Source organism: Pantherophis guttatus, chromosome 1 (genome assembly GCF_059756535.1).
Source record: "Pantherophis guttatus breed Tessera chromosome 1, ASM5975653v1, whole genome shotgun sequence".
Lineage (NCBI taxonomy): Eukaryota > Metazoa > Chordata > Lepidosauria > Squamata > Colubridae > Pantherophis > Pantherophis guttatus.
In genome coordinates, this window is record NC_142063.1 from 18,873,982 (window position 1) to 18,995,877 (window position 121,896).

Below are 121,896 nucleotides of genomic sequence, written 5' to 3' on the forward strand. Positions count from 1 at the left end.
TTTTTTTTTTTTAAATGCATTTCCCGCCCCCTTCAAAACAAAGCTGTGGGTTCTTAGCACTTTTTCACTAGGCCGGGATGGGAAAAGATGGATGGGGAAGTTAACAAATGAACCATTAAGCTAGAAATGAGGAAGTGAGGCCTGGCTGGTTGAAAGGAAAGGGAGGCGTTGTTGTTGTTGTTGTTTTTCCCCCTTTTTTTTACGTCCTTCAGAGTCCTTAGTACCTTTTGAATCTCAAAGGGGACTTAATAGGAAAAATCAGATTACGAATTGTCTTGGTTGGTCTTTAGGGGCCTGTGTTGGGGCGGTGGGAGGAGGCGGGAAAGAAAAATATACACAGGAGGAAGCTGCTCATAGACACAAGGCCGCACGCCGGCGTAATGGCGAATTAAGTAGCAAAAATGCGGCTATGCTAATTTCTGTTCTGGAGAATTGCACTGAACGAAGAAGGCCGGATTAAAAAAAAAAAAAAAAAAGACGGTTCAAATCCAGCTTGGCAAAATGGGCAGAGAAAGGGAGAGAAATGCTTTTTTAAAAAAATAATAATAAAAGTGGGGGAGGCATGGCAAAATTTAGAGATACGATATGAATTTTTTGCTAAGTCTCGTAACGCGAGCAATTCGAGGTGTTTAGTGGGAAATCTAAAGCCTTGAAGCTGGGCCTGGCGGCTGGGCCAAGCCGGGCTGGATATTGCGGGGAGGGAGGGGGACCCGGACCCGGAGAGAAAGGGGCCGGGCGTGGCTTCTTCTGGGGAGAAAATAAGCCAAGGTTTAGGCTCCGGAGTCAACCTGGTCGGCACGACAAAACAAGCGCCCCGCGGGGACCTGATTCTTAGGGCGCGAGAAACCGGAGAGCCCGGAAAGCAGGTCCCTTTTTGCAGATCTACCAGGTCCGTAGAGACAAGCGGGGAGAGGGATTTATTTTAAGGGAAAGAAAAAGCAAGCAAGAGACAGGAGGGGGAAAAAATGGACGCGGGTTTTCCTTGGTCTTTAGGAAGGAGGGTTTAGCACTGGATGCCCGATGGGGCAGGCTCCGGAGGCAGGGAAGTGGATAGTTTTCATCGGCGGGGTTATTAGACCGTAAGATTAAATGGAGGGGATATTCAGATTTTAACTGCAGAGGTTAGGACTTCCATAATATGGCAGAGAAAAGTTGGAGGTTTCTTCAGCCTCTTTGCCGACGCCAGAAATCGGGTGCTGTGGCCCACATCTACAGGCCTTGCTTAAACGCCTAAAACTTGGGCAATGCGGGCATCTTTTGAGACGGTCGAGGAATGAATCGCAGCTTTCCATTTTTCAAAAGTTGGAAGTGGCAGTTTTGTATTTCCAAAACATCACCCGGAGAATTATCTGACCCTTTCAAGCAAAATAAAGACAATAAAACAGTCAGCCAAAAGAATAAAATGCAAAAAAAAAAAAGACATTAAACTAATAAATTAAACTAATAAATAAATAAACACGTCTCGAGAATTGAGGAGTGGGGGGGCAACCATTTCAGTAAATAAATAAATAAATGCAAATACAGAAGCCCACAGGCGTCGCTTCCTCGCCGCATTTTTCCCCCAAACCTTTCCGTAAACTTTTTGTTGAAACCGGTGCGGCGATTTGACAAAGGGGACTTCCGAAAGAATTTTTTTTTCCCCCAGGCGAGAGCTGCTCGAAAGAATGAAACCAACAAGGCTGTTAATAAAGACCACGATCCCAAATAGGCAAAGTGGTAGAACCTGTTTGAAAAAAAGAGAATCATTTCCTTCGATTTTTAAACCAGCCTGCAGTCTGGAGAAACCCGGACTTTGCCCCGTTTAGAGAAAGGGGGAAGGTCCTGCCAAGCCGAGGCCACCCTAAAATATGCCAGGCGTTGTCAGAGGCGAAAGAAATACAATTTGTTTTGAAAAAAAACAACAACAAAAATGGTGGGGAAAGCAGCCCTTGCCCTTAATAGGTTGTTCAATCCAAGGGCTGGAATTTCAAAATGAATGGAGGCGTCACTTAGAAGTCCGGTTGAGGCGGACTTAAAAGCAGACAAAACCAATTTTCTTTCTTTCTCTTTGGCTTGGATGAAATTTAAAGTATCTCTAGCACAGCTTCCGGGTCTAAGGAGTGAGTGGGGCTGCTGAACCCTGGTTCCTACCCATTTCCCTGCCCGGTCCTGCAGTTTCCCCTCCCTTCCCCTCCGGATAGCCTGAAGTGAAGTGAAATGGGGAAAGTGGTCAGTCCAAGGCGCCTTGTGCGCGTGGCTCTACTTGGCTAGCTTGTGGATTAAAAATCCTCCTTCGAAAAGGACCTCTACAGACCACCTCTGAAAAGTGCTTTCCCGCACCCGCTATTCAATCTGCATCAATTACGGCGCAGATCCCATCCGAGCTACTTTCAGGACCTATAGAATAGATGAGTGTACGAGGTATAGAATAGAATAGAATAGAATTTTTTTATTGGCCAAGTGTGATTGGACACACGAGGAATTTGTCTTGGCGCATACGCTCTCAGTGTACATAAAAAGAAAAGATACGTTGGTCAAGAATCATAAGGTACGACACTTAATGATAATCATAGGGTACAAATAAGCAATCAGGAAACAAGATCAATATAAAGAGCCTTTGTGGCGCAGCAGACTAAAGTGCTGTTAAGTAGCAGCAGCTGCCTGCAATTAGCGCGAGTTCAAATCTCACCAGGCTCAAGGTTGACTCAGCCTTCCATCCTTTCGAGGGAGGTAAAATGAGGACCCGGTTTGTGGGGGCAATAAGCTGACTTTGTATAGAAAAAGAACACAGCTTGGGGGGGGGGCAAAAGCCCTACTAAGCAGGTATATACAAAAGTATGACGGCTATTGCTTAACGCATTGAAAGCTGCCCTGAGTCTCTGGAGAAGGGCGGCATATAAATCGAACCAATAGATAGATAGATAGATAGATAGATAGATAGATAGATAGATAGATAGATAGATAGATAGATAGGATACCAGCAACAAAATTACAGTCATACAGTCATAAGTGGAAGGAGATGGGTAGTGTGTGGATGGATTCTCAAAACTTATGTTTTTCTCTCTGTTTACACTCACACATACACACACACACACACCTAGCTGCAGTCCATTGGCGCTGGACTTCGCCAGCTGCAATCCAGGGCTGCCCACGGCTCAAGGGACTAGCGTTTCTCGAAAGGGCGGTTTCGAGACAAGCCCTTTTCCGAAGGGGCCAACGGGCCAGCCTCTCCTCCAGACAACCCTGGCTCTAACAATCACCACCCGCCTCTCTTGGGAGTAACCTTCCTTTTGAAAATGCCTTCCTTTCCTTCTGCTGCTCCTGGCATCACATCTGAAGCACCAACCCCGCCGGCCGCCTCCAATGAAATCCCCACCCGGGTTCCCCAACTTTAAACCACGTTTCCTTTCGAAGGGAAAGAAGTTCAGGGGACGCCTTCGCAGAATGCCTGTTATTTGCTTGTTGGTTGGGGTATTTGGCCATCATTCGCTCGCGCTCACACCCCATAACCCCCCCCCCCTACTTTCAAGGGCGTAAAGCCAAAGCCTCGAATTTAAAGTGAGCTAAATTTTCTCTCTGGGTCTAAACCGAATAAAATCCAATATTTCCGTGACGGGAGAATAGACAGCAAATCCGCTTCCCTGAGTGCCAAGAATCACTTAGGGAAGGAGTTTGGCTGTCTTCCGCCTGCCACGGAGATTTGATTGGTTTCGACGACTTTGCTGTTGCGGAGCCAACTTTCCGTCGGGTTTTGAAAGAGGGGAAATTAGGATAAGAGGGTTCTTTCCACGCAAGAACAGCGCGCTCGTCTTAGTAAGAGAGTTGCGGGACTGGCTTCTGCCGTCCTTGGTCTAGAAGTAGGCCTGGGCCAAGGTCGAGCCAGGACCTACCCCAGTTCCCTACCCTTAATAACGCCACTCAAATCTAGTTTGCCGCAAAAGAGGTCGCGGGATGAATCCCAGTTTACTGGATGGCTACAGCTTCCACCCATCTCTTTCTCTCCCCCCACCACTGAAAAGTTCAGCGGCTTCACTGTTGACTGGAATAATCTATATCTAGATTCTGCAGCTAATCTTTATTTTAAGGGGATGCGTGCGCCTCCCTTAAGATCTTGGACTTTGGGTACCCTTCCTTTTCCCAGGGGCCTCCACCTGGGGAAAGGAAAAGGGGGCCGCGAGGAGGGGAGAAGGAACCTGGGAAATTATCCTTTTAAGGAGGCAGTAGCCAAAAATGCCCTATTTCATTCTGGAAGGGGAAATGTTTGTTTTTACAGGCTTTGCCTTGCCTTTTTTTAAAAAAAAAAAAAATTTGATTTATATGCCGCCCTTCTCCGGAGACTCAGGGCGGCTTACAATGCGTTAAGCAATAGCCTTCATACTTTTGTATATTTATACAAAGTCAGCTTATTGCCCCCACAAACCGGGTCCTCATTTTACCTACCTTAGAAAGGATGGAAGGCTGAGTCAACCTTGAGCCTGGTGAGAATTGAACTCGCAGTAATTGCAGGCAGCTGGAAGCTAAATACTACCTTTATCTCTGTGTGTCTTATATGTTCAGTGGGTAGACCCATGTCCGTAATTTCTCTCACCCCCGTCCCTGCTTTTTCTCTTTATTTTGCCGGCTTCCCAAGCTTGGTTCGTGAATTGTCTTTGTATTTCGAAATTATTTCTGATAAGTACATCTCCCTTCTCGTTACTGGGACTTTTCCTGCCTCCTCCACCCCAGATTGAGGAAAGGCCGGCTCACCGCAAAGAGGCACAAACTGAAAACGAATGTGGATTTTTTTTTTAAGGGACGCTGGCACGAACCCGCATATATAAAACGGCACCTGTGGGATTCCCGCCTTTAGCCGAAGGAAGCCAGACGAAGAGCGGAACGGAGTAAATTCTGAGCTTGCTCACTTGGGCGTTTAATAGGGTGCAAACTTGACGCGCAGGTTGTCTCATCGGCCTCCGCGGCAACCAATTGAATATTTGCGGGGGTAAAAAAACCCACCTGTTCCTTTGTTAGCGCGATCCCCACCAGATTTACTCAAAAGCCTTGGTGGCGCAGCAGACTAAAGCACTGTTAAATAACACCAGCTGCCTGCAATTACTGCAAGTTCAAATCTCACCAGGCTCAAGGTTGACTCAGCCTTCCCTCCTTTGGAGGGAGGTAAAATGAGGACCCGGATTGTGGCGGCAATAAACTGACTTTGTATAAAAAAAAGAACACCGCTTGGGGGGGGGGGCGAAAGCCCTACTAAGCAGGTATATACAAAAGTATGAAGGCTGTTGCTTAACGCATTGTAAGCCTCCCTGAGTCTCCGGAGAAAGGACGGCATATAAATCGAACCAATAAATAAATAAATAAATGAAAGTAAGCCGAACAATGTTAAAGGGTGAGTTGCAGTTTGGACCCACTTTTCAGCCCATGTGGTTGACTGAGCGCAGTAAAGTTGGGTATAGGATCGCGTTGCGCTGTCATTACCTTGTGGCGCTCAATTCTCCCATTTTTGGTAGCTGTAGTGCCAGCCTTTTCCACCCTCCTTGAAGTTGACATTTGAGATTTCATTCTCACCCAAGAAGCTTCTTGAATGAGAAGCGAAATGTCTTCAAAGAAAAACCAAGAAAGTCCAGTGGCCTCTTGAAAAAAGCACATTTGGGACAACCATGACCTGGATGACTGAGAATCTCCATAGACAATCTCCAGCCTATATTAAATGCCCCGATCCTACTCAAGGTTACTGTATTCTTCAATGAGATCTTCTACCCCTAAGAAATATATTGAACTTTGCCTCAAAAATGATTGTCCTGTGTATCTCTTGGGGAGGGAGTGGAGAATCCATAAAATAACTTGTAGAGGAAGGGGGGGAAACCCAATCAATTTGAAAGACATATTGAAACGCGAATAAAATATTGCATCCTGTGGTGGATGCAACAATAAATAAAGGAAAAGTCGCCTCTTTTTTAAAAAACGTGTGAATAAAACCGATTGAAATAAATTTAGGAGCGTTTCACTTTTGAAGTCAGCCAGGAAATAGAAAATCATACAGGCATTTCATCCTCCCAAAAATATTAAAGCGGTTTATTTTATTATTTCTTCTTCTTCTTCTTCTTCTTCTTCTTCTTCTTCTTCTTCTTCTTCTTCTTCTTCTTCTTCTTCTTCTTCTTCCTCCTCCTCCTCCTCCTCCTCCTCCTCCTCCTCCTCCTCCTCCTCCTCCTCCTCCTCCTCCTCTTCTTCGAAAGTAAAAGTTTAGAGCAAGTGAAATTGAAAGGGGGAGCAAAGCAAATTTGCCAAAGCAAATTTTCTTGTTTTACCTTTCCACAATTAGGAAAGTAAAGTTTCTGCATCCGTATATTATATTATATTATATCCACACACTAATGAAAATTTATAAAGGATACAAGGGATTACCACATGATCCACTGATCTGTCTGCGTGAAATATTGTACTCGCATTCGCATTTCGTGTATTGTACCTACACGAAACAGATGACACGATACACAATACGAAAAAGCCGCCTTTAACTCTAAAAAGTTAGAGGCAACGGGCAGGAAAGTATTTTTCTGATGCCCAGAATTTACACTCATATATGATCATTTCGGAAAACAACCCACAAAGCTGAAATGTTTTTGCACTCCTAAACCACAGGAGACCGATCTGGAAGGTGAAGAAATTAACTATGTATAATTAATATAATTGATGGTAGGGAGAGAATTGGGGGGTTTCCTTTTTAATGCGTCCTGCCTTGTTTATTAACTTTGTATGGTTGGGATCAGAAACTTCAGACTTTTCAAAAGAAGGGGACCTCAGCCTTCAACTTGGGAGGAAGGAAGGAATATTGTAGGTATCGCATGTTTTATTTATATGGTTAATGGTCGCACAGTCGGCCAGATGTTCAGACTGGATTTGGCATTTTTGTCCACCTATCGTGTCCCTCCCAAGGACCTGGGATAGGCAGATGTGGATGTTTGACGGTACCAAAGGCACCGTCCGCAGAATGTAAGCTGTTCCGAGTAAAGCTGCCTTTTGCAATTGACCGATAGTGATTTTGTCAATGCCGATGGTATTTATTATTACTATTATTGCATTCCTGCATTCCGGGATTGCACGCTGTTGTTTACTCTTGAGTAAAAATTCCCTAACTTCCTTATATCCACCGATCAAGGATAGCCTTCAAAAGCAGCCTTTTAATTCTCACCCTCTTCTTCCCCGCTATATACAGACTGGAGGGGGAAATTTCGGTTCCCGCGTTAAGCGTCCGGGCTGGACTCGCCCAGAGCTCTCCTTCCACGACGGTCCGACGGTGCCCTCCCAACTTTCCCAGACCTACAAACGTCCGACCCATTTCTGGCTGGGAAACCCATAAGGCCAAGGCTTGCAAAAATGGCCTCCGCATATTCTGTCTTCGCATAAGTTGGTGGTGTTATTTCTTTGAGCGCCGTGCTCAACGCTAGCGAACTTGGATGCGGAAATTAGACGGCCGTGGGAATCTAACCTTCCCTCCCTTTCGCTTTTTCAGAAGGTATCTGACGGTTTAGCTCTCCAGCTCAGAGATCGGCTGATGCGACTTTTTGTTCTTTCTAATGCTGAGAAAACAGAATATCTGAAGGAAATAAGTTGCATTCCGCATTCCCCAAGTCCTCTTTATATGGCTTCTCAAAATCCGGATGTGGCGTCCTTCTGGTTTTTGACCGTCACCAAGGACCATTCCTTCTCCAGTAAAATTAGAATTTATATGGGGGTCCTTTGTGATACTCCAGTTAATATTCGTGGATTCAATGCCATTTACTTTTCTGTATGTTTATATGTATGTTTGTATGTAGAGAGAGGGAGGGGAGGAGGAGGAGGAAGAATAGATAGATACGATAGATTAGAGAGAGACAGACAGACAGACAGACAGATAGAGAAATAGAGATAATGGATGGACGATAGATAGATAGATAGATAGATAGATAGATAGATAGATAGATATAGACACACAAACACACACAGAGAGAGTTGATCGATAGATGGACAGACAGATAGACTAGATAGATAGATAGATAGATAGATAGATAGATAGATAGATAGATATAGACACACAAACACACAGCGAGAGAGATGATCGATAGATGGACAGACAGATAGACTAGATAGATAGATAGATAGATAGATAGATAGATAGATATAGACACACACACGCACAGAGAGAGATGATGGATGGATGGACAGACAGATAGACTAGATAGATAGATAGATAGATAGATAGATAGATAGATAGATAGATAGATAGATAGATAGATAGATAGATAGATGGACGGATGGACGGATGGACGGATGGACGGACTAGATAGATAGATAGATAGATAGATAGATAGATAGATAGATAGATAGACAGACAGACAGACAGACAGACAGACAGACAGACAGACAAGGAGGGAGGGAGGGAGATGATGGATGAATGGATGGATAGATGGACAGACAGACTAGATAGGGAGGGAGGGAGGGAGAGAAACGTATCCCGGAAGCTGACCCTTCCTCTAACGTGCGAGGGAGGCCATTCCGAGGCAGAATCTGCTCCCGGCTCGAGGGAAGCCAGTTTCCCAGCCCCGGGGGAAACCTCTCTGCGGGCCTCGCTTGTCCCGCACCCCCTTCGCGGCCGCGATCTTCCTCTGGGACCCCTGAAAGTCTCAAGGGCCACCAGGAAGCCGCCTGGTCAGGGGCTCAGTGATGGGGAGGAGAATTCTTCCCACTCGGGAGCCCCACCGGCCGCAGCTTCTCTTCTCCTTCGGCCCAAGACTTTTCCGGAGATTTCCCAGGCGGAGGTCTCGGGAAGTTCTCGGCCGCTCCCAAATCTGGCTCCGGCCGCCCCCCTTTCGGCTGGGGGGGGTGGGGCCGTATTTTCCCCGGGCATCCATCGATTGCCCAGGAGAGAAAAGCAACCTTTCCCTGTCGGAGCTGGAGCGCTTAGGATAGATCTGACTCTGCGGAATGCGGGAGTGGAAGGAACCCAGCGGAGCCCGCAGAAGGCCCCGGGGAAGGAAGGGGCGGCGGAAAAGAACCGGTTTCCCTCTGTCCTCTCCCCGCTTTTTTCATTCCTTTCGCGTTTTAATACTTTCTCTTTAGTTGGGCATTTTCTCTGTCACTCTCCTTCCTTCCTTCCTTCCTTCCTTCCTTCCTTCCTTCCTTCCTTCCTACCTTCCTTCCTTCCTCCCTTCCTCCCTTCTCTCTCTCTCCTTCCTTCCTTCCTTCCTTCCTTCCTTCCTTCCTTCCTTCCTTCCTCCCTCCCTTCCTCCCTTCCTCCCTTCTCTCTCTCTCCTTCCTTCCTTCCTTCCTTCCTTCCTTCCTTTCTTTCTTTCTTTCTTTCTTTCTTTCTTTCTTTCTTTCTTTTTCTCCCTTCCTTCTCACCTCCTGAATTTTCCCAGAATTAACCTCCCATAGTCTCTAGCCTAGAAAACCACTTGCTTCCTACCTGAGAAGCTAAAATGACTTCTTTTAGTGCAAAAGCTCAAATGGGGGGGGGGGTCTTTGGAGCCTCGCATAATGGGAAAGCAAAGAACTGCCCTATTTGCAGGAGGAAGTATTTGCATGAGAGGCACTTGTGCCCTGATGGCTTTGATATAGGAACTTGTTTCACTGAAAGATATTTTCTGTGAAGAAAATTGAATATCTGCCTCAGAGAGCTTGCAACAAATGACAGAATGTTCACTGCCCCAGGAATACCCCAGAGTCAGCATTACATCAAAAATTATACCAAGTTTAAGGATCTATTAATGTGGCGGGAAAATTAAAAATATGCTTTAAATTATTTCAGTCAACTATTTTAATTTCTGCTGTTCCTAGCTCATAATTTTGGATGTAATAACTGTTTTTGGGGAAAAAAGTACTAGTTACAAATAAAGAAATATAAACTATTTGACACAGAAATTACTTACACATATAAGCCACCTAACCTATAGATGTAGCTATTGATATACCCTGAAACATAAACAGAGGCAGAAGCTACCCCAGATATTTTGATTATGTCCACATATTTTGCATATTATATATTATGTTGGTTGGGGCTGAGGATGTTGAATTTACCCAGGGTCCATAATTTGCACTGAGTCGGTCAGATATATGGATGAAAATGCTGGACAAGATCCTCCCTTCAGCCATGCAAGCTCATTGGCTGACTTTGGGGCAGTTTCTTCCCCTCAGCCAAAGAGCCAATCAGGTGCATCAGGGAAGGGGAGGGGAAATTCAGAAGTTTATGGGCCATTCCTTGCTTCTCGGCTCAACCTACCTTACAGGGTTGTTGATGAATGCAAAGGATATTATAGGATATAAATCTTGCAAATTAAGGGAGGCAGCTTGCTGCTCCTTGAACCAGGGCCTGCTAGTTATATCATGAGGGCTGCATACCAGCGGCATAGTTTAAAAAGTAGCAGGAAGCTGGGATTAAAACTGAAAATTGATTTAACTTCATTTTAAGTGAAGCATAACGAACTTGAGCATGTTCTGCATTTAAAAAAAACTACAATTTGGTCATAGATTTGGCTTATTTCTGGGGACTGTCGCCTAGTGTTTTTTTTGTTTTTTTTTTGGAGTGGATATGATATCTTAGGGAGCTTCAAATTGTGCATCTCTGATTTTTGGCTTAGCATCTTGGGAGATATCAAGGCAATGGTTACTAAAGCATGGATAAAGGAAACAATGGTTTACAGCAGAACGTAAACCCTGACTTTTCTAACAAAAGCTGAACTACCAAAGGGGACTGTATCAGTCCTTCTAAAGTGGTAACAAACAACACCTCAAACCTGGTTTGGTTACTCTGGCAGTATCTGAGACAGAGAAATCCCCTTCCTTCTTAGTATAAACTTTTCCTGTCTGATCTACCTCACAAGAGTGTCATCCTTGAGCTAAGGAAGAGAAATGAATTAATATCCATCAATCGGATCTGGAAGAAGAATCCTGACCTCACCAGCACCTGCTTTGAGCCCAGGGATGAAGGGTGAACTGGGAAACCAGCATCCGTGACCTCTTGCAAATGGCGATTTCCAGAGGATGGCCTAGAAAGAAAAAATAAATAAATAAATAGGCCTGAGATCAAGAATGACAGGGACACAGAAGTGATGATATCAATTGTCGTCACATCTCTTCCATCTTTTAAGTTTTATAAAAACATTTCTTAGATACAAAGGGATTGGTAGAGCAGTAAATGTAAATATACACGCTCCTGTTTGAATATGTGTGCATTCTATGTATTTTCCTTTTCTTTTCTCCCCTCCCCTCCTCTCCCCTCTCCTTACTCCCTTCCTTCCCTCCCCTCCCCCACTCCTTCCTCTCTCCCTTCCATTTCCCATCCCTCCCCTTCCTTCCCCTCCCCTGTTTCCTCCCCTCTCCTTAGTGCCCCTTCCCCCCTTCCATTTCCCATCCCTCTTCTTCCCTCCCCTCGTCTCCCCTCTGCTTACTCTGTCCCTCCCCTCCCCTCTCCTCGCTATACTCCCTCCCTCCCATTCCCTTCCCTTCTCTCTCCTCTCTCTCCTCTCTCCTCTCTCCCCTCCCCTCTCCTTTCAATACTCCCTCCCATTTCCTTTCCCTCTCCTCTCCCCTCTCCCCCGTCCCCTCTCCCCTCTCTTCTCCCCTCCCCTCCCCTCCTCTCATCTCCTCATTTAGTCATTTACTTTCTCCTGTGTCCCCTGAAAACAAAATGGTGCTTATTTTAAAGACTTGAATATCTTCCCCCCACCCACATAACAACCCAGATGGAGAGCTACCTACCTGGGCCAGTGATTGGATATGCAAAATCTATATATTCAAGTCCCAGTTTCTGCAGTTAGAAAATATTCCTCCAGATCGCCCGTCTGAAATTTTGATAAGCTGCTGACCATCTCTCTTGCCAGTCATGAGCAACATGGGCTACCTGGTGTAAAGCAGCTTCCCAGCTGGTCTCAAAAACAATCCCATTCTTTTTGTAGCTTTTGTCAGCCGGGAGGATCCACCACAGAAAAGGCTTCGGCCTTTAATGTGCTGCTTCACTGCATCTTAGAGCCATCTTGTTGAATCCTGCAGAGTATGGGATGAAGGACTTTTGATATGTACTTTATTCAGCAGTGCTACATTGAACAACAAGGCTGCATCTATTTAATAATTCATTTTTTTTTGCAAAGAAATAAATTATTACTATTAATGGGCGATTAATAATAAATTAATCCACCTTGGATAACGTCCAGGATGTTTCCTGACTTGTTTCTTAACCAGTTCAAAAGTTGTGCTAAAGGAAAGGGAAGGAACTGAAGCCATGACATTTTGAGATGGTTGGGCGTGTTTTTTCTTCCTGTTTGAAACGTTGGGAGGGAAGTAAAATGTGAATTTCTGCAGCATTTTTCAGGCGAATAAAAGATGCGCTATCACATACGGTCCATTAGAAAGAGTGAGAACACTGCATTGCCAAAGTTTATTTCTTCAGATATTTATAACTTGACCCATATCAATAGAATTGAGTGGTTGACTCTATATATAACCATTCAGAAGATTTTTTTTTAAAAAAAACCCTACCAAGTGAGGCTGTAGGGCAGGGGTGTCGAACTCGATTTCATTGAGGGCTGCAACAGGTTTGTGTTTGATCTCAGGGGCCAGAGTGGGTGTGGCCAGGGTGGGCGTGGCCAGGGTGTCAGAGCCATCTGTGGTGGCCCGAGTGCACTACTAGCGAAAGCAGGCTCCAAAGCTCCATTTTCAGCTGCGACGGCCTCCTACCACTCTCTGCCAGTGAAAACGGAGCCTGGGAGGGGCGCATGCGGCCTTCCCGAGCCCTACTTTTGTTGGCAGAGGCACTGCAGGGAGATCCTTTGCTGTTTCTAGGGTGGTCAGATCCAGGGGTGAAAACCAGCAGATTCTGGCAGAGGAGAAAGGGGGCAAATGGCAGAGGGAAAGATTTGGGGGGGGAAACAAAATCATGGTGGGCAAGAACAACAATGAAGAAGACCTGTTTTTTGGGTCTCCCCATATGAGCCTTTCAATGGGACTACTGTATCTGGGCTGCAACAAATCAGTGCCTCACTAGATGGCAAGCAATTCTCTATCAATCTCATTCCTGCCACCTATTGGTCATTCCAGGTTTTGCACGAGAAATCTAATATTCCTATTATTAGGAATGTTCACTGGTTACAAGTAGAACATATAGGAAATAGTATTCATTCAGATACCAATGATAATCCAATGCTAAGATAATGGCTTGGTTCCAGGGGTGAAATCCAGCAAGTTCTGACAGGTTCTGGAGAACTGGTAGCAGAAATTTTGAGCAGTTCGGAGAACTCATAGTGGAAATTTTGAGTAGTTCAGAAAACTGGCAAATACCACCTCTGGCTGGCTCCAGAGTGGGGTGGGAATGGAGATTTTGCAGTATCCTTCCCCTGCCACGCTCACCAAACCACACCCACCAAGTCACACCACACCCACCAAGCCACGCCCACAGAACCGGTAGTAAAAAAAATTGGATTTCACTGCTGGTCAGATCTAAGCACCCTGCAGGCCCCCGGGCCTTGAGTCTGACACCCCTGCTGTAGGGCCAGGCAATGAAATAAGGTAAGTAGTTGTGCTGGAACACAGATGAATATGATATCCAAGTCCCAATGAATACAAGATCCAAGCAAATTAATACCAGGCCTGTAGAAATGAATAACAATGTTCAATCAATACAGAAAGAGAAACTGAAGATGGTATTTCTGCCTTGAGATTGCTGTTGACGTATGATGCAAAAGTGAGACGGAAGTGTCCAAACTGCAAAGATATAAATACAGGTTGTCCTCAATTTACGACCATAATTGAGCCTGAAATTTCTGGGGCTAAGTGAAACATTTAGGTAAGTTTGCCCCATTTTACGACCTTTCTTGGCCCAATTGTTAAGTGAATCACTGCAGTTGTTAAGTTAGTAACATGGTTGTTAAGTGAATCTGGCTTCCCCCGTGAGTTTGCTTCTCAGGAGGTCGCCAAAGATGATCACCTGATCCCGGGATATGGCAACCGTCATAAATATGAGTCCATTGCCAAGCCCTGAATTGTGATCACATGATTGTGGAGATGCTGCAACGGTCGTAAGTGTGAAACCTGGTCATAAATCCCTTCTTTCAGTGCCGTTGTAACTTTGAATGGTCACTAAATGAATTGTTGTAAGTTGAGGACTACCTGTAAGAGTGAAGTGACTCTTGGCAAAGCCTTGGAAGCTCAGCAACAGTTGCTGTCCACATGCAGAGAAAATCAGGGGTCAGTTATGGAGATGTTTCATCCCGCCATACACCAAAATTAGGCGACATTGTCAGAGACCCAATGTGGTGCAGTGGCGAAGTTGCTGGACTAGGTACAGGCTGACCCAAGTTTTAACCTCTCAAATTTCCCAATTGTATTCTGATACCTACAGCTCTTCTTTCTTAGGCCCAGCTTACTTCACAAAGCTGTTATGGAAAAACAAATAGGAAGAGGTAGCCTGACCGTGGGGGTGCCTTGAACTCCTGGCTGTAAGGTGAAATATAAATCTAATCGATCGATCGATCGATCGATCTGGCTCGACCTCTGTGGTTTCCCCAGCTTGACCTGCTTCCTTGACCCTGAGACCTTTGCATTGGCTTTCCAGGACAGGGAATTACAGGGATCCCGGGATAGCCAATGCAAATCACGGTAGGTTAGCTACAGTGGTGGGATGTTGGTGTTTAGAAGCTGCCCCACTTTTGGGGAGGGGAGAACTTATTTTCTGTTCCTTTTTGTGGGGTTGGAAAACTGCTTTTATCTATCTATCATCTATCTACGGTATCTATCTATCTCTAATATCTATCTATCTATCTCTAATATCTATCTATCTATGTATCTATCTATCTAATCTCTCTCTCTCTCTATCTCTCTATTGCTCTTGCTCTCTAGCTCTCTAGCTCTATCTAGCTCTTTCTCTATCTCTGTCTCTCTCTCTCTCTCTCTCTCTCTCTCTAGCTCTCTCTCTCTCTCTCTAGCTCTATCTATCTATCAAAATTTTCCACCTTTTTTATTTTTTTAAAATAATTCAAGGCAACAAACATACCTCATACTCCTTCCTCCTCCTATTTTCTCCACTATCGCAACTCTGTGAGGTGGGTTGGGGTTGAGTGACTGGTCCAAAGTCATCCAACTGGCTTTCATGTCTAAGGCAGGATTATAATTCGCAGTCTCTTGGTGATTGACCCAAAGTCACTCAGCCAGTTTCCATGCCTAAAGTGGAGTGGGACTAGAACTCATGGTCCTGCCGTTTCTAGTCTGGTGCTTTAACCACTAGACTAAACTGGCTGGATAGACGAGCAGATTCAGTCTGCAGAAGTCTCTGCCAACCGTACTAGAAGAAGGTAGGAAAGATTCTTCTCTACTCGCCACTCAGGAGATCTATTGTCATTTAAAACAGGATATTTTAGGGATTATTTGCAATACATGGATGGCATGCTTTACTTGGCCAGTGAAGTAACCCATTTTATGGATTCAAACAATGTGCTGCTTGGGTGGGGTTCATGCATTAGGCTAAGCTGCAGGGAAATGAATCAAGGGTAACACTAACCATACATTGTGTTCTGTCCCCCTTCCCCACACAGGCAAACACATAACCAGGCACGCCTGCCAAGATTTTATTAAGCAATCAGACTAGGAACCCTTGCAGATAAGAGTTTTGGCAGTAAACTGCGAAATGCCTGCCAAGTCAGTTTTCACTCACAGTCAGCAAGAGAGAGTTTCTCCTCAGTCCGGTTCAGTAGCAAAAAGTAATCCATGAAGCAAGAGTTAGCCAAGGTCCAATCCAAATATGCACAAGCCAGATTTCAGGTAACGCGATGTTACTCTCAGGTTTTTAACTTTGACCGTCACAAAGCCTGAAGAGCAATCACACCCATTTTTATTCCTTGTGGGGTGTGGCTCAGTGACCCAGCTCAATCTCTGGCCCTCCCACGCCTCTTTCGTTGCTGCGCACGCTTCTCCCTCCGACGCTGCCTGGGATCAAGCCAGGATTCATCATCCTCGCTCCCTATCTGTTGTTGTTCCGATATGCTTTCCTCCTGGCATATCCCAGGCTGTTCCTCTTGGCCTTCGGATGGAACCTGAGGCATTGCCAGAGAGGAGGGTCCTGGAGAGAGAGGCCTTATCAGTTCCTCCACATCACCTTCTGAGTCCTCTTCCTCTGTTAGGACAGGCTCGGGAGTCGGGGTCACAACACATTGCATGCATAAGAGCCCTTGTGGCGCAGTGGTTAGAATGCAGTATTGCAGGCGAACTCTGCTCACAGCTAAAAGTTTGATCCTGACAGGCTCAAGGTTGGGTCAGCCTTCCATCCTTCTGAGGTTGGTAAAATGAGGACCCAGATTGTTGGGGGCTACATGCTGACATTGTAAACTGTTCGTAGAGGGCTGTAAAGCACTATGGGGAGGTAAGTGCTATTGCTATGTTGTGCAAATGCAACTGGGAACTTTTAGTTGTGTGTGACATGCCAACACTGCCCTACACAAGGAACTGCACACGTTTCGGTTATTGACACGATTGTAGAGCAGGAGTGGGCAACTATGACAGCTTTAAGAGTGTGGACTTCAACTCCCAGAATTCCTGAGCCAGCCACAGGTCCACAGGTTGCAAGGGTGCCATAGTTGTCTACCTGTGCTACAGGGGGAAGCTTTGTATTCCAGATGGGTTACATGGGTCTTGTCCCTAAGGTGCTCTAGAGCAGGAGTCTCCAACCTTGGCAACTTTAAGACTTGTGGACTTCAACTCCCAGAATTGGAGATTCCTGCTCTAGAGCAGTATTTCTCAGCAATGCCTAGATGTGTTGGTTTCCCTGGTCAGCATGACCGGGGAATTCTGGGAACTGAAGTCCACATAACCTTAAAGTCCCTGAAGTTGAGAAACACTGCTTTAGAAAAGAGAGGCAACTTGCCCATTTGGTCGCCGGTCAAGGATCTCAAATTCATTTCAGTATCTCTCACCCCCACCCCCCCGACCTGACCATTTCCCATTCAGCAAAATCAGGCCGTTAGAAGATTTCTGAGCTTTTGGTATCCAAAAATCCAAAACTGTCTGGCAGCCCCTTTCCCAAGTGACAGATTGGATTAAATTGTAAAATTAAGTACCAGGCTCATGAATCATTGAACAAAATGTGCCAGTCAGAAAAGGTGACACTGGAATCCTTCCAATTTTTTGTTAACTAGACTAGTACAAACTCTCCTACAACAATAAGGACTGAGTTTTCCATAGGCCTGGTGGGTGATTTGCTACAAGATACTGTACACTCTGCCAGCTGAGATGACCATCATTGGTCAGAAGTGAAAGAAATCATGGTGATGATGTCTAACAACAGCTGTTCACTGCAATTTTGGTGTAGTGGTTAAGATGCTGGCTTAGAAAACCAGATAACTATAAATTCTAGTCCTGCCTTAAGCATGAAAGCCAGCTGAGGGATTTGGGGCCAATCACAGGAGACGGTGAGTTCTACTCCCGCCTTAGGCATGAAAGATGGATGAGTGACTTTGGGCCAATCACAGGAGACGGTGAGTTCTACTCCCGCCTTAGGCATGAAAGATGGATAGGTAACTTTGGGCCAATCACAGGAGATGGTGAGTTCTACTTCCGCTTTAGGCATGAAAGCTGGATGGGTGACTTTGGGCCAATCACAGGAGATGGTGAGTTTTACTCCTACCTTAGGCATGAAAGATGGATGGGTGACTTTGGGCCAATCACAGGAGACGGTGAGTTCTACTCCCGCCTTAGGCATGAAAGATGGATGAGTGACTTTGGGCCAATCACAGGAAACTGTGAGTTCTACTCCCGCCTTAGGCATAAAAGATGGATGAGTGACTTTGGGCCAATCACAGGAAACTGTGAGTTCTACTCCTACCTTAGGCATAAAAGATGGATGAGTGACTTTGGGCCAATCACAGGAGACGGTGAGTTCTACTCCCGCCTTAGGCATGAAAGATGGATGGGTGACTTTGGGCCAATCACAGGAGACGGTGAGTTCTACTCCCGCCTTAGGCATGAAAGATGGATGGGTGACTTTGGGCCAATCACCAGGAGATGGTGAGTTCTAGTCCCACTTAGACATGAAAGTCTGGGTGCCTTTGGGCTAGTCACTCTCTCTCAGCCCCACCTCGCAGGGTTGTTGCAGGAAAAATAGGAAGCAAAAGTATTAGGTACATTCACTGCCTTGAGTAGACCAAATTTCTAAAAAGATTATATCCCGAGATATAATATTTATATAGCATATTGATATTATAATAATTATTGGCACAGTGGGTGCCATTCCAAAAAAATCTTGGACAGCACTTTGAAAATCTGCTTATTGACAAAATTTCCGTCTGTCAATTACAAAAGGCCACAGCACTTGGATCTGCACATATGCTACACTGATACATTATGACATCTTAGGTTCTTGGAAAGAACTCAGTGCATATGAAAGCCAATACCAGCTAAGAACTGGCAACTGTGACTTCACACTGTTGGGTGTATAATAACAATTTTGAATAATACTTCCATGATGGAAGATCTCCTGCTTAGGGGGTTAAAAAAAATCTTGATTTGTGGAAAAGAATATTAAATCAATCTGACACGTGATCCAACAGGCCTCTTCCTATACATCAGGGGTGTCAAACTCAAGGCCCGGGGGCCAGATCTGGCCCACAGGGTGTTTAGATCTGGCCCGTGCAGGTGTCCTGGAAACAGTGAAGGACTGGCACACGGTGCCTCTACCAGTGAAAATGGAGCTTGAGAGGGCCGCAGGCGGTCCTCCTAAACTCCTTTTTCACTGAAAGAAGGTTGCAGGAGGCCATTGCAGCCAAAAACGGATCTCGCAAGGGCCACAGGTGGCCCTCCAGAGCTCCCTTTTCACTGGCAGAGGTTTGCAGGAGGTCATTGCAGCCTCCCGAGCTCTGTTTTCACTGGCAGAGTGCTCGGGCCACACAGGTGCCCCTGACACGAGTGATGTTGAGCTGGCCACGTCCTCCCTGGCCTCGCCCACCCTGGCCCCGCAAGGTCAAACACAACCCTGATGCGGCCCTCAATGAATCGAGTTTGATACCCATGCTATACAGGTCGCCCTCAACTTATGACCACAGTTAAACCTCAAATTTGAGTGAGACCGTTGTTAAGTGAGTTTTGTCCCATTTTACGACCATGTCTTGCCATGATTGTTAAGCGAATCTGGTTTCCCCATTGCCTTTTCTCGTCAGAAGGTCACAAAAGGTGATCACATGACCCGGGGATACCACAACCGTCATAAATATGAGTCAGTGGCCAAGCATCTGAATTTTGATCACGTGACCATAGGGTGACCATGCAATGGTCATAAGTGTGAAAAATTGTCATGTCACTTTTTTCAGAGCCATTGTAACTAAACAAAACTATTGTAAGTCAGGGACTATCTATATTACCCTCGCTAAAAGCAAAGGCATTTGGAGAAATTCTGAAATTTAACCTTTGTCCTGAATGGCCTCCTTTTTAATATTTGTGGCCTGGAAGGGAGGGGGGGGTAAACTGAGGTGATGGGATTGCAAAATAATATGCCCCAGAGAAAACAACTGTATTCCACAGAGAAAAGAGAAAAGACAAACTGCCCAGCAGTGGACTTCAAAAATTTTAGCAAGAGGTTCTCTACCCAGTTGCTGGGTGGGCGTAGCCATGGCCGGCATGGCCTAGTCAGCCTCCTGCACCACAGTGGGGTGGGTAGGGATTTTTTGCCCTCCCCCGGCTCCAGAGGCTTTCCTTGAGTCTCCGGGAGGGTGAAAACAGCCTCCCCAGGCTCCGGTGGCCTTCTGGAGGCCAGAAACGGGCCTGTTTCCGGCCTTCCTGAACTTCTGGGAGGCCTGTTTTTCACCCTCCCTGAGCACCCTGCACTTACCTGCATCCAAAATGGGCCACGTGGGGACTCCTGGGAGGGGAGGGGAGGGGAGGGGTAGGCAGGGCCAGCCAGGAGTGGGATTTGGGGTTTCTCCAAACTGCACAGAATCTTAGCTAGAGGTTCTCCCGAACCCCTGCCAACCCCCAACAGCCCACCCCTGAAACCGCCCCAAGAGTCTGTAATTAATAAATAAAGAAGAGAAAAGATTAAACGTGCAGAGGCTACAGAGGAAAGGAACTTCTTCGAAAGGCATCCTTGAGGACTCAAGATCCTTCCATTGTTTCGTGTCTTTTTCTGGGAAAGAGCGCTCCTCCCCCCCTCCCTCAACCAGCCGCCCCCCCCCTTCCATGCTTTAGCACATTTTCTTCCCCTTTGCCTAATGACATTGTATTGATTAAATTGGAGCAACGGGGTGTCACTGCCCAGTGGAAAGGCGAACAGGCAAGCACAGCTCAATTATATTTTATTAATTACAGAGCGGAGGGAAGGAAGGTCCAGCTAACACTGCACAGAGAGCCAAAGATCTATTGCGGCCAATTCAGACATTTTACAAAGGGGTGGTGGTAGTGGAGGATGGGTAAACGGGGGTAGGATGGGATTTCCAGGGTGGATTTTTTTTTTTGTAAATAAAGGCAATGAGGAGGAATGTTTTATTATTTTTTTTATGTATTTATTTTTTTTTAAATTTGATTTATATGCCGCCCTTCTCCGGAGATTCAGGGCGGCTTACAATGTGCTCAGCAATAGCCTTCATCCTTTTGTATATTTTATACAAAGTCAGCTTATTGCCCCCACAAACTGGGTCCTCATTTCACCTACCTTAGAAATGATGGAAGGCTGAGTCAACCTTGAGCCTTGGCGAGATTCGAACCCTGCAGTAATTGCAGGCAGCTGGTCTTAATAAGCTTAATAACAGGGTGCCTTAAACCCCTGTACCACCAAGGCTCTTATTTATACTCAGCTTGTTTGCTTGTACTTTGCAAAGTTGAATGACAGACATCTACAGGATATCCTTGATCTACGACCACGATTGAGCCCAAAATTTCTGTTGCTAAGCAAAACAGTTGTTCAGTGAGTTGCACTCCGTTTTGCAACCTTTTTTTGCCACAGTTCTTAAGCAAACCATTGCAATTGTTAAGTGAATTGTGCGATTGTTAAGTGAACCTGGCTTCCCCCCCCCCCATTGACTTCGCTTTTCAGAAACCAGCTGGGAAGGTTACAATGGTGATCAAACGATCCGGGGACATTGCAACGGTCATAAATGCCTGCCAGTTGCCAAGTGCCCGAATTTTGATCACATGACCGTGGGGATGCTGCAACGGCCATAATTGTGAAAAACTGCCATAAGTCCCTTTTTTCAGCGCTGTTATAACTTCCAACCATTGCTAACAAATGGTTGTAAGTCAAAGACTAGCCTGTATAATAAATATGGAAAAAGGCAACAATCATAGGGGAACAGAAAAGAAAAGGAAAGAAAAGAAAAGAAAAGAAAAGAAAAAAAAAGAAAAGAAAAGAAAAGAAAAGAAAAGAAAAGAAAAGAAAAGAAAAGAAAAGAAAAACAGAGTTGGGAGGGACCTTAGGGGTCTTTTAGTCCAACCCCTTGCTCAAACAGGAAACCCTATACCAATGATGGCTAACCTTTTTGTCGTCGTGTGCCAAAAGCAGGAGGAGCAGGGGGGGTGTCGCGTATGTGCGTACCCATACCCATAATTCAATGCCCCACCTGCGCTCCCCCCGCTTTTGGCTCGTGACGGCAAAAAGGTTATCGGTGGGCCCTGCAGGCTGTTTTTTTTTTTTGCCCTCCCCAGGCTCCAGAGGGTTTCTTGGAGCCTGGGGAGGGTGAAAACAGCCTTCCCCACCCACCCCGGAGGCCGGAAACGGCCCATTTCCCGACTTCCGGTTTGCCTGGAAGGCCTGAAAATCAGCTGGCCAGCACACGTATGTGCACTGGAGCTGAGCTAGGGCAACGCTTGCGTGCCCACAGATATGGCTCCATGTGCCACCTGTGGCACGCGTGCCATAGGTTTGCCATCATGGCCCTATACCATTTCAGACAAATGGTTGTCCAATCTCTTCTTAAAAACCTCCAATGTTGGCGCATTCACAACTTCTGCAGGGAAGTTGTTCCACTGATTAATTGTTCTATCAGGAAATTTCTCCTTAGTTTTAGGTTGCTTCTCTCCTTGATTAGTGTCCACCCATTGCTTCTTGTTCTGCCTTCAGGTGTTTTGGAGAATAGCTGACTCCCTCTTCTTTATGGCAATCCCTCAAATATTGGAACACTGCTGTCTTGTCACAAATAATCCTTCTTTTCACTAGACTAGACATACCCAATTCCTGCAACCGTTCTTCATATGTCTTAGCTTCCAGTCCCCTAATCATCTTTGTTGCTCTTCTCTGCACTACTTGTAGAGTCTCAACATCTTTTTTATATCGTGGCGACCAAAACTGGACAGACAGTAATACTGGAAGCATATCAATTTATTTATTTCCTTGCAATCATAAATTGTCTGCTCACATCTTTTCTCATTAACAAATGTTATTAAAAGGCCTAAGCTTTTTGTGAGCTGCAACAAAAGCTAATGCCTCTTAATAAAACATGCTAGTTGGAAAAAATGTAATCGAATTGCTGTTGATTTGCTATCATAGCAAGTAGCTTTCTTCCTACGATGTGTTTTTGAAGGATTCTGGGTGGGGTTGCAGGTCTGGGGAAGATGGAACATATGAACTATAAAGAGGGATTCCAAGAAGCAAGAGAGGAGTCTAACGCAATTCAAAGCAAAAAAGGCAGGAAGAAGTAGCTTTCAAGGGAGAGATCTAGTTGGTTTCTGCAAAAAATGTTCCAATCAGAAAAGCCAGCAAAGGGAAAGAAGCAGAGATGAAAATCTATGGATCTGTAAAGGATTCCAGATATCAGGGCATCAAGAGAGAAAGGGCAGCACCTTTTGAAAAAGCAGGAGATCTATGGGGCTTTGAAAGGACAACCCAAAGATAAGGAATGATGGGTCCTTCAGGTCAAATCAGGATAAGAAGCAATGGATGGAAACTAATCATTGCTTAACGCATTGTAAGCCGCCCTGAGTCTCCGGAGAAGGGCGGCATATAAATCAAATTTTAAAAAAAAAAAATCAAGGAGAGAACCAATCGAGAAATAAGAAGAAATAGCCTGGCAGAAGATTAACCAGTGGAACAGCTTGCCTTTAGAAGTTCTGGATGCTCCATCACTTGTTATGAGAAAAGATTTGACAACCATTTGTCTGAAATGGTATAGGGCAGTGATGGCTAACCTTTTCCGGACCAATTGCTCAAAGTGTGCGAATGCGTGCATGCCCAAATCCCCAAAATGCAATGTGCAGTTGGGGTCTGTGCATGCACCCCACACATGTGTGAACCCCCCTGCATGCACCCCATCCCGCATATGTGTGCATGGCCCTCACATGTACCCCACCCCCACGCATGCAAGTGCAGCCCCCCACACGCACGCAACCCATGCGCGGCAGAGACCCAAAGATCAGCTGGCCAGCAGGAGGCATGCATGCATGCATAGCAGAGCTGAACTGGGGCGACGGCTTGCGTGCCATCAGAGAGGGCGCTGCGTGCCACCTCTGACACACGTGCCATAGGTTCGCCATCACAGGTATAGGGTTTCCTGCTTGAGTGGGGGGGGGGTTTGGACTAGAAGGCCTCTAAGGTCCTTTCCAACACTGTTCCAAAGGGAGGCATCACAATATTCTGTGTTTTGGGGGGGCTGCACCAAGGGAGGCTCATTCAATCTCATTGTACACATGTTGTGCATTGACAATAAAAGTTAGATTTGACTTGATTGAACCAGCAAAGAAAGGATACAAGCGCCCATGGGCAGTGGTGAAATGTGTTACCACCGGTTCTGTGGGCGTGGCTTGGTGGGTGGGTGGTAATATGACTGAATGGGCGTGGCCAACTTTTTTTTTTTTTACTTTTAAAACCATTTTTTCCTACAAAAAATGGTTTTAAAAGACTCTGACAATCCCAGCTGACTTGCCTGATCAGCAGAGGCTTTCTTTTTTTAAAAAAAGCCTCTGACAATCCCAGCTGAGCCGCGCGATCATCAGAGGCTTTTTTTTTTACTTTTAAAAGCATTTTTTCGGCCAAAGAGGTTGTAGAAAAAAATGCTTTTAAAAATTAAAAAAAAGCCTCTGATGATTGCGCAGCTCAGTTGGGCAATGGGGGGGGCAGCGATTTTTGCTACCGGTTCTCCGAACCACCTGCCTCCATTGCTACCGGATCGGGCGATCCGGTCCGAACCGGGAGCATTTCACCCCTGCCCATGGGCCATCACCTATTTTGCTCATGTCCATTGGGGCTTGGCAGCTGAATAAGAGATAGGAGTTTCCTAAAGAAACTGTTTTCCTCTTCCACTTGGGTTGCAGACTCAACCAAGGCCTGGGAGAACCAGCCTCAATGGGAATCATCTAGGAAAGGCTAATGAACCCATTATTTGAAGATATTTCACTTCTCATCCAAGAAGCTTCTTGGATGAGAAGCGAAATGTCTTCAAAGAAAAACCAGAAAGTCCAGCTGCCTCTTGAAAAGGCACCTTTGGGACAACCATGACCTGGATGACTGAGAATCTCCATAGATCGATCCATTAGTGCTTCTGCTAATAAAGACACCCTCAAATTGAGCTCAGATTCAAGCGATTACATGGTCACATTTATAAAGTGATTTTAGCAGCAACAGGGACATGCTTTACTTCAAACATGATTGACAGACTCCACCAAGACCCAGGAGATTCCTGGCTGGAAATAGTAGCTATATTGTATTCCAGGAAATGATCAGTTGTCAGGAAATAGTAATTGGGATTTATATTGGGTCAGATCTGAAGCGTTTGCACTCTTTTGCTCTATCACGTTCAGAAATGGACATGATTTTCCTCTTATGTAACTTGTTGGTGGGTGCTTGCTTACATCCGTTGTATTCCTGCCCTCCCATTTAACAAGTTTGGTGCAAAACAGGAGGAAGGGTGCTCTATATGTCAGTCTGCGCTCCTGAATTTAATCTCTCGAGATAAATGAATAAGTTAGACTGAAATCTCCCCCACTCCTCCAGCCCTATCAACATCAGCCTATCTTACAAAAATGAAATTACTGGTGGCCTCACATCTGATGCTACCCCAATTTGATTCTACATATTGCAGCATGGTCTATCATATTTATTAGATTTATAGTCCACCTTTCTGTCAAGAGCTCAAGGTGACAAGCATCAGTTTCTCTGTTTAGTTTACCCCACAATAACAAACCTTTGAGTAGGTTGGACTGAGCGGGTCACTGCTTTAAAGTCTCCAGTGAGTCTCTATGGCTAAGGGTAGACTTGAACCTAGTTCCTCCAAGTCCTAGTCCAGGTGTCTGCAACCTGCAGCTCCAAAGCCGCATACGGCTCTTTGGGCCCTCTGCTGTGGCTCCCTGTTGGATGATCCCACCACTGGCTGGCCCCACCCCTCGCCCTCCCCTCCCAGTCACTCCTCGCCTGGCCTGAGAAGGTAAGGGGGATGGCGGGGGATGGAGAAGCAGCCGGGGCAGAGACAGAGAGACACAAAGAGATGGGGGGGAGGAGAGAGGGAGGGGGAGGGAGGAAGAGAGAGAGAAATGTCAAAAGAGTTTTGTGGTTCCTGTTGTTTTTTAAAAACTGGTTCTCTGCCCTAATGACCGGCTGGGTAGGCGTAGCTAGGGGGTCATGTGACTGGTGAAAGTGAGTGATGTCGAGTTGGCCACGCCCCCTGAGGTTTTGTGGCTCCCGGTGTTTTCTTTTCTGTAGTAAACAGGTCCAAATGGCTCTTTGAGTGTTTAAGATTGCAGACCTCTGTCCTAGTCCAACATCTTAACCACTACTAAGACCTTGCCTCTCTCTCTTTCCCCCTAATCATGGAATAGCTAGATGCAGCTGGCACAACCTAGTCAATCTTAGCTGATTTCAAAAAGCAAAGTGGAATTCAACCTGGTTGGTACCTGGATGAAAATTTACCAGAAAACTTCAAACCTGTAGAGTGGAAATAACTTCCTAGAAGAAGGCACTTGTGAACTGTGGCCAAAACACCACATGGACCTTTCCCTGAAATTACCAGAAGTTAATTCCGATAGACTTTACCTTTCTATTCATTCTCTGTCTTCAGTGGAGATGTTATCATATTGTGCGATACTATTAGGTGCCACAGGAACAACAGAAAGCACACTTGCATGCCTTCCTCTGCTTGTGGGCTTCCCACAACTATATTGTCTACAGTTGAAAAGAGAACCATGGTTGGAAATGACTTTTGAGATCATCTAATCTAATGCCCACATTCAGCATGGAATCCATTAGACTACTGTTTCTCAATCTTGGCAACTTTAACATGTGTGAACTTCAAGTCCCAGAATTACCTACTGTAGAGAAGCTATCTGAGAATTCTAGGAGTTGAAGTCTATACATCTTAAAGTTGCCAAAGTTGAGAAACACTGCCCTAAAGCATCTCTGATAGATGGTCATCCAGCATCCATTTGAAGATGTCCAACAAAAAAATAACTCACTGTGCTTTGTGATAGTCTATTTAATTGGCCAACACCTCACTTGGTCAAGAAGAACTGCCTGATGTCTTACCTGAAGCTCCTTTCATTGGGTTTCCAGTCCTTCCATTGTCCACTTTTCCTTCTGTGGGGCAACCATTCATGTATATAAAATACATGAATACATATCATATTGTCCCTTAGACTTTCTTCTGCAGGCAAAACTTCCTTTTAAGTACTTTTGAAAACCCTTGGTTTACAGACTGTTCTCCGTTGTGGCAGCTCTCTTTTGAATTTCTTCCAATTTGTTGCTGTCCTTTTAGGACTATGTTGCCCCAAAGTGGGCACAGTTCTCCAAGTGAAATTTGAACCAAGGTAGATGAGAATAGAACAATTATTTCTTAGGATTTGGACTTTATGCTCCTGTAGCATTTGTCTTTTTTCCAGCTGCGTCCCACAGCCGGGTCAAGTTTTAGCTTGTGATTGATAAGGATGACCAGATCTGAGGTTGCTGAGTTGTCTTCTAATTTAAATATCAGTACCCAGGACAGCTCCTCTATTTAAATTCACCAAGGCCCAGTCTAAGAACAACAACAAAACTCAGGGGAAAAAGTAGAAGTAAACCATGTCTGTACAACAGTCAAGAGAATGGCATGCTTAGAGTCATCAGAACTGGAGTTTGACTGGAAGGCCTTTATATATTTTTTGTGCTTCTCTAAAATTCAATCTTAAGAAAACTAAGATCATGGCTCCCGGCCCTCTCAATTCCTGGCAAATAGAGGAGGAAGAAATGGAGGTAGTGACAGATTTTATTTTCCTGGGCTTCAAGATCACTGCATATGGGGACTACAGTCAACAAATTAAAAGACACTTTCTCCTGGGGAGGAAAGCCATGGCAAATCTAGACAGCATACTAAAAAGCAGAGACATTACCCTGCCAACAAAAGTGCGTATAGTCAAGGCTATGGTTTTCCCAGCTGCAATGTATGGCTGTGAAAGTTGGACCATAAGGAAAGCTGAGTGTCAAAGAATTGAGGCCTTTGAACTCTGGTGCCGGAGAAGACTCCTGCGAGTCCCTTGGACTGCAAGGCGATCAAACCAGTCAGTCCTAGAGGAGATGAACCCTGGCTGCTCTTTAGAAGGCCAGATCCTGAAGAGGAAACTCAGATACGTTGACCACCTAATGAGAAGGAAGGACTCACTGGAGAAGAGCCTAATGCTGGGAATGATTGAGGGCAAAAGAAGAAGGGGACGGCAGAGAATGAGGTGGCTGGATGGAGTCACTGAAGCAGTAGGCGTGAGCTTAAATGGAATCCAGAGGATGGTAGAGGACAGGAAGGCCTGGAGGAATGTTGTCCATGGAGTCGCAATGGGTCAGACACAACTTCGCAACTAACAACAACAAAATTCAATCTAGCTATTCAAACAAATGGGTGAGTGCTTATTCTCTGAAGGGGAAAAAAAGATAGAGACCCATCTGCAAACCCTTATTGAAATATTCCCTATTTAACCATACAAAGTGAACAACAAAACCATTTCTGATATAAATACTTCGATATTCTTTTTTGCCAGGGTTTCTTCTAAGGAATATAACATTCTGATTCAGCCTAGCTCTCTCTCCACTTGCAAAGTCCAGTATTCATAGGAAGTCTAAAATTTAAGAAAGGTGCATTATCAGCTAAAAGAGACTAACATACATACATACATATATATATATGTATGTATGTATGTTAGTCTCTTTTAGCTGATAATGCACCTTTGGTTTTGACAGGTTCTGGAGAACCGGTAGCGGAAATTTTGAGCAGTTTGAAGAACTGGCTAATGCCACCTCTGGCTAGCCCCAGAGTGGGGAGGAAATGGGGATTTTGCAGTATCCTTCCCCTGGACTGGGATGGGAATGAAGATTTTGCAGTATCCTTCCCCTGCCATGCCCACCAAGCCACGCCCACCAAGCCACGCCCACAGAACCGGTAGTAAAAAAAATTGGATTTCACCACTGGTACATATACTACCTTATTGTAAGAAAACAGTAAAGGAATCTTGCAAGCTTGAAAGTACATTTCTCCAGACACCTTTACATACAAGAACCTAGGGAGGGTCCCAGCTGAGATGTTTGCCAACGCGCATTGTTTCTGAGGGCTGAGTTGTCTCTTATCTCACTGTTGCCCTGTCTGCTGCTTGGCGACTTTAAGACTTGTGGACTTCAACTCCCAGAATTCTGGGAGTTGAACTCTGGGAGTTGAAGTCCACAAGTCTTAAAGTTGCCAAGGTTGGAGACCCCTGCTCTAGACCATGACAAATTCCAAGAGAAATCATGGAACCAAAGTAATTCATTCCCTCTTTCTTGGAACCAAAGTACAGGTAGTCCTCTACTTAATACAGTTCATTTAGTGACCATTGCAACGGCACTGAAAAAAGTGACTTATTACCATTTTTTTTACACTTATGACTGTTGCAGCATCTCCATGGTCACGTGGTCAAAATTCAGGTGCTTGGCAACTAACTCATATTTGTGACGATTGCAGTGTCCCTGTGGTCATTGGATCACCTTTTGCCGACCTTCTGCTGAGCAAAGTTCATGGGGAAGTCAGATTCATTTAACAGCCATATTACTAACTTAACAAGTGCAGTGGGTTCACTTAAAAACTGTGGCCAAAAAGGTCATAAAATGGGACAAAATTCACTTAACAACTGTCTTGCTTAGCCACAGATATTTTGGGCTCAATTATGGTTGTAGGTTGAGGACTACCTGTAATTCGTTTCCTCTTTCTTTTTCTCTCTCTCCTGAAAATCTTCCAAAGAAAGAGACAATGCCTCCTTATGGCTCCTCATCCACCATCTTCCAGAAAGTTGACTAATTAATGAGTAGTTATGATCGGTCTCTCTTCTCCCCTTCTCTCCCTCAGGCTTGCCCCACAGAATCCTCCCTTATCCTTTTTACTTTTACTTTTTTTTTTTTTAATTTGATTTATATGCCGCCCTTCTCCGGAGACTCAGGGCGGCTTACAGTGCGTTCAGCAATAGCCTTCATACTTTTGTATATTTATACAAAGTCAGCTTATTGCCCCCACAAACTGGGTCCTCATTTAACCTACCTTAGAAAGGATGGAAGGCTGAGTCAACCTTGAGCCTTGGAGAGATTCGAACCAGCAGTAAATTGCAGGCAGCTGTGTTAATAACAGGGTGCTTTAAACCACTGTAGTACCAAGGCTTTTTACTTTTATTTGATTTATATACCGCCCTACTCCCGAAGGACTCAGGGTGGTGAACAGCCAACAATAAAATACATATATACAAAATTTAAAAAGCAGAATTAAAATCAAATTAAATAGTTTGGCCCAGACAGATTAAAACCCCAATCAATTTAAAACAAATTTAAACTTTGAGTATTAAAAATATTAAAAAATATTAAAATTATTAAAATTGTTTAAAAACTCTCCTTCTCTCCCTCAGGCTTGCCCTACAGAATCCTCCCTTATCCTCTCCCTCTTCTCTCCCTCAGGCTTGCCCCACAGAATCCTCCCTTATCTTCTCCCTCTTCTCTCCCTCAGGCTTGCCCCACAGAATCCTCCCTTATCCTCTCCCTCTTCTCTCCCTCAGGCTTGCCCCACAGAACCCTCCCTTATCCTCTCCCTCTTCTCTCCCTCAGGCTTGCCCCACAGAATCCTCCCTTATCCTCTCCCTCTTCTCTCCCTCAGGCTTGCCTCACAAAAACCTGTCTTTGCTGGCTGGGGAATTCTGGGAGTTGAAGTCCTCCAGGCTTAAAGTGGCCAAGGTTGGAGACCCCTGCTCTAGAAGGTAAATGTCATTGAGGGGACCTCGAATCTTTTACTGTGATAACTTTATTGACAGTGTGCTTGTGTTGTTGTTGTTGTTGTTGTTGTTGTTGTTGTTGTTGTTGTGGGAAGTCGGGTTCTTTCTTTTTCCTGGACGGCTAGGCAGGAAGGGCCCTTCCTTTTTTTTAAACTCACCCTTCTCCCTCCTTTCCCAGCCAGACCGTTGGACTTGCCAAAGTTCACTACCCACAATATCAAAACAGGGAAAACTCGGGGCTTGGACTTCGGCAGCTGCTGCTCAGAGGCTGGCTGGCTGGCTGGCTGGGGAGGGGGGGAGGGCGGAGAGGGAAGGTCGGGGTCTTCATGAACAGCTTCTAACGTTCACAGGTCGGCGAGGGCTCGCCCGGCGTTGGTTCCTCCTTCAAGCCTGCGACGGCTGGGCTTTGTCCGCCTTGAGTTTTTGGGCTGGAAGACCTGTTCGAAAGCGAGCCTTGGGATACAGCGCAAGGGCTTGGCGGAGAGAGTTGTGTGCTTTTTATATGTGTGTGTGGGGGGGGGGAACTATTTCAAACGATCCCCCCTTCCCCAATCCTCACTAAGCATCCTTCCTCCCCCCTCCCTCCCTGAAGGCTGCCTACAGAGCATCTGCAGCCTGAAAGTAAAAGCTTTTCATCCCCCCTTTCTCCATTCCCAGCGAGCTGCGCGATCGATAAGGGCAGCGCGGGAGGGGGCCGTGCCGCGGAGGCCGGAGAAGCCCCCTCCCTCAGCGGCCCCCAGCTAGCTCCAAAAGCGGAGAAACGCGGTGGGGGGGGAGGGAGGGAGGGAGATCAGTTTGGGACTGGGGTGTGTGTGTGTGTGTGTGTGAGGCGGGCGGACGGACGGAGGGGCGATCCACACAAAGGCAGAACTGGAACAAGAACGTGGGGGGGGGGGGGGAACGGGGAGCGCACTGGCGGCTGCTGGGTTGCTGTGTGGACCTCAGGCGCGCTCCCCGGCCTGGATGGATGGAGCAATAAAGCAGAAACGCCCGTGATAGATGGACCGGGAGATTAGGCGCGATGGAGTGCCGTGATGTATGGCTTGCTGATACAGTCCGGGGCGGAGGGGCCGGCAGGCAAAGAACTGAGCGCCGTCCTCCCACCTCCGCCAACCTGTCCCAAGGCAGCCTTCCTACTTCTGGCTTTCTCTATTTGCCTTCCTTCCTTCCTTCCTTCCTTCCTTCCTTCCTTCCTTCCTTCCTTCCTTCCTTCCTCCCTCCCTCCCTCCCTCCCTCCCTCCCTCCCTCCCTTCCTTCCTTCCTTCCTTCCCAATCTCTTTCCCTCTTCTTTCTCCAGAGACCAATCGATCATCTTTCCATTCATCCTTCCTCCCTTCCTCCCTCCCTCCCTTCCTTCCTTCCTCCTTCCTTCCTTCCTTCCTTCCTTCCTCCCTTCCTTCCTTCCTCCTTCCTTCCTTCCTTCCTTCCCAATCTCTTTCCCTCTTCTTTCTCCAGAGACCAATCGATCATCTTTCCATTCATCCATCCATCCATCCATCCTTCCTCCCTCCCTCCCTCCCTTATTTCCTTCCTTCCTTCATTCCTCCCTCCCTCTCTAACCCTCCCTCCCTCCCTCCCTTCCCTCTCCACACTCACTTCCCACCAATAAATCTCAGCTCTTGCCCAACACTTCCAGCCCGCCAACTCCGGGTGGCTCAGCCTCCCGTTCCCAACCAGTAGCGGGCGACGTAGCTCAAGCCCGCCCCGGAGGGCCCCAGGTTGGGGACGGCTGGCGTCGAGTCTGCGCTTGGCTCAACCTTCCAGCAGCCAGAATTGATTTTTTTCTTCTCCAGCCGCCTTCCCCGAGCCCCCGCCGCCTCTTGTCTCTCCATCTCCGCCTCCTTCGCCCCCCGGGCGCTGCCTTCAACTTTCCCATTTTTCTCGCGCGAGGTGGAGGCAGAGAGCCCGGCCGCTGCTGGGGCACCGGAGCCGAAGAGGGAGCCCGGGCGGGCGAGGTTGGCAGGTGGGCGCTCGGTCCTCTCCAAGCGGAGGCGGCAGCGGAGGGTCCGAGGCGCGCGGGCGCGGGCCTGTGGCTTCGGGGGCGCGCGTCCGTGGGCGCGGGCGCGCGTCCGTGAGGAGGACAGCCCGGTGCCGAGAGCCGTGACGTCAAGGCGAGAGGGAGGCAGAGCTGAGAGGCAGCGCGGCGATTCGCAGCCCCGGCGAACGTTGGAGGAGGCGGAGGCGAGCAGGAGGGCGAAGCGAGAGGCAGGAGGGGAGCAGCCGCCGCCGCCGCTCGCGTGTCCAGCTGTCGCCGCCGCCGCCGCCGCTGCTCCCGCTGTCGCTGCTGTGGCTCTGGCCGCCGAGGCTGCGGGCGTCGGGCCCCGCGGATGGCGCTCCCTTGAGATGGCTGGCCAGCTGGCTTAAGGCGGCGGGGCAGGAGGAGGCGGAGATCCGGAGGGGGCGGGCGGGAGGGGTGGAGGAGGCGGGGGGGGCATCGGCTGGCAGGGGGAGACCGAGCGAGCCATGGAGCTGAACCTCGACGGACTGGGCAACCTCCACCAAGCCGGGGAGCTCTTGAGCCCCGCCGGGGCGCACGCCAGGCAGCCGCCGCCTCCCCCGCCGCCGCCTCCCCCGCCGCCGCCGCCGCCGTCCACCCACCGCAACTTGGTCTCCTCGCACGGCCGGCCGGCCATGGTCTCCAGCATGGCTTCCATCCTGGACGGGGCGGGCGACTACCGGGCCGAGCACAGCCTGGGCGGCCCGCTGCACCCGGCCATGAGCATGGCCTGCGAGTCCCCGTCGGGCATGAGCACTTACACCACGCTGACGCCGCTGCAGCACCTGCCGCCCATCTCCACCGTCTCGGAGAAGTTTCCCCACCCGCACCACCACCACCACCACCACCACCACCACCACCACCCGCCGCACCAGCGCCTGGCCGGCAACGTCAGCGGCAGCTTCGCCCTCATGCGCGAGGAGCGCAGCCTGGCCGCCTCCATGGGCAACCTCTACGGCCACTACCCCAAAGACATGCCGGCCATGGGGCAGCCCCTCTCCCCGCTGGCCAACGGGCTGGGCGGCCTCCACAACGGGCAGCAGTCCCTGGCTCCCTACGGGCCCGGCGGCCACCTGGCCGGAGACAAGCTGCTCTCCCCCAACGGCTTCGAGCCGCACCTGCTCTCCCGCAGCGAGGAGCACCTGGCCCGGGGGCTGGGCGCGCCGGGCGCCGGCATGATGCCCGCCCTCAACGGCCTCCACCCGCACGCCCACCCGCACGCCCAGGCCAACGGCTCGCTGCTGGCCGAGCGGGAGCGGCAGGGCTCGGCTTCGGGCTCGGCGGGCGGCGGGGGCGGCGGCGGGGCCGGCCAGGTGGAGGAGATCAACACCAAGGAGGTGGCGCAGCGCATCACGGCCGAGCTGAAGCGCTACAGCATCCCGCAGGCCATCTTCGCCCAGCGGATCTTGTGCCGCTCGCAGGGCACCCTCTCCGACCTGCTGCGGAACCCCAAGCCCTGGAGTAAACTCAAGTCCGGCCGGGAGACCTTCCGCAGGATGTGGAAATGGCTGCAGGAGCCCGAGTTCCAGCGCATGTCTGCCCTCAGGCTGGCCGGTAAGGGGGCCGGTAAGGCGGCGGGGAACGGAGGCGCGCGAGGGCGGGCTCAGCCGGTTTGGCAGGCGGGGACGCAGGAAGCGAGGAGCGGGGCAAGGCGGCAGCTGCGAGGGGGGAAGGAGCGGAGGAAGGGAAGGCGGCGGGGCGCGTTGCTTTGCGGGTCAGGAACCGGGGAGGCGAGGTAGCCCAGGTGCCCAGGACATTTCAGCCTGCGAAGCCTTTGTTTTCGCGCTTCAGCCTCTCCAAGGCGTATGTTTCTGTATGTGTGTGTGTGTGTGTGTGTGTGTGTGTACAGTATACCGACCCACGGGGCTCACACCGCGCATCGGGATCGATTTTTATTTTTTGCCGGAGTTCCATCAAAATCTTTCTTTCCACCGCACGTCCCTTCGTTCTTTTCCTCTTTCCATCCGGGGGTCTCCCGAAGCGCTCGGCGTTCCTCGCCTGGCGAAGATGCCGCGGAGAAGCATCTGACCTCGCAAGTGTCAGGCGCTGCCCAGCTGAGCCAAATTGGTTCGTCCACGGACTGGTCAGCAGATATGCGTGTCCATTCCACTCGCCCACCCACCTACCCACCCACCCAAAAATCTCCCGCTATTTTAAAACGCGAGCGGTTTAAAGATTAGCTTGCCCTGCGTATTTGGAACCCGTTCCGTTCTGCCTTGGGATGGCGGGAGTTGAAAAGCAACCCGCCTAGAATGAGCCAGGTTAGGGAAAAAACGGCTGTACATTATTGGGCATAAATATACGCATAATATGCCCTACGGGTGTAGGCACAGACGCGCCTAACAATACGTGGAGGCGTCCCTACTAAAACCCCCTGCCAGGCGAAGAGATCGTCTTTGAACGGAAGGTTCTGCCTGTGTTTTCCATCCACGCATCCTTCCCTCCATTCGAGATTCTTCTTTTTTCCCCCTCTCTAGCTTGAGTTCCACAAAATACCCTCCGAGGGAGGCTCGAACGTGGCTGGATCGCCCGACGGTTCCAGGTCTCGTGGGAACCCGGCCATTGTCTTAGACTTAGCAGGTTGTGCGAACTAGGAAGCCACTTCGAGCCCGGTTTCTTTGTTCGGACACCGCGCGCTCTTGCCGCGGCAGCTGCAGTTTGTTGTGTTTGGGTGAAACCGGCTTTTAAGATTTAGCGCGGGATCTACCAACTGTGTGTGTGTGTGTGCGTGCGTGCGTGTGTGAGGTGTGTATGTGTGTGTTTTGTGCATGGTGCGTGTGCGCGCGCGCTTGTAATTACCCCAATAGGTTGCTCTAGAAAGACTTCCTTGGTGTGTGTGTGTGTGTGTGTGTGTGTGTATCAGTCCTTACAGGTTTGTGGCGCGGCTCTTTCACACAGCAGCTTCGCTCGCCAAGTAAGCGGCAGGATCTCGGCTGATCTCGGCTACTTTTTAAAACTTATTTCAGGTGCTGCTGGGTTTAGCGTTCGTTTCCTTCAGGGTGAGCGGGTGTGTGTGTGTATGTGTGCGCACCCTGAACACCTCTTTAGACATCCGCCTTTGCCAAAAGGGGAATCAGAGTGCCCTGTGTACAACCGATTCCCACGCCCACTTATTTGGGAAAGGAAAGGAAAGGAAAGGAAGGAAGGAAGGAAGGAAGGAAGAGAAAGAAGGAAGGAATGAAAAAGAAAGGAAGGAAGGAAATAAGGGAGGGAGGGAGGAAGGAAGGAAAGAAAAATGAAGGGAGGAAGGAAGGAAGGAAATAAAGGAGGGAGGGAGGGAGGGAGGAAGAAAGAAAGAAAGAAAGAAAGAGAAAGAAGGAAGGAAGGAAAAAGGAAGGAAGGAAGGAAGGAAGGAAGGAAATAAGGGAGGGAGGGAGGGAGGAAAGAAAGAAAAAGGAAGGAAGGAAGGAGGGAGGAAGGAAGGAAGGAAGAAAAGAAAAAGGAAGGAAGGAAGGGAGGAAGGAAGGCAGGCAGGCAGGCAGGCAGGCCAGAGTTAATTTCTAGTAATTTTTTTTAAAAAAAATATCTCTGGATGAAAGAGAAGATGGGCATCCCTTCATTTATAGTAATAATATTTTGTGTGGTGATGCTTTGGTTATTAATTGGGACCTCTACGCATTTTTAAGAGAGAAAGAGAGACAGAGAGAGACAGAGAGGGAGGGAGGGAGAGAGAGAGAGGTGGTTTGTTGGGGGGAAGAGGCTGACTCTGTAAACCGCGTAGAGAGGGCTGCAAAAGCACTACGAAGCGGTATAGAAGTCGAAGTGCTATTGCTATTAGTAGCTTTATTTTTTAAAAAAAAATCCACATTCCACTATTATTAGGTGTGAAAGGTGGGTGTGGGAGAGAGAAGGAATGAAAGGGAATACCTGGATTGGGGTGGGGGGTGGGGAGGGGTCCTCGGGGCTCTCTGCGCTTGGTTCTTTTCTTGCGGACCTTTCATTTCCCTAAACAAGGTGACACCACCAGTGCTAGACAACGGATGATCTTCTCCGGGCATCTCCGGGTCTGAAATTTCTCGCCTTTTCTCTGCCTTGGCCCAGACTCCAATCTTGCCTTCGGCCAATCTTGCTCTCTCTACTTTAGGCAGGAATTGGAAAAAATAAATAAATAGGAGATCCTTTAAAGCAGGGGTCTCCAACCTTGGCAACTTTAAGCCTGGCGGACTTCAACTCCCAGAATTCCCTGGCTGGGGAATTCTGGGAGTTGAAGTCCGCCAGGCTTAAAATTGCCAAGGTTGGAGACCCCTGCTTTAAGGGATTCTGAATCGCAAACCCAATTGATTACTTTTGCTCCCTCCTCTCTAACAATGATCAGGTCGTCGGAAAGTGGCTGGATAGGCCTATTGTTTGTTCACACCTAAGGTATACTGCCCCTGAACATGGGGGGTGGGGGTGGGCTCCACTGCCTTATCATACCTCATCCTGATGGGCAGACTGTTCTGCTCTCCCACCTACCCCGGGCTTTCTAAAGCCATAGGGCCACTTTGGCTCCTGGGTAGAGGAGCAGGGTCGCCTTGATTCCGGTCTGGTCGGGAGAGCGAGTAGCTAGCCCTCCTTTTGTCCCCTCTTTGAATCTGTTGCCAGATCGATTCCGAGGATGAGACGGAATTCTTGGGGAACGGGAGCAGGAAATACGCTTCCCCACCCCCCACCCCCCACCCTCCGTTGTCATTTGGGAGCCTAGAGTTCAAAAGTGGGGGCTCTCTGGGGATCCAGTCCCTTCCTCTTTCTTGACAGAACCTCCCCTCCCTCCTCCAATGCAGCGATCCTCCCCCCTGTTTTAGTTGCTGTTTTGGGGGGCAGGGGGGATTTTGAGCAGGGGGAGGATGGCTTATCTCTTTCTTTCCTACAATCCTTGATTCCTTCCTTCCTTCCTTCTTCTTCTCCGTCTTCTCTTTTCCTCTCTCTTTTTTATCTGTATATCCATTCTCTTCACACTTTCATAACCTTTCCCCCATCTTTTCTATTATTTCTTTCCCCCCCCCAACCAACCCTCTTTTCTTTTTTTTCCTGTTTTTTTCCTTCCTTCCTTCCTTCCTTCCTTCCTTCCTTCCTTCCTTCCTTCACCCCCTCCTTCCTTTGTTGCCCCCCTGCAAAAAAACGGGAAAAACCTGACCAATTTTGCTACCCACAAACACACCAGGCCTAACCACACACACAGCCCTGCAGTCCAAAGGCCACCTCTGACCTCTTCTTTCCCTGCCTCCCTCCCCACCCCATCCCCCATCATTCTCCCTTTCCTCTCCCTCCAGGTAGATAAGCTTCATCCTTCATGCTCCTTCCTGCAGGTCTCTGCAAGTTGTGGGCTAATGAGCATTGACCACACCTGTGGTGGCCACCATCTTGACTTGTTTGACCACAGCATGCAGACACTCCAGATTTTATCAATGGCAATGCAGATCAATTCATTCTCCTTTTCTTTCTCCCTCCCTCCCTCCCTCCCTCCCTCCCTCCCCCTCCCCCCCTCTCTCTATATGCAAGTTTTGGTGTATTTGGGTCTTTTCCCCTGTAAGATTGATAGTATCCTGGCCACGTTTCGACGAGGTCCCACTCGTCATCTTCAGGCTGGTGTCTTCGGCTTCGTGCTTGTGCGAGAAACCTCGTCGAAATGTCGCCAAGATACTATCAATTTTACACGGGAAAAGACCCGAATATACCAAAACTTGCATACCTCTACCCGTGAAAATCTACAAAAACATATATATATATATATATATGTATACATCTATCTATCTATCTATCTATCTATCTATCTATCTATCTATCTATCTAGACATGTATGTATACACACATGGCAGGAAAGTCAAAATTGGCTAAAAGGAAACAACAGCAACATGGAAGAGGAAACCAATTCCACCCAGGAGCTGATAGAAGAGCCCCTTCTGTGTGATTTCATCGAGGGAAATCTCATCTGGGCTCATTTTGGGGAATCAGGGAGCTCTTCTCCTTGACTCTCAGTCTTTAAGCCATAAAATTCAGTGTTGGCTTTATAATTGAATTACCATCTTACCTATCAATGGGAGAAAAACAATATTTTAATACCATTATTAGGAACCTTTTATCTCCTCTTGGCTGGCAATAGTTCTCTCTCCTTGCCCCCAGTTTCTCATGCCTTGGCCTTCAACATTCCCAGCTATCACTGTCACATTTTCTTGTGGCAGTGAGTTCCGTAGTTTATTTTTTACTTTTGTCCTTATTCTCTTCCTCCTCCTCCTCCCCTTCCTTCCTTCCTTCCCCTTCCTTCCTTCCTTCCTTCCTTCCTTCCTTCCTTCCTTCCTTCTTTTGTATACTCAAGGTAGCACATATAATCATTATCTTCTTCTACTGTAAGGAAAAACACATTTTCTCCCCACTGCTCATAAATGCCCTGTTTTAAACACAAGCACTCCAAAATATACACCTGAGAGTACTGTAACTGTGACACAACATCATCACACTATTGTTATTACACACCCTCACACATGAGTTGTGTGGCTAATCAGGCACCAACCCAGTGTCTGCATTCTTATAACTTCTTAAGTTATAAGAATGGATTTGGATTTGGATTTGGGGGCAGGTGAAAGCAGCTTTTCCATTTGAGCAAACCCAGCCTCTTGGGCTAACACATGGATCCATGTAATGTGTGAATCTGGGAAACGAGTAAATCCCGGGTTAAGCAAGCTGATGTCGGAAGGCAGACTAACGGGGGTCATCTATGGTCTTAACAAAGTATGAACAATTGTCAAAGAATTTCTGCAGGAAAACTACCAGGCTCACAGCGACAAGGGCTTGATCCAAAATGCCAGTCAAGAATTCTTTCTCCACGAAAGAAATTTCCTCTAGGATAAATGAAGAAGTTGAGGAGGGGGGTCTTTACCTGTGGCCCATTTCTCAGGCCACTTTCCCCAACCTGGTGTCCAGAAGGGTTGGAGTCAGAGTACAACTGCCATTTCCCTCCCAGCCTGCAAGGACTTGGCACCTTCTTATCTGGTTTGTGAACAGCATTTTCGTTCTTCCTCCTTTCCCCTCACTCAAGCCCCCCCCCCCCATCGATAACATGGCCGATTAACTCCATCCCCACCTTCTCCCTCCTGCCTCTCCTGCCTTTGTCTTCTCCTATCAAGGGCTCCATCCACCGTCTCTTTCCTTCTCTGGTGGCTTATATCAAGGTATAAGCATCGCTTTATCTTCGCTCTCTTAGAACCCAGCAAATGCAGACAAAGAGGCGTGCAAACTCTTTTTTTATTTTTTTTTTTAAATCCGCCTCTACCTCATCCCCTCATCTTCCCTTTCATTTTGCTCTCCTACTTTCTTCCTGCAAATTCGGTTTGTAAGTTTTCTGAGAACCGGGAGGATTTTCCTTTCGTTTTTGAGGTGCAGCTAGCTTGATGGTAGACGGTGGAGGAAAAATAAGAAGGGGGTGGGGTGGGTAAAAGATGAGGACTTGAAATAATGTTTATTTATTGCAGGGTTATCACCCAGGCATTGTCGCCCGAAGAGGGGCATGTTCAAATGTTGTAAAAATAGAAACCGTTAAGACATCAAAAGCAGGGCGATTCCAAGGAAAGTCAATCCTGAAATCGGACTTTATTTAATTCCTTCCAGCCAGGGAGCTTATCTATAGGATGACATCCATCTTGTGTAAGAAACGTATAAAGCCAAAGCTTGATAACTGAACGATCAGAAAATCATAGGTTATAATAACCAAATACATACAGAGAGCAAGAACAGTTTTTGGCTGCAGATGGTAAGGTGGATGTAAAAGAAAATACCACTGAGATATTTGCGATTTTCTAAAAGAAATACGAGCGGGAGACAGACACACACACAGAGAATTCAGATTTAAAAGTCAGCGAGATGAGATCGTTTCCAACCCATTCAGAATCTCAGATTTTATGGGGGAAATGATTTGCATGCTTAAATTTGAAGGATTGGACCCATTCCCCGATGCTGGTCCAATCCTGCCCACTGTTAAGAAAAAGAGCTGAATAGTCCCGGCTTTAAATAAATCGAGAACCCTCATTGGTTCAAAGCAGTCTTCCTTAAATAATACGGCTGCCCTGAATTCAGCGGGATTTACTTTGAAGCTTCCAGCCTGTAACCTTTTCAGTAGTTTCCTCCCTTTCATCCTCAAAAATATCATTTGGAGCGGATCAATTACCTTTCAATAGGGCTCTTGTCATGCTCAGGTGGTAAAAGAGAACTAAATAAAGCCAATAGTGACATCCGTTACTTATTCCCAGGTCTTGTGTACAATTTAGAAAGACAGATCAGTCAAGGTAATGAATATAAATGGAAAGCTGATATTACGCTGTGCCTAACATGAAGCATAGAACTGGCACATAATCTGTTAAGGGCCCTTCAAGATAAGCAATAATTCACTGGATAAAAAATAATGACTGGAAAAAGAATGCACAAGAATTCTCAGCACTCTTAAACATTCTGCGTACAGATCTGAAGATTTGCATTATGGAATGAGTTACTGGATAAGCCACCCCGCATCTGGACCCCCGCAGCTTTTCTTGTTATGGGAGAGCCTCTGAATTTTCCAAGGCTTCCCATAGTCCACAGGGAAATGGGGTTCTTGAAAATGGGAGGATATGAGTTAGGAATTTGGTCTCTCAGCTCCCCCCCCCCACCCCGAGCCAATCTGAGCCGCCCCCCCCACATCCCAATCGCCAATTGGTGGCACTGAATTCCCCCTCCCTATTATCCAAGATTGACCCTCCATTGCTGAAGGAGCCACTATTATCCTCCCTTTACCCAGGCTTAGTAATTTTTTATTTTTTATTTTAGTTTTTATGCTATTTATTACTGTGACTTTTAAAATTTTCATCAGTTTTATATTGGCTATTTTATCTGTGGCTGTTTGCTGCCAGAAATTTATAGAACAGTTAGGCTGTTCTATAAATTTAATAGATAGATGATAGATAGATAGATAGATAGATAGATAGATAGATAGATAGATAGATAGATAGGCAGGCAGGCAGGCAGGCAGGCAGGCAGGCAGACAATTGATAGATGATACATAGATACATAGATGATAGACAGACAGACAGTTAATAGATAGATGGATAGATAGATAGATAGATAGATAGATAGATAGATAGATAGATAGGCAGGCAGGCAGGCAGGCAGGCAGGCAGGCAGGCAGGCAGGCAGGCAGACAATAGGTAGATGATACATAGATACATAGATGATAACAGACAGATGATAGATAGATAGATAGATAGATAGATAGATAGATAGATAGACAAATAGACACTCTCTCATGAGAGAGAGGGGGGAGGAAGAGGGAGAGGAAGAGATGTACACAGGGAGAGAGAGAGATCTACATGACACCCTTTTTCTCATTGATCCCACAACAACCTTGCGAGGTGGAACAGACTGAGCATGAGAAACTGGTTCAAAACTCCCCTAATGAACTTTTGTGGTTGAGAGGGGATCTCCCTGTTCTAGACCAACACCTTGACAAGTTCACTGCAGGGCCTGGCTTGGATCATACCCCACCATCTCAGGGCTCTGTCTTTAATGCAGGGGGAAAGCATGATGCTGGGGCCAAACTTCCTGTTCAAGCCCATAACTGTTGACCTTGGTGCACCAGGCCAATTGAAAGTTTGTGAAGCATGCAATAAGGTGCTCAAAGTGTACAAGCCAAGAGATTTGTAATATTAATCTCTTGTTGGGCTCTATTGTTCTTCTGCAACAATAGAAAGATGGCTGGGGCTAAAGGGGCCCTCCCAGGTTTCTGTATCATTGTTGCATTAATTTCTTACGGCTAGCAAAGGAGACCCATAGACTCCTGTGAATCTACCGCCTGTTTTTTTTCTCCCTTCTGCAATCTGTTGCCTGCCACATAAATTGGTTGCTATGTAGTCACACATACAGAGGAGCTGCGGTGATATCGTTCTCTAAGGCAATGCTTCTTAACCTTAATAGGTCGAAGATGGGTGGACTTCAACTCCCAGAATTCCTCAGCCAGTTCACTAGCTGGGGAATTCTGGGAGTTGAAGTCCACCCATCTTCCGACCTGCTAAGGCTGAGAAACACTGTTCCATGGTGTATAGAGAGGTGTGCATGATGATGTACAAAGGCAGTGTGTTTCCTGCTTGTCAACTGGAATATTTTGTTGTTAAATGTATAATAAGAATCATAGTAGTGGTGAAATCCAATTTTTTTTACTACCGGTTCTGTGGGCATGGCTTGATGGGCGTGGCTTGGTGGGCGTGGCAGGGGAAGGATACTGCAAAATCTCCATTCCCACCCCACTCCAGGGGAAGGATACTGCAAAATCCCCATTCCCTCCCCACTCCAGGGGAAGGATACTGCAAAATCCCCATTCCCTCCCCACTCTGGGGCCAGCCAGAGGTGGTATTTGTCGGTTCTCTGAACTGCTCAAAATTTCCGCTACCGGTTCTCCAGAACCTGTCACCCCTGAATTACAGCCCATGGGACTCTCTTCCTAGGAATCATCCAACTGGGGGGGGGGCGATTTTTGGTACTCTCACAGAGATACAACAAGGCAACTCTTCCAATGCAGCGCTAATTTATTGTGCTGTCCTTTTCTGCCATCAGACTGAATGATGCTCTTACATCCATGCACATAAGAGTGGGCTGAATAAAGGGTTTCTTATTCAGGTTGGATGGAATTTCAGATGATGAATCTGCAAAGAGATTCACAAGGCTCGCTCTCTCTTCTGTGGATGCCTGCTACCCGGTATCTGGGTTCACGCCACTGGTGAATTCTAAACCCAGTTTCACAAAATCTGATTGCTGTGTTTGATTGAATATGTGGTTCTTGTCCTGAGTTGGAGTGAGGGTTTGGTTCATGTAAATTGCTAGGATGATAGATACCCATGAGATGTAACTGACCATCCATGCTATACCAAGGTATATAGCCTGTTGTATAAAGCACAGTGTTTGTTTCTATCAAGTGTTAGAAAGGCCGACTGTGTTTTAAATAAGACTAGTTGAAAGACGAGCACAGTGTTTCTCAACCCAACTTTAAGACATCTGGACTTCAACTCCCAGAATTCCCCAACCAGCCATGCTGGCTGGGGAATTCTGGGAGTTGAAGTTCACATGTTGCAAATTGTCAAGGTTGAGAAAAATTGGTTTAGCGGATGCATTTACACCATTACCCAGTCGGCAATTTGGACCATTGTGCCATCCACAAAATGGATTAATTCACTAACCAAATGATATCACATAGGAATCTCTCTGGTATCACTTTCTCTGATTTGAGAAAGGAGGAAAAAAACCATCCATTTTGATTCCAGTGGATTCTCACCAGGACATCCGTCCAAACAAAGTGAAACCAATTTCTCCCTCCTGACAGGGGTAGTGACCACACTTCAAGGTGTGGTCAAAAAAGTCAAAATGGTGGTGAGAATAGTGTGATCATTGCGGGGATTGTGCCATTGTAGTCTCTGTCTTGACTTTTTTTTTTTTTTTGAGTACCCCATCAAGGGAAGTCTACAGCAGATTTTCAAAGCATACCTTTGACACCAAGGCATCCAAGAATGCATAGCAGTCCTTGAGTTTATATCAGTGTTTTTCCAAACTTTAAGATATATGGACTTCAACTCCCAGAATTCCCTGGTGAACTTGCTGACTGGGGAATTCTGGGAATTGAAGTCCATACATCTTAAAGTTGCCACATTTGAAAAAATAGTGGTTTCCATACTTGCCATTCATTCACATAACAAATTTCCTAGAAATGGGAGGGGTAATGACATCCGAATAACCTACCTGATCATTTGCCCTCATTTTATATGATTCCTGTCTCATAAAAACCAAAGAATTCAAGATAAAGTCATCTAGAGACCATCCTGTAATTGTCAGACTTAAGCTTCAGACAATATTTAAAGAAACCCACTCAAAAATAAGTCCCAAGATTTACTGAAATATATCTGTAACAAATATGAACAGAAATTGTAGCTAAAAATCTGTCCCTTTTGGTAGATGGATGGATGGACTTTAAGCTTTTTTGTTTTGGTGGAACTACATTTATATTTGATAAATTTATTATTTTTACATTTATTCTTAGTTTGATCTTTATTACGTAGTACTATATTTACTATCACCCATAACAGATGGAAATAAATCCGTAATTTATAGTAGATCATATCTTCTTGGTCTATTGTGAATCTTGGGAGAGAAAGTATAAAAATGCTACAGATGAATAAACGTTAATTATATATTTATACTGCAAATACCACATAATTTATTTTGATAACTACATAGAGAAGCAAATATGTGTCTGTATATGTGCTTGTGTATTTAAAGGGAATGAACCGTATGTGAATCTCACAAATATTTTTAGAATATTAGAATAATTCCAATATCTCTTGGAATATTTTTAGAAGGATTGTCTTTTGTGAAGTGTGGTGGATTAGACAACTGGAGGACCGTGTTTTAATTTTACTTATTTTATTAAGAGTAGAGATTTGGTAGAATTCTCGTTTAAAAAAAAAAAAGGATAAAAGGGCTAGATCAGAATTGGTGTGTGGAAGATATTAAAAAAGGAACAGATGTCCAAGCAGAAAGTGATCGATAGGAAGACAAGAAGAACAGATTGGAGAAAAAGAGAAGAAGGAGGAAAGAAAAACCTTTCAGCACTTACACACATATACCAGCCAGGCTTTCCTGAAGTAATTTATGTAGAAGCAATCCACATCGATTCTAGCGGAATTTATTTAACTGCTGTGGTGAAGAGGTGGTGGGAGAGAGCAAGCAAGCGCTATGCTTTGCTGTTAACCACGTCCGGCTAATCGGGAGTTGGGAGTTCGTAGGCCGCAGTGTCAGTGAGCCAATCTGACGCGAGGCAATATATATAAAAGCGGTTCTTTAGAAATGAGGTGAGGCTCGGCGGGAAAAGAAATGGCCATTGATTTAGCTGGGAGGCTCCGTGTGGGAGGGGGAAGGTGGGAGGGAGGGAAGGAAGGAAGGAAGGAAGGAAGGAAGGAAGGAAGGAAGGAAGAAAGAAAGAAAGAAAGAAAGAAAGAAAGAAAGAAAGAAAGAGAAAGATCAGGGAAGAAAGGTAAAAGAAAAAGATGAAGGGAGGGAGAGGAAAGGAAAGGAGAAAGATAGAAAGGGTGGGAGGGAGAAAAGAAGAAAAGAGAAGGAAACGGGGGAGGGAGGGAGGTAAAAGAAGGAGGGAAGAAAAGAAAGGAAGGAAGGAGGAATCAGGGAGAAAAGGTAAAAGAAAAAGATGAAGGGAGGGAGAGGAGAGGAGAGGAGAAAGATAGAAAGGGTGTGAGGAAGAAAAGAAGAAAAGAGAAGGAAACGGGGGAGGGAGGGAGGGAAGAGAAGGAGGGAAGAAAGGAAGGAAGGAATCAGGGAGGAAAGGTAAAAGAAAAAGATGAAGGGAGGGGAGGAGAGGAGAAAGATAGAAAGGGTGGGAGGAAGAAAAGAAGAAAAGAGAAGGAAACGAGGGAGGGAGGGAAAAGAAAAGAAAAGAGGGTCGGCTACGGAAAAAGAAATAAGAGATAATAGAAAAGATGGGGAAAAGTTAGGGTGAAGAGAATGGATATACAGATGAAAAAGAAAGAGAGGAAAAGAAAAAAGGAAGGAAGGAAAGGAAGGAAAGGAAGGAAAGGAAGGAAAGGAAGAAAGAAGGAAGGAAGGAAGGAAGGAAGGAAAGGAAGGAAGGAAGGAAGGAAGGAAGGAAGGAAGGAAGGAAGGAAGGAAGGAAGGAAGGAAGGAAGGACCCACCATTCCTTCGCCCCCTGTTTTCCTCTCTTCCCTCCTTTAGAAACGCGCGTGGCTCTCCTGAGAGCCCACGAGGCACCATCAGCCGCGGGCGCCGAGCTGAGCCCGGACCGGCGGAGACTTGAGCGGCGGGGCGCGCTAGGCCGGCGGCGCATCTTCGGACCTGCCTCCCTTTTCTTCCAGGTGTCTCGCGCGGATTATTTATGGGGGGTGGGGGGGGGGGGCGAAGGCAGCGTCTTCCCTGGGCCTCCGTGTCGGGAGCGATGCCGGTGGTGTTTAATTAGGGCGGGCGAGTGGCATCTTTTAGTTCCAGTCGATGCCCTATTGAAAAGCCGTTAATAGCATGCAAATTGTCCCCCAGCCTTTTACAAGGTTCTGGTAAATAAAGATTTAAACACTCGCCACAATTGGCTCTTTAAGTACCCCCGTTGTTCACTCTAATTGACCGTCCTGTTTTATTTCCGATGCTGCTAAATAAATAATAATTTAAAAGGTGGAGAGGAAAAGGGGGGAGGGAGGGAGGGAAGGGGACCCACCACAACCAGGAGGAAAGTGGAGCCGCTCGTGATCCAAAGAGACATTGAAGAACTCTCGAGGCGACAGAAAAGGATTTTGAACACTCTCGCGCCCACCCACGGACACCCGGAGCCCCCGAGTTTCTGCGTGGATTCAAGAAATCAGCCTGACCGCTTTTATTCTTGAGTAGTCGTGATCCTACGTATTGGGAGAATTAGATATACGGTTCACCCACTCCGAGGCATTAAAAAAAATGGGGGGGCGGGGTTTGGAACTGCGTAGGTTTAAAGGATTACGTCTACCCTGCTTTTTTTAAGTATCAGGCCTGGGGACAAGCAAATCCGAATACTGTTATTATTTCTGTATTTGGATATAAATAGAGTTTCGCCTTGCAGTCTCTAGTTCCTTTAGGGCATCGTTTTCTCGGCCAAGAATCACGATTTGAAGCGAACGATCGGAGTTCGGGAGTAAAAAAACAAACACCAAATTTGATTTCATCCGCATCAATTAAAATCAAGTGGAGGAAAATTAAGCAAGTTTGCCAGTCCAGGTTTTATTCGTGGTGAAAACATTGCAACTCCGTGATACCATAATTTGGGGGGAGTTAGGGACAGGAATCTCCCGCCCCCTTCCCCTCGAATTTTGCACTTTTGAAGGATGGGGTTTAATAGACGAAAAGGACCGCGATTTTTAGCTCGCTTTCCGGGAAGATCCTTTCCTTGTAACTCGGTCAGATTTACCAGGAAGCAAAAACTGGTTGGTATCCTTTGCAAGCCAATTCGGACCTCCAGGCCTTACATTTTCACCCTCACTTTTCAACTCCGCAAACCGGCAGCAGCTCCTCCTTTGATATCCGAGGTTGCGTTTTCCCAGACGGTGACTTGGGCGCAAATAAAGGAAGCGGATTTCCAATTTCCAAGAGAAAAATCCGAGCCGCCTATACAGCTCCTCTCTACAGCAAGCCGTTTGGATGAAGAAGCCAAAGGAAAAGTGCCCACTTTTCTTAAAAACCGTATTTCCCACCCACCCACACCTCCCCGCCTGTCTCTTTTCACAAAATGTTTCTGAATTTGTCTGGGTCTTACCTACCTGGCGGCGTTATAGGTATCTAATTTTAACTGGGGACGGAAGGATTGGAAAATTGGACGACTTGAAGCGAAACGAAAGCAAATCGGGCAATCACTGATTATTAACAAAGCCATTTTTAAATATTGTAAAACAGCGAATTAAGCACGGGTTTCCTAGATGTGTGTGCCGACGTTTTTCGACTCTTAAAAGGGAATTTCTCCCTATAGCGTTTTAAGAAACCTGACATGTTTTGAAGTTATATTCAACAAACAAAGAATAAATACGAAATAAAACGGAGGCAAAATATACTGCCTTCCTTCCTTCCTTCGTCTGCCCTTCCTTGCGGTCTCTAAAGCAGGAGTCTCCAACCTTGGCAACTTTAAGCCTGGAGGACTACAACTTCCACAATCCCCCAGCCAGCACAGATTCTGGGAGTTGAAGTCCTCCAGGCTTAAAGTTGCCAAGGTTGGAGTGGAGACCCCTGCTCTAAAGGAACTAAAGCAGACGCTTCAAGAAGGGGAAATGTCGGAGGCCTATAAACCTGGTTCCAATTCCTTCCCAGATGGAAGAGAAGTGGGCCGATACCAGGCATTTCTTAGTCACCCGAATCCTGCAAATGCAACTCCCTTCCGGCGACCAAATGCGAAGCCAGAGTCTTAGGGACGCTTGGTAGAGAATTCTTGTTTTGGAAATCCATTTGAAAAGGGTTCTGACTGGCGGGGCCGCCTCTGTAAAAAGAGATATTCCTGAAAAGGATGAATCAACCCCCTCCTATTATTTCCCCCTTTTCTTCTTCGTAGTACACCCATTGGGGCAGTCACATCAAATATATTTTATAGTTTAATTAAATTTTGTTTTATCTCCCTCCTCCTCTCTCTCCCTTTCATTCCCAACCTTCCTTCCTTCCTTCCTTCCTTCCTTCCTTCCTTCCTTCCTTCCTTCCTTCCTTCCACCAGCTTTCCCAGCCTCCCCTCAGTTTGCAGTCCTCTTTCTCCATCCTCTCCCCACAACTACCTATTAGAGATTTGCCTCCAGAAGATAGCACTGACCTGGGGCCCCACCGCTTGGATGAACAAAAGACCTTAAAATGCAGAGCCCTCCTTCCTTCGTCCCACCCAGAAAAAAAAAATTCAAAGACCACCCCCGACCTCAGTCTGCTCCCAAATAAATGCATTTAGGACAAGGAGGAAAAGATGTCACTAGGCGGGAAGGGTGTCCTTTTCCGGAAGAAAAGCCAAGTTTAAAAACGCTGAAATGAAATTCTTTCTTTTTTTTTTTTTAATTATACCCTCCCACCCACTGCCGCCACCAAAAACGCATAACCACGCACGTTCAATCAAACGCCATCACTGAGCCACAAACTAGCCCGTTGGGTGAACCCAACCAGCCTCCGTGGATGGTTTATCCACCCCATTTGTCCACCCAGAAAATTGGGTTAATTGAATAAGCCACGGTTAAATTAAGCATGACGTGCGAACTCAGGCTTCTCCGTACGTTTCTATGTACTAGGCACGCTTTCTCGGGAATAGGCCTCTCTTGAATGCGACGAGAGTGAATTTTAAGCAGAGCGACCCGGGGTCGGACAGCTCCTCTAAGGAGGGGGGGTTTCTTCTTCAACACCCCCCCCAGAAAAAAAATGGGGCTTTCTGGGGCGGAAGTGTCAGAGATTGTTGAAAATCTCGGCAGCCCCTTTTCTGCGCAGCAAGATTGCATAGACCTGGCGTTCACAATCTCCTCTAAGGATCTGTGGAACGGGGTGATTTCATATACTGTCTATAGGTTAAAAACCAGGAGGGTTACATTCACACGGTCTGTTGATTCTGTGCGATCAGAAAGTTATTCATTTTTTCAGGCACCTCCGTCTTATTGCGTCCTAGTATGAGACACCGCTGCTTTATTTACCTGGAGTCCCCATTCTCTATTTGTGTTGTTGTGGTTTTTGTGGTGGTTTTAATTGTTACAAACCGCCCAGCGTCTCTAGCTTTGCGTTTGCATTTGAGGTGGAGGGCAGATATATCCCATAAATTGAATGTATAAATATCAACTTGCCCTATAGTGATCGTGGGAAAACCGTCTTACTTACTACAAGCCTACACAGGCCTGACTACTCAGGAGTGAAGCCCGCTGACTTTCATAGGACTTGCGGTGATCAGGGATATGCGAATGGAATTGCAGAGCGAAGGCCGAGATAAAGCAACGCCGATTAATATAACGCCGAGTTGAAAATGTAATTTGAACGTTAGTAATAACGTTGAGTTTATTGCCTTGAAAATGCAGGAAGTAAAATGCTACCAGTTGAGGTGACAGCCTACGGTTGCTACTACTACCATACTACGAACGGCTACTACTGTCACTAATAGAAACTGTATATATTCCTGGCACCTCCGTCCTAGACGCTCTTAAGCAGCGGTAAATCAGACGGCGTTGAATTGGGTTAGCGCCCGGCTAAGGTTTCATTCGATTGGCGTTTATCGCTTATTTACTTGGGACTAAATGCCAATTAAATCACAGATAGGATCGAGTGAGCCGTGGCCGGAGGATGGGGGCACTGAATGTTAAAATGAAAAGAAAGCAAGATAGATGTGTGAAGCATTTGAAATTCGCGTGAATTCTGTGATAGATCTTTTTGGAAACATCATCATAATGTTAAAAATCGAGAAAGCCTCCGGTAACACTTCTTAAGAGCAGCAAATTTCATTATAAGGCAATGTAATAACCGATATAAACTTTACAGCTTATAATGAAGTGTTTCCTCTTGACAGATGCTCCTAGATGTTTTCTGATTTTTGGCTACCGTAGAGAGGAACAAAACTCTCCTACAGGCCTGCAATAATGTTTCGGGATCGGGAGACGAGGATTTGCGGTTTTTTAAAAAAAACGAAAATGAAAAGGGAGTTCTTAAAAAAAAATAACTTCGTGAAGACAAAGTAATATCCTAATCTATTGCAGGCTACACGGATAAAATAAACTCATCTGCAGGCCTGTTCAGTACTTGGTAGCAGAGAATCACAGATAAATTTAAGGGTAGTTTTATTTCAGCAGGCCGGCACCGGCGCCAAAGTATTTGTGAATTAATACAGACCACGTGCATATGTTAAAACTCTTCTCTTTTTTCCCCCCATCCGACCAAAACGTGGAAGGAGGAGTCATTCTTCCAGACCCTCTTCGGCAGCGGCTGTCGCTGGTCGCCAGTGATTTACTCTCGAGTAGTAGTTAGGAAAGCCAGGCTCCACTGGGGCTGTTCTTTTTCAACGCCTCCCTCCCCGGGAGAAAATCCGGCCTGGGCCACCGGCTACGCAGGGGAGTTGTATTACAAGATCCTAGATCTGTTGGAGGGATTCTGGCATCATTCTCAGAGTGAGCGTGTATTCCAGAGGGCCCAAGTTGTGAGGGGAAAAAAAGAAAGAAAAGATAAGGGGAAGAAAGGAAAGGAAAGGAAAGGAAAGGAAAGGAAAGGAAAGGAAAGGAAAGGAGGTTAGGGAAGGGAAAGGAAGGGAAGGGAAGGGAAGGAGGTTTGGGAAGGGAAAGGAAGGGAAGGAAAGGAAAGGTTTGGAAAGGGAAGGGAAGGGAAAGGGAAGGAAAGGAAGAAAGAGAAAAAAAGAGACAGAAAGAAAGGGAAGGAGAAAAAGAAAGAGACAGAAAGAAAGAGAGAGAGAAAGAGAAAGAAAGAGACAAAGAAAGAGAGAGAGAGAGAGACATAAAAAAGAAGGCAGGCAGGTGCAGAAAGAAAGAAAGAAAGAAAGACAGACAGACAGACATAAAAAAGAAAAAAGAAAAAAGACAGACAGACAGAAAAAAAGAAAGAAGAAAAAAAGAAAGAAGAAAGGAAGGAAGGAAGGAAGGAAGGAAGGAAGGAAGGAAGAAAGAAAGAAAGAAAGAAAGAAAAAAGACAGACAGAAAAAAAGAAAGAAGAAAAAAAAGAAAGAAGAAAGAGAAAGAAAGAAAGAAAGAAAGAAAGAAAGAAAGAAAGAAAAGAAAAGAAAGACGATGGGATAGTATATCTCTCAGAGAAAGAAGGAATATCCAGAAGGAGATAGGGAATGAAAGTCAAAGAAAGAAACGGGGGGCGGGGGGGGGAGTGACGAGGAGGAAGAGGAGGGTTGGTGGAAGGAGAAAAAGAGCGGTCCAACTCAGCGCAGGGGCCATCACTCAGGTTTTGTTTTGGCCCTTCTGTGGGGGGGGGGGTCCGTCCCTGCCAGATCGAGAGCCAGAGGTGGCATTTCTGACTTAGCTCGGCCGGGGCGGGGATGGAGGGCAGCCGCGCGGCGAAAGAGGAGCCGCTTTTCCTCCATCGGCCCCTTTTGTGTCTGGAGAACTGCGCGTCCTCCTGCAGACTCGTGCGGAGGGGACGAGGATGGGGGGCAGTGGGGGGAGGAAACGAGAGGTGGAAAGAGACCAGCCCTTTGCGAGGGAGGCGAGAATAGCGGCGATCGGGACTAAGAAACTGGGGGGGGGGGAGTAGGGGGGGTAGGCAAAGGGGGTTGCGGAGCGTGGCTCGCTGGTTCCATACTCCCCCCCCTCCACACCCCCGATTTCCCCAGGGATCTGCTTCCGCCTTTATTTATTTATTGTTTATTTATTGGTTCGATTTATATGCCGCCCTTCTCCGGAGACTCAGGGCGGTTTACAATGCCTTAAGCAATAGCCTTCATACTTTTGTATATAACTGCTTAGTAGGGCTTTCGCCCCCCCCCAAGCGGTGTTCTTTTTTTAAATACAAAGTCAACTTATTGCCCCCACAATCCGGGTCCTCATTTTACCTACCTCGGAAGGATGGAAGGCTGAGTCAACCTTGAGCCTGGTGAGATTTGAAATCGCACTAATTGCAGGCAGCTGGTGCTACTTAACAGCACTTTAGTCTGCTGCGCCACCAAGGCTCTTGACTTTACAAGTCAAGGATTGAGATGAACAGAGGTGGAAGGGACCTTGGAGGTCATCTAGTCTAACCCCCCGCCCAAGCATCATTTCTGACAGATGACAGTCCAGTCTCTTCTTGAGGGATGAAGCTCCCACCACTTCTTGAAGGCAACTTCTGTTCCTTTGGTTGAGTGTTCTCACTGTCAGAAAATTCCTCCTTATTTCCAGGTTGAATCTCTCCTTGATCAGTTTCCATCCATTATTCCTTGTCTGGCCTTCAGGTGCTTTGGAAAACAGGTTGACCCCCTTCCTCTCTGTGGCAGCCCCTCAAATATTGGAAGATGCTATCATGTCTCCCCTGGTCCTTCTCTTCACTCGACTACCCATGCCAGCCTCCTCCTCCTCCTTTCCTCCGTCCCACTCCCGGGTCTTTCTCCGGCCGGCGGGGCTCCCATTTGCCTGATTGCCTTTAAACGCGTCATTATCCCGGGTGAAGGCGGCCGGGCGCGGGGAGGTTGCTTAGGCCTCCCTAATTCATCAGCAGGTCCCTGATCGATTCCTCGATCTATCGATCCCCTGGCTTCCTCTCAGCTGCAGCTCCCGCTCGCCTCGGCTCCTCGCCCGGGGCTCCCGGGCCGGCGAGGGAGGGGGCAGGCGAAGGATGCTCCAAAGCGAGAGAGTCCGGGGGAGAGTCTGAGCAGGAAGGGGGGAGGGCGGGTCGGAAGTCGGCACTCTGCGTATGCTCAGGAGTCGCCACTGCTTTCGCCCGGGGGTGCTTATTGGCACAGCAATGCCTCGTCTTGGTTTGCTTTGGCTGGCTGGGGCCTCCGGTCTATTATTATTGCCTTAGTTCCATCTCTGCAGCAGATCCAGAAACGTGAAATCGCTCATTGGGTGACGCGGGTTGTGTGAAGGCAGCCTTTTGAGCGCTGGGCTGGGGAAAGGAAAAGGGCGCCTATTGAGGATGTGACTCGCTCTCTCTAAGGGACTCGGAGCCCTGACAAAACCCGGAGATGCCAAATCAAGCAAGGAAAAAGAAATGAAATGGCAAACGTCAAAACAATTGGGTCCATTTATTCCCCTTGTAAAGGATTCTCAGAAAAAAGACCAAAAAAAATGAGATGTTTATTTCCACGACGGTTCTAATTTGGAGATCTGACAAACAAATGCATGGGATCTTAGAGGTCTTCTAGTCCAGCCCCTGCTCAGGCAGGAAACCCTACACCACTTCAGACAAAAGGTTGTCCAATCTCTTCTTTAAAACTTCCAGTGTTGTAGCATTCACAACTTCTGGAGGCAAGTTGTTCCACTGATTAATTGTTCTAATTATCAGAAAATTTCTCCTTAGTTCTAAGTTGCTTCTCTCCTTGATTAGTTTCCACCCATTGCTTCTTGTCCTGCCCTCAGGTGCTTTGGAGAATAGTTTGGCTCCCTCTTCTTTGTGGCAGCCCCTGAGATATTGGAACACTCCATGATGTCTCCCCTAGTCCTTCTTTTCATTAAACTAGACATACCCAGTTCCTGCAGCCATTCTTCATATGTTTTAGCCTCCAGTCCCCTAATCATCTTTGTTGCTCTTCTCTGCACTCTTCCTGGTGTTTTTTTTTTTCCTGTTCATTTTTCCTGCTCAGATCAAGCAGCCAGCCTGGGCTCCAGCTGTTAAGGAAAGGCGCAGCTGCCTTCTTTTAAAACCCCAGCTGGGTCGTCTGTAGCCTCTCCGTAGACTGCTCCCAGTCTTAATTCTTACTTTATGAGTTTCACCGCACTTCCATTTATAAACAAGACTTAAGTTGCAGCACATAATTGATGGTTTTGCCCATTTGCCAAGCGATCGCTTAATTAACCACATGGCATTCGATAAGCCACAATTTACTGGGTTCATGTGACACACTAAACCATTTTTCATGGTTTACTAACCACCGCAGCTGAGTTAATGCAGGTCAAAAGCGAACACACTGAGGCTTAAGGTGATGGGCAACCCTGGCCTCTGTGTGTTGTGTGTTGACATATTTGAGATCTCTTTCCAGCAGTGTAGTTTGCCTGTATCAAAGGCAAATGCTGGATGATCAAATGCTTCCCCCACCATAAATATCCCCTTGTAGAACCTGGATTTTTCTTCTCTCTGCCTGTTTTAGAGCAGGGGTATCCAACCTTGGCAACGTTGAACAATGGAATTCTGGGAGTTGAAGTCCACAAGTCTTAACTTTGCCAAGGTTGGACACCCCTGTTTTAGAGATTTAATTCTAAATTACATTTTTAATATTCTATTCTATTCTATTCTATTCTATTCTATTCTATTCTATTCTATTCTATTCTATTCTATTCTATTCTATTCTATTCCTATTTTCTATTTTCTATTCTATTCCATTCCATTCCTATTTTCTATTCTATTTTCTATTCTATTCCATTCCATTCTATTCCTATTTTCTATTCTATTTTCTATTCTGTTGTATTCCTATTTTCTATTCTATTTTCTGTTCTAAATCCTACCGTATTTTCTATTCTATTTATTCTATTCTATTCTATTCCTATTTTCTATTCTGTTCCTATTTTCTGTTCCTCTATTCTATTCTATTCTATTCTATTCTATTCTATTCTATTCTATTCTATTCTATTCTATTCTATTCCATTCCATTCCATTCCATTCCATTCCATTCCATTCCATTCCATTCCATTCCATTCTATCCATGCACTTCCAAGAACGGAGCAGAATATTTCAACTATTGAGGGTGGGAGGGGGCAGAAGAAACCTCTGGGGTGAACATAAAGGGCAGTTCTGAATCTAATGGCTGTGTTTGTAGAATTGCTGAACTCCCTAAGGATTAGCTTGCTCCTTTTTTTAAAAGTGGATTTAATACGTGTATTGTGTGAACGTAAACTGTGGAGATAGTTTATAATGCAGTGCATGAAGCTGGTTCAAGGAAGGTTTGTGTGTGTATGTTGGGGGGGGGAGTTGTTAGCCATTAGGCTAAACCTAGTGCCAAGCAGGGTTCAGGGTGGTGACACTGGTCTTTGGTTGCTGGCATGTTAATTAGTCTAAATACAAGTAACAGTGTGGTTACATCAGCCAATTTTCTTAATGGCCCTCCTCGGAATTGCAGAGCTGAGAATGTGGAGTGAGGCAGAAGCTGCATAAGAGCTTAATCCAGCCCCTTTAAGACCCAGTAGCTTTCTTTCCTTTCCTTTTCTTTCTTTCTCTTTTTTCTTTTCCTCCCTCCCTCTTGCTTTTTCTTTTCTTTTTCTTTCTTTCCTTCCTTCCCTCCTTCCTCTGTCTCTTTCTTTCTCTCTTTTCCTCCCTACCTCCCTCTTGCTTTTTCTTCTTTCTTTCTTTCCTTCCTTCCCTCCTTCCTCTCTGTCTCTTTCTGTCTTCTTTCTTTTTCTTTTTTCCTCCCTCCTTCCCTCCTGCTTTCTTTCTTTCTTTTTTTCCTCCCTCCCTCCCTCCTGCTCTTCTTTCTTTCTTTCTTTCTTTCTTTCTTTCTTTCTTTCTTTCTTTCTTTTTCTTTCTTTCACTTGTTAGTTTTAATGTTGATGATTTGTGACTTGCGAGAGCCAGTTTGATGTAGTGATTAAGGCATCAGGTTAGAAACCAGGAGGCTGGGAGTTCTAGTTCTTCCCTGGGTACAAAATCAGCTGGGTGACCTTAGGCCAGACTCTTTCTCTCAACCGTCCAAAGGAGGCAATGGCAAATAACTTCTGAAAAAATCCTTGCCAATTAAACTGCAGGGAGTTGTCCAAACCATCTCCAAAGTCAGGCACAATGGAATGGAAGGGGGGGGGGGTATGGCTTAGCATGTTGCACAATTTGCTTAATTTAGGGTCCTATGTATAGTGTGAGTCCCTCAAATGAGTTTGTTCAGTAATTTAATTAAGCTTATTTTGGAAACTCAGACCAGTTTCAGAAAGCTGATCTCTGGATGTTAAAAAAAGGGGAAATGATTCAGTTTTCAGAAAAGCAAGGGGATGGGTTATTTGAAAAAAAAAAGACCAAGATGGTGGCTATGATCATGTGATAGGTGTCCCACCCCTCTATTACAGGCATCACATGTGACTTTGCATGAAGTTTGGCTGCCATCTAGACTTTTTGGACTATCTCTATGGGCAGCTCCGCAGAAATACTGTATATCTCTATGTACCTTTTCAGGGCCACATACAGGAAGTCCTAATTATGACCACAATTGAGCCCAACATTTCTGTTGTTAAGCAAGACATTTGTTAAATGAGTTTTGCCCCATTTTACTATCTTTCTTGCCTCAGCTGTTAAGTGAATCACTGTAGTTGATAAGTTAGTAACCCCGTTGTTAAGTGAATCTGGCTTCCCCATTGACTTTGGTTGTCAGAAGGTTGCAAAAGGGGACTGCAGGACACAGCAACCGACATAAGTATGAACCAGTTGCCAATCCTTTGAATTATGATCATGGGGATGCTGCAAAGGTTGAATCTGTGAAAAGCTAGCATAAGTCATTTTTTTCAGCGTCGTAACTTTGAATGGTCACTAAATGAACTGTTGTAAATTGAGGACTACCTGTAATATGGCCACATAATCTACCGTGACAGCAACATCTTTGTTTCTCCTATGGGCAGCCACTGGTAATGTCTGCGCAATTAGCTGAACATGGTCATGGAATTAGCCTGTTGTTTTTTTAATCCTTTGCACAGCAGATTGAACCAAAAATTAAGCAAATGGTTTGATTTATAGAGCATATTAAGCCCACATGTAGTAAGCTCACCACACAGACACACTGACCAAGGTTAAATGCAGTAAGCATTTTTTGTGAATACAACTGCTAGGTTTGTTCCAGTGGTGAAATGTAAAATTTGTTACTACCGGTTCTGTGGGCGTGGCTTGGTGGTGGTGGGAGTAATATGACTGAGTGCGTGTGGCCAACTTTTTTTTTTTTATTAAACTTTTAAAAGCATTTTTTTTAGAATCTCTTCAGCCGAAGAGGTTGTAGAAAAAATGCTTTTAAAAATTAAAAAAAAGCCACTGATGATCGCGCAGCTCAGCTGGGCAATGGGGGGGGGGCAGGGATTTTTGCTACCGGTTCTCCAAACCACCCGCCTCCATCGTTACCAGATCGGCCGATCCGGTCCGAACCGGGAGCATTTCACCCCTGGTTTGTTCCCAACTTTGGTAAGCATATTGTATTCATTCAGATAACTGAGTTTTTAAAATTAGGGACTTTCACATTCTGTGGTTTCTATGGGAATTTTTTTAGCAAAAAAGTCGGAGTCCATTAAATGGGTTGTGTGATGTGTTGTCGCCGGGGCAGGGGGTTTGGGGGTTATTTTATTATATTATTTTATTATATGATTATTCTCTTTTATTAGTTTTATTGCTTTATATATATATATGAGGTTTTTATATTCTTGTAAGCCTCCTTGAGTCGCCATGTGCAAATAGGCAATATAAATTTCCTAAAATAAAATAAATAAAAAATGAATAAAATAGATTCAGTCTTAAAAGTGAATGTGTTGGGTGGATTAGCCCATGATGAATGCTAAATTTAGGTACCCTTGGCTTTGCAGTGGGTCAATAGACTTCTGAAGAAAATCCCCATAGCGTTTTTCGCCCAGTACATATTAGTTTTATTTCATTATCAGGTTTTATTACTATTATTGATGACTAGCTAATCATGATTAATCCTCTATAGAAATCCTCTATAAGGGAAGGGGCTAAAATGTTCCCTTACCCTTTGCTAGTTCTCTTCCATTTAAGAAAACATCCTCAGTCATATGATAAATCAAGGGAAGTTGAGAAAATATGCTGTCTATATATGTTCAGACATGTGCTAGTATGTAGTGGGATTGCTCCTCCAAAAGACTTGAGTCTGCCAGCAATCAGTTTTACAGAGAACAGGATAAAACATGCAGAGACTCTGGAAAAGGTGCAGAAAAGAGCAACAAAGAGGATTAGGGGACTAGAAGCTAAAACAAATGAAGAACAGTTGCAGGAATTGGATACATCTAGTTTAATGAAAAGAAGGACTAGGGGAGACATGACAGCAGTGCAGTGGTGAAATCCAAAATTTTTTACTACCGGTTCTGTGGGCGTGGCTTGGTGGGTGTGGCAGAGGAAGGGTACTGCAAAATCCCCATTCTCTCCCGACTCCTGGGGGAAGGATATTGCAAAATCTCCATTCCCACCCCACTCTGGGGCCAGCCAGAGGTGATATTTGCCAGTTCTCCAAACTGCTCAAAATTTCCACTACTGGTTCTCCAGAACCTGTCAGAACCTGCTGGATTTCACCTCTGCAGCAGTGTTCCAATATTTGAGGGGCTGCCACAAAGAAGAGGGAGTCAACCTATTCTCCAAAGCACCTGAGGGCAGGACAAGAAGCAATGGGTGGAAACTAATCAAGGAGAGAACTAACCTAGAACTAAGGAGAAATTTCCTGACAGTGAGAACAAATAATCAGTGCAATGACTTGCCTCCAGAAGTTGTGAATGTTCCAACACTGGAGATTTTCAAGAAGAGATTGGACAACCTTTGTCTGGAACAGTATAAGATCACCTGCTTTTGCAGGGGGTTAGACTAGAAGGCCTTCAAGGTCCCTTCTAACTCGGTTATTCTGTTAAAGAGTCTGATAGGATCTTCCAGTCTAACATCTCTATTATCACATCACAGTCTACAGGTTTTCATCCACATGGTATTGGAAGGTCAAATGTGAGGATATTTTGCGGTTACTACTCAGCGTGCTGGAGAGTTTCTAAACTGGTGTCTCTTTGGTGTTTCCCCCCCTCCTTTCCCCCCTCCCTTTCCCTATTACAATCAGTTGTAACTGCAGGCTGCCTAATTTGTCCTTGCTGTCTTTCCTGTTCAGATTATTTTCCCACGAACAGAGGCGGGTAAGGGTTTTGAAGGCGTTTGCCAAGGCGGCGAAGGAAGCATTATTTGTTTGTTTCAGCAATTCCTCCTCTCTTTTATAAAGAGATGGAGTCATGGGGTGGGAGAGAAAAAGGAAGAAGAAATCAGACCGATAAGCTTCAGCTACGGTAGATGAAACAAACGGGCCAGAAATCTAAAAAAAAAAAAAGAAAGAAAAAAAATCAGCCTAGCTGATCGATCGATTCCAAGCACAAAACAGCAAGCATGGTATTGACAAATACATCTCCTCAAAACCCCCAATCTGGGAGGGAATGAAAGGGTGGAGAGGGGGAGAGGGAAGAGTTGGGAGGACAAAGGAAGAAGGAAAAAGAGAGAAAGACACCGAGGTGGAAGGGGCAGAGAGGTCTTATCTTGTACGCCTGTGAAATCTGGGCATCATATACACCCAACTAAAATATTTTCTGTCTCTAGCATGTAAATATGTGGCTGTGAGTATAAACTCCCAAGAGAATAGAAATGCAAGATGATCTATAGAAAAGGAGATCTCTGTATCTGGATCTATACTCACAGATGATTTGCAAACTCCTATACTACTGTGAATGGGGATGCAATTCCTGAGCCACAAGCTGGAAAGCTAGAAGTTGCAGACAAATGGAGTGAAATAGTAATATACATGAACATGAACATATATGAATCAGATCAGAGATTTCTCCACCTCTGGGGATTCCCCCCCCCCCTTTAAATCCAGTGAAATAAACTCACAACATAGTCCCAAAACACAGGCAAGAACAATATTTTAACATTTTAGCATTCTCTGCCAGGAACAGAATGGGTAGCAACAGAAAACCGGAGAGGGAGGGGACAGAAACCAGGCACTTGATTATAATTTCTGGCCATTTATAAGAAAGCAGTCAAGGGGCACCATTTCTTACAGAAGTTTTCAGAAGGTCTTGCTTCTATGGCATAATTTCTATAACATTGACCCCTTGCCATAACTTACTTTTATTGCATTCATTTATTTATTAAAAAAAAAAAGGAAATTGCAACTCTGAGATTAAGAGGAGGCTTTTTGATGTTAGCAAAGATGTTTTGTAGCTCCTGGCTATCCAGTCTTCTTCCTCGGACCTCAGTTTTGATAGAAAACAGTTTTAGAGAAATGAAAACTAAGCTTTTTAAGATGCAAAGAATATCCCTAACCCCCCACTTTCCCATTACAAAAAAAAGTGGCTGTTCTAATCATCTCTTTCAAAATGACTGTTTGGGATTTTATTATTAATAATAAAAACAATAACAATGAAAAAATAGGGACCTTTAGACTTCCTGCAGGACGCTGGTGGAAAAATCTATGGAAGGAGGATTGTGTGACTCCCTAAAAACACTATTTGGAGAACCTAATTTAAATGATCTCAATAATGCCCTTCCTTCCTTTCCTTCTTTCTTTCTCTCTCTCTCTCTCTCCCTTCCTTACTTCTCTCTCCCTTGCTTCCTTCATTCTTTCTCTCTCCCTTCCTTCCTTCATTCTTTCTCTCCCTTCCCTCCTTCCTTCTCTCTCTCCTTTCCTTCCTTCTCTCTCTCCCTTCCTTCCTTCTTTCTCTCCCTTCCTTCCTTCTTTCTTTCTCTCTCTCTCCCTTCCTTCCTTCTTTCTCTCTCTCTCTCTCCCTTCCTTCTTTCCTTCCTGTTAGAGAGGCCTTGTAACTTTTCCAACCTGCCATTGGCAGTGATGAATTTCTATTAAATAGCACTATTAAATCTATGCTGGAAAACTCTTGACAGCCATTAAATAGCATTAGCGAGATGCAGAACAGAGACTGCATAAATTCTAAAACATGCAAGTCAAAGAAGATTCTCTTTCAGTTTGCTTTTGCACATTCAAAGAACACTTCCCCAGGTCTTCTACCACGTCCTCCCTTGCTCTGGTTTGGAATCGCATTGCGATTCTGTGCAAATCCTCGTACTGTTCTCACTGTATGCCAATATACGAGATAATCATCACCCCCAGCCCATCCTTCACTTGCTTCTAAACCGAATTGACACCCATGGGTCTCTGTTGCTCATGAAAAATGCACAAAGGAAGTGAGGAATTAAAACCGCACTGGAAGCGTAATTGAGAATTTATGAGTCGGGCTTTGGGCTTGTGGGGTGTGTGTGTGTGTGTGTGTGTTTTTTGGCAACCTTAGATCTGTGTTTTCACTCTTTTCTTTGCTACTTGCTCTGGGCTTGTGCCTTGCGGGGTGTGTGTGTGTGTGTGTGTGTGTGTGTGGGATTTTTGGCAAAGTAGGGTCTGTGTTTTCACCTTTTCTTTGCTACTTGCTCTGCTCCCTCACACTTTGGGCTTGTGCCTTGCTCTCTCTCTCTCTCTCTCTCTCTCTCTCTCTGTGTGTGTGTGTTGTGTGTGGGAGGGAGGGAGGAGAGAGAGAGAGAGAGAGAGAGAGAGAGAGAGAGAGATTTGGCAATCTTGGGTCTGTGTTTTCATCCTTTTCTTTGCTACTTGCTCTGCTCCCTCACACTTTTAATAGATGAGCAAGTAGCAAAGAAAAGGATGAAAACACAGACCCAAGATTGCCAAATCTCTGTGTGTGTGTGTGTGAGAGAGAGAGAGAGAGAGAGATTTGGCAATCTTGGGTCTTGCTCATCTATTAACCGGAAAAGCTCCGTTTTTTGTTTTTTTTTTAATAATTCATCTTTAAACTGGAAAGGCTGCCCTAGCTTTGCTGAGAGTAAAAGGAAGCCACGGCTTATTTTTCTATTTCAACTTCCTTTTGGGAAGTTCATATTGCTTTCCAGCGCATGTAGTATGCATTTACATTCTGACGATCGGGATCCCCTGACCCTTGCGTACACCCAAACAAACGAGCCAGGTTGCAAACATTTTAAGGAAGGAAGAAAACTAGAAATGCGGGTAGGTGGAAATAGTAGCTCTGTTCCTTGGAAACACGCGTTCCCCGAAAATAAACCGTACACACGACTTAAGGCTAGGATCGCGCCTTACACGTGCACATATACGTGGGAACGAGGCCAATTCTAGTAAGGAGAGCTGTTTGCCTCGGTCTCCTCTCTAATCCTGGGCGGAGAAAAAGAGAGAAGACGGCTGGTGTCGTTAATTAATTCTTCGTCCAGTACTTGAACCGATGGGAAACTTTTGGATCGATGAATGCAGAAGTAAAGGCGTCCCTTTCAGGTCGGCGAGTCTTATTTTTAATAGGAGCGTGCAAAAATAATAATAATAATAATAATTAATAATAATAATAATAATTCCCCGGGCAGCGAGCGCCATGTTGGGAGGGGCCTGCTTGCCCGCGTGTGCAACCCACAGACTACCCGGCTGATTTCTCAAGGCAATTGCATTTGCCAGATTGCGAGCGTGGTGCAATGCTAGAACGTACCGGTAGTAGCTACTCAGAAGTCCCCCATTTACTCTCATGCAAGCAATTTAGAGCCTGCCTCCCAAGCGACGCCCAGGTAGTTTGTTCATGGCTCAGGGGCAACAAGCACCCAAGTTCAAAAGGAATAAACCTGCAATTTGCAGACTACCGAGCTGGAGATGGGCGGGGCCTAGAGAGAGAGAGGCGGGGCGCTGCCGCTTGGCAAATTGAGGGGTGGGGGGCGCTGGGGTGGGGAGTCATTGCACGAAGTTCTGGACTGGCGACCTTGTGAATGGATGCACTTGGGGAGGTGGCTTGGGTAAATCTTGGCTTTGGGGTGCAGTGACCATACTGCACAGCCTTTATTATAAAGGGGAAGGCTTTGTTTCTGAAAGCTGGTCTTTAGATTTATTTATTTTTCAAAAAACACCAACGTACGTCCTTTCCTTTGGTCGTTTTAACTTTTACTGTACCACTTAATGCGCAGTCCTTCACATTCATATGAAAAAAAAATAGGGAAGTTGGCTTGTCTTTTAAAATGTACACCTGCTGTTTAATTTTGGATATATATATATTTTTAAATCAGAATATGCATTTTGTACAGTTTTTCTTTGGCTTTGCTCTTGAGTTTTTTCTTTATAAAGCACAGCTATAAAAATAATCCTTAGGAACCTCTTAAAGACTTCCAATTTTTCCAAGAAAATATGGTCAGTGTACTTTTGGGGCGTTTGCGAGTTCAGCGGCAGCTTGATGTCAGAATGCAAAGGGAATCCAAGCTATGCAAAGCAATTTATGCTGATCTCTAATCAGATACATTCATATTTTATGTTCTATCTTAACCTGGAGTTCTAGGTATCTTGTATCAAATCATATAATTAATCAGTCGAAAGCTATCCTTCCAATAGGCATCTTAACATAAGTCGGCAATTCAACACCTTGAGTCTCTGAATCCCACTTACTTTTGCCATTTCACCTGCATTATTACTGCAACAACAAAGATAGGTCTGCATTTCTTCCCCATCCTCTCTGTAATATGGACAGTCACACTGAACTGGAAGGCCTGCTGGACAGAAAATGGCTTACTTCTGAGTAAACGCACAATAGCATCCAAGAGGTAGCATCCTTGGAAAATAGCTGGTGGATGTCCAAATAAAATATAGTGGAAGATGACTCCCTGCTGAATCCTTGCTATTGGATAAGGATTTCAGTCTATTCTCACTAGGTGCCTGTTTTCAATTAAAATATTTCAAGTTTTGAAAAGAAAGTAAGGCAGAGGAGGAAGCCAAAACATAGCTTAACCCTTTAACTGAGTGTACATCCAAAGAGTATTGCTTCTTTCCATATAAAAATATATGCCATACTTAAACCTGTGATTAACATTTCAGCATGTGATATGGAAGAAAAGAGTTAAACGCTGTAGCTGATTTCATAATAATTTCAGCTTCCTTCTCTCTTTCTGTCATCAATTACATGCATTCATAAATGGCGCTTTATTTCTCCCAATTTATTTTTTTTTATGACAAGACAAAGCAAGGTCTCTGTTTAATGGTTTTGCACCCATAACACTTTCAACCTGGTTAATGAATAAATCCATTTTCTGGGATCTCACAGTACATCAAAAAGTAAATTGCAGGTTCTGCTAGTCATAAATGTACCCGTTTCCTTAAAAAGAGAGAGAGAGAGAAAGAGAGGGCGTTGAAGTTGTGATTGATTTACAAAGTCATGTAAAGTTGCAACCCCAGCAACTCTCCTGTAAAAGCAGTGGAGCCTTTAGTAATCCACCCAGCCTGCCTGGGAGAAGCAAACAAGTGGATTGTGGATCTTCCCCTTTCCCCGGGATCTTTTCTTGAAGCAAGAAAAGAAGCAAGGAGGCAGGAAGGAAAGGAGAGGAAGGAAAATAACATTGCAAAGATGTTTTTTTTTTAAAAAAACAACCCTGAACATATTTCTGAGATCTGAGTAGAGGAAGAAAGTATAAAAGGAACTCTTTTTAAAAAAAATATGATTTCTATCTAAGCCTTCATTTTGCAGTTTGTATGATCACTTTGATGGTTCCTCACCAAGGAGAAAATGCTGTTTGCTGCACCTCTGACTTACTTTAATGTATTTGAATGTCTGTTTGCATGAGGATATGTGGATCCTGGGATAATCTTAGGATCCCATTATCCCCAATATTTAGTGACTAATTAATGTGTAAAATTCCCAGAATGAACTTTGACTAGGGAAATGAGAAAGATTGTGTCCTCATTTCCCCATCCCTTTTTTCCATTGGGTTGATGGATATCAACCATCAAGTGGGCTCTATTTTCTTCCTTTTCTTAGAATATTTGAAACCCCCAAATCTTTGGAGCCCAAGTGAAAGGACTTTCAACTTACTTGGATGCAAACACCATAAAACTTAATAGGCTTACTTTCAAAAAGATACGCATCATAAGCCAACATGCAAAGTGTAGGGAAAAACAACAAAGTCAGAAAGATTTGGTGGTGAACTGGAGAAAAGATAAAAATTCAGGGCGTTGTAAAGTATTTTCCTAGGAATATTTAATTGCTGAAAAAGGTTTCTGGTTAAAAGGAGGAAGTGATTTTAAGCAACCATGACTTAAATAAATAACATTTTCAAGGGATCACATAATTGATTTTACGCCTTGATTCCTAGTATTTTAGAAGCTACTTCGAATTTGCAGCTAGAACTGGGTGCTGGAGTGGTAATGGTATCAAATGAACCTGTAGAGAAATTCTCCTGGTTGTTTCTTTTCTAGGATTAAGATTTCCCAACTTGTTTTGTTTCATTAATATCAGGTTGAAAGGAAGGGAGAGAAGAAGAAAAAAAGGAGGGAAGGAAGGAAGGAAAAGAAAGAAGGAAGGGAAGGAAGGAAGGAAGATGGGAGAAGGAAAGGAAAGGAAAGCTTCCACTTAAACATCTTCTAATTTACTATTTCATGTGTTAATTATAAATAGAAATATCCTCAGAACCACAGCTGCCCTATCTATTAGCAGGACTTAATTATGATAAATAATTAACAGATAAATCTTTGCTGGCTACTCCAGAGGCCTTGTTAAATTCATATCAGGATTTCCATTTAATTCCCTTGCAGCAAAATAAAATATTTTTTTCTCTACTTGCTTGAGCTCTGTTAGTTTCAATTTCTTTTCCCTCTCTTTCTCATCCATCTTTCCTGCTTCTTTAAGTCCTTGTTTCTTAGTCCCATCTACTGTATTTACATCTTCCCTATATTTTAATATAAAAAGATACAAATATAAAAAATCAAATTAGCATTCTAAACATAAAATGAAATTTTATGAATGTTACCGAAGTTAAACATAGTGATTTTTGAAATTAAACATAGTGGTTTCTCCATCTTCCTGCTTTTTCTCTGCCTGCTGTGGTATTTCCTCTTGTTTGTTGTTTTTGTGCTGAGTTTTCAAATTTCCTTTAGGGAATAAGGGAGGGACCTTGTAGGTCATCTAGTCCAACCCCCTGCTCAAGCAGGAGACCCTATCTTTCTTCCTCTGATCCTTTCTTCCTCTGATCTTGTTTGTTTCTTTGCAAAACACACCTTTTATTGTCCTTATTTTATTAAGTAGTATTTCTTTATTTATCCACTGAAATGTCTTTCCTTTCCTTTCCTTTCCCTTCCTTTCCCTTCCTTTCCTTTCCCTATTTCCTTTCCTTTCTCTATTCCCTTTCCTTTCCTTTCTCTATTCCCTTTCCTTTCCTTTCTCTATTTCCTTTCCTTTCCTTTCCTTTCTTTTCCTTTCCTTTCCTTTCCTTTCCTTTCCCTATTTCCTTTCCTTTCCTTTCCTTTCCCTGTTTCCTTTCCTTTCTCTATTTCCTTTCCTTTCCCTGTTTCCTTTCCTTTCTCTATTTCCTTTCCTTTCCTTTCCTTTCCTTTCCTTTCCTTTCCTTTCCTTTCCTTTCCTTTCCTTTCCTTTCCTTTCCTTCCCTTCCCTTCCCTTCCCTTCCCTTCCCTTCCTTTCCTCTCCTTTCCCTATTTCCTTTCCTTTCTCTATTTCCTTTCCTTTCCCTATTTCCCTTCCCTTCCTTTCCCTTCCTTTCCCCTCTCCTCCCCAGCCTGTTTCATCTCCCCCTGAGCTTTGCCTTCCCTGCTGCCCGTTGCCACTGGTACCTTACCGGAGAGATAACAGAGACGTGGAAACTTCTCTGGTGACCTTTGAATCAATTTGAAAAAGCTCATTTAACTGATAAGTCCTGAAAGCCACAAAACTAATTTGAAAATACATCTATTAAAATCCCATCGCTGGTGCCTGAGCAGGGCTGGGAGGCTGTCGCCAATTTCACCACCCGCCACCCTGTCTGCTCTTGGCCGGGACCATTGGCAGAAATGGTCAACAAAGAAATTATACTTTTAGTGGGGGGTGGATGAGGGTTATGAAGGTTGAAGGATACAAAGGCCTTTCTCCTCTTTTATTTTAATGGAAGAGGCTGGGCCAGGAACCATTCATTTCCCCCAGGAATCGGAGACAGAATATTGAGTTTAAGTAAATTCAATATGTTTTTATTTTGAGAAGTTTTAACAGTAAGGATAGGTTTAGTTGAAGAAAAAAATCAGAAATCTCAGGATTCCTATAAAAATTTAAAAAAAAATGTTTTCCTTTTGTGCGACAGGTGAAGCTTTAAGGTATAACCCAGTTTCACATTTTGGCTGTGTTCAGACAATGCTTAATCAAGTCAGGTGTTTAAACTGACTATATCTAACTATCTAGCAAGCATCCAAAATAACCAAAATTAAAAGTTTTTTTTTCTTTTGTGCAGCAGGTGAAGGTTTAAGGTTTAACCTAGTTCACTTTTGTTACACATTTGGGCTGTGTTCACAACAACACTTACAATTTATACTGATATTGTTTCCTGATTGCTTATTTGTACCCTATGACTATCATTAAGTATTGTACCTTATGATTCTTGATGAACGTATCTTTTCTTTTATGTACACTGAGAGCGTATGAACTCAGATAAATTCCTTGTGTGTCCAATCACACTTGGCCAATAAAAAAATTCTATTCTATTCTATTCTATTCTATTCTATTCTATTCTATTCTATTCTATTCTATTCTATTCTATTCTATTCTATTCCATTCCATTCCATTCCATTCCATTCCATTCCATTCCATTCCATTCCATTCACTTGAAAAAGTCAGGTGGTTGATCTAACCAACCTTAACTGTCTAGCAAATGTAGGCCTCTAGAAAAAGTTTGACTAACATTAAACTCGGTGGAGTTATTGTGGCGGGTAAGTTTAATAACTTACCTGCCACAATAATGGGTAAACTAATAATAAATAAATAATAAACTAATCTAAAAGACCCACCTTTTTAGATTAGTTTGCGGCTCAGATATATTGTTCCCATACCAAACACCCAGTGACTGGTTTAAGCATATTGTCTGAATGCAAACTTTGAGCAGAGGAGTTGGCTGGGTCTGATCCAAACTCTTGTTGAGTCTAGTTACTCCAACAGTGATCCAATAAAGTCATGTGGGAACTTGCAAAAAGGGGATAAAAACGGTGGCCTAGTTCCTTTATTCCTTGCACTGATAAAAGCTGGCTCTTTTAATAAATATGAGCCTTGCTGGCCTTGGTCAAAAATTCAGTCTAGTTTGACAGAAACAAGGAAATAATCTTTATTATGAAACCCCACATTTTGAGTCATCCCTGGATATTTACACTTTGTTATATTTTATATAACATTTTATACAGTATTTCTCCCCTAATACTGTACAAGAAAATATATAGAACTGAAGATTCAACTCTGGAGTCCTTGATGCTCTCTGAGCTTAGCTGTTTGCTTGCAGACATTTCGTTACCCAATCAGAGATGGGATTCAAATAATTTACCTACCGGTTCACCCAGCACAAAAAATGTGAATGTGCACGTGGGTGCATGCACTTTGCTCGCGCGGGTGCCTTCTGTGCATGCACCCGGCCTAAAAAACGTGCCGAAATAAGACAGCATGGAGTGGGACACAAGATTTCTGCTACCAGTTTCTGCTACCGGTTCGCCTGAACCGGTCTGAACTGGCTGAATACCACCAGCGAAAATTTTGAGTAGTTCGGAAAACCGGTAGTAAAAATTCTGACTGGCCCCGCCCCATCTATTCTCTGCCTCCCAAGTCCCAGCTGATCGGGAGGAAATGGGGATTTTATAGTATCCTTCCCTGCCACGCCCACCAAGCCACATTCACAGAACCGGTAGTAAAAAAATTTGAAACCCACCACTGGCCCATAAGTCTTAAAGTTGCCAAAATTGGACACCCCTGCTTTAAGGGCTGTCACAAGGAGGAGGGTGTGGATTTATTCACTCATGGGTAGAACAATATATGGAAGCTTTACAGAGAGGGATCCAGACCAAAATAAGGAGGAATTTCCTAACTCAGAAACCTACTGAGCTGTGGAATAGCCTCTACTTGGAGTCATAGGAGCCTTGGTAGTACAGTGGTTTAAAGCACCCTGTTATTAACACAGCTGCCTGCAATTTCTGCAGGTTCAAATCTTACCAGGCTCAAGGTTGACTCAGCCTTCCATCCTTTCTAAGGTAGGTTAAATGAGGACCCAGTTTGTGGGGGCAATAAGCTGACTTTGTATAAATATACAAAAGTATGAAGGCTATTGCTTAATGCATTGTAAGTCACCCTGAGTCTCCGGAGAAGGGCGGCATATAAATCAAATTTAAACAAAAAAACAACAACAAAAAAGCAGGTGCATCATCACTGGAGGCTTTGAAAGCAAGGTTGAAGTCATTGGTTTGGAAGGACCTGAGGGTTCCTAACATAGGAGGATTTTGATTCTGATGACCTCCAAGGTGCTTCCAACTTTATGGTTTTTCCCCTCCACAATCATTGCCATTATTAACTGTGTTTGTGCAACCCACCTGGAAAATGACTTGACTTTCTGAGTTGACACAATACAATAAACTCACATGCTAGATTCATACAAACTTGATTCTTAGAAAACACACATACCCCAAACAAATAAACAAAAAATCCTAACAACCATACTCTGCAAAACCAAAATTAATTACAACAAACTAACCATTTAAAGCATTTTAACAATTGCTTCACTCTTACAATAGTTTCACTACTCTACCAGGTAACACCACCAATTCGCTGTTGATGTTTGTTTATTTATTTATTTATTGGTTCAATTTATATGCCGCCCTTCTCAGAGACTCAGAGACTTACAATGCGTTAAGCAATAGCCTTCATACTTTTGTATATACCTGCTTAGTAGGGCTTTCGGCCCCCCCTTCTTTTTTATACAAAGTCAGCTTATTGCCCCCACAATCCGGGTCCTCATTTTACCTACCTCGAAAGGATGGAAGGCTAAGTCAACCTTGAGCCTGGTGAGATTCGAATTTGCAGTAATTGCAGGCAGCTGGTATTACTTAACAGCACTTTAATCTGCGCCACCAAGGCTCTTTTTCCCTGTTACCTAGTTGGGTAATGAAACGTCCACAGGAAAACAGCCAAGTTCAGAGAGCATCAGGGACAGCAAAGGTTATTTTTTGGTGGGGATCTGCCATCACCTATCCCTTTGTCCTAGTCCCACTTTTTGGGAACCTATCCCCTGGCTTGAGGTATGCAAAATACTGTATTTTGACATCAGAATGTTTGGACTTAGAGAATGTCCCACTCTGAGTTTGGAATATCGGTAATTGGTTTAGCCTTAATAGAGAGGATGGTCTAATTTTCAACTGGATTGCTTCTAATGCAGTGTGCTTCAGTAACAAACTCAGTTTGCAAGGTTGAGTTCAGACACGGTTAATAAAGATGGGGTTCCATATCTGGAGTGCAAAAATTCAGAGATAGATTAGAACAGGGATGTTAAACTCAAGGATTGCAGGCCGCATCCAGCCCGTGGGGTGGAAACAGCAAAGGACTGGCCTGTGGTGCCTCTGCCAACAAAAACGGGCTGCCGATCTCTGATTTTGGCTGGGATGGCCTCCTACAACCCTCTGCCAGCGAAAGCAGAGCTTGGGAGGGCCGCTCGTTTTCGCTGGCAGAGCGCTCAGCCCACAACAGGCGTCCCCGACACAAATGATGTCAAGATGGCCACATCCACCCTGGCCACTCCCCCTGAGGTCAAATACAACAATGATGCCACAGTGGTTAGAGTGCAGTACTGCAGGCTACTTCTGCTGCCTGCTGGCTGCCTGCAATTTGGCAGTTCAAATCTCACCAGGCTCAAGGTTGACTCAGCCTTCCGTCCTTCCCAGATGGGTAAAATGAGGAGCCAAATTGTTGGGAGCAATATAAACTGCTTAGAGAGGACTGTAAAAGCACTGTAAAGCCGTATGTAAGTCTAAGTACTATTGCTATTGATGTGGCCCTCAATGAAATTGAGTTTGACACCTCTGGATTAGAAGGTAGCAGAAATATACTGTACAATGCCTAATTTTTGCTACCATTCAGTGGACAACTGACAAGTTAAAACCATTTGTTTAGGGACTGTTTAAAGTTACATTGGCTCTGAAAAAAAGTAACTTAGAACTGTTTTCACACTTTTTTTTAAAATTTGATTTATATGCCGCCCTTCTCCAGAGACTCAGGGTGGCTTACAATGCGCTAAGCAATAGCCTTCATCCTTTTGTATATTTATACAAACTCAGCTTATTGCCCCCACAACTGGGTCCTCAATTTACCTACCTTAGAAAGGATGGAAGGCTGAGTCAACCTTGAGCCTGGCGAGATTCGAACCTGCAGTAATTGCAGGCAGCTGGTCTTAATAACAGGGTGCTTTAGACCACTGTACTACCAAGGCTCTTACGACCATTGCAATATCCCCATGGTCACATGATCAAGATTTGGATGCCTGGCAACAGGCATGTATTTATGACGGTTGCAGTTTCCCAGGGTCATGTGATCACTTTTTGCAACCTTCTGACCAGCAAAGTCAATGAGGAAGCCATGTTCTCGTTAACAACCATGTTACTAACTTAACGACTGTGGCAAGAAAAGTCATAGAATGGGACAAAACTCATTTAGCAACCATCCCACTTAGCAATGAAAATTTTGGGCACAGTTGTCGGCGTAAATTGAGGATTATCTGGAGAGTGACTCTGCATAAGGCCATAGATTTCCTAGTGAAACCGAAACTGGGCCTTTCCTAAATTATATCTGGACTTAAATGTAAAGGTCAAACGGCCATGTTCTAATTTTAGAAATTATGTCCTTAATCAAGCTGCAATAAAGGCAGTACAAAGGAGTGGTTCTGAATGATGTTCTCAAACAATAAAAGAATGAAATGAGGGCTTAATCTGCTTAATCTGTTGTTTAGAAACAAACAGGCTGTAATTGGTGGGAAGGGGAAATTGCACCATAAATAGCACAGAGTATATTTGTGTGTGTGTGTGTGTGTGTGTGTGTGTGTGTGTTTCTGTGGCCACTGATTTCCATCGCAATTATTAATGACCCAACGCTGGGCCTGTGTGCCAAGAGACAGGCCGGATTTGCTGATTGAATGGAAATCGGAAAACTCGTTAATACCTCAACTGATATAGATCATCTGGAAGAAGATTTAAACTGGGCTAAGGAGTGACTGATGGGTTTTAACACCTCTTGGATCTTTAAATTATATTTATCATACAGTAAAGCTAAAATGGAGCTTGCCTTAGTAGTCGCAGGAAAGCCAGGGGTGAGATGGCAAGTTATCTAGACCAGTGGTTTTCAACCTTTGACAGCTTTAAGATGTGTGGACTTCAACTCCCAGAATTCCTCAGCCAGGAATCCACATGTCTTAAAATTGGCAACGTTAAAAAACATTGGTCTAGATCAGGGGTGTCAAACTCAAGGCCCGTGTGTGTGTGTGCTTAGATATGACCCGCAGATCCACCCTGGAAACAGCGAAGGACCGGTCCATGGTGCCTCCGCCAGGGAAAACAGAGCTCGGGAGGGCCATGGGCGGCCCTCCCGAGCTCCGTTTTCCCTGGCAGAGGGTGCAGGAGGCCATCACAGCCAAAAGCGGAGCTCGGGAGCCCATTTTCGCTGGCAGAGCGCTTGGGCCATCACAAGCGCCCCCAACACGAGTGACGTTGAGCCCCCCCCACCCTGCCCCCCCCAAGGTCAAACACAACCCTTGATGCGGCCCTCAATGAAATCGAGTATCAAAGAGTAGATGCAGAGAGTAGATTCAGATCAGGAGTGGGCTGCTGGGAGTTGGCAGGGGTTCGGGAGAAATTCTAGCTAAGATTCTGCGCAGTTTGGAGAACCCCCAAATCCCATTCCTGGCTGGCCCTGTCCACCCTGCCCTGCAGAGTCCCCACGTAGCCCATTTTGGATGCAGGTAAGTGCAGGGCGCATGTGGAGGCTCAGTGAGTGCGAAAAACGGGCCTACTGGAAGTTCGGGAAGGTTGAAAACGGGGCCGTTTCCAGCCTCCAGAACCTGGGAAGGCCGTTTCTGCCCTCCTGGAGGCTCAAAAAAAGCCTCCGAAGCATGGGGAGGGCAAAAACGCCCCCGCCACCATAGTGCAAGAGGCCGACTAGGCCACGCCCAACATGGCCATGCCCAACCAGCAACCGAGCAGAGAACCCCTTGCTAAAATTTTGGAAGGCCACCCCTGATTCAGATTTGTTTTAATAAAGGTGTCATCTTTTTATCTTGACCATCTTTGGTTGATCTGCTTCTCACCAGCTACAACTGAAGTTCTTTTATTGCAACTCAATGGAGTTGTTGGCATTTTTTGCTTAGAGAAATCCGGTTGGAGGCAACCCGTCTAATTCAGAAGAAGCTAGAGTTGAGCTGCAGATCCTGAAGCCATAGGACCACTTGCGATTCCCCAGACCCTGGGGGATGGCCGCGGAGACTTTCAAAAATTTCTTAATCAGACCCATTAAAAATTTATCTCTTAGTTAATGCTTGCATTAGTTTTACTTCATGCCCTTGGATTCTTATTTTTTTTTTTTTTTTTGTATTCTGCATTTTATCGATCGATCGCCTCCTTGAGTGCTCAAATGGAGCAGAGAAGCAGGATATAGATGAAATAAATTGACTAAATTGTAATTTTTAATGCGATTGAAGGGGGGGGAGGAACTATTAAATACGCAACTCTTTGGGTTTTGTCCTGGTCCCACTCACTCTCTTTTGGAGGATGGCCTCTGGCATGTCACTCAAAAGCTCAGGTCCAGCCTGAACCTGCAAAAAGCAATGGACACTGTTCTCCACCAAAAGATGGACTTTCTGGCTCCTTTGCCTGCTTTGATAATTGGAGTAGCCACTCACTTGGCCTCTTTGGTTCCATTTCGTTCCCTCATCCTTCCAAACCCCATCGCTCTTCCGTTAAGGAAGGCCCATCAAGGCTAAAACAGAGTTTTTGGTGTATAAGCCGTAAGGCAATTGCTTTTATTTATTTAGGAGATTGATATCTTGCCCTTGGGTCAGTTAACTGCTAATAACAAATGGCAATACAGGTAATCCTCGACTTGCAACCATTTGCAAGGAGGTTGCGAGGATGTAGCAACCATTTGAAGTTATAACGCAGAGGTCCCAGCTATGCTGGCTGGAGAATTCTGGGAGTTGAAGTCCACCAGTCTTAAAGCTGCCAAGTTTGAAGACCCCTGTTATAACGGCATGGAAAAAAGTGACTTACGGCCACCCCTTGCACTTATGACCATCGCAACATCCCCACAGTCATGCCAATAAAATTCCAGCATTTGGCAACCAGCTTCTATTTGCACGGGTTGCAGAAGGGTTGAAGTGTTGGTTTTAGGAGGAAAGCACAATAACAAGGCCAGAAGGGAGACCCATTAGTTCTGTCTTCAATTCTAATCCCATCAAAGTATGAAAGAAGATTATTGTCCAGGCAATATTGACCAGGCCACCTAGAACATTCTGTCCACCACATTTTAGGAATGTCATTGAAAAACTGGAATGTGTCCCGAGGAAAGTAACCGAAATGAAAACGGACATGGAAGGAATAAGTTAAGAGGAACAAATGAATTCATTAAACAGTTTAGCTTGGAGAACAGGCTCTAGTCTAGGCACCATTTCCCAACCTTGGCTGCTTGAAGATGTGTGGACTTCAACTCCCAGAGTTCCTCAGCCAGTTCCTCAGACTGACTGGGAAATTCTGGGAGTTGAAGTCCACCCATCTTCAAATGACCAAGGTTGGGAAATGGTGCCAACCATTTCTAGGCTAGGGTAACATGAGAGCTATGTTCAAGTACCTCTGAAAAGGATCATATAGAACACATGGTAGATTTATTCAGTGTTGTATTCCAGTAGACAGGACAAGAAGCAAAGGGTTTAAATCAAAGGTTGGCAACCTTAAGCACTCAAAGAGCCATAAAAGTCCTAACTGGAAGCCCCCCGCTCAATTGTGGAGCCGACCCGAAGTCTGGTTCCCCCACCATAGAGTCTCCTCCTAGCACGGCCTCCTTTTTCCTCTACCTGTCCTAACCGAAAGCTTTGTCCTATCAATTGTGGAGCCGACCAGCGACAAGGAGCCGCAGCAGAGGGATGAAAGAGCCACATGCGGCTCCAGAGCCACAGGTTGCTGACCCCTGGTTTAAATTATAAGGAAAGAGGTTTTAGTTGAGCATCCGGAAAAGTTTCCTGATGATCCCAGCTGTTCAATAATGGAACAGAAAGTGCTGGATTATTTTAATGGTGTGTGAGAAAGACTTTGGGAGACAGAAGGAAGAGCTGAAGACTGGCTAACTAGTATGTGAAAAAATATCTCAGTCCATAGAAGAAAGGAGGGTTTGGGAAATGTTTCAGAAGGAACCCTCCCTAGCTTTCCGAAGAGCAAAAAGAAAGGAAGGGAGAAATAGCTTCAGTCTTGCAAGATTCTGTTAATGTAATCTTGCAATAGGGCTAATATTCCTGGTTGTCCTTCTACCTTGCAGGGCTAATAATTTGTCCAGTGTTGGATGGCTGTCTCTAGTTGTCTGTCAGCATTGCTCTATCTTTACAGGCAGTCCTCGATTTACGAGCACTATTGAACCCCGGTTGTTAAGTGAGTTTTGCCCTATTTTACATCTTTTCTTACCACAGTTGTTAAGTGAATCACTGCAGTTGTGAAGTTAGTAACACAGTTGTTAAGTGAATCTGGATTCCCCACTGATTTTGCTTGGCCACAAAAGGTGATCCCATAACCCTGGGACACTGCGACCGTCATAAATATGAACCAGTTGCCAAGTGTCCGGGTTTTGATCAGGTGACCATGGGGATGCTGCAACGGTTGTAAGGGTGGAAAATGGTCATAATGGTCACTTTTTTCAGTGCTGTTGTAACTTTGAATGGTCACTAAATGAAGTGTTGCAAGTCGAGGACTACCTGTACAATTCTCACCAGGAAATCTTCCCTCTGGTGCAAGGATTTGGGCTGCAAGTCAGTGGTGAAATCTAAAATTTGTTACTACTGGTTCTGTGGGCGTGGCTTGGTGGTGGGGGTAATGTGACTGGGTGGGCGTGGCCATTTTTTTTTTTTTACTTTTAAAACCATTTTTTCTACAACCTCTTCGGCGAAGAGGTTATTAAAAAATGCTTTCAAAAGGCTCTGACGATCCCAGCTGATTTGCCCGATGGCAGAGGCTTTTTAAAAAAGCCTCTGCCAATCAGGCAACTCAGCTGGGATCGTCAGAGGCATTTAAAAGAAAAAAAGGGTTTTTTTCTTTTAAAAGCCTTTGACGATCCCAGCTGAGCCACACGATCATCAGAGGCTTTTTTTTTTACTTTTAAAAGCATTTTTTCAGCCGAAGAGGTAGAAAAAATGCTTTTAAAAGTAAAAAAAAAGCCTCTGATGATTGTGTGGCTCAGCTGGGCATGGGGGGGGGCAGGGATTTTTACTACCGGTTCTCCAAACCACCCGCCTCCATTGCTACTGGATCTGGCGATCCGGTTCGAACCGGGAGCATTTCACCCCTGTTTTGAATGCTGTTGCTTATGGGGAATGGCATGTCTGTGTATAAAAGAAAGGATGCGGCTTTGATTACACAGTTTCAAACCCCTTCTTGGCTTTTTTTGCCCCTTGTGTAAATGCCTCCCCTCCCCCCCTGCCTGCACACATAAAAAGTTAAATTTGGAATGTGGAGAATGGATCAAAAAAACCCCAACAGAGTCCAAGTTGTTGTGAGAGGATGGCAGAAATGAATCTCAGGAAATCTGCCACAACTTACAACTATTCATTTAGTGACCGTCCGAAGTTGCAAAGCACTGAAAAAAGTGACTTCCAAACGTTCCTTGGAAGTCAAGGACTACCTGTATTTGTAATCCTGAGCAAGGGGTTGGTTGCAGATCCATTTGTAACAGAGCATCGGTTAACATGTAATATTTATATAATGAAATTTGGAGCTGTGGTGGCGCAGTGGTTAGAATGCAGTATTGCAAGCTAACTACACTGTTCGCTGCCAGGAGTTCGATTCTGACTGGCTCAAGGTTGACTCAGCCTTCCATCCTTCCGAGGTTGGTGAAATGAAGATCCAGATTGTTGGGGGCGATAGGCTGACTCTGTCAACCGCTTCAAAGCACTGTGAAGCGGTATATAAGTCTAAGTGCTATTGCTATTCACTGCTCAGTGAATTCTCTCTGAAATCAAATCCTATACATTTTTATGGAACTCCCTTTCAAGCATACATTGAAAAGGCTGTAACTCTTTTAATTTCTCCTTTGCCATTCCTCTCTTCTACCTTGTCTGTCGAAACAATGTCTTTTTTTTCCCCCCTGGAGAAATCCAGTCAATTGGAGAACAGGGGAATGCTGTAACCCACCCTGCTGATTTTTCCAGTTTGCTCCTTAAATGCATGCTATTTTGACTATTTGGTGTGCAAAGGAAAAAGCTCTCCCTGCCTGAGAAATCCCATAGGTGATTTCTTTGTGCCATCGTCCTTAGGAGAACAAAACTTCCCAGCTGACGTTGCCTTTAAAAAAATGACCTCCATACAAAGCTCTTGCTTTAGGTGAAGAAGCTATAAATCATGGGGAGTGGGTGATAGATTTCCAATCAAATTTTTCTTCCCACAACCCCCTTCAACCCGGCTACAGGAGTAGGCTCTTGTTCTCACCTTCCCTTCCCTCCTCATCTGCACCTCCATCCTGATTCCTATGCACACTGGTGGGCGGAGTAAAATAATTTAAAAAAAAAAAAAAAGCCCTCCAGGATGGAAAATTGATCCCCGAACCTGTCAATTTTATTGAAACCCCCAGGAGTAGTTTTAGAAACAAAAGTGTTGGATGTTGTGGCTGGCCTGCTTTGATTGCAACACAATCAAGGAGCCTGGTGAAAGATCGAGGGAGGGAGGGGGAGGGATTGGAATCGAGGAAGGGGGGGGCATCGGGTGAGTGATGGGAAATGGGGACGTCTCTTGACAGGTGGGTAGGAAAATGATTGCTTGGGCCTGGATTTGGTCCTCTTGGGTGCAGGGTGTTGGAAGGGACGTTGGAGGTCCTTGCTCAGCAGAAGAGCTAAAATGCAGGATTTTGCAGTTGTAGTATCTCCGAGGGATAGTTGGCTAGCCTGTGATTAAACATCTCCAACAGTCCAGCTGCCTCTTATGCAGCCTGTTCTGCTGATTTCAGTTTATATAAACAGTGTTTCTCAACCAGAGCAACTTTAAGCTGAATAGACTTCAACTCAGAGGTGGGTTTCATCAGGTTCTGACAAGTTCTGGAGAACCGGTAGCGGAAATTTTGAGTAGTTCAGAGAACCGGTAGTAAAAATTCTGACTGGCCCCGCCCCCATCTATTCTCTGCCTCCCGAGTCCCAGCTGATTGGGAGGAAATGAGGATTTTCCCCTGGATTGGTAAGGGAATGGAGATTTTACAGTATCCTTCCCCTGGAGTGGGGTGGGAATGGAGATTTTACAGTATCCTTCCCCTGCAACGCCCACCAAGCCACGTCCACCAAGCCATGCCACGCCCACCAAACCACACTCACAGAACCAGTAGTAAAAAATTTTGAAACCCACCACTGCTTCAACTCCCAGAATTCTCCAGCCAGTTTAGTAATGTTTAGTTTAGTAATATTCAGGAATGTCCATAGAAATATGTGGATACTTTCAGACATTCTTCAGTGGGATGTACCAGGGGTCGGTTCTACTTACCTTTACTACCGGTTCGCATCGCGCCCAGCTCGCTTCACCCGCAAGACAGCAAATTTTGACGTGCAAAGGGCTGGGGCACGACAAGGCGAAGCTTCTGCGCATGCACAGATCACCTATGATGACGTCTGGATCAGTGGGCGGAGCCTCCCGCCGGTTTTACTATCGGTTCTTGTGAACCGGTCCAAACCAGGGGCAACCCACCACTGGGGTGTACTGAAAAACAGAGCATGCATACACACACAAATATTGTTGTCATCATCATCATCATCATCATCCTAGTCCCGTGATGGCGAGCCTATGGCACGCATGCCACAAGTGGCACGCAAAGCACTCTCTGTGGGCACGCCAGCCGTCATGCCAGCCCAGCTCCACTGTGCATGCGCACACGCCTCTTGCTAGCCAGATGGTCTTCGGGTCTCTGCCATGCATGCGCAGGGGGCGAGGCCTTCTCCAATCTCCGCAGGTTCCCCCCCAGTGCGCCCTACCTTTCTACTCCATTTATGCCACCTGCACCAACCTGGAAGCCAAAATGGTGTGCGGGGAGCCCGGGGCGCATGTGTGGGTATGTGTGTGTACATTGCATTTTGGGCGTTCAGTCATGTATGTGTGCATTTGTGTGCATGCATACTTTAGGCACTTGGCACCAAAAAGGTTAACCATCACTGTCCTAGCCATTGTCTATCCACCGCGGGATGAAGGCCTCTTCCGCGAGTTTCCAACCAATATGGTCCTGAGCTTTCTTTTGCCAACTGGGCCCGCAATACTTGCTGATGTTGTCGCTCCATCTTGTTTTAGATCTCTTTTGTGGAACACAAATATACACACACAAAGACACACGTCTTGTTGCTACTGCTTTTCTGCAACGTTTGACCGATCTTCTCCTTTCCGTTATGCAAGTTGGAGGTTGAAAGATGTGAACGAAAAATTCGGAGTTAGCACACACAGCCAATGTTCACGTCTGTAACTGATTTTAGCAATTTTCCTTTATGTTTTTTTTTTTTCAGTTTAAATTTCCTTTAAATTCCAGGAAAAAAATGGAATTAGGAGAAAAAGAACAATAAATCATAGGCATGTCTTCCCTTTAAAACGGAAGCTTCCTACTGTCACTGGAATGGAGGTACAAGATAAGATAACTAGATAACTGCCTTTTGGCCACCCTGTAATTCAAGATGTTCATCAGTACCTTCAATCTTAGATTTGGCCTGACCAGATTGATGAACTGAGCATACATGCTGAAACACACACAGTGCTCCCAACCAATGTTTTCTGCTTGGCCAGGGGTCAGCAACCTGCGGCTCTGGAGCCGCAGGTGGCTCTTTCACCCCTCTGCTGTGGCTCCCTGTCACTCAAAATATGTGTCACAACCACCAATGTGTGACACCCGCCGGCATGTGATTTATTGAGCTTTTCAACCCCCGGTAGGCCAACCATGGATAAGTCCAAGAAAAGAAAAGTTTCAGAAGAAAACAGAACTTTTAATTCAACTACATATGCTAGTTTTGTGGCTGCTCAAGAAATAGTCAAGCACGGGAAGGGTTTTGTGGCTCCCGGTGTTTTCTTTTCTGTGGGAAACGGGTCCAAATGGCCCTTTGAGTGTTTAAGGTTGCAGACCCCTGCACTATACCAAACTGGTTCTGAATATTAGAAGGCATTTTTGCTCACTTTACTTTGCAAATTCCCAGAGTCTTAAGGAAAGACAAGATTTTTTGACATGTTATTCAATGTTTAACTGGAAATGCTTGGTACTTCCTGCAAACAATGCATATGCTCCACCCTTGACCTACAGATAGCCTCTTGATGAACAAATGAAATTATGGGTGCATGTAACCCACCATTATCCACTCTAAGGGTCACTAGGCATCTCTTTTTCCAGCCGGGCTGCCAGAGGTCCCTCTTCATTAGAGACTGAATCTCCTTTTGACCTTTTTCTTGCAGAATCACTGACCCACAACCCTGCAGCACTCTGTAAGCCTAGATTCAGCTCCACTGTCATTCAAGAGAGTATGAAATCTGCAAGCCGTTGCAATAATGTGCATCATCCTTTCTTTAAAAAAAAAAAAATCCAGATGAATGAAAGATGGGGTTGGGAAACCTATTCCTGTAAAAGAAAGCTAAAAGAGCTTGTAAAAAGAGCACAGTAAAAGGATTGTCTTCTGCTATACAGCTAGAACGAAGAAATAGGAAGGCCATGAAAATAAAACCCAAGAAATTCTCCTCTTTACAGTGTTCCTCAAACTTGGCAACTTTAAGCTGTCTCTGGACTTCAACTCCCAGAATCCCAATTGTGGTTGGTTGTAAGTCGGGGACTACCTGAAGTGATCCCATTCCTTCTTTTTTCTCCTCAAAGGACAAAAACAGCTCATAGGATCTGTGTTGGCTTTTCCACCTCCCATTTTGCACGGGCCTGATTTCTTCCTGAATCATTCTGGAGTGTTTTTGGGCAGGTGGGAAACGACACTGAATATTCAGATAGAATTGTTGCCAAGATTGCAGGTTAGCAGCCAAGAGAATATAACTCTTGGGATTTAGTTCTTTGCTAAAAAAACCACCTTCAGCTCCAATGAACCAAACCCCCAATTCCTCTTTGCTTTTTAGGCGATAGTCACGGAGGGAGACCACCTGGTTTGCCCTCAAACAGCAGTGCTGATCCTTTTCTTTATACTGTCTGTGCGGCCTTGTCTCGTTGTGGCTGGATTCAAAACTCTTCACCGCCTCCTGGAAGGCAGCTCTGCTCATTTGCATTGCTGGGATAAAACACCGTTGTGTCATTTTTCTCCTGGCTGGCGGCTGAGGTTTTCCCTTGCCTATTAGCTGTAATATCAGTTAAATATTTCGACAGCTTAACAGGGACATTGATTGCTCATTACTCCAGACAGGATTTTGATGGGGCTGAGAAGATGTTGCCAATATTGGACGGGGGCCAAAGTACAGGTACTCCTCGACTTACAACTGCTCATTTTGCGACCATTTGAAATTTCAATGACACTGAAAGAAGTGACTTATGACCGTTTGTGTTGCTAACTTAACCACTGATTCGCTTAATAACTGTGGCAAGAGAAGTCATAAAACGGGGCAAATCTGACGTAACAACTGTTTTGCTTAGCAATGGAAAATTTGGGCTCAATTGTGGTCAGAAGTCAAAGACTACCTGCACTTAAAAAGGAGGATTTTTTTTTTTCCTGTTTGGAAAGGCTCTTCGCAAACCTCATCGTGGGACAAAGCCTGGGCTTGCACAGTGCACAAACGGGGTTGAGCAGAGTGGAATTCAGTGTGCTACATGAACCAGAGTTTGGTGTTCAGACGTAATGAGGTTTCTTTGGGCACAGCACAGGACACGGGCTTTGTTCAACTGTGATTTGGTTGCAGCGAATGGTAGGAGCTGAGCTAATCTGAGTAGTTGCTGGAAATGGTACCTTTGAGTCTTTTCAAATCACTAGAGAAGTGGCAGAGGTTTCCCCAAAGCCAAGATGGCGGCCATGGCAGTGCGATTGAAGCTCTACCTGCTTTTTGTGTGAAATGTGGCTGCCGTCCACATACTATACCTCGGATGAGGAGTGGGCAACTCCGGCCCTTTTATGACCTGTGGACTTCAAGTCCCAGAATTCCTGAGGCAACAAATATGACTCTTTTACGACCCTTGCTAACCTCCTTTCTCTTTTCTCCTTCCCCTTCCTTCCCCTATTCTCTTTCCTTCTCCTTTCCTCTCTCTTTCTTTGTGTCATATTAAAATGTAATAATTTTAATAATTTAATAACCCCTCATCTGAGATTTTCTTCTCCCTTGGGGGACAAAGTTGTGTGTTCCCACAACCTGTCCTTAAGAGATCTCTTAAACTGACCCCCCCTCTCTCTCCCTCCCTCCCTCCGGCCCCCCTCCCTTTCTCTCTCTCTCCTCCCTCCCTCTCCCTTTCTTTCTCTCTCCCTCCCTCCCTCCGTCCCACCACACTTTCTCTTTCCCTCTCTCTCCCTCCCTCCATTCTCCCTCTCCCTTTTTCTCTTCCTCCGTTCCCCCTCTCCCTTTCTCTCTCTCTCCCTCTCTCTCCTTTTCTCTCTCTCTTCCTCCCTCTCTCTCCCTTTCTCTCTATCCCTCCCTCTCCCTTTCTCTCTCTCTCCCTCCCTCTTTCCCCCTCTCCTTTTCTCTCTCCCTCCCTCCGTTCCCCCTCTCCCTTTCTCTCTTTCCCTCCCTCCCCCTCCCTTTCTCTCTCCCTCCCTCCCTCCCTCCCTCCCTCTCTCTCTCCCCCTCCCTCTATCTCCCTTTTTCTCTCTCCCTTTCTCATCCCTCCCTCCATCCCCCCTCTCCCTTTCTCTCTCTCTCCCTCCATCCTTCCGTCCCCCTCTCCCTTTCTTTCTCTCTTTCTCCCTCTTTCTCCCTCTCTCTCTCCCGTTCTCACCCTCTATCCCTCCGTCCCCCTCTCCCTTTCTTTCTCTCTTTCTCCCTCTTTCTCCCTCTCTCTCCCTTTCTCTCTCTCTCCCTCCCTCTCTTTCTCCATTTCTCTCTCCCTCCCTCCCTCGGTCCCCCCTCTCCCTTTCTCTCTCTCTCTCCCCTTCCCTCCCTCCCTCCCACTCTCTCTCACACACATACTATAGTGGGAGGCTTTTGCAATACAATTAGATGACAAGCTTGCTTTAGCATGTGCTTATCAAGGGAAAAAAATTCTGTAGAACCCCCTCCCCCTCCCCATCTTCCTTATGTTAGGAATCTTCTTGGTAGCAACCCTGATTCTCAATGATTTTTGCATCCAGAAAGCATACCTCATTTTGAGGCCGCTCTTACAGACACTTTACAGATTTGACACTTGAAGACAAGAGCCTGCCTTTTGCACCCTTTAAATTTACATTTCCAGTTCTTTAACATCTCCAAACCATCATCAATTATAATACAGGCCCTGCTTGGCCCTGCCCCCCACCAAATTCCTTCCAGTTCTCCACAATTAACTCTTGAAAATGCCGCAGGGAGAAGAGCTAATAACATCTGACGGTGTATTAAGAGATGCTCAAAAGATGCTCATTTCAAGCTAGAGTAAACCTGCCATCAGACTGTTGAGGGACTAGGAAATCCTGAAGCCATCTACAGTTCCCAGCTTGATCCATGCAACCTTCGAGACCAGATTTTGGGGCCTAGGGGTGGTGGTGGATAAGACCTACAATCAGTTATGAAGGACATCTCTAAGGGGAAGTACATTTTAGTTCACTTGGAACAAATTGTTATAATGCAATTTTGGAGGTTTCCAGGGTGGATGGGGATATTAATATAGAGGTAGGGAGAATTCAAGACTGAACCTGCACAGATGTGTACTTTCTCAACCTCCTGATTTTCCCAGCTACAAAAATCAGAGGTTTTCCTTTGCTACAGGGTAAACTGTATCTGTGTTTGAACTCCTTTTTATTGAAACGTCCTTTCTCAATGCTATACGCCAGTGTTTCTCAACCTTGGCAACTTTTAGATAAGTGGACTTCAACTCCCAGTATTCCCCAGCTAGCCATGAAAGAAAAGAAAAGAAGGGATGGGAAGGGAAGGGAAGGGAAGGGAAGGGAAGGGAAGGAGGAAGGAGGAAGGCAGGCAGGCAGGCAGGCAGGCAGGCAGGCAGGCAGAAAGAAAGAAAGAAAGAAAGAAAGAAAGAAAGAAAGAGAAAGAAGGAAGGAAGGAAGGAAGGAAGGAAGGAAGGAAGGAAAGAAAAAGAAAGAAAGAAAGAAAGAGAAAGAAGGAAGGAAGGAAGGAAGGAAGGAAAGAAAAAGAAAGAAAGAAAGAAAGAAAGAAAGAGAGAGAAAGAAAGAAAGAAAGAAAGAAAGAAAGAAAGAAAGAAAGAAAGAAAGAAAGAAAGAAAGAAAAGAAAAGAAAAGAAAGAGCATCTACAGTCCTGTAGGACTCTAGGAAACATACATCATACAAAGAAAAACATAATAACATCATAAATCAATTCTAGAAACATAAACCAAACTCAAATGCATACCAATTTTCTTATCTTGTTGCCAAGAAATTACCTGAGTTGTCTCCATGAAGTCACTGGGAATCAAATGACTCAAACTAGATTTTACCGTTTAAAAAAACAAGAGATAAGAGAAACACGTTAGTATAAATTGTGAAAGCCTTTAAAAAGGCAGTTCAATTTCTCTTCAATTTTTTTTCACCAGATTCCAGCTGATACAGTGCTCTCGGTTTATTTTACTTGTGCTTTCGAGTCAGTTTTTGACTCCTGGAAACTGTCTAGACGAGTGCTTGCAGTTTTTTGGGCAAGGTTTTTAAAAAGTAGTTTGCCCTTTTCTCCTTTGTAGAGTTCAGAGAGAGGACTGGCCATTTTTTATATGTATTGCAATTCACAGGTTGTCGACTTACAACCACAACTGAGCCCAAAATTTATGATGCTAAGTGAGACAGTTGTTAAGTGGATTTTGCTCCATTTTACAGCCTTTCTTGCCACAGTTGTTAAGTGAATCACTGCAGTACTTAAAGAGTAACACGGTTGTTAAGTGAATCTGGCTTCCCCATGGACTTTGCTTGTCAGAAGGTCACAAAAGGTCATCCCATGATGCCAGGACACTGCACCCGTCATAAACAAGGACAGTTTTTTCCCGAATGCCATCACTCTGCTTAACAACTAATTCCCACAACATTGTCAAATAATTTACTAAGACTGTATTTCTACCCTGTTTCCCCTAAAATAAGACATCCCCTGATAATAATAAGCCCAATCGGGCTTTTGAGCGCATGCACTAAAATATGCCCTCCCTGAAAATATTTAAATGCATTGAAAACCATTTCCTCTGGTTTCCTCCATGCACCCCAAAATAATAAGACCTTCTCGAAAATAAGGCCAAGTGCTTATTTTGGGGTTCAAAAAAATTTAAGACGGGGTCTTATTTTCGGGGAAACACGGTATTATTCTTCTCTTCCTTACTAGTATCTATCTCTTCCCACTTATTACTATAACCATATTGCTTATATCTTTCAATTATATTGTTTTTATTTGTTTCCTAGTACGATTTGATAGCTTATTAGTAACCTTGACTATCACTAAGTGTTGTATCTTTTTATTCTTGATGAATGTATTTTATTCTCCTTATGTACACTGAGAGCATATACATCTAAGACAAATTCCTTGTGTGTCCAATCACACTTGGCCAATAAAGAATTCTATTCTATTCTATTCTATTCTATTCTATTCTATTCTATTCTGTTCTGTTCTGTTCTGCTCTGCTCTGCTCTGCTCTGCTCTGCTCTGCTCTGCTCTGCTCTGCTCTGCTCTACTGTATAAATACATGCCAGTTGCCAAGCATCCAAATTTTGATCACACGACCACAGAGATGCTGCAACAATTAGAGGTGTGAAAAATGGTCATCAATCACCTTTTTCTATGCCGTTGCAACTTCAGATGGTCACTAAATTAACCGTTGTAAATTGAGGACTATCTGTACTCTTTTATGATTCCCAGGTTGGTCTCATTAAGCTGCTGAGATATTTTGGCTAGATGGAACTTGGCCTTTGGGTATGGCTACCTGTTAGAATGTCTACAAATAATTTCCAAAATTGGGGACAAGTATTCCTCTCAGTATATATTGCTGGGAATTTAAATAAAGGCAAGATTATGTTATGTTCATATTCTCCTTGTTGAGTGTGTTCTTTGGTGAGTCCAATAGCACTCTTCTGAGGTACCAAAGAATAGAGTAGAGTAGAGTAGAGTAGAGTAGAGTAGAGTAGAGTAGAGTAGAGTAGAATAGAATAGAATAGAATAGAATAGAATAGAATAGAATAGAATAGAATAGAATAGAATAGAATAGAATAGAATAGAATTCTTTATTGGCCAAGTGTGATTGAATACACAAGGAATTTGTGATAATCCTGAATTTTCTCTAAATAGACACAGGGGAAAATCAAGCTGAAAAACAATGTTTCTCTCCATCTTCTTTTCTCATAAAATCTAAAATGTCTGTCCCATTTTTAAAAAAAGATTTAATTTTTTTAAAAAAAAATCATTGTCATTTTTCCGATAACCAATTCTGAATAACAGAATATCAGAGTTGGATGGGACCCCGTCTGAATACCCAGAGTTGAATGGGGGGGTCCAACCCCCCGCTCAAGCAGAAGAACCTATACCAATTCTGCAATTAGTAATCTGTGAAATAAACAAATTTTTGATCTCCCTCCTGCCCTTTCATTGCTGAAAAGGAAACCATGTTGGCATTTGTGGATATTACACTCCTTCCCCCCTTCCCCAAAAAACCCACTCTGAGAATAAAAATAGAAATGAGTAAATACTGAGGGGGTGGGGGGCTAGAATTCTGATGCTGTTTCAAAGATTAAATGAAAAGACCCTCACTTTTCTGCTTGAATTGACAAATACTTCTTTCTGAAGCTTCAGAATACTGACATCATGAAGGTTTATGGTTCAGAAAAATATGGATTTGTTGAGCCAGTGATGTTAGAGCATTTTGACTTAATATCGTTTCACTTCAGTAGCTTAGAATGAAAGTAACTCTATAGCAGGTTTTTTTTAACCTTGGCAACTTTAAGATGTGTGGAGTTCAATTCCCAGAATTCCCTAGCCAACTCTGCTGGCTAGGGAATTCTGGGAGTTGAAGTCCATACATCTTAAAGTTGCCAAGGTTGAGAAATATTGTTCCATTGGGTGCACAAAATGCCATCTTCTTTCCATGACACTCTTGTTGATCAATGTGAAACTGCATGGAGCATAACAAGAGAGAACTCTTAGGTATATTTATCAGGTATGACAGGCATTTCCCAGGTAAGGCCGAATTGTTAATGGCAACATTTAGCATTCTCTGCTAAAATAGGATAAATAGGAATGATTCTGCATATGGCTTCCCATATACCAGTTCGACGGCAGCGCAGGGCAGACACAGAAGCTCTGCTTCTAATTACGCTGTCAAATTTCCTCGGCCTTGGAATGTACTTGGCGAATGAATAATAATAATAATAAATTTGAAAAAGCCCATCGATTGGTCTCTCTAATGAATAGCTTTGGCTTGGGGTATTTCTAGTTGGAGGCCCGTGCCATGAGTAGATTTATTGGGAAGCCCCAGTGGCTTGGGGCTCGCTCGCTCGGCTGTGCCAAGAGGAAATATTTCTCCATCAATCTGCCTTCCAGAGTTTGAAGCCAAACACTTGAGGACGATCAGAACCTCACCCAACCGCCTGTGGCTTGTTATATATCTCCAAATGACTTGTTAGAAGGTGTGAAAGCACAGTCAGCCCTGGCTTTGCCAATCCATGTAAAAATTATTGTTTCTGGACGCTCACACCGGCTGACCGTGCCAACTGTAATCAGAATCGCTTGCTGCTGAGGCTGTGAGCCAAAGCAGAAGTGAAAATCTGTAGTGTTGTTTTTTTTTAAAAAAACTCAGCTCTGTCTATTTCCAGGATGGGGTTACAGTTAGTCCTCGACTTACGACGGTTCATTTAGTGACAGTTCAACGTTACAACGGCACTGAAAAAAAGTGACTTATGACCGTTTTTCACAGTTACAATCTTTGCAGCATGATCCCATGATCATGTGGCCCAAATTCAGATGCTTGGCAACTGGTTCATACCATACTTATGACTGTTGCTGTGTCCCTGGGGTCATGCAGGGGTGAAATCCAGCAGGTTCTGACAGGTTCTGGAGAACCGGTAGCGGAAACTTTGAGCAGTTTGGAGAACTGGCAAATACCACCTCTGGCTGGCCCCAGAGTGGGGGTGGGAATGGAGATTTTGCAGTATCCTTCCCCTGGAGTGGGGTGGGAATGGAGACTTTGCAGTATCCTTCCCCTGCCATGCCTACCAAACCATGCACACCAAGCCTCACCACGTCCACTAAGCCACGCCCACAGAACCGGTAGTAAAAAAAATTGGATTTCATCACTGGGGTCATGTGATCATTTTTTGTGACCTCCTGACAAGCAAAGTCAGTGTGGAAGCCAGATTCACTTCACAATTGTGTGACTAACTTATCAACTGCAGTGATTCACTTAGCAACTGTGGCAACAAAGGTCATAAAATGGGGCAAAACTCACTTAACAAATGTCTCACTTAGCAACAGAAAGTTTGGGCACAATTGTGGTCGTAAGTTGAGGACTACCTGTATTTGGCAAAAACGAAACTCAGCGAGAAGTCCCTAAACCGCCACGTGGGATCAAGAAAGGAGACACTTCTAATTTGGAGCGTTAAAAGAGCGGCCACCTGTATTCACAAGTATTCTACTTGTTAAGGGAGGAAGAATACAGCTACTCCTTGCTTAACAACTGCTCTGTTTAATGACCTTTCAAATTTTGGTGCTGAAAAAGTAACTCTATGACTAATTTTTGCACTTGCAACCATTGTAGCATCCCACAGTCACCACATGTGTGGACTGTGGACACGTATGCATAGCCCTTGTGTGAGTGGTGGGCTGGTGTGCATGTGCGCAGCTCAACTTGCACAAGCAGTGGGGTGGTGCATGCGCGCGAGTGCCCACTGGCTTGCTGCTCACACAAGTTATTATTATTATTATTATTATTATTATTATTATTATTATTATTATTAATTACATTTCTATACTGCCCTTCTCCCGAAGGACTCAGGGCGGTGTACAGCCATGATAAAATAATACCAACACAGTTGAGTTGTGTGTGCATGCTCCAGTCCACCATTCGCGTGGCCCAATTCTGAATAGGCCTCGGCCCGGTTGTGGGCTGGAGCCTGGCAGTTGGGGATCCCTGAAGTAGAGTCAACAGAACAGAGGTGGGTTTCAGCAGGTTCTGACCAGTTCTGGAGAACCGGTAGCGGAAATTTTGAGTAGTTCGGAGAACCGGTAGTAAAAATTCTGACTGGCCCTGCCCCCATCTATTCTCTGCCTCCTGAGTCCCAGTTGATCGGGAGGAAATGGGGATTCTGCAGTAACCTTCCCCTGGAGTGGGGTGGGAATGGAGATTTTACAGTATCCTTCCCCTGCCACGCCCACCAAGCCACGCCCACAGAACCGGTAGTAAAAATTTTTGAAACCCACCACTGGTTTGGTCGCATAGATGGCCCATTGTGACACCTGTCACAATGTATGACTGTAATGGGCAGGCTCCATTATGGTTGTATGTTGAAATCTACCTGTAGTCTTACTGTACGGGGGAGGGGTGAAATTCAGCCCTTAGGAGTGAGCATTGATGGGAATTGTGCAACCCTTTCTTGAACAAATTAAATAAAGTTTAAAGCTTTCCTCAACATAAGTCCACTCTTTGGGTGGGGGATGTTACATGTCTGCTTAGTTTTTTGGGCAAGAATACAGAAGTGATTTTCTGGGATATATATTTTTAAATTTCCCAACCTAGACTACAATTCTGGGATCTTCTAATGGTGTAATAACAAGATCTGATCCTTCTCAGCTTTTCAAGCTATCACCTTCCCTGGTTCCATTTATCAGAGATCCCCTTTCATGCCCCTTGTTGTCCCCCAATTTTAACTCACGGTAGGGATTTCCAAACTTGATGACTTTAAGACTTCAACTCCCAGAATTCCCCAGCCAGCCGTGGGAGTTGAAGTTTTAAAGTCCACTTAAGGCAAGATATTGGTGTTATCTCACATAAAACAACTTAAGTCCCCCCCCCCTTGCTAAAATAGCTTTATGTCAAATGTGCACTATTTTGTTTTTAAAAGTGTGTTTGGGCATGTGTGTAGGTAATTAGTCAGGTGTGGGATGCAGTCTTCAAGGCCCAAACCTTCCTTCCTTTTTCCTCAGCTCAGGTTTTGACCCTCAGCTCCCCATTCAGCTTTTCTCTCGCATCCACAGTATGTTCCACCTCCCCTCCAGCCCCAGTCACTCTTCTCCTTACACCAGGTATAAATTGAGCTGTCAGACATTTCTCCAGGTACCCTCTGGCACCCAGGCAGACTTCAACTGCCATGTTGTGTCACCGTGGGAGTTTATTAGGAGTATTTGCTTCATGTTGTATTAGCTGAGGCTGACTCAGAAGAATTAGCTATTGAGTGGGAAGGGAAGAAAGACTTCGTTTACTTTTACCATTTACTTTCTTCTTTTCCATTCTCACCATCCTTCTTTCCTTCCTTCTTTCCTTCCTTCCTTCCTTCCTTCCTTCCTTCCTTCCTTCCTTCCTTTCTCCCTCCCTCCCTCCCTCCCTCCCTAGATGCCACTTTCCTCCATCCTTTTTCTACTACCATCTTCCTTCTTTCCTCCCTCCCTCCCACCTTCCTTCATTCTTTTTGTCTGAAATGATATAGGATTTCTTACCTAATCAGGGGGTTGGACTAGAAGACCTCCAAGGTCCCTTCTAATTCTGTTATTCTATTCTATTTTTCAGTTTCATTTCCTTCCTTCCTTCCTTCCTTCCTTCCTTCCTTTCTTCTTTCCTTCCTTCCTTCCTTCCTTCCTTCCTTCCTTCCTTCCTTCTTTCCTTCCTTCCTTCTTTCCTTCCTTCCTTCCTTCCTTCCTTCCTTCCTTCCTTCCTTCCTTCTTTCCTTCCATCCATCCATCCATCCATCCATCCATCCATCTTCAACCGAGTTCCTTTCAAAATAAGCCTAGATCAAGAGGGCAGCCCATGGCTCAGGAGCTTTTTGTATTGTCTTATATCCTAATTTGCCGAGTTCAAAGGAAGATTTAATTTGCTTTCCGGCAGACAGTCTGCTTGGGCGAGCGGGGGCTTTCTCAGGACATACCAGCTGCATACTAATAACTCCTGGATGGAGAAAGCCCATCTTCAGCTGCCGTTCTACTGGAACCACCAGTCACCATAGCCAGGCAGAGGGCTTCTAACCCAGTTTCCTGCCTCCCACGGAGGTCAGAAAGAAGAGGTTTGTTAAGAGACCCCATGTCCTATTTCTTCCACCTTCCCCTTTTATTGGATTTCATTACTTCCTTCTGGGGGCAGATCTGTGGCACGATTAGCCCAACCCAGTGAGGCATGAAGCCTCCTGAGAACCTGCAAAATTCTGACATTCCGGTATCATCCCACTGAAATGGAAATCCTTTTTCATTCAAGTTGGCATGACTTCGGTTGTAGGTCAGGATCACATTCTTTCAATAAGGAGAGTCAAATTCCGATGGAGGTAGAAGCAGAGTACATAGTGGACAGCGTAAGGCAGGGGTAGGCAACTATGGCCATGTGGACTTCAACTCCCAGAATTCCCCAGCCAGCCATGTACTGTTCTGTCCCCCCAATGTACTATTTCTGTCAAACTTAAAATGGTGGCCATTCACTGCTAGCTCAACCGTACCTTTGCAGCAGAAGTCACAGACCAAACTTCCCTTCCAATTCACTTTTGTGCCAACTGGCCAGTGGTGGGTTTCAAATTTTTTTACTACCGGTTCTGTGGGTGTGGCTTGGTGGGCGTGGCAGGAGAAGGATACTATAAAATCTCCATTCCCACCCCACTCCAGGGGAAAGATATTGCAAAATCCCCATTTCCTCCCGATCAGCTGGGACTTGGGAGGCAGAGAATAGATGGGGGCAGGGGCAGTCAGAATTTTTACTACCGGTTCTCCGAACTACTCAAAATTTCCACTACCGGTTCTTCAGAATTGGTCAGAACCTGCTGAAACCCACCTCTGAACTGGCCTGACTGACAAACCAAAGTATGGAGAAAGAGTATGGGGTGAAGAGCGAGAGAACATTGAAGATGTTACCTAATTATGCAGTGAAACGTATGCATTAAGAAAACCATCAAGCCCAGAGAGCCCCAAGTACTTCACAGTTCAACCCCAAGCTGCAAATATTCTATACTATCAAAATAAATTATGTTGATAGAATCCTTATGGCTACAAAACCACTATGGGTCTCCTTTTCAATTCTGGACACATCACCCATCTGTCCCCTCCCAGCCTTTCCTGGATCCCCTCCTATCAAGGGTTAAACAGCTGCTTTAAAATAATAATAATAATTTTGCTCCATCCATGCTGTCCCACCCTCCCTTCCTTAGTTTTGAGGCTAAGAACATTTCCTGGGTCAGCTTCAGGAGCCAATAAAGAGTTTCTAGCTTTAACCGCAAGCAGAATGGCATTGCGATATAAAGAACCACAGGCTATTCTCCAGAGGCAGCTTTTGCTGTCTCAAGCACAAAGCTAATAGGGATGTGGGGAGAGCGTGCCCTGAGGGTGTAAGGGGGGGGCGAAATAAAGCTTCCCACACATGTGTCCAAATTTGTTGATAGGTTGCAAGTCAAGCAAGGAAAACGTTCTGTTGCATTTCAGTCTGCTGAGCAGTTCTTAATCAAAGGCAAGAAACTTTTTTTGCTGAGAAAGGGAAATTCTCCCCTTTCTCCCAAATCATTCCCCCCCCCTCTCTCCCTCCCTCCCCCCCTCCCCCCCTCGCCCTGCCCCACACAGTTGATTAAGGAAGAGGCAGATGGCAGCTCCCAAGAGCCTGGGGTCTTCACTGATTGCTCTCAGAGGGCTGATGCAATTAGTCCAAGGGCCTATGGAGACCCAGCCTGGACAGGTTGCCCACCCTGCCTCAGTGGATAACGAGACTCGGACAGGAGCCGGAATGGAACAATTCACCATGGCCATCTTGCCATGGCCAATTCACTGCTGCCAGTTTGCCATGGCCAACTCAGAAGGGAGTCAATTCATCATGGTCCATGCACCATGGCAAAACTCGCCGCAGAACTCGCCGCAGGACAGTTCAACAATGTTGTTTAATTATTTAAAATAATGAAAACATTATTTTAATTTTTGTCATTCCCATTTCATTTTGTCCCTCCTGTCAGCGTTCCAGAATGACCCAACTCCAATTAAAAACTCCCAAGACCAGGGGTGAAATCCAATAGGTTCTGGAGAACCAGTAGCGGAAATTTTGAGCAGTTCGGGGAACCGGCACCTCTGACTGGTCACAAAGTGGGGAGGGAATGGGGATTTTGCAGTATCTTTCCCCTGGAGTGGGATGGGAATGGAGATTTTGCAGTATCCTTCCCCTGCCACGCCCACCAAGCCATGTCACGCCCACTAAGCCACGCCCACAGAACCGATAGTAAAAAAAAATGGATTTCACCACTGTCCAAGACAATCTTCATCTCAAAATCTTCATTTATTGGAATAGGTATACTGGCACATATGGGAAAACCCGAATCAGAGAGTTCCGGGTTTCCCCTCACTAAATCAAAACCCCATATCCAGTCCCTGAACCCATCAGTCCGTCACATGGCCCAATCACCATCCGTCCCAACTTGAGACGCCTCTGCAACCACTCCTCCTCCAGATGCAGGAGCACCATGACCTTGACCGAAAAGAAGAATGCTATTATCTCTAACAAAAATCTTCTCTTATCAAATCCCCCCTCCTACTTTCCCAAGAAGGTGGCAGCGTGGAAGTTTCCGAGGTTAATATGGCTTCCAAAGCTGACACTTCCTTTTTTCATCATTTCTTTCATGGTCCTATTTCACCATTTCTTCACTATTATGTATATTATATTATGTAACTTTTATCCTGTGGACAAGTTGTCCAGCAGTGAGTGGACCATCGTGAATTGGCCAAGGCAAGATGGCTGTGACGGAAATTATTGGGAAGAGCTCAGCTGGGGTAACTTTGGCATAAAAATTAATGATGGGGTAAAGGCCACTCCTGAGGTTCTCCTGAATTGCTTCTTGTTTAATAAGAGAGGAGTTGGGGTTTGAAACCCACTTACAGAAATCAGAAGAATTTCTAAAAAAAATAAAATAAATCAAAAGGAGAAGAAACATTGGATTGTCTCTTTCAGTCTTTTTAGTAGCATGTGGAAAGTGTGTGTTTTTGCACAAGTCTTTGAGGCACTCTTTTTTTTTTTTTAAATTTGATTTATATGCCGCCCTTCTCCGGAGACTCAGGGTGGCTTACAATGCGTTAAAAGCCTTCATACTTTTGTATATTTATACAAAGTCAGCTTATTGCCCCCACAAACTGGGTCCTCAATTTACCTACCTTAGAAAGGATGGAAGGCTGAGTCAACCTTGAGCCTGGCAAGGTTGACTCTGAGCGCCTGCCAGAACAAGCCCCTGCAGATTTTTTAGAAATATATTTGGAGGGAGTGACTGGCCCAAGGTCACCCAGCTGGCTTTGTGCCTAAAGTGGGATTAGAACTCAACATCTCCTAGTTTGCATCTTGGTGCTATTAGGATTATTATATGCGGGCTGCAAACTTCCACAGGACCAGTAGGGGGCAGGAAAGGGTTAGACCACCAGAGCTGAAGAAGCTTCTTGGATGAGAAGCGAAATGTCTTCCAAGAAAAACAAGAAAGTCCAGTTGCTTCTTCAAAAATCACCTTTGGGTTAGACCAGGGGTGGGTTCTAAATTTTTTTACTACCGGTTCTGTGGGCGTGGCTTATTTTGTGGGTGTGGCTTGGAGGTCATGTGACTAGGTGGGCGTGGCTAGCTGGTCAGAGTCATTTCTGGAAGGTCCTCGCACTTACAACCAGTCCTCGCACTTACGACCCGACTCATTAGTTTGCTTTTAACACTGATCAGCTGTAGGACGGCCCTTTGAAGCCCCGCGGCAAGAGTTTAAACAGTTTTTTCCCTCTAGTCATCAGCTGGGACTCAGGAGGCAGCAATAGATTGGGGGTGGTTGTTGCTAAGCGAAATGTTTGTGAATCATTGCAATAGTATCACCTAAAAGGTGATACAATAATATAGGCTTACTATTATTTATCATAGCAGCCAACGTATATGAAGATTTCCGAGATACAGTTAGTCCTCAAATTACAGCCATTCATTTAGTGACCGTTCAAAGTTAGAATGGTATTGAAAAAAGTGACTTATGACTGTTTTTCATACTTATGACCGTGATTAAATATGAGATGCTTGGCAACTGCCATGTATTTATGACGGCTGGGGTCATGCAATCACCTTTTGCAACCTTCTGACAAGCAAAGTCAATGGGGAAGCCAGATTCACTTAACAACCCTGTTACTAACTTAACAACTGCAGTGATTCCCTTAACAATGGTGGCAAGAAAGGTTGTAAAATGGGGCAAAGCTCACTTAACTATCTTGTTTAGCAATGGGCTAAGTAAATAAACAATTGGGCTCAGTTGTGGTCATAAGTCAAGGACTACCTGTATTGTAATACACGTAAAAAATGGCATCCTTGCTATTATGTTTAAACAGCAAGAACAGAATCTGATCAGTCTTCAGATAATGTATTAGGAGGAGATCTGTGTTAGGAGGAGACCAATGATGGGCAAGAATCAGAAGATGTCAGATAGCCTCATTTTGGATTAAGACTTTTGATTAAAAAGCCGAACCTGACGAAGAGAGCTGTAGCTCACGGTAGCTGTTCCTTTTTAATAAATTTGGTTAATCTGAAAAGCAGGGGTGGGTTCTAAAATTTTTTACTACTGGTTCTGTGGGCGTGGCTTATTTTGTGGGCGTGGCTTGATGGTCATGTGACAATTATTTAGGATTTAGCAGAGGTACTGGTCTACCAGGCCTTTAACTGCTTGCAGAGCTGTACCGGTCTACCCATTTATTTTTGCAGGCACTGATCTACTCATGTATTTTTGCAGGCACTGGTCTACTCATGTATTTTTGCAGGCATCAGTCTACCCATTTATTTTTACAGGCACCGGTCTACTCATTTGTTTTTGGAGGCACCGGTCTACCACCAAACTGCCTTTTACCACTGATCAGCTGTAGGGCGGCCCTTTGAAGCCCCACGGCAAGAGTTTAAACAGTTTTTCTTTATAGCCCATCAGCTGGAACTCAGGAGGCAGCAATAGATTGGGGATGGGGCCAAATAAAAGGTAAGAATAACACGGGGGGGCAGGGGGGGCAGAATCAGTTCAGTGACGTCATATCGTGACCGCTACCGGCTCTGCAGAACCGGGCCGAACCGGGAGGAACCCACCACTGCTGAAAAGGTGCTACTGGTTTCCTTCCGATGGTTGACTTCCAAGAGAAATGCAGTTCTAGAACTTGGATGTAACATTGGGCCCTCACTCAAACATCTTTGAAAAATAACAACAACAAAAAAAAGATTAGAGAAACGAAAGAAAAAATTAACTTTGTTAAGGGTGGTTTGCCCTGAGAAGTCTCTTTGCAACAGCAGCAGTAATTCTGAAGGATCCAGCAAATGAAGCGGGATGCAGAGGGTTCAGAAGTGCAGGAGTCAAAAATTTAAATTTCCAATGATGTACAGTATGTACAACAGCTCTTTGTGTAAGAGAAGGTTGGATTGGGTGTGAAAGAAGAAAAAAAAATATTGCGTGTCTGTGAAGCCATTCTGCCCTCTACTGGCCAAGAGCATATATAGCAATTGGATTTGTTTTTCCCCATTCTTGTTTCAAATTGGTATAATCTTATTGTTGCATGTAAAGTAAATGTGTATGGACTTTTTTTTCCATTGTGCTTCCTAGACCCCAACAACCGCCACTAGAATAAGCTATAATAGAGCAGGGTGAGTGTTGCAATTTCTTTTCCCAAACTAACATTTTGATTGATTGATTATGTGCGATCAAGTCGTTTTCGACTCCTAGCAACCACATAGATAGATTTTTCTCCAAGACGATCTAGGGCCTAACCTGTTCTTTCACATCTCCCAATGCTGCACTCATTGCCTCCGTTACTGAATCCATCCATCTTGCTCCTGGTCATCCTTTTCTTCTCTTTCCTTCCACCTTTCCCAGCATCAGGGCCTTTTCCAGAGTGCTGGGTCTTTCCATAACGTGTCTGAAATAGAATAATTTAAACCTGGAGATTTGTGCTTGAGTGAGAACTCTCGGTTGATTTGTTCAGTGATCCATCGGTTCATTTCTTTGGTTATCCATGATATTCAGAGTAACAGAAATAGCAGAGTTGGAAGGGACCTTGTAGGTCTTCTAGTCCAACCTCCTGGTCAAGCAGGAGACCCTATACCCGTGATGGCGAACCTATGGCACTCGTGCCACAGGTGGCACACGGAGCCATATCTGTGGGCACGTGAGCGTTGCCCTAGCACAGCTCCAGTGCACATGTGCGTACCGGCCAGCTTATTTTGGGGCCTTCTGGCCCCACTGGAAGTTGGGAAATGGGCCATTTCCGGCCTCTGGAGGGGCTCTGCAGGTGTGGGGAAGGCTGTTTTCACCCTCCCCAGGCTCCAAGGAAGCCTCTGGAGTCTGGGGAGGGCGAAAAATGGGTCTACCAGGCCCACCACATGCCAAAAGTGGGGGTAGCACGGGGGGGGGTTGCGTGCACATGCGCGGGGGTGCGGGGTGTGGTGGGGCATTGAATTATGGGTGTGGGCACGCGTGCGCACAATTCCCCATGCTCCCCACACTTTTGGCACGCGATGGCCAAAAGGTTGGCCATCACTGCCCTATACTATTTCAGACAAATGGTTGTCCAGTTCTTTTTAAAAGCCTTCAGTAATAGAGCACCCACAGCTTCTGAAGGCAAGCCGTTCTTGTTCTGATCTGGGCTTCCTGAGTCATTAAAACACACGAGTAGTCCCAAAAACCTCTTTTATTGCAACAGCTGTGAATTCTGTTCATTCACAGATGAGTTCCAGTTAGTTAGTCCTTTGGGAGAAGTCCTTCGGGATAATTACCCACCTTTATCTCCTTTGACATGCTGCCAAAGACCTCATTGGCAAAGCCACACAGAGCCCAGAATCAAACAGAGCTTCAGGCTTTAAGCTGAACCGAATGAATAAACGTTGCTTCCTGCAAAGGCCCACCTTTGCCTTTGCTCTTCTTTTAAGTCTTATGGGAGGGGCCAATCATCTCCCAGCCCTACTCCTGAGTCGTCCCTTTTGTTTTAGCTTTTCTTGCCTTCTGGCAGCTCTGCGCATGCGCGCACTGGGAACAGGCTCCCCTTGTTCCTCTGCCTCGCTGACGTCTGACTCTGGAGGCTCTAGAGGCAGCACGTACCTCCCAGATGGCCCTTTCTCTGCCTCCGACGCAGTGCCCTCATCTGAGCCTTCCCCAGACTCCAGGACTGGTCCATGGTCCTCCCCAGCCTCCTCACTGTCCGACTCTGCTGCCAGCTTCACAGGCTGCTGGCGGACCACAACAGTTCCACTGATTTCCACTGTCAGGAAATTTCTCCTTAGTTGCAGGTTGCTTCTCTCCTTGATTAGTTTCCATCCACTGCTTCTTGTTCTGCCTTCTGGTGCTTTGGAAAATCGGTTGAACACCTTGTTCTTTGTGGCAGCTCCTTAAATATTGGAACACTGATCACTCCAACTAAATATCTTTTCCAAGGCCTTCATGGCTGCTGTACCCAGTGCTGGTCTGTGGTGTATTTCTTGACTGCTTGTTCCTTGACCCTAAAAGGCAGACGCTGTATACCACTCTGATATCACTCTGATTTTTTAAAAAAGTAATGCTTTTATTTTATTCACAACGTTAAAATACAAACTACAAAAAAAAGGAAAAAAATACATAAGAACAAAGCAAAATAAACAAGACATTAAACAAAAATGTGCATAGGAAAAAAAAGTCATACTCCTAGGTTATCCCCGCCCCCCCTTGAATACTGATAAATACATTTTAAGAATAATAGTAACCCCCCCCTCCACCTTGCAAAGCAGGCCTTCAATTTATGGACTTCTACAATTCTGTTTACCCAACCAATTTGACCTAACATCTATCTACTACCGTGTTTCCCCGAAAATACGGCCTACCCCGAAAGTAAGTCCTAGCTTAATTTTACACGTGTGCCCAATATAAGTCCTACCCCCAAAATAAGCCCTAATTACGTCCCCCACCCATTCCAGGGTGCACGGGTAAAAATTAAGCTAGGGTGGGGATGTGGGGGACGTGGAGCTGCCCTACTACTTACCTTTGGACAGTTGCAGCCAGGCCTCGCACACCCCAACACCTGCCTTGCTGGCCCATTTCTTCTATAGCCAGCAAGGCTTTCCTGAAGGCCTCTGCAGCCGATAGCAGAGCTCAATCGATCTGGAGCTCTGTTATTGTGTTCAGAGACCTTCAGGAAAGCCTTGCTGGCCATAGAAGAAGTTCCTGAAGGCCTCTGATAATGAAAAGGAGGCCGAGGGTGATGCATGAAAGTGAGATGAGTCAGTGGACGATATTCCTCCCAAAAATAAGACCTGGTGCCTTTTTTTTTTGGTGGCAAAAAAAATATAAGACAGGGTCTTATATTCAGGGAAACATGGTATATTTTTTAAAAAACATAGTTTCTTTCTTTCTTTCTTTCTTTCTTTCTTTCTTTCTTTCTTTCTTTCTTTCTTTCTTTCTTTCTTTCTTTCTTGATTCGATTTATATGCTGCCCTTTTCTGGAGACTCAGGGCAGCTTACAATGCGTTAAGCAATAGCCTTCATACTTTTGTATATACCTGCTTAGTAGGGCTTTTGGGCCCTCCCTAAGCGGTGTACTTTTTTAGACAAAGTCAGCTTATTGCCCCACAGACTGGGTCCTCATTTTACCTACCTCGAAAGGATGGAAGGCGGAGTCAACCTTGAGCCTGGTGAGATTTGAACTTGCAGTAATTGCAGGCAGCTGGTGCTATTTAACAGCATTTTAGTCTGCTGCACCACCAAGGCTCTTTTTAGTTAACAGGTAAAGCCAATAGCAATGTTAAATTTAAGCTGACCACCAACTTGAAAGGTGGTACAATAATCTGTCTCCCCTGTATGAATCCAAGCAAGGAGTAGTGTTTGACTTTCTCATCTCCAGGTGAGGCCTGGTGGGAGGGAGGGCAAGGCAAGCTAAGGAGATCTTGCAGTTAATTTGCCCCTCATTGAAACATCAGGAAAGAATTTGACTCTTGAGATAAAGCAGTGAACAAAACTGTTCATCCAGGATAGCTGTTCTCAGATGTTTTGGTCTCAGGACCTCTTTACACTCTTAAAAACAGATGAAGACCACAAGGAATTTTTGTTTATGTGGCATATATCTATCAATGTTTACCATGTTAGAAATTAAAAGGGAGCTATTTTTTTAAAAAAATATGTATTTATTAGTTCATTTAAAAATATCAATGAACTCATTACAGATGTTGGAAGAAATGTCCATCTGGTTCAGTTCCAAGTGAGGAGAAAGACACTGGAAACATGGATGCTGATTGGAAAGGTGGTTTAATTAATTGGAAAGGTGGTTTAATTAATTGGAAAGGTGGTTTAATGAAGCAGAACCATCAGGCACATGGTCCTGGTGCAGTTGACCACATGGAGTTGAGAGAGAGGGTTATTTATACTTTTTCTTGGGATTTGAACTTGAGCTTCCTGTTCCTGCGCAAGCTATTGGCTGTTGTTGGGATCATAGCTAACCTTGCAGGTTTTCTGAGTCAAGCTTGTTTGAAGCTTGCTGGGGGATGCAATGAAGGGGCTTGTTGTGCCATGTGGTGAGCTCTGCTGCTAGATGGTAGAGGGCTAATCCTATTATGTCCTGGAGGGTCATGTCTTAATCCCATCACCCTGGAGCTGAAGGTCTTTTGTCTTGTACATAGGCTGGCCCAGTCCTGCTGGGGCTATTAAGAAAGGTGGGGGCTGCTTTCCAAGAGCATCTTTCTCCTTTAGGGAAATATAATATTCTGCCTTTTAAAATATTTCTCAAAATATTTCTTCTAGGAGGTAAACAGATCTAATTCTAAAACAGAAAATCTCTGAAAATGTGCATACCCTAAACCAAGGGTGTCCAACTTTGCCAACTTTAAGACTTGTGGATTTCAATTCCCAGAATTCCCCAACCAGCATGATTGGCTGAGGAATTCTGGGAGTCAAAGTCCACAAAATTGCCAAGTTTGGATACCCTTGCCCTAAATCTACTATCTTAAAATATACAAGCATGCATTCTATTAGCATTCGGAGCGATGATATCACACAGCCTCTGGGAAACTCCACTGCATCTTTGCAAGAGAATTAGAGTGGAAAAAAGACAATATCTTAGCATTATTATGAAAAGAGTTTTGTGTAGACACCCTTTTGAAAGGTCTCAGAGAGACTCGAAGAGTCCACAGGCCACAATTTGAGAATCATTGGACTAGTTACCTGATCTGGGATGCAATGCTCTTAGTGATCACTAGATGGCAGCAAAAAGACAGAAGTCATAACTTTTTGAAAAAGATGTTTGCAACCCAAATTTTACTTATTTATGTAGATACATATGGCTCGGGTGAAATCCAGCAGGTTCTCAAAATTCGGAAATTTTGAGTAGTTCAGAGAACCAGCTAATACCACCTCTGGCTGGCCCCAGGAGTGGGGTGGGAATGGGGATTTTGCAGTATCCTTCCCCTGCCACGCTCTACCATGCCACGACCACCAAGCCATGCCCGCAGAACCGGTAGTAAAAAATTTGGATTTCACCACTGATAAGGCTGCCATCTTATCAGTGTGACTCTGGATCAGGGGTGGGCAATTAATTTTCCTGAGGAACTACCTGAGAAATTGGGACTGCAAAAGGTGGCATGCATAACATAAATTGGGGGGGAAATGGCAGTGGCCTTCAAAGTAAAAACAGTGCAGCTATATTGCATTTGATTTTTAATATATTTGCATTTTTAATTTCCTATTGAATTCATTTGGGCTGGAAAGGCATGGCGAAGGGGCCAGATGTGTCCCAAAGGCTATAAAATGCACATGTTTGTTCTGGACACGTTACAAATATTAACATATAATTTAAATACTATACTTATACACAGAGAGGAGGGAGGGGGTAAGGAGAGAGAGCAAAAGAGAGGGGAGGTCCCAAAAGTCAGGCACCTGGGTCTAATCTAGTAGTGGGTTGCTCCCGGTTCGGTCCGGTTCTTGCGAACCGGTAGTAATGGTGGTGGGAGGCTTCTCCGCAGGCATGTGCGCGCGCTCCCGTTGCGAACCTGTAGCGGAGGTAAGTAGAACCCAGCCCTGGTCTAATCACTATGTTTTATTAATTAATATGGTTTTTAAAAAAAAATGTAACTGTACTTAGGAATGTTCAAAGGTAAAGAAGAAGTAGAGGTAATTAAGAAGTAAAGAAGTATTTAGAAAAAAAAATGGCAACATTGGACATTGAATATGATTTGTATGATAAAACTGTGTATGGACCCTGACTATTAATACACCTCTGTTGATATCCTGGTCTTTGCCTTGAATTTCTCCCCTCTAGCAGAGAAACTTCTTTTCTTTTTAAAGACCGGATGGCATTACAGATGGTGATTTTACAAGCTAGGCTTGTGCCTGTTGGTCCTGCATAAATCCAACTGAATAAATCTGCAACACATTGACTCATTCTCTAATCAAACCATCCGGACTATCACATGCCGCACCATTAAAAAAAAAAAAAAGGATAACACTAGCCACATTTCACATTGGTGTGTTTGCACCTGCTAGATTCTTTAACCTGGTTAAAAATATGTTCCATGACCCTTCCACCCCTCTGCTGTACCTATTGACAGAATTCAGAAATATAGGCCCGAGTAGATTGGGCGAATTGTGAAGCTCATAAATTCAGGTCTGATCTGCAATTTATTTGCTGCAGGCAGTCAATTTTTAACTCTTTTACCACACTGCAAACTTCTGCCATGGATGTTTGCCTGTGGAGATTCTCAGTCATCCAGCTCATAGTTGTGTCAAAGATGCTTTTTGTTTTTTCTTCAAAAGGCAACTGGGTTGTGTTGTCTTTTTTCTTGAGGCAGAAGACATTTTGCTTCTCATCCAAGAAGCTTCATCAGTTTGGATGTGAGGGGCTGGAAGGGTAGGTTCTGATAGGATGGAGGAGGGAATGGAAGGATTGTCTTTCTGATAGCAGATGAGCACAATTCAAGCACAGAGAGGAGCACAATTCACAAGCCTGACTTTTGGGACGTCCCCTCTCTCTTGCTCCGTCTGTCTCTCTGTTGTGACCCAGGCCCCAAGTAGGTAGAAGTCGACGCAAACAGTTCCAAAACAAACAGACTTTATTAGAACAGCTGAGAATCAACTCATTCTCAGTGTAGTCCAAACTAAATTAAAACAAACTCTTCGTAACACAAATTCTTCAGTCTAATCACCAACCTTGGTATAATTAGGCAAACTGCCAAAGAATTCTCTTGGCAAAAGTTCAAAAGCAGAAGACGCTGACAAGAAATAAGTGCAGCAATACTATCAACGTTGTTTTCTAACAAAGAGCCCAAGAACCTTGCTGGTCTTTTAAGCCTTATGGGAGGGGCCAATCATCTCTTGGCCCTACTCCCGAGTCATCCTCTTCGCCTTAGCTGCTCTTGCCTTCTGGCAGCTCTTTTCATATGTGCACTAGGAACAGGCTCCTCCTGTTTCTCTGCCTCTCTGCTGTCAGCCTCTGGAGGCTCCGGAGTCCGCACATCATTCCCCAATGGCCCTGGCCCCATCTCTGCCTCCGACACAGAGCCCTCATCTGGGCCTTCCCCAGCCTCCAGGACTGGCCCCTGTTCTTCCTCAGCCTCATCACTGTCTGACTCCGCTGGCAGCTCCGCTGGCTGCTGGCGAACCACAACACTCTCTTCTTCCCACCCTCCTCCCCAAATACTATACTATAGATATATAGTATTTAAATTATATTTTTGTAACTTGTCCAGATGGCAGATGACCACAATTCAAAACGCACTGACGATGTCTTCTCGAATGGTGACAAAACGTTTGCAACAGTAGTGGGTTTCACTTTCCTTCTCTACCAATTCGGAACTGTGAGCGTGGGCGGGCGGGTGTGCTTTGCTCATGCGCGGCGCTTCTGCGCATGCACAGAGCGTCTGTGATGACGCCCGGGCGGGTGGGCGGAGCCTCCTGCCGCCGCTACCGGTTCGCACTTGTTTGCGATCAAATTGCCAAGCTCAAACCAACAGCCTAATTGTATTTCTTTGCAGTCATCTGGTCGTTAGCACTCTTCCTGAGAGCTTTTTGAGACCATTTGGGGGTTTATCTGTGCCCTCAGGGTCTCCTGAATCAGGGTGCCATTGGTTGTGGAACTGTTACAAGGGCTGCGTTGTAAACTGGAGATAGGTGGTGTCTTATTCCTCTCCCACTGTTATTTTATTTTATTTTATTTTATTTATTTATTTTATTTTATTTTATTTCTATACAGCCCTTCTCCTGTGGGACTCAGGGCGGTGTACAGCCAAGATAAACCATTGCATATAAAATTTAAAAACAATTTAAAAAACAATTAAATAATTTCAGCCCAAGATTTTAAAACAACCCAATTAAAACTGAATTCAATTAAAACTGAGAGGATGGGATCAGGGATCAAGCCAGCCCGGCTAGATGGAATAGGTGTGTTTTCAGGACCCGACGAAAAGTCCGGAGGTCTGCTATCGTGCGTATCTCAGGGGGTAGTCATTCCAGAGGGCGGGTGCTGCCACAGAGAAGGCTCTCCCCCTGGGGGTCACCAGCCGGCACTGTCTGGCCGACGGCATCCTGAGGAGGCCCTCTCTGTGCGAGCGAACCGGTCGGTGGGAGGCTATTGGCGGCAGAAGGCGGTCTCGCAGATACCCCGGCCCTAAGCCATGGAGCGCTTTAAAGGTGGTCACCAACACCTTGAAGCGCACCCGGAAGACCACAGGAAGCCAGTCCTTGTTGAGGGAAGGGTGTTCAATTCTAACACAGATGGATTCTTTTAGCTCTCTTTCAAACTTCCCCCCCTCTCTGTCCAAAATGTGGACTATCCAAAAGGGATCCTCCATTTTCCCTCTGTTAGAAGAAATATCCGTCTGGGTTCAGTTCCAAGTGGGGAAAAAAGACACTGGAAACATGGAGACTGCTTGGAAAGATGGTTTAATAGTGGACAGGATCACATGGTTTGAGTTCCTGAACAGAAAAGGGCCGAGATGCAGCGAGTCCCCAGGTTTTATGCCCTCTCTGGCTTTGAACTTCCTGGGGCCCAGAAAAAGTATCCTGATTGGATGTCAGACTCCCAGGGGGTGGGGGTCTTAGCTAGCCTTGCTGGCTGATGTAATCTTCCCAGGTGCCATGTGGTGAGTTTCTGTTGCTAGACGGGTCCTATTGTGTTAGTTTCTGTTGCTAGATGGGTCTTATTGTGTTGCAGATGATGCTCCATTGACAAAGATGGGAGGGAATTGAGTTTCTGCCTCTCTGAGTTTCTACTTCTCTTTTAGGGAAAATATTCTGCCTTTTTAGTATTTCCTAAAATATTTCATTTTTCTAGGAGACGGGCAGGTACTAATTTCCTACACCTCTTATTCTGTCCCAGTTTTCATTTTCTTTTTGTCAGCCTACAGAGTGACAGATGAGGCCTGTTCGTGCCTCTCGCTCCCTCGTCCCAGTTACCATCAGCAGGTGTGAACTCAACAAGCTCCCCTCCCTGGCTATCCTTTGTATCTGTTCCAAACCACCAGCACTTAAATAAAACGGGGTGGGGGGTGGGGGGGAGGAAGAGAAAATTACAGGTTTTGGTTGCCTCAAGAGGACAGAGGTAGTGGGGGGAGAAAAAAAAACACAAGTGCCTTGGCAGGCACAATGGAAGAATTGCTTTGCCCTTAAAATCAGGGCTATTTAGTGGAATGCTTAGAAGGGATCCCGCAGGGAGATAATCGTCCTCTCAACAGCCAGACTCTTGATTGTCTCTATTATACCATCCTTCTCTTTTAGAAATAATTCCAGGGAGGTTTTTTTTTTTTTTTTTTTGCTTGCCATGAAACCTGAGAGCAAAACTGTCTGAGCAATTGGTAGTAGTGAATCATAATCAGACTTTTTCTTGAAAGAACCGCCCATTCAGGTTGCAATTACAGATGGTCCTCGACTTACGACCACAATTGAGCCCAAGAGTTCCATTGTTAAGCAAGATGATTGTTAAGTGAACTTTGCCCCATTTTGCGACCTTTCTTGCCACGGTTGTTAAGTGGATCCCTGCAGTTAAGTTAATAACACCGTTGTTAAATCAATCTGGCTTTGCTTGTCACAAGGTCACAGAGGGCGATCCACATGACCCCTGTCTCTTGGTCCTCTGGAATGCAGCCCCTCCCTCCTGGGAATCCAGACTACATTCCACCACACAATTTGAGACAGATGATTCCTCAGATATCTCGGTTAGTTTCATTTGCTTGATGAGTCATGATAGCAATAGCACTTAAACTTATATACCTCTTTACAGTGCTTTACAGCCCTCTCTGTAAAGCAAGTGAAGGGGTTTACAGAGTCAGCACATTGCCCCCAGCAATCTGGGTCCTCATTTTACTGACCTCGGAAGGATGGAAGGCCGAGTCAACCTTGAGCCGGTGAGATTCGAACTGCCGAATTGCTGAATGTCTATGGAGATTCTCAGTCATCCAGGTCATGGTTGGTCCCAAAGGTGCTTTTTCAAGAGGCAACTGGGCTTTCTGGTTTTTTCTTTGAGGATGTTTTGCTTCTCATCCAAGAAGCTGCTTCAGCTCTTCCCCACCATCCAGTCAGAGGTGAAGAAGCTTCTTGGATGAGAAGCGAAATGTCCTCAAAGAAAAACCAGAAAGTCTAGTTGCCTCTTGAATAAGCACCTTTGGGATGCCGAATTGCTGGCAGCCGGCAGTCAGCAAAAGCAGCCTGTAGTACTGCATTCTAACCACTGCGCCACCATGTGATACCACTATGGCTTCCATCACACACCTAGGCTCCATCTTATCTTTCTGTCACAGATATATGCTTGATCCAGTATCCCAATCTTCTAGGCCAGTGGTTCTCAACCTTATCTTCATCATGGACCCCCTTTAAATACCTTTTGGGGCCATAGACCATGGCCACAACTTAACTCAAGATTTAAATTATAACATTTCTTCAAGCCTTCGCGGACCCCCTGTGATGACATCGTGGACTCCCGGGATCCAAAGACTACAGGTCCATTAACATAGTTAAGCTCCTTTCCCATAAGACATTAGAATGTGAGTCCCTGTTGTTGCATCTATAGAGAAAACACTGGGGTCAGGGTGGAGTGTTATGCCCTAATCCAGCACTTATCTTGCCCCTTATGTAGACTTGCTTGTCTATCCTGACTAGTAGGGACATTCAGTCCTTGGCAATGAAAAGAATGAATTGGCCTGTGATAGAGGCCTCCTATACAAACAAAGGAGAGGTCAACCTTTATGTAGATCTATAATTGAGGAAAAACAGGTACTGTGCTGGCAAATATTCATTTCTACCAGTAGTGGGATTCAAATAATTTAACAACCGGTTCTCTGCCCTAATGACCAGCTGGGTGGGTGTGGCCATGGTGGGTGTGGCCAGGGGTGTGTGACAGGCAGCATTCGGCCTCCTGAACCCCCTGGGAACAAAAATGGGCCGCTGGGGGGGGTGCCGCCCCCCCACCCCCTGTTTTGGGCCTAGGAGGCCTCCCTGCAACCTCCTGGGAATGAAAATGGGCCATGGGGTGAGGAGGGGCTGTGCCGCACCCCCCATGCCCCGTTTTGGGCCTAGGAGCAGGGGTGAAATCTACTTACCTTCCCTACCGGTTCGGAAGTGCACATGCCGTGGACCCTCTACGCACACGCAAACCGTTCTGCGCATGTGCAGAGGGTAAAAAAAACAGGTTACTTCCTGGTTAAAACTAGGAAGTAATGACAACCGGGCAGGTGGGCGGAGCCTCGCGCTGCCATCGCTACCAGTTCTCCGAACCACCCGCTGTCATCATTACCGGTTTGACTGAACCGGTCCGAACCAGTAGCATTTCACCCCCGCCTAGGAGGCCTCCCTGCACTTATCTGGGAGCCAAAATGGGACGTGTGGGGACTCCTGGAAGGGGAGGGGAAGGGCGGGGAGGGGCCAGCCAGCTATTTAACTACGGTTTGCCTGAACCAGCCCAAACTGGCTGAATCCCACCACTGATTTCTACTATGTATGGGAATATCCATGGCAGTGGTGGGTTGCTCCCGGTTTGCACCGGTTCTATAGAACCAATGGTAAAACTGGCGGGAGGCTCCGCCCACTGACCCCAACGTCATCAAAATGCTTCTGTGCATGCACAGAAACTTCTGTGTGTGGCCCCGCTGCGAACTGGTAGTAAAGGTAAGTAGAACTCACCTCTGATCCATGGGGTGTGATCAGGGATGGGTTCTACTTACCTTTATTACCGGTTCGCAAAGGGGCCGCATGCAGAAGCTTCTGTGCATGCGCAGATCGCCGATGATGACATCTGGGGCAGGGGGTGGGGCTCCCCGCCAGTTTTACTACCGGTTCTTGCGAATTGGTCTGAACTGGAGACAACCCACCACTGGGTGTGATAAAAAAAAATCCAGATAGTATAGTATAAGCTCCACTTGTTCTTTACTGTAATGGTGTGTGAGAATGACCTTGGGAGACAGAAAGAAGAGCCACAGACAACAGTCAGACAAGCGACAGCTGAATCTGCAGAAGGAATGGGGGAATGGCAAATGTCTCAGAAGAGATGCTACCTTGATTCTGAGACGAACAAAACAAGGTGGGAGAGAAATACCTTCAGACCTCAAAGATTCTCTTAATGTAATTTTACAGTAAGAGAAAGTACTTCTGGAATGTTCTTCTCCTCTTGATTTGCCTTCAGAAGTTGTGGATGCTCCAACACTGGAAGTTTTTAAGAGGAGATTTGACAACCATTTGTCTGAAATGGTATATAGGGTTTCCTGCCTGGACTAGAGGACCTCCAAAGTCCCTTCCAACTCTGTTATTCTGCTCTGTCTGGATTACCTTGAAGAGCTGACAGTCACATTTTGACAGTCACATTTTTTTTAATAACCTGAGGACTCACTGTACTGTGAATCCCTGCAGATAGCCCAGCACCTATACAGGCACAGGACTTATTTTTATCACACCCCACGGACCTCCCTGTACATAGTAGAAATGAATACAGGTAATCCTCGACTTACGATTACAGTTGAGCCCAACATTTCTGTTGCTAAGTCAAACAGTTCTTAAGTGAGTTTTGTCCCATTTTACGACCCCCACTTGCTACAGTTGGTAAGAGAATCACTGCAGTTGTTAAGGGGCCCCCCGAAAGCCCTACTAAGCAGGTATATACAAAAGTATGAAGGCTATTGCTTAACGCATTGTAAGCCGTCCTGGGTCTCCGGAGAAGGGCAGCATATAAATCAAACCAATAGATAGATAGATAGATAGATAGATAGATAGATAGATAGATAGATAGTAACACAATTGTTAAGGGCATCTGGCTTTCCCATTGACATTGCTTGTCAGAAGGACACAACTGGTGATTTCATGACTCCAGGATACTGCAACCATCATAAATATGAGCCCAATTGCCAATCACACGACCATGGGAATGCTGTAACCATTGTAAGTATGAAAAATAGCAATAGCAATAGCACTTAGACTTATATACCGCTTCACAGTTCTTTACAGCCCTCTCTAAGCGGTTTACAGAGTCAGCATATCGCCCCCAACAATCTGTAATGGTTGTGTAAGCCACTTTTTCTGTGTTGTTGTAACTTCAAACGGTCACTAAATGAATGCTGTAAGTCAAGGACTAGCTCTATTACATTGGACTTCGTTTTGATGGACCTCATAAATCCACTTCCGTAGAAAATTTAGACTAGGATTGGTATAACTTTTGACCCCCAAATCCCCATTATGTCTGCATTTATCTTGCCAGTCTGTGGCTGTGAACATGAGTGAGACATTATGTGTGGCATGTTTCATACATTCAGATTCTCAGAAAGGGGAAGGATCTCGGACTACGGGGCCAGATGGTTGGGAAGCTGCAGTAACCCCTCTATAAGGAAAGGTCATAAGGTCTAGGAACTTCTCTCATTGAAAAGAAAGGCAGGTGAAGGGAAGTGAGGGAGAATGAGGATCAGATGGCTCCTGAGTGACCTCTTCCTGTACATTGACCCAAAGGCTTTGGGGTTTGTTGAGGAACTCGACAGAAGATATGGAAAAAGACAAAGACTTAGTCTGACCCAACACATGTTAGTGCCTATATTAGGGATTACATTACAGGGTAGTCCTCAATTTATGACAGTAATGGATCCTTCTGAGCTGGATGAGGAACAGCCTTGCTCTGTCATCTGGCAGGATGAGTCTACAAAGCTGAAGGAGATGGACAGGGTCTTGGAGCTGTTTGGATGGTCACCTGTATGTTGGATCGACTTGTATGTCTCTCCTAAGTGCTGACGGCCTCCTACGGGAGAACATATGGTTGGGTCCAAGCAGCGGCAAAGTATCCTTGTGTGAGAGAGTCCTTCTGCATGCCTCGAAGAAGGTGGTGGTCTGTTTCCTTTTCAGAAGGCTATCACTGGGACCAACTATTGTATGTTAGCTTTTTTCCAACTTCCCATTTTGGAGAAGGTTCTGGAAAACCTTCCAGAATGTAAAAAAACCACAATGTAAAAAAGATGTGGAGACACTAGAAAGAGTGCAGAGAAGAGCAACAAAGATGATTAGGGGACTGGAGGCTAAAACATATGAAGAACGGTTGCAGGAACTGGGTATGTCTAGTTGAATGAAAAGAAGGACTAAGGGAGACACGATAGCAGTGTTCCAATATCTCAGCAGCTGCCACAAAGAAGAGGGAGTCAAACTATTCTCCAAAGCACCTGAGGGCAGGACAAGAAGCAATGGGTGGAAACTAATCGAGGAGAGAAGCAACCTAGAACTAAGGAGAAATTTCCTGACAGTGAGAACAATTAATCAGTGGAACAACTTGCCTCCAGAAGTTGTGGATGCTCCAACACTGGAAGTTTTTAAGAAGATGTTGGATAACCATTTGTCTGAAGTGGTGTAGGGTTTCCTGCCTAAGCAGGGGGTTGGACTAGAAGACCTTCAAGGTCCCTTCCAACTCTGTTATTCTATTCTATTCTAAAAGATGATCAAGAGGTTCCTGGACCTTGATCCCTTTCACACTAGGATTCAGTAGAAAGATAACCACCTTTACAAAGGCCTTAAAAGATCCAGACCAGGAGTGTCAAACTCGAGGCCCATAGGCCAGATCCAGTCCTCGGGGTGCTTAGATCTGGGCCAAGGGGACACCCTGGAAACAGCGAAGGACCAGCCCGCGGTGCCTCTGCCAGCAAAAACAGAGCTCGGGAGGGCTGCGTGTGGTGACCCTTTTCACTGGCAGAGGGCTGCAGGAGGCCGTCACAGCTGAAAATGGAGCCCGGGGTGGCGCGTGGGGCCCGCTGAACTCCGTTTTCACTGGCACAATGTTAGCAAAACAAATTACTAGCAAAAGTGGATCCCCCCCCAGCCCTTCCCAGGCCACAAGAGGTGCCCTCGACATGAGTGATGTTGAGCTGGCCACGCCCCCTGTGGCCACGCCCACCTGGGCCCCCTCACCCGGCCCCCTGAAGTCAAAAACAACCCTGATGCGGCCCTCAATGAAATCGAGTTTGACACCCCTGATCTAGCCCTTCCCGTAGGCTCCAAGCCAGGACAATGTGGAAATCTACTAAAATGTCAAGCATTGAACCTTTCCCCTGTGTGGCTGTTTTATTACCATTGTTTAACTGCTGTAAAATATGTATATATACAGGAAAAGGGAATTAGATAAATCTATGGAGAATGAGGTTTTCAATACATGATGACGACGACAATGGCAATCACAATGATGGGACTATCACTGTGATGGCGAACCTATGGCATGGGTGCCACAGGTAGCACACGGAACCATATCTGTGGGCACGCGAGCGTTGCCGTAGCTTAGCTCCAGCGCGCATGTGTGCGCCGGCCAGCTGATTTTTGGGCCTTCCGGTCCCACCGGAAGTTGGGAAATGGGCTGTTTCCAGCCTCCAGAGGGCCTCTGGAGGGGTGGTGGGGAAGGCCGTTTTCACCCTCCCAAGGCTCCTAGAAAGCATCTGGAGCCTGGGGAGGGTGAAAAACGGGCCTACTGGGCCCACCGGGCCATCACGTGCTAAAACCAGGGGGCACAATTATGGGTGTGGGCACGCATGTTGGCAACCTCCCTGTGCTCCTCCTGCTTTTGGCACGCGATGGCAAAAAGGTTAGCCATCACTGGACTATCAGCTCCAGCTTGTAGGCTTCCTGGAGACATATGGCTGTATTTTGTTTCAGTGCTTCCAGGAACATGGACTTCCACTCCCAGAATTCTCATCAATGGTCAAGCTGGCTATGGAATTCTGGGAGCGGAAGTCCACACTCCTGAAAACTCCAAGGTTGAGAACCCCTGATTTGACTGACTGATTTGTATAGCTGTTCTATTCAATACATGACTTGAACACTAAACAGGGCAAATTTGGGGCCTGCACCAACAGCATTCCTGTCACGTTCCTAGATCTGTGATTCTCAACCTCAGTGAATTTAAGATGTTCAGATTTCAACTCCCAGAATCCCTCAGCCAATGCAGAGGCTGAGGGATTCTGGGAGTTGAAGTCCACATACTTCTTGTATGGCTGAGGTTGAGGAAAACTGTTCTAGCGTCTTACTACCACATTCTAAGAATCCCAGTAGGAAGTTGCTCTTAGTCAAAACTCAGCTTCTGGGTTGTGGTCACAGTAGATAGTACAGGTAGTCCTCAACTTACAACAGTTTGTTTAGTGACCGTTCAAAGTTACAACGGCACTGAAAAAAGTGACTTATGATTATTTTTCACACTTATGGCCGTTGCAGCATCCCCATGGCCACATGAATAAAATTCGGATGCTTGGCAACTGACTCATATTTATGACAGTTGCAGTATTCCAAGATCATGTGATCCCCTTTTGCAACCTTCTGACAAGCAAACCGTGTTAATAATTCAATAATTGCCATGATTCACTTAACAAAAGTGGCAAAAAAAAGTCGTAAAATGAGGCAAAACCCACTTAACAAATTTCTCACTTAACAACATAGATTTTGGGCTCATACAGGACTACCTGTACTGGTGAAAGATGTCAATCACAACTGAAATCCTGTACAGGTAGTCCTTGGCTTACGACCATTTGTTTAGTTATTGTTAAAAGTGACACTTGACACTGAAAAAAATGTTTTATTAACTGCTCCCTGCACTTAGATAAGATAAGTGAACCTTTATTGTCATTTTTTACTTTGACCACAGTGGCACACATTAAAAATGAAATTATGTTACCTGCACTTAGAACCATTACAGCATATAGCATCAAAGAAGAGGGGGTCACACTATTCTCCAAAGCACCTGAAGGCAGGACAAGAAGCAACGGATGGAAACTAATCAAGGAGAGAAGCAACCTAGAACTAAAGAGAAATTTCCTTACAGAACAATTAATCAGTAGAACAACTTGCCTCCAGAAGTTGTGAATTCTCCAACACTGGAAGTTTTTAAGAAGAGATTGGACAACCATTTGTCTGAAAGGGTATAAGGCGGGGTGAAATCCAAATTTTTTTACTACTGTGGGTGTGGCTTGGTGGGCGTGGTGTGGCTTGGTGGGTGTGACTTGGTGGGCGTGGCAGGAGAAGGATACTGCAAAATCCCCATTCCCTTCCAGCCTGGCCACCTTTGGGGCCAGCCAAAGGTGATATTTGCTGGTTCTCCGAACTACTCAAAATTTCCGCTACTGGTTCTCCAGAACCTATCAGAACCTGCTGAATTTCACCCCTGGTGTAAGGTTTCCTGCCTGGGCAGTGTGTTGGACTAGAAGACCTCCAAGGTCCCTTCCAACTCTGTTATTCTATTCTATTCTATTCTATTCTATTCTATTCTATTCTATTCTATTCTATTCTATTCTATTCTATTCTATTCTATTCTATTCTATTCTATTCTATCCTATCCCATCCCATCCCATCCCATCCCATCCCATCCCATCCCATCCTGTTCTGCCCCAGCTACAGACCCCAAAGAACGCAGCACACACAAAGTCTGTACAAACCTTAGTTTACTAAATTAAATCAGTCTTTTTCAAATAAAGGCTGTTAATTAACTTTCTTAACAGCCTACAAGAATCAAAGAATAAATAATTGTAATCTTACTATGGTTGGCAGAAAGCCCAGAAGCAATTTGCAGGAAACTGATAAGAGAACTAAGATCAAGACACAAAGGAGAGTGAACGAAGTTGTTCCCTGCAAATTGCCTCAGTCGTCCCTTCCTTAAATAAGCTAAGGGAGTGGCCAATTAGCCCCAAGCCTTACTCTCGAGAAGACCTCCTCCTGAGGAGCCACTCCTCCTTTTGGCAGCTCTGCGTGCCCGTGCATCGAGAAGAGGCTCCTCCTCTTCTTCCTCTTCACTTAAGGGAGCTTCTGGAGGTTCTGAAGGCCCTGGCTGAATCCCCGCCTCTGACACCACATCTTCTCCAGCCTCCTCATTGTCTGACTCGAGTGCCAACTGCACAGGCTACTGGCGCAGCACCACACCAGCTTCCTCATTGTCGGAATCAGCTACTAGCTGCACAGGCCGCTGACGGGCTACAACACATCCCATCCCATCCCATCCCATCCCCATGGTCACGTGATCTAAATTTGGGTGTTTGGCAACTGGCATGTATTTCCAACAGTTGCAGCGTCCTGGGTCATGTGATTGCCGTTTGCGATCTTCCCAACTGGCTTCCTATACTAGCAAAGTCCAAAAGGAAGTATTTGCTTAACGACCACATGACTCACTTAGCAGCCATGGCCAAAGAAGATTGTAAAATTAGACAGGGCTCCCTTAACAACCACCTTGCTCAGCCATGGAAATTCAGGTCCCAATTGCGGTGGTAATCCGAGGACTACCTGCATGGCCTTCTACTGAATTTTTTATAACCCAACCTTGGTCACATCTGTAGAAACCTCGCTGCCTCCCCACCCCCACCCCTCTCACCTGATGGTGCGATGGAGACCGCCTAGGCAATCATCCGTGGGGAGATGGAGCATATGAAATAGCCCCATCTGTTGCCGCTCTGGAGATCCACAGTATGTAGTAAATTCAACTACAGCAGCTATTGATTCCTACTCTGTGGAACAGTAATTATATTGAACTGTGAACAGACATGTTAAGCTGCGGAAAGCTTTCTCTTCTCCTTCGTGTTGTTTTTTTTTTAACCTCTTAAAAGAAATGAAGAATCTCTTTAAAATGTGTATTTATCAGTGTTACACGCAGAGAATAATGGCCATTTCATTAACGGGGGGAAAGGCAATCTGTACATGCTCTCAAGCTCTTTCTGTCTGGTTTAAGACGCAGCAAAGCTTAACTGGGGATTCGAAAGCACATACCCCTAAGTTAGCAATCTCTCCCTATCTTCATATGTGTGGGTATGATTGTGGTATGATTGTGTAAATCTGAAAGATCTAGGCACCGCGTGCAAGAGTCCTGCTGGTTGGAGCAAAGACCCAATGAATTTACTACCCCCTTTCTAGAAGAAGTTACCAAATGTTTGGGAAGGGACAACAACATCAGATATTCTAAGGCAGGGGTGGGCAACTGTTCTAAGGTATACTATAGGGGTGAGTTCTACTTACCTTTACTACCAGTTCGCAACGGGGCCGCGCGCGCACGCACTTGCTTTGCTCACACGCACACACGCTCTTCTGTGCATGCTCAGAAGCGTTCTGATGACGTCGGGGTCGGTGGGTGGAGCCTCCCGCCGGTTTTACTACTGGTTGTATAGAACCGGTGCGAACCGGGGTCAACCCACCACTGGTATACTACATTGGAACATGGAGGTTCTGTTTAGCGGTTTGCCAACAGTCTTTCATAGTTCTTTTTTCCATGAACTGAAACAGCTTTTGCCACCATTAGGGTACTGCATCCTCTTTCAAATCAGAATGGAATGGAATGGAATGGAATGGAATAGAATAGAATAGAATAGAATAGAATAGAATAGAATAGAATAGAATAGAATAGAATAGAATAGAATAGAATAGAATAGAATAATTAAAACACAGGTAATCCTCGTTTAGCGACCACAATTCCAACCAGTAACTCAGTCATTAAGCGAAGAGGTTGGTAAGTGAAACTGGGTGTATAATCTTATTTCAGCCTTCCTTTGCTTTACACAGACAGGTGAAAGTCATAAATGTGAGGACTGTGGTAAAGTTACTGTTTCATCGTCCTTGTAACTTTGAACAATCTCTAAACATGCCAATGGGGCCTCTCGTTCTTGAGCCGTTCTGTTGCCCTCTGATTTAAATGAACTCACAAGCTTCCCGTTTGGTTTAGATGCTAGCAGATTGGCACACCTGCAAATGTTGGCTCAGAAACCTGGCGAAGTCAGCAGAGGTAGTCTTCACATACTGTAGCAACTGGTTCGCCCAGCACCGGAAATGTGAGCTTGCTTTGCTCTCATGTGTGCCATCTGCACATGCGTGCGACATCACAAAACACGGCAGTTTGTGCGCGCGCGTCGTCCACACATACATGAGGCATCAAAAACACAGTAATATAGGACGGGATTGTGCCCCGGCTGGTGGGTGGGGGCAACCACCCGCAGATCGCCACTACCAGTTTGCCTGAACCAGTCCGAACCGGCTGAATACCACTTCTGGAAGTCAGCTGCTTGGCAGCTTCTTGCTGGTTCCAATTGTGTCTATAACAGTGGTGGGTTTCAACTGGTGTTACCACCAGTTCGCTTCATGCACGCGCTTCGCTCGCATGCACGCCAAACCTGTGCTTCACGCAAGCGCAGTTTATTACGGAGCAGCTGAGACATGGCAATCCGCTCTGCTGCGCCTTTCAGCTGGGCTAAAAAAGACCAGATATAAGGTATGTATAACGCAGGGGCGGGCGGGAGGGCCAATGTAACCTTCAGAGAGAATCGGTTTGCTCTCAGCTAACCATCATCGCTACCAGCTCGCCCGAACCGGGCCAAACTGGTAGAAACCCACCACTGATCTATAACCTAAAATATTGCAGAATAGATTCTACCACTTTGTTCTTTCAACCCTGCCTGGACTTCAGTATTGACTTCTGCCGGTATGAACGCTCTCAAACTAAATCTTGTGTGATTCTCATGTCTGTTTTCTGCTCATCACCTGCCACAGGCTGAATTTATTGGGTGGATTTTTGTTTTTTGCTTGGCTTCTACAGCATCAATGTATTTGCAGACCGAATCAATTTTGTGCAGTGGGAAGCCGGCAAGGGAAAGGAAGGGAAAGGAAGGGGGAAATGAAAGGGTGTTTAAAAAAAAAAATGTAGTCAATGCTTTGATCCAAATTTTGATTTGCAAATCTATGTCGTTGCTATTGGTTTATTTTTCTTTGGTTTTAATTTCCTTTAAAAATGTTGGTATCTATTTTTTAAAAAAAAAAATTGAAAGAGAAAATATTAATGTTTTTGTGCCAAAAAAAGGCTTATTTTTGTTTGTTTTCCTTGCAAGCATCTGATGGTCATAGGGTAGGTGGTTCATTCATCTGCTGGGGGTTTTGATGGAGGTACACAGCCCGCATTTTTAATCTTTACATGAATTAAATGTCAGTTGGGACACATGAAGTCTGAAAGAGAATATCAAGGCCTTTGGCTAAAATGTCTGCCCCTGTCTGTGCTGATGTCTCCTGTTGCACCTAATCAAACGGATTTCCTGGGTTTTTGGTGCAATGCAAAAAGCCTACTCAACCTGTCCATGAATGATGGACAGATGAAGGCTGTGGGAAGTAGCCGTCTCACTTTCAAAATGTAGAAATTGTGGGTTCTTTTTTTCTAAGAGCGAACTGAATGTTCCCAGTAAGAGAATGTTCAGCTCGAATATGGGCTTGGGAGGGTTCAAAGGGGAATTGACTTCTGGAGACATTTTTCCTAGTATTAATACTTTGTGGAGTCCTTGGTGCCCTTTGAGCTTGGCTGGGGGTTTTTTTTCCAGACATTTCATTACCCAACTACCGTGTTTCCCTGAAAATAAGACCCTGTCTTATATTTTTTTGAATCCTGAAATAAGCGCTTGGCCTTATTGCCATGCGCTCAAAAGCCCGATTGGGCTTATTATCAGGGGATGACTTATTTTGGGGGAAACAGGGTAGATAGCAACAGCACTTAGACTTACAGTAGTGGCCGAAATTGTGGAAACCTTTTGGGAAAAGTGTATTTTCTAAAACTAGCTAATAACACCACTTTTTTTTTTTTTTTTTTGGAGTAGTACAATAAAATTATATATCAGTGGAAAGATAATTCAATCAAGAATGTAATGCAATAACTTTTATGAAGGATTTGCTATTAGAATAGCAGTTACAATATAAAGAAGAAAAATGAAACACGTAGAAGAAACGAGATATACAAAAATTATCACCATGTCAGTTAATACCTTTAGCATGAATTACGACCTTACATCTTCCCATGGAGTGAACTAAGTCTTTTAGTTCCGGAGCTGTTATAATGTGAAACCAAGATTGAATGATTCCTTCTATTAACTGGGTTTTATTGCTGGGTCGCTTCTGACTAACAAGTTTCTTTAGTCAGCTGCATAGATTTTGGATTAAGGTCTGGGCTATTCCCAAGCCATTCCAACAGTGGAATATGATTATGTTGAAACTCCCCCCCCCACCCCAAAAGTGGTGTTATTAGTCATCAAACCTCAAAAATACACTTTTCCCAAAAGCTTTCCACAATTTTGGTCACAACTGTATATACCCCTTCACAATGCTTTATATCCCTCTCTAAGCAGTTTATAGAGTCAGCCTATTGCCCCCAACAATCTGGGTCCTCATTTTACTGGCCTCGGAAGGATGGAAGGCTGAGTCATCCTTGAGCCAGTGAGATTTGAACTGCCAAACTGCTGGCAGTCGGCAGTCAGCAGAAGTAGTCTGCAATACTGCATTTTAACCACTGCACCACCATGGCTAGATAACATCGTCAGTGCTAACACTTCCCTAGCACTGAAGATGTTACCCTGCTGGGTAATGAAACATCTACAACAAAACAACCAAGCTCAGAGAACACAAAAAACTCCACAGTTCAACCCTGAGCTGCAAATATTCTCTTCCACTGGTATTAATACTTCTTCATGGCGTTTTCCTGATGCCTGATCGATGACATTTTTCAGAACAAAAAAAATGGAGACTCCATTTCTGGGTTTTATCCTAAGTTGGATTGTTTTCTGAACGATGTTATGCCAAAATTGTGCATTATATACCAATGGGCCTGGTGCTCACCTGAACCAGCCTTTCTCAACCTGGCCCTCCATAGGTTGGGGATTCCAATTTCCATCACCTTTGACTATTGGCCATATTCAGAGTTGATGGGAAATGTAGTCCAAAACAGGTGGAAGACACCAAGATTAGGGAAGCTGTAGGAGATAATTTACGAAGATTTAACTCTTGTTAAAAGGTTACTAGCTACTGGGCTTATTGGGAACTTCAGGGGTGGTGTATCTGACCAATTCCTCCTGTTTTCATAAAATCTTAGAGTTGGAAGAGCCCTTAGAGATCATCTAGTTTAACAACTCCCCAGTACAGGATCTGCTAAAGTATTTCTAAGATGATTTTTTGATACCCTTCATCCTCCAGCCCATTCTCCTGAATGGAGCAGGTGGAGTGAAGTGCATGTCAAAACTGCCATAAAGCATTTATCTCTCCAATTTAAATGCACAAATGTACATAACATTTTTTTAAAAAAAAAATCATGATTTTTCCAGACTTCCCTTCAGGAATCACTATGCCTGTCTCAGCTCAAGGCAGGATTTACAGTTTAATCGATCTAAATACTAATGATTCTCTCTCACCGGGTAGCCAGTCAGGGAACATGTGATATCAATGGGAAGCCATCATGATTCGATTCAGACAAAGCTCTGTGAACTAATCATGATAAATGAGTACAGAATTTGAGTGCAGACATTTTGCTATTTGGTTTTTAGGTATAAAAACCTCATTTCTAGCCCTCTTCAACAACAACAACAAAAGCAGGTGGATAGCTGCAGTGTTGCAATCTTACAGTCCAGAGAGAGATCAGAGATTGTTATCTTAAATCTCACCTATTTCTGTTTGAGGAATGGAATCAGAATATTTTACACAAATAAGACGCTGCCATCACATTGACACTATACAGATAGCCCTTGACTTACAAAAGTTCATTTAGTGACTGTTTGAAGTTACAATGGCACGGGAAAATGTGACTTATGACCATTTTTCACACTTAACGATTGTTGCAGCATCCCCATGATCAAAATTCAGACGCTTGGCAAAATTGACTCATATTTATGACGGTTGCAATGTGGTTCCAGGGTCACGTGATCACTTTTCGCGACCTTCTGACAAACAAAGTCAATGGGGAAGCCAGATTCACTTAACAGCCATGTCACTAACTGAACACCTGCAGTGATTCACTTAAAAACTGTGGCAAGAAAGGTTGTAAAATGGGGCAAAATTATTATTATTTTTTATTTTTTATTATTATTCATATTTCTATGCCGCCCACTCTCTGAGGACTCTGGGCGGCTTACACCAAAGACAGTATACTAAATAGCATATTGCCCCCAACAATCTGGGTCCTCATTTTATCCACCTCGGAAGGATGGAAGGCTGAGTCAACCTTGAGCTGGTGAGATTTGATCCGCTGATCTGCTGAACTAGCAGTCAGCTGAAGTAGCTGCAGTACTGCACCTTAACCACTGCGCCACCTCGGCTCTTAACAACAGCTGTCTTGCTTACCAACAAAAATTGGGTGCTCAGTTGGGATCATAAGTCAAGGACTATCTGTACATTGGTTATGTTTTGTTTTTTTTTAAATACAAAATTTTGAATAGAAGCAGTGCTAAGGAATGAGAGCCAGTTTGGTGTAGTCGTGGATAAGGCATCACACTAGAAACTGGAAGACTACCGATAGTTCTAGTTCTAGTCCTGCCTTAGGCATGAGGCCAACTGGGTGACCTTGGGCCAGTCACTCCCTCTCAGCCCTAGGAAGGAGGCAATGGCAAACTATTTCTGAAAAGCTTTGCCAAGAAAAAAACTGCAGGGATTTGTCTGAGAATCGGATACGATTGAAAGGAAGAAAAAAAAAATGCTAACAAAATCCATTTGGTGTATTCCTTTATCTGGAGATGGGGCATTGTAAAAGTTGTATGGGGCGGAGGGGGTGGGGAGGAGAACAATGGAAAACGAGAGCTTGATGTGCATGAATTTGATAGCCATGTTATTTTCTTCTCTCTCTCTTTTTTTCCCCCCTCGCCCCTTCTCCCCTCTTTTCCTTTCGAAACCACCTGCGTAGCCTGCAAACGTAAAGAGCAGGAGCAGCAAAAGGACCGGAATCTGCAACCGAAAAAACAGCGCCTGGTCTTCACCGACCTTCAACGCCGCACCCTGATCGCCATCTTCAAAGAGAACAAGCGACCTTCCAAGGAGATGCAGATGACCATTTCGCAGCAGCTGGGCCTGGAGCTCAACACCGTCAGCAACTTCTTCATGAATGCTCGCCGGCGGTGTATGAACCGATGGCAAGAGGAGCCAGGCACCAACCCCGGAGTCCCCTCTTCATCCACAAGCACTTTTTCCAAAGCATGATTTCCCTTAATTTTTCATACACCTCTCATAATCCCTTGCATCCCCCCCTGAACTCCACCCAGAAGAGAGCCCATTCGCTTCTCCGTGTGTGCTCCCCTCACCTGCATACTGCATATACGTTGAGCAACGACAACGCACCGTGCCCACTTCACAACCATCCACGGTTCGATGCCTCTGGGACATCCCAGATCTTCCAGAGGCATCCCATAGCAGCCTCCGTCTTTGGACCTCCCTCAGACCTTCCCATTTGTGAAAGGGCCATTTCATCTCCTCATCTGGTGAGCAGTC

At 45.1% G+C, this 121,896-nt stretch overlaps 1 protein-coding gene across 2 annotated transcripts; it reads left to right on the top strand.

The window, feature by feature from the left end:
* The first annotated feature begins 32,589 nt into the window (after positions 1 to 32,589).
* ONECUT3 (one cut homeobox 3) lies at positions 32,590 to 121,679 on the top strand. 2 transcript variants are annotated; one of them, XM_034437718.2, is made up of 3 exons: positions 32,605 to 33,357; positions 33,400 to 33,691; positions 121,316 to 121,679. In XM_034437718.2, exons 1-3 carry the CDS (start codon positions 32,605 to 32,607, stop codon positions 121,606 to 121,608), a joined length of 1,338 nt encoding a protein of 445 aa, XP_034293609.2. In that variant the 3' UTR covers positions 121,609 to 121,679. The 2 variants fall into 2 exon arrangements, with proteins under 2 accessions (XP_087750113.1, XP_034293609.2); XM_087893987.1 differs by having other exon boundaries at positions 32,590 to 33,691.
* Positions 121,680 to 121,896: the final 217 nt, after the last annotated feature.

What these genes read in the sequence shown, in the direction of transcription:
- ONECUT3 (XM_087893987.1), top strand. Translation starts at nt 32,605, where the DNA reads ATGGAGCTGAACCTCGACGGACTGGGCAACCTCCACCAAGCCGGGGAG. An exon ending in GTCTGCCCTCAGGCTGGCCG is followed by an intron (nt 33,692 to 121,315) that starts GTAAGGGGGCCG and finishes CCACCTGCGTAG; the next exon opens with CCTGCAAACGTAAAGAGCAG.